We start from the raw sequence: 144179 nt of genomic DNA, 5'->3' as shown, positions 1-144179 counted from the left end.
CACACCACACACCACACACCACACACACACACACACACACACACACACACACACACACACACACACACACACAGTGCATCCTTGGGGAGTTGAGGTCCTTAATGGAATAAGAGGCTCAATTAGATAAATGAACACACAGTTATTAATGTCAGTTCTGATAGTCATTCAAATGGTGTTTTGGGGTAATGTTGGGAGAAGGCAGAGGTCTGGGAATGTAGAAGATGCGAGGAAAAAGCCAGGGATAATTGGTAGAATAATATTGTGACAGCGTGTTTGATGAATGAGCCTTCTAATTTCCCAAACCACAAGGGAAATGAGTGATGGAGAACGGGAGAAACTTTTGTCAGCGTAGACCACAGTGCTCCAGGTACCTCAGTCAGAGCAGGGACTTAATGTCACTTCATAAAACAACAACTAAGCTAACTTCAATTCTTGCCTACATGTCAGTGCAACCAGGCCCCTAGCACCTAGCCCCTAGCGCCTAGCCCCTAGCACAGATAGGGGTTCCTCAAAATGAGCCCAAACGGACCAAAACTGTGCTCCTGTATCACCCTCTCAGGCACACGTGACCCGCTAACTACCCTCATCATACCCTCTGCATGTTTACCACTAGTAGAGAAGGGCCTTGGGGGAGGGGTCGGGTGCTACTTACAGAGGTGAGCGGAGAAACCTGCGTTTCATTACCAGCAGAGAGCAGGACCAGGGGTTCAAGGAGAGGGTAGGCTCTGTTCTCTGTTACATACGCATTTCTGTCTGATCGCACGCACGCACACACACACACACACACACACACACACAGCGGTCTTGTGAGGTTCTCATTATACACTACAAAGTGAATGCATGCATATTCTGTCTGTAATGTGGAAATAAACAGAGAAAGGATGAGGTAGTTGCTCTCCCTCCATTTTACCGAGGCATCCACAGGATGATTTGCTGCAGCCATTTTGTGTAACAGCACCCTCCATTATCCTCAGAAGTTCCCCAAACATAACAAATCGACTTTTCAGAATGTCATAACGAATCTTATGAACCGGTAGTTACTGAAATGTATTGAAATGACTACATTGTAATTTGAGAGGACACACTACTAAGGATATTGAGTATGTTTGGCTGCCTTTCGTTACAGACTGAACTACTCCAGTAGCCTACCCCAGACATGCTTCTTTGACTTTGTCCACTGATCTCCAGGAGGAATTCAGGGGTCCCCTAACCAACAACACACACACGTACGCAAGCGCACACAAGCACACAAGCACACACACACAACAAAACAAAACATGCATATTGCCACCAGATGCCCAGATAAATCAAAACCATATGCTCTGTCCTCAAGGTTCTAAGTACGTACATTGTGAACAATGATACAGGGATTCAAAGAAAGAAAGAAACACACACACACACACACACACACACACACACACACACACACACACACACACACACACACACACACACACACACACACACACACACACACACACACACACACACACACACACACACACACACACACACACACACACACACACACAAACTCTTGAGTGCCCTGCAGACCGTCACAATGGGAGTTTCCATAAAGCATGCTGGCGGCTTGTAGAACAGGTCAGTATTGAGCATGAGTGAGCATGTGTTTTCAGTCTAATGAGTGATTATGAGGGGCTGTAAATCATCCACACGGGCCTGAAGGGAAAAGGAGGTGAGGGGGGCTCAGGCGAGAGGTATTGGAGGGGGAGGGGAGTTGGGGCGGGAATCTAAGCCCAGGTGGGGACATCCCATTCAGCTACAAACTCACTGTAAATGGGTCTTATCAGCTGCATAAATCACTCATAATAGCTCTTTTCAGTTGGCTTATTTGGACTAATTTAGGTGTTGTCCAGGTCATTCAACTGTCTGAAACAGGGGTAGGACCTAGAAATTATGACTTGGACAGAACACAAACACGTCACATGACAGCAGAAACTAGATTGAATACTGATCGGTATCATCGTTCTACTAATTCTGACACAATCAGTCGAATCGGTCATCGATTGGGCAATTCTCCGAAGAGCCAGACGCCCAGATCTGCTTGAGGACAAATAACAGTTATTTATGGATGAAGTGGTCTCGAGACCAGACCACAGTAGTAAAGATCCCAAACCCAGATATGATAGAGTAAACCAGGATAGGACAAGGACCAGATCAAGACCCTGTTAGGATGAAGGACATTCAGACCACGTAAAGAACCGAGCTTACTGGAGGAGAGAACAGAAGAAGAAAAAGCAGAGAAACCAAGGGGGATTGGCTAAAAGGATTTACGCTTGTGGGGGTCAGAGGTGAGGAGGGGTTGGGTTTAAGATGGGAGATTAAGCTGGGGCCTCAGTGAGAGGTTAAGTGCAAGGCTGACTGGGAAACCGCTCTGGGTGGAGCCGCGTTCAAAGCATTCAAACCCAAGCTTAGGTAAACATTTTGAAAACGTAACGTACATTTAACTCCCCTGCAAAGTATGCAATCTCCCAAGCGTCCTGGTAAGAAACGTAAGGACAACAGTGCCTTGCTGCAAAGCCTTCAGAATCTCCTCATGTTGGTAGTGGTATAGTGCAAGGACATGACCAACTTCTGTCCTGCCCAACTTCCGCCTTTGGAGAAGGTAAAATATAGGAGCTAAGATCATTTGGAGGTCAGACGTTCTCTCCGAGGGAGGTGTGTATAAGATGGCCGCGCAGAGCTGTGTGAAATGCTGTCCTAGGATCAGACAGTTCAGCTGGAGTTGTATAAGATGGCCGTGCAGAGCCGTGTGAAATGCTGTCCTGGGATCAGACAGTTCAGCTGGAGTTGTATAAGATGGCCGTGCAGAGCCGTGTGAAATGCTGTCCTGGGATCAGACAGTTCAGCTGGAGTTGTATAAGATGGCCGTGCAGAGCCGTGTGAAATGCTGTCCTAGGATCAGACAGTTCAGCTGGAGTTGTATAAGATGGCCGTGCAGAGCCGTGTGAAATGCTGTCCTAGGATCAGACAGTTCAGCTGGAGTTGTATAAGATGGCCGTGCAGAGCCGTGTGAAATGCTGTCCTGGGATCAGACAGTTCAGCTGGAGTTGTATAAGATGGCTGTGCAGAGCCGTGTGAAATGCTGTCCTGGGATCAGACAGTTCAGCTGGAGTTGTATAAGATGGCTGTGCAGAGCTGTGTGAAATGCTGTCCTAGGATCAGACAGTTCAGCTGGAGTTGTATAAGATGGCCGTGCAGAGCCGTGTGAAATGCTGTCCTAGGATCAGACAGTTCAGCTGGAGTTGTATAAGATGGCCGTGCAGAGCCGTGTGAAATGCTGTCCTAGGATCAGACAGTTCAGCTGGAGTTGTATAAGATGGCCGTGCAGAGCCGTGTGAAATGCTGTCCTGGGATCAGACAGTTCAGCTGGAGTTGTATAAGATGGCCGTGCAGAGCCGTGTGAAATGCTGTCCTAGGATCAGACAGTTCAGCTGGAGTTGTATAAGATGGCTGTGCAGAGCCGTGTGAAATGCTGTCCTGGGATCAGACAGTTCAGCTGGAGTTGTCAGTCATACAGTGGAATTAAATGGCGGAGAAGGGTTTTTAAATTAGAGTGAAGAAATCCCCTTGCCTGACAATTTGGTGAGAATTAAGAGCAGCAGTGGGGCCCTGGCCAACCTAATCCTTAAAACAGAACTCACCTTGATAAGAAAGCTATGAGAGGTCAGCACTCAGCTAAAGATAATGGGCACATTTCAACACTCCCCCCCCCCCCCCCCCCCACTACAGACACACAGACATAAAATACAACACATCACTCCTCTCACCTTAAAGTTATTCTTTCTCTTTTTAGTGGTTTCTTGGAATAACTCTAGTGTTCTTCCACTCGCTCCTCAAGTTTCAAGTTTTATAAGTCATATATACAGGATACACATAGTACACATCAGTGGCAGTGGTGTAAAGTACTTAAAAAATACTTTAGGGTACGACTCAAGTAGTTTTTGGGGATATCTGTACTTTGCTTAACTATTTATATTTTGGACAACTTTTACTTTTACTTCACTACATTCCTTAAGAAAATAATGTACTTTTTACTCCATTCATTTTCCCTGACACCTAAAACTACTCCTTACATTTTGAATGCTTAGCAGGACAGTAAAAGAGTCTAAGTCACACACTTATCAAGAGAACATCCCTGCTCATCCCTACTGCCTCTGATCTGGCGGACTCACTAAACACAAATGCTTTGTTTGTAAATGATGTCTGAGTGTTAGTGTGCCCCTGGCTATCTGTAAATTAATCATTTGAAATGATTTACACTTTTACTTTTGATACTTACGTATATTTGAGCAATTACATTTACTTTTGATACCTAAGTATATATAAAACCAGATACTTTTAGACTTTTTTACTGGGTGACTTTCACTTTTACTTGAGTTATTTTCTATTAAAGTATCTTTACTTGTACTCAAGTATGACAGTTGGGTACTTTTTCCACCACTGCTCTGCTCTCTGCCTAGAATACCCCTGATTTACCCCTTCATGTGCATTTTAGCAGTAGGACTATGGTCTCATGAGTCTTCTCATGTACCCCCTGTGGATAGGCCAAGTACCCCCAGGGGTCCTAGTACCCCTGGTTGGGAACCACTGGTATACATCGTCCAACCAAAGGCTTACTTGCAGGTTCCTTCTCGACAACGCAACAACAATAAGAAATAATACAAGATAAGAATACGAACGTAAAGTGAATGGCTCGGTAGAATAGAATAACATTTTAGCATAAGTATAATACAGGAAGGCACAATTTATAGTCCAATATTTATACATGTTTCGGGGAAGAGGGGATTGTGGTGCTAAATTGTGCAGTATTTAGCAATAATAACAGGAGTTGTGATGTGTGTGTAGCATCAATGTATATGTGTGTGTGTGTGTGTGTGTGTGTGTGTGTGTGTGTGTGCGTGTGTGTGTGTGTGTGTGTGTGTGTGTGTGTGTGTGTGTGTGTGTGTGTGTGTGTGTGTGTGTGTGTGTGTGTGTGTGTGAGTACATGAATGCTAAGGTGCAGAGATTCAGTGCAGGTGGTCAGTCCAGTTCAAGTGTTCAGCAGTCTGATGGCTTGTAGATAGAAACTGTCTCTGAGCCTGTTGGTAGAGAGAGACCTAGAAGCCTGGAGCTTGAGGTTCAGCACGGGGGGGGAGCAGGAAGGCTACACCCCCAGCCCCTTCAATTCCTCATTACATGGTTAGGGGAGATCATCCAATAAGGGAGAGAGAAAGGGACAGGGGATGAGATGGATGGTGTGGATGTGTGGACAGAGGGAACGATAGATAGAGGAAGTTCAGACAGATTGACAGATAAGGGGATGAGGGATATGTGAGTGATGACTATACAAACACACATTGAAGCTTGAGTAAAGACAGACAGACAGATGGAGAGGCTGGCCAGTGCCGTTGTGGACACAAAAAAGCAGACAGACTGGTTGACAGAGAGATGGATGGACACACTGATAATTAAATGGATAAATAAGCAAAATATTGTAACTTTAGTCCTCAATCCCAAGAGGCACTCTCCATGACCTGCACCTGGTAGTAAGAAGAAGTCTATATGGAACGAAAGTAAGCAGACACAGTTCTCAACAACCCCAACACATACACAGATTCTCTTTCTCACACTCAAACATACACACCTGTCTTTCTGCTCGGGCCTACACCACCCTGCCTCCACACTTGAGTGCACACAGGAATGCAAGGGGAGCAACACAATTACTTTAGTGCTGAAACCTGATTGGCCCAGTCTCTTATCTCCTCAACAAAGGCCCTAATGGATGGGCATTCAGATAGGGGTTAAAGGTCACAAAGACACTGTCAACACTAGAAGCCAGAGCTAGCTCAATACCCATCTCTCACACCCACCCACTCACACAGACACACTCACCCATATGCACACACACAGCCCAGGACTGCCTGTGTTGAAAACATCAAATTATAAAACCATTACAAACTGGGACACTGCACTTATTGTATTAGTGTGGAGAATTAAGAGCAGGACTTATTGGCAGATTTCAGCAGAAAGACCCTATTTGAAGTGTGCTGGTGTGGTTGGAGAGGGCATTTATTGTTTTACATTGAAGGAAGGGTCAGAGTTCGGAGGGGTCATCCTCTCATTGTTTATCTCTGTGACACACTTCCTCTGAAACAGCCGAGCGTAGGGCACATTAGGGTCATGGGACCTGGCAATGACTCATCAATAACACAGATAATCAAAACACATACATTAGCTTGAAAGCATTGAAAAAACCAACACCCAGAGTAAGAGTTGAGACAGTCTGTGTGAGTAAGCCTGTGGTGAGCTCTCTCTGGGCTGTTCTGACTGCTTTGAGGCTGTGGCTCTGAGGCTGTGGCTCTGGGGCTGTAGTAGCAGGGGCAGGGTGAGAGCAGAGTAGGGACTACTCCAGTGGACTGGAAGCTGAGGAACAGAGGGGAGAACGCCCAGCTAAGTGTCAGAGAACAGAGTCAAGGACAGGCTGAGAGCTCTCAGTGATTTGGGCTGTCCCTCTTAAGGAAAGAGATAGGAATGTCCACGAGGGAGCTAAGCTGAAAGTGGTGAGGGTGAGGAGGGGTGTAAGCTCAATTCCCGAACCACAACTTCACCGTGGAGAAGGTCACAGTATCTGCGGGGAGGAATGTTTGAAACAAGAGCTGCCAAGGAAACGGATCACCTTAAAACGATTACAGGAGTATGGATATTATACTGTAGGTGGATGTATGCACTCTGTTTTCGGGATGCTTCACTTAGAATGCATGAGCGTGCACGCACTTACATGTGTTTTTCGTTCTGCATTCGCGCGTGTGTTTGCATTAATGTGTGTGCGTTTGAGATCTCTCGAGGGAGTGTGTGTAATGTGTTGTTATTATAAGCTCCGTTCGCTGCTGAATGAGGAGTCTCGATGATAAACACCGGTGTGTGTCTTTATTGTGACTGAGTACAGATTACACACAGAAAGGATGGGCGAATCAAATCATACATACCTATACATTATTTTGAAAGGAAACTTTATAAAAGAGGGGTTCCCGTTTTCATAGCAGATCCTCAATGTGAAGACCACATTTCCCACAATCCTTTAGTAACAAGGAACCACACAATCTCCCCAAACATGTGAAAATGGTGGCATCTGAAGAGACTTCTGTATGGCAGATCTAACTACATAACCCAGGGATGGCTTTCTGCTTTATAGAACAGGCATTTTGATATCAGTCCACATAGAAGATCAAATGGCACTCAAGCAAGACGAAAAACTGACCACCTATAATATCAACCAAATAATGAGGCCAGACTGGTATTTTTCCTGGTCAAAGTCCCAAGTAAAAATGGTCGGTGATCTCCTTCAGTCTGAGTGTGTGGAAGTGAGCTGCCCAGTCCAGCAGCAACAGGAAGTGGAAATGCCAGCCAGCCATACTCCAAGAGAAACACAGGAAGTAATGTAGCTGCTGACAGGAGGGTTGGAGAGACAGAGAACTGACTAAAAACCCAACTTCTGTCTGTTCAATATATAAAAGTGCTGATACGTCTCAGTCCTGCTCTCCTCCCACACGACTGACCCAGGAGGGTCACACATTGTCACTGAAGAAGATAAGGAAATGAAGGCTTGTATGACTACAGTCTGTTCTGGTCCAAACGCCTACATTACCCATAACACCTGAGGAAAACCGAGGCCATTTTGAAACCTAAGGAAAAAGTGAGGCCGATTCGATAAGAGTCCAAACACACATTTTCCAGGTCCGCTGAAAAAGGTGTCATCCCTCCACATCATCGTATAATTCCCGTGGATTAATAATCCATGTTGCGGTAGCCTAGTCTGCCACTGGCGAAATACACCAATAGATAAGCTTTAGTCCTTGGGTTGGCGTTGGCACTGGCCTGTTCCTCCAATGGTATCACCAGTTTGTTTAGGACCACAGGTAAACATTCAAGCAGTGAAGCAGTGGAGGCGGAGTGAGGGTGAACTGGCCAGAGAGGCAGTCCGAGAGGCTCCAGCAGCCTATCAAAAGGGGACGATCACGCTCTCCCAGAAGTTTGGTGGGGCGCGTAAAACCCGTAACTTCAGATCAGCAAAGAAGTGTAATGGGTCCTCACTGAAAGATGTTTTGCATAAAGCGTTTACCTTTTCTACTTTTTTTCACTGCATCGAGGATAGAGAGCACAGCAGCCTCCAACCAGTCCTCGGCACCAGGCCTGACTGATCACTTGACTGATCAGTAAGGACAGGTTGGTCAGGTAGTAGGGAAGGTCATCTAGAATTAGTTCAACTTGAGGTGCTGTCACTACGCTCAGTCACTGATGGACTTCACGTCTAAGAATGGGCCCGGTTGGTGCCAGGGTCAGGGACTGTGTGGTTGTAGCAGGGTGCTGGCTGGATCCATGGGTGTGCGATGTGCTGTGTGCGTGCTGGTGTCTGTGTTGGGTGAGGGTCAGAGGTCGGGGGTCAAGGTAAATTGTGCCGGGGTTAGAAGCGTATGGTGCCAGGGCTCTTGGTCATGGTCAGAGTCTGGATGCTGGACAGGATCTTCCTCTGGTGTCCAGCCAGGGTCACTCCCAGACGCAGCAGGTCCCTGAGGAGAAGGACATACCGTTAGATAAACAGACAGACAAAAGGCCTGACAAACAGGCAGACCGACAGACAGACAAACTGAGTGACTGACAGATAGGCGGACCGAGACATAGAGCTACGGTCGTAGAGTGTGACTCAACTTCAAGAGGTTTGAAAGTCAGAGAGAGACACATTGTTGCAGGTGTGAACTGTGGACTTACTCAGCGGTGATCTGGGCCAGTAGCTCTACAGAGGTGAATCCAGCCTGGAGGAAGCTGTCCTCATAGCGCTCCATCTTGATGGCCCTCAGCCACTCCCCTACGGAGCCACACGCTGAGGGGGCCGGGGGGGCCCGCTGGTCCAGCAGGGGGTGGGACGGCCTGGGGACAGGGGACACACACTCTCTCTGTCACTAGCACACCAGGGGCCTCACAGGCATGTAGCCTTGAGGGACAGGCATTTCCACAGAATGGGGGCGGGATCTAAGGCTGCATGAGTGGCAGGGAACAACAATGGCTGTTGGAGGGGAAGGGGGTGTGGCCCAAGCTGTGAGTGACAGGTTAGTATTCGGGGTGGGATAGGGGGAGAGAATGGGCACAGTTAGAGTGTGACAGGTCACAGCAGGACAGAGGAGGAGGGACAGTAGGAGGTTAATGTAGACTGACTCTGACAGACAGGACTGTATTCTAGGAATGAAGCAATGGAATAAAGACTGGGCTCTTTTAATAAGAGACAGTATATACTCTCCATCTGGTGAGACAGTCATCTCCTTGTCTTTACCACAGGCTGTGTTCAAACCCACACTGGCCTTCTCTGACTCTCCACACACCCTCCACACCCAGCCCCTTGCCTAGAGATATGTGCCCACTCACCCTGCACCCTCCTGGGCCACGATCTTCAGCGAGGCGGGGTTGCGGATCAGCTTGTCCAGGGCGCTGACGATGGCGGCGAAGCGGGGGCGAGCCGAGCGCTCCTTCTGCCAGCAGTCCAGCATCAGCTGGTGGAGGTGGGCGGGGCAGTCAGGGGGCGGCGGTAGGCGGTAGTCTTGCTCTATGGCGTTGATCACGTCCTGGTTGCTCATGTCCCAGTAGGGCCTCTCTCCGAACGACATGACCTCCCACATGACGATGCCGTAGCTCCAGGCGTCGGAGGCTGAGGTGAACTTCCTGAAGGCGATGGCTTCTGGGGCGGTCCAGCGGATGGGGATCTTACCACCCTGATTGACGAGAGGACAGGGGGGGTCAACAACCACACACCATAACCAGATGCACGATGGGATTGGTGTGGAGGAAGAACGGTAAGTCTCACCAGAGAGCTGGTGTAGGTGGGGTCTGAGGAGTTCTCCTGGAGGAAACGGGACAGGCCAAAGTCAGACACCTTACACACCAGGTTGCTGTTGACCAGGATGTTGCGGGCGGCCAGGTCTCTGTGGACGTAGCTCATCTCAGACAGGTACTTCATGCCCGACGCGATGCCACGCAGCATGCCTACCAGCTGGATGGGAGTGAACTGACCATCGTTCAACTGCAGAGAGAGAGAGAGAGAGAGAGATGGGAAAGTTTGAATTGTAGGAGAACAAGTGGAGCGTGTGTGCGTTTGCATTTGTGTGTGTTTGTGTGTAATAATAATAATAATAATTTGGTGGGGGATTATACTTGTCCGGTGTATATTTTACCCCCCCCCCAAAAAAATTGTGAAGTAAGAACTCCCACTGGAGTTTTTCCCCCCTTCCTAGCTCTGAATTTGCTAATATCTACTTTATTGAGGAAAAATGAAATGACCACGACCGTGATATGTGGTTGTCTCAACTAGCTATCTTCAGATGAATGCACTAACAGTAAGTCGCTCTGGATAAGAGCATCTGCTAAAGGACTAAAATGTACATTTATGTCCCAACTCCCCCTGAGACACTAGCGGAGAGTGGGGTCACGGCCAAGTTGTGTGTGTGTGTGTGTGTGTGTAAAGGACTCTCGGAGAGACAAAGTGACAGGACAGTAGATAGACCGACCCTAAGGAAGGAGTCGAGCGCTCCGTTCTCCATGAACTCAGTGAGGATCATGACGGGACAGGAAGCAGTGATGATGCCCTCCAGGTGGATGATGTTGGGGTGCTGGAACTGGCCCATGATGCTGGCCTCCGACAGGAAGTCCCGCCTCTGCTTGTCTGTGTAGCCGCCCTTCAGTGTCTTGATGGCCACGTAGTTCTCCTTCTTCCCTGGAACCTTCAGTCTTCCCCGACACACCTCCCCAAACTCCCCTATAGACGAGCCAGGGAAATACCCGTTAGTACAAACATGATACTGCAGCACCATACCAACCAGTCTGTTTACAGGCAGCAATACATCATGAAAAACAAAGAGATAAGAGACACCAACCGGCACCAATGACCTCCTCGATCTTGACAAAGGAAACATCGATCTCCTTGGCAAACTCCCGTATGGCCTCGTTAGGGTCCTCGTAAGTGAAGGGGTCAATATAGACCTTGACTCCTGAGGTGAGGAGAGGAGTAGAGGGAGGGTAGGGGGAAGTAAACGACGGAACAGCCAAAGTAACAGACAGACTAAAACATGACTTTGAAAATAGCTGTATGCAGTATTTCTATGTATGTGTGTGTGTATGTGTACTCACCTTGGCCCAGGAGGTACTGGCCGTTTTTGTCACTCAGCTCTGGGTCCTTCATCCTGCTGCGTCTACTACCGAGAAGAACAGTGTGTGGGAGAGGAAGGAGGGAGAGGGGGGACGAGAGAAAAGGGGCAAGGGTTCAGAGAGAGAGAGAAAGAGAGAGATTGCTAGTCCAGTGACGTAACACCTCTGGTCTCTCTGTGAGGGTTTCTTAGTGTCACAAACAAGCTCATTGAGTCTCTCTCTCGGTCTCAGAAACAATACATGACTGGTAGATGAAGTAATGCCTTGTTCCTGGGCCCTCTACTGTTCTGCACATTCAGGAGCCACTCTGCTCTGTGTCTGCTGTGGTGGAGGGCTCCATTACTGAGACTTCCTTTGGCCCAGGCCCATCCCAGTAGCACTGTACAGCCCTGTAGCTACTGGACCCCTGCCTGCCTCTCTCTCTCTCTCTCTCTCTCTCTCTCTCTCTCTCTCTCTCTCTCTCTCTCTCTCTCTCTCTCTCTCTCTCTCTCTCTCTCTCTCTCTCTCTCTCTCTCTCTCTCTCTCTCTCTCTCTCTCTCTCTCTCTCTCTCTCTCTCTCTCTCTCTCTCTCTCTCTCTCTCTCTCTCTCTCTCTCTCTCTCTCTCTCTCTCTCTCTCTCTCTCTCTCTCTCTCTCTCTCTCTCTCTCTCTCTCTCTCTCTCTCAAACTCTCTCAAACTCTCTCAAACTCTCTCAAACTCTCTCCCAGGCCCAAAATAGCAATACTGTTCCACCCTCATCTGGCGGTAGAACCAGGCCGACAACTGTGTGTGAGCGTGTGTGTGTGCGTGAGGGTGTGCACACTGTGTACTTCTTAGTGTATGTGCAAATACACAATATGTGTGGATGTGTGTGCACAACTCTGCATGTGTGTGTAGTGTGTGCCCCAAGGTCAGAGCTATTGTTCTCCTGTCCTGTGGAGACAGGGTTGGGACTGCTGCATCCTGTCTACCCCCAACTCTCCACCCTCTCTCTACCTCTCTCTACCCCTCTCTCTCTTTACCTTTCCTGCTCTCTCACCCCTTCCCTCCACCCCCCCTCTTTCGCCCTACCTCTCTCTACCCCTCTCTCTTCACCTTTCCCGCTCTCTCTCACCCCTTCTCTCCAACCCCCCCCCCCCTCTCTCTACCTTTCCCACTCTCCCTTTCTCTTTCTCACTCTCTAGTTCCCTATGTTCCCAGAACCTTTTTTCAGAGGGCATGTGGAGCTATTTGCTGAAACAATGAAGCCAAGGGAAAGTGTTATAATGAGCGGAATAACTTCTAGCCCCGTAAGCACAAAGTCACAAAGATAAATGATTTGGCTCTTTGAGAGTTTCGCTCAAATATGACATAGTGTATGAAGGTAACAGTCATAATCTAAGCGTGATAAGATTGGTAGCGGTTGCAAAAATACAAAAGCATGGCAAATGTTAAGATAAGACCCATATTTCTATTTTAGCTTTTCCTTTTTTGTAAAATTCACATTACAGTATTTCTGTCCCCATCTTGCCCGCTCTCTCTCCCCCTCCCCCAATCCTCCCTCTCTCCCTGGTTCTCACCGTATGCAGAAGACAGCCACAGTGATGACAGTAACAAGCAGCAGCATTCCCATGGCGATAAGGACACCGGTCACCAGAAGCTGGGAAGGAGAGTCATGCCCTGAGACGCAAAGAAAAAAAGAAGGTTGTAACTCAAACAAATGTCTTAACTAATGAACTAATGTTGTAACTAAAACAAATGTCTTAACTAATGAACTAATGTTGTAACTAAAACGAATGTCTTAACTAATGATCTAATGTTGTAACTAATGAACTAATGTTGTAACTTATGAACTAATGTTGTAACTAATGAACTAATGTTGTAACTAATGAACTAATGTTGTAACTTATGAACTAATGTTGTAACTTATGAACTAATGTTGTAACTTATGAACTAATGTTGTAACTTATGAACTAATGTCTTAACTAATGAACTAATGTTGTAACGTATGAACTAATGTTGTAACTTATGAACTAATGTTGTAACTAATGAACTAATGTTGTAACTTATGAACTAATGTTGTAACTAATGAACTAATGTCGTAACTAATGAACTAATGTCGTAACTAATGAACTAATGTTGTAACTAATGAACTAATGTTGTAACTAATGTTTTAACTAATGTTGTAACTAATGAACTAATGCCGTAACTAATGAACTAATGTTGTAACTAATGAACTAATGTCGTAACTAATGAACTAATGTCGTAACTAATGAACTAATGTCGTAACTAATGAACTAATGTCGTAACTAACGAACTAATGTCGTAACTAATGAACTAATGTCGTAACTAATGAACTAATGTTGTAACTAATGAACTAATGTTGTAGCTAATGTTGTAACTAATGAACTAATGTCGTAACTAATGAACTAATGTTGTAACTAATGAACTAATGTTGTAACTAATGAACTAATGTTGTAACTAATGTTGTAACTAATGAACTAATGCCGTAACTAATGAACTAATGTCGTAACTAATGAACTAATGTTATAACTAATGAACTAATGTTGTAACTAATGAACTAATGTTGTAACTAATGAACTAATGTTGTAACTAATGAACTAATGTTGTAACTTATGAACTAATGTCTTAACTAATGAACTAATGTTGTAACTAAAACGAATGTCTTAACTAATGATCTAATGTTGTAACTAATGAACTAATGTTGTAACTTATGAACTAATGTTGTAACTAATGAACTAATGTTGTAACTAATGAACTAATGTTGTAACTTATGAACTAATGTTGTAACTTATGAACTAATGTCTTAACTAATTAACTAATGTTGTAACTTATGAACTAATGTTGTAACTTATGAACTAATGTTGTAACTAATGAACTAATGTTGTAACGTATGAACTAATGTTGTAACTTATGAACTAATGTTGTAACTAATGAACTAATGTCGTAACTAATGAACTAATGTCGTAACTAATGAACTAATGTTGTAACTAATGAACTAATGTTGTAACTAATGTTGTAACTAATGAACTAATGCTGTAACTAATGAACTAATGCTGTAACTAATGAACTAATGTTGTAACTAATGAACTAATGTTGTAACTTATGAACTAATGTCGTAACTAATGAACTAATGTCGTAACTAATGAACTAATGTCGTAACTAATGAACTAATGTTGTAACTAATGAACTAATGTTGTAACTAATGTTGTAACTAATGAACTAATGCTGTAACTAATGAACTAATGTCGTAACTAATGAACTAATGTCGTAACTAATGAACTAATGTCGTAACTAATGAACTAATGTCGTAACTAATGAACTAATGTTGTAACTAATGAACTAATGTCGTAACTAATTAACTAATGTTGTAACTAATGAACTAATGTTGTAACTAATGAACTAATGTGGTAACTAATGAACTAATGTTGTAACTAATGAACTAATGTTGTAACTAATGAACTAATGTTGTAACTAATGTTGTAACTAATGAACTAATGCCGTAACTAATGAACTAATGTCGTAACTAATGAACTAATGTTGTAACTAATGAACTAATGTCGTAACTAATGAACTAATGTCGTAACTAATGAACTAATGTCGTAACTAATGGACTAATGTTGTAACTAATGAACTAATGTCGTAACTAATGAACTAATGTCGTAACGAATGAACTAATGTTGTAACTAATGTTGTAACTAATGAACTAATGTCGTAACTAATGTTGTAACTAATGAACTAATGTGGTAACTAATGAACTAGTGTCTTAACAAATGAACTAATGTTGTAACTAATGAACTAATGTTGTAACTAAAACTAATGTTGTAACTAATGAGCCAATGTTGTAACTAATGAACTAATGTTGTAACTAAAACTAATGTCGTAACTAATGAACTAATGTTGTAACTAATGAACGAATGTCGTAACTAATGAACAAATGTTGTAACTAATGAACAAATGTCGTAACTAATGAACAAATGTTGTAACTAATGAACAAATGTTGTAACTAATGAACTAATGTTGTAACTAATGAACTAATGTTGTAACTAAAACTAATGGTGTAACTAATGAACTAATGTCTTAACTAATGAACTAATGTTGTAACTAATGAACTAATGTCGTAACTAAAACTAATGTCGTAACTAATGAATTAATGTTGTAACTAATGAACTAATGTCGTAACTAATGAACTAATGTCGTAACTAATGAACTAATGTCTTAACTAATGAACTAATGTTGTAACTAATGAACTAATGTCTTAACTAATGAACTAATGTTGTAACTAATGAACTAATGTCGTAACTAATGAACTAATGTTGTAGCTAATGAACTAATGTCTTAACTAATGAACTAATGTTGTAACTAAAACTAATGTCGTAACTAATGAACTAATGTTGTAACTAATGAACTAATGTCTTAACTAATGAACTAATGTTGTAACTAATGAACTAATGTCGTAACTAATGAACTAATGTTGTAACTAATGAACTAATGTCGTAACTAATGAACTAATGTCTTAACTAATGAACTAATGTTGTAACTAAAACTAATGTTGTAACTAATGAACTAATGTGATCTGGCAAATTAACAAGAAGGCAGAAAGAACACACAAAAAAAGTGAAAACCCCCAGAATACTTTGTGAGCCTGGATATGGATATGCCTCCCTGAAAGAGTGAAGCCTGGGCCTTTCCTTACCGTCAGGCATGGTGCGGAAGGAGGCCGCTGGGCTGAAGCTGCCGTAGCCGGCCATGGTGCGAGCCCGGACCTGCACGTCATACTGAGTGGCCCTGCGGAGATCACTCAGCACCACCTGGTTACTGTCACTCTCCCTGTAGCTACACAACTGCTCCTGCTCCTCACCTCGACGCTCCTGCAGGACGGAGAGAGAGAGAGGGACAGAGAGAGAGAGAGAGGGACGGAGAGAGAGAGAGAGAGGGACGGAGAGAGAGTGGGATGGAGGAAGAGAGGGATGGAGGGACAGTGGTAGAAAAAGCAGATAAGAGCGCCAGGTTGAGCCAGTGGGAGGGAGGTCAGAGTGATGTACACAGATGTAACGGTCAACTCCCTAAGACCTGAGGTGAGTCAGAGCTAGAGTATTTAACAGTGGGAGGACAGAGCGTCTGGTCATCCTCACCGTCTCACAGTAACGTAGCTGGTACTGCAGGATAGTATAGTGCAGCTGGGCTGGAACTGACCAGTGGAGAGTCAGACTGCTCTCTGTAGAGATACTCTTCCTGATCACAGACACCAGAACTGGAACTGCACTCAGACCAACACAAAGAAACGACATTAAAAGATAAAAAACAACATTCAATCTTCCTCTTCTAACCATACGACCCCAACCACAAACCCTTCTCTCGTCCTCTCTGTGTCTCTCTCTCTCACCGTCGTGACTGGTTGTGATGTTGACACTGTCGCTGGGAGCCCCCTTGCCGTTGGGCGGGGTGACCCCGTTGAGGGCTTGGATGGAGAAGGTGTATGTAGTGTGAGGCATGAGGCCCCAGACCACCACCCTGCGGCCCAGCAGGCCACGCTGAGAGGGCCGGTAGCTGACACTGTCCCCGCAGGGAGAGCAGGGGCCCCAGGGGGCCCCACACAGAGAACACTCCACAGAGTAGCTCAGGTCAGTCCGGCCACCACTATCCTGGGGCTCGCTCCACTCTAGGGTCACCGTGGTGTCGTTAATCTGGGTGACGATGCTTCGCGGGGCAGAGGGGGGCCCTGGAGGACAGGGGGGAGAGGAGAGGGTCACACACCACCTCATCAGGAAATCACAAATATTTCATCAGACAAAAACACATTTTCCATTTGAAGGCACTTTACTGGCCCAATGTGCCATATTACGGTTCCTCTGTTTCAGATTTGCATCGTCAATTAAATCGCTTGCATGCTACTTGTCATGTTCCAGATACATTTCCAGCTTGCGTTTGGAGGAGCCACCAGGGACGAGAGGCTGAGGGGCACAGCAGGAAACAACATTGTGATGCAGAATTGAATTGGTGCTCCAATTACACACGTCCACATTTTAAATGATAATGATCAGCAGCTGAAGATTGTAGTAGGGGGATTGTGATTGCTGCCAGCCAAGTGGAACACAATTGCAATGCCACTCAGCCAGTGTGAATTAGTTCCTGCTCCTGCTAAGGAGACTGTGCCTTGTCATTGAGCCAGTGGCTAGGCCATTTACAGCTTCTGTGATAGCAGTGCTTAGTAAAATCAGCCACAATGCTCTCTGGGAGGTTGGGGTGGCCTCAAGTAGGAGGCATTTGTGTACCATCACAACGGCCTACTGTTATTTAGGTTTAATTTACGTCAACATCTAGGATGAGGGGGAAAACGGCTTGTGATTAGTCAAAACATCTGGAGTGGTCAAATAAATCAACTGTCTTGACTTAATTAGGGAGAGCTGTAATTTAACCGGCGAGCAGAGTCTACGGGAAATTCTGTTTGTCCTCGACGGGTTTCAGTCTTCAGACGAGTTTTAGACTGCTGTTCCTTTGCGAACTCTTTTCGTGGCCATTCTGAGTGAGCGTGCCCAATTCAAAAGGCCTCCAATTCACACATCACACGTGGCTGAATTGAAATTCCTGAATCCACACTGAGGTGTCCCTCACGACCCATCAACGCTTCCCATCCTGGGAGTGACATCCAGGCTACGCCCCGCTCCACACCCGTTACAAAGGAACCGCATCTCAATACGCTCAGCCCTGGGACAAAAGGCCACAGAGCAGGTAAGAGGGGCTGAGCACAACACCAGAGAAGAGAAATAGAAGAGGGGCGAGGAACAACAAAGGAGGGAGGGCAACAAGAGAAACACAAGTTGAAAGGGAAAGAAAATAGCGCAGAGACAGAGTTTCCGGGGAGAGTAAATAGAGGGTGGAGTATGTATGGGGCGGCAGGTTAGCCTAGTGGTTAGAGTATGTATGGGGCGGCAGGTTAGCCTAGTGGTTAGAGTATGTATGGGGCGGCAGGTTAGCCTAGTGGTTAGAGTATGTATGGGGCGGCAGGTTAGCCTAGTGGTTAGAGTATGTATGGGGCGGCAGGTTAGCCTAGTGGTTAGAGTATGTATGGGGCGGCAGGTTAGCCTAGTGGTTAGAGTATGTATGGGGCGGCAGGTTAGCCTAGTGGTTAGAGTATGTATGGGGCGGCAGGTTAGCCTAGTGGTTAGAGTATGTATGGGGCGGCAGGTTAGCCTAGTGGTTAGAGTATGTATGGGGCGGCAGGTTAGCCTAGTGGTTAGAGTATGTATGGGGCGGCAGGTTAGCCTAGTGGTTAGAGTATGTATGGGGCGGCAGGTTAGCCTAGTGGTTAGAGTATGTATGGGGCGGCAGGTTAGCCTAGTGGTTAGAGTATGTATGGGGCGGCAGGTTAGCCTAGTGGTTAGAGTATGTATGGGGCGGCAGGTTAGCCTAGTGGTTAGAGTATGTATGGGGCGGCAGGTTAGCCTAGTGGTTAGAGTATGTATGGGGCGGCAGGTTAGCCTAGTGGTTAGAGTATGTATGGGGCGGCAGGTTAGCCTAGTGGTTAGAGTATGTATGGGGCGGCAGGTTAGCCTAGTGGTTAGAGTATGTATGGGGCGGCAGGTTAGCCTAGTGGTTAGAGTATGTATGGGGCGGCAGGTTAGCCTAGTGGTTAGAGTATGTATGGGGCGGCAGGTTAGCCTAGTGGTTAGAGTATGTATGGGGCGGCAGGGTAGCATAGTGGTTAGAGTATGTATGGGGCGGCAGGGTAGCATAGTGGTTAGAGTATGTATGGGGCGGCAGGGTAGCATAGTGGTTAGAGCGTTGGGCCAGTAACCGAAAGGTTGCTAGATCGAATCCCCGAGCTGACAAGCTAAAAAATCTGTCATTCTGCTCCTGAACAAGGCAGTTAACCCACTGTTTCTAGGCTGTCATTGTAAATAAGAATTTGTTCTTAACTGACTTGCCTGGTTAAATAAAAAAAATCAAATAATACATCAAACATGTGGTTTCCATGTGTTTGATTCCATTCGCTCCGTTCCAGCCATTATTATGAGCCAGTGTAATAATGTGTTCACTTACTGGTGCAGGGGGTGTCTGGGGTGTCCGAGTCAGCGCGGAGGTATCCTGGACGACACTGACACACAGGTGAGCCCGTCACCATAGCATGGCTAAACCCTGGACAGGCCTGGCACTGGCCCCCCGAGGCGGACCTAAACTGACCCACAGGACAGGCTGAGAGGACGAGGGTGAGCGAGAGGGGAGAAGGAAAGTTAGTACGGCCCTGAACGTCGCCACAAACCGTAACATCAGAAACCAACACCGCAGGCAGCATAGTGTCCCATCATAGCAGGTCGGGTTGGGAGCCAAAAACCATGTTAAAAAAAGACAAACAGTACAGGAACGCTCATTAATCATCGCCAAGATACATAAACACAATGAAATGGATGTGAATGCGCTCGCCTCTCCTCTGATCCTTCGACTCACACGGACACCCGGCTTCAGTGTAAACAGCCCATAAATCAAGCTCGCTCCCTGACACACCGGGCTCATTCAGCGAGGGGGATCCGGCACAGCAAGTGTGTGTGCGTGTGTTATTGTAATATCTGCTCTGTTCACTTTCTGTTTAAATAAACGGCTACAGAAATGAATCAAATACATAACTGGGGATCATATGTATTCATTTGCGGATATTGAAGGTCTAATTTGAGCTATGTGAGCCCCTGTGAAGTACTGGGTAATAATAACAGACTCCTAAAACATTAGTCATAACACCCACTCAGTATGACAACGAATCACATCACATCACATACACACATCATCCACGGATAAAGACTTCTAACAAACTGCCGTTGCTCTACTTAGGAAAATGACTGAAGTTTTAGTTGTTATCTACTAATTGCATTTCCCCATGAGGAACAATAAAGTTGGGTTTTATCGTACTGTATTTTATTATATCGAATAACACGGTTATGCAAATTATCAGCAGTTAGGTAGAGCTAGTTTTGGGTTGTTGTTCCACTTGTACAGTGTCTAAGTATGGGTAGTTCAGAGTTTCTGAGAGAAAATCTGCAGTTTTAAAAGCAAATTTCCTGCATTTCTACACATTTTGCCGTAGCTTATGCCGTGTTCTTATGCTATCTGGGTGACTCAAACAAAATCAATGGGGGACCCTAAGCCATGCCTTTTTTATAAATGTGAGATTCTCTCTGACTGTTGAGTATTTATAGGTGACTATTCGTTCTCAAAGATGATCTTATTAAAAAAGATATATCTTCTTTATATTTTCTACATACTTATATCTGTTTTTAGTCATTTAAGATTACACTGACAACGTTTTACCATGCCAAATATATTGATATTTTTTAAACAACCATATTTCCCATATATATCATATTTCATCATATATATATATCATATTTCATCATATATATATCATATTTCATCATATATATATATCATATTTCATCATATATATATCATATTTCTTGGAGTGGCGGCAAAGTTTGAGCAGCCGCGGCCCGCCACTGCCAAATTAATATAGGGGAAACACTGTTTACAGGATTAATACAAAGCCGGGTTGTCTAACAGTTTCCGACTCCCTGGAGCCGAGTTATCATTAACCAAATAGAGAGGATAAACAGTTAAGGTGCTAACTCAGCCAGGCAGGAAGCTACATAAAAGCCCCGCGTCGAACCTAATCGCTGAATAAGATGACATCATTACAATTCAAGTGGCCCTGGCCTTCCTTTCCCAGACAGTATAAATAGACTTTCTCTTTGTTATCCGTGTACACGGTGTAACTTTCACCCTCTCTCTCGTTCTCTCTCTCTCTCTATTGTGTGTGAAGAGGGCCTTTGAATAGTAGCACATGTACTATAGAAGTGCATGCTTTAAAAACATGTGCAAACAGATACCGGACACAAGACATAAGTATCCCCAAAGAATCACAAAAGAATCCTTACAGCGATACTGAGCAGACTCTACAATGCATCTTAGTAAAAGGCTTTTTGACAGAAGGTGGAGCTGCACTGAGGGTCAGAGTTCCCCTAACAGACTCAACCTCAGTGACCAGACGCCAGGGAGCATCGAAGCCGCACAGAGGCAGAGACCGAGAGAAACAGAGACAGACAGAGACGGAGAAAGAGGGAGAGGGAGACAGAAACAGAGAAAGACTGGCTGCTGGTGGGATGAGAGAGGTTTATAGCTAACAGATAGGCTCCAACTGGGCCACTTAAAGAGAGAGACGAGACAGAGAAAGAGAGAGACAGAGAAAGAGGGAGAGAGAGACAGAGACAGAGACAGAGAAAGACAGAGGCAGATAAAGAGAGAGACAGAAAGAGAGAGACAGAGAAAGAGACAGAGAAAGAAGGAGACAGAGAAAGAGGGAGAGAGAGACAGAGACAGAGACAGTCAGAGATAAGGCATCAGAGTGCTGTTGGTAAATACCCTCTAACTGGCTGGCTGGCTGCTGGTGGGATGAGAGAGTTTTATAGCTAACAGATAGGCTCCAACCGGGCCACTTAAAGAGCTTTATGCCCCCCCCACCGCCGGCACACTCTCCATACATCAACCCACACACACTGCCTTTAATGACACGCTTTCCTCTTTGTTGGAGAGGGATGCTAAATAAGAGTACAACCTGCCACATTAAAACGAGAAGACAGCAACAGAAGTTAGTTAAACACTGTCTGCTAAATGATATACTTGGCTGTGTGTGTATGCTAATGTAATTGTGCAGACAAGTGTTACTGAGGCAGTAGCATGTGGGAGAGACAAAGTGAGAGAGAGAGAGAGAGAGAAGAAGAGAGAGTGTTCCCATTCTCCTTAAAGCACAGTGTGGAATGTGACCCTACTGCGACCTTCCCTTTACATTTCTCCAGGGGGGAGTGGGAGACAGGGGTGGAGGCCCGTTTCACTCACTCACACTCACACACTCACACTCACACTCACACACACACACACACACACACTCACACTCACACTCACACTCACACTCACACTCACACTCACACTCACACTCACACTCACACTCACACTCACACACACACTCACACACACACACACACACACACACACACACACACACACACACACACACACACACACACACACTCACACTCACACTCACACACTCACACATACTCACACTGAGAGAACGAAATAAGAGCACAGTAATTAGCTGGACAGAGGCAACCCACCGCCTGCCTGTGGCATTGTGTCTGTGTGATGGTGTGGACATGAGGAAGAGAAGTGTCCTGCACTGTGTGTGTGCGTACCAGTGTGCGTGCTGGCGTTAGCTTGGCAGAGCTCTATTACTGCCTTTACGAGCTCTTCTCCAACATTTTCAGTCATCTGCAATGATGCGGAGTGCCTGTAATGACCTGCTGAGTGTGGCTGTTTTGGCTCGTGAGCAACTCCCTGTCAGAGCAGCAAAAGACTGTATCTAACCACTGAAATGGAGGATAGAACATAAGAACATTCCAGTTGAGTCATTCAGCAGACACCCTTATCCAGAGGGACTTACAGCAGTGAGTGCACACATTTTCGTACTTTTTTTTCTCTTCAAACAAGAGGCTTGAGTAAAACATTTGGCTTTTCATTATACACTATCCGCATTTCTGTCCATCTGTCTCTCTCCACCTGTGAATGTGTGCGTGTGTGTGTACATGGATAATTTGACTCATTAGGAGAGTTGTACCTCCCCAGAGAGAATACTCCCTGCTTCTCTCTGTTGTCAGGTTGGCTTCGATGTACCGGTAATGGAAGATTCTTTACCTGCAACCTCACTCCTCTCTTTCCCTCCCTCCTCTCTTCCCCTCCCTCCTCTCTTTCCCTCCTTTCTGTCTTCCCCTCCCTCCTCTCTTCCCCTCCCTCCTCTCTTTCCCTCCTTTCTGTCTTTCCCTCCCTCCTCTCTTCCCCTCCCTCCTCTCTTTCCCTCCTTTCTGTCTTTCCCTCCCTCCTCTCTTCCCCTCCCTCCTCTCTTCCCCTCCCTCCTCTCTTTTCCTCCTTTCCCTCTTTCCCTCCCTCCTCTCTTCCCCTCCCTCCATTCATGGCTGATTCACTGGGTCTGTCTGACAGCCAGTCCTGACATGTCCTAAGCGCCACCCTCAGCCGCCCAGCCCTGTGACACCGCCCTCACCTCTAACCTTTGCCCTGCTCCCCCTGACCTCCCTCAATCCCCCAGGCTTTAACCTGCCCCACCACAATACTCCCGGTTAATACTGCTTCTGTAAGCCTCTTCTCTCTTGTCCCCCGCCCTCCAACCCCCACCCGGCTACTTCTCCATTGTTTCATTGTTTAGGCCTCAACTCTGTGTGAGTGTGAAAGGACAGACAGAATAGATTTCCACCTAAACTGATGAGACGGCATACTCCCCTTGTCTCCCCCCCTCACCTCCCCCTTCCTCTCACCTGAGCAGCGGCTGTGTCCATCAGCGGGCTCATATCCGGACAGACAGCCACAGGAAGTAGTGGGCTGGCCCACCCACTGGCCGTCCTCTCCACAGAAGAGTTTGGGAGGGCGTGGCCGGGGCCCCTGCTGGGCGGCGTTGTCCACACACACCCCCTGGGCCTCCTGTACGAGGGTGCGGGGCACAGTCTCAGGGAAGGAGGACAGGGAGCTGACCAGGGCGGGACACTTCTTGAAGAACACCCTAACAGACAGCAGGGCCATGCAGGCTCCCTGGGCCTGGAAGGCCAGGTAGAAGCCCCTCTTAGACAGAGGCCCCAGCCGCAGGGTCTTCACATTGAACTTACGCTCTCCGCCCTTCCTCAGCAGGAAGTCAGCTGCCACTGTGTCCACCTACAGGATGACAGGAGGGAGAGGCAGGCGGTCAACACAAACACAGGAAGTAATATCTCTACATGGTATCCAACATCCCAACAGCCTACTCACATTCCAGTGGATTCCATCCATAACGGGTGTGTGTACATGTATATCTGTGTATGTCAGTGTGTGTTTTGCAGCTGTGTGTGGAACCAAAATTGTTTTCCAAACGTTTCGTTCTGAACAGAACCATCATTTTTTGGTTCCGTTGCACTGTTCCGACCAGAAAAATAAAGTTCTGAACCGGTTCGAGACCCAAAAGTACAGTTTAATATTCCTTTCCTTTTTAAACCTTTGTAATCGTTTTTTATTTTATTTAGCTCGACATTAAATGACTTCCCCAATAAGCGCAGATAGAGTAACTGGCTATTGAGCGGGTAAGCGATTTAATCTGTATAGGAAAGTCGTTAATTAAGAGCTAATTGTATTTCGCCGTAACAACATGGTTTAATCATAAGGAAAGACAAACACACAAACTGTGCTGCCAGTCACAATGTAGGGCGTGAGATGCAACTGACATATTTTGCGGGTGAGGAGAGAGGGAGAGAGGATGGGGGAAGCTTGCCTTGCAGCGCCGGGCATCTTGTCATGACATGCCTGATCTGAATTAGGCCCACAGAATTATATCTACGGAAGAGCGGCTTCTATGCAGGAACTCTGAATGTCTTTGCACTTCCGAGTTGGTTTAACGTTGGACCAGAGCTAACGAGCTTGTGTTTTCAGAGCAGCGCTAGAATTAAAAACAGTTCATAAATCCAATGTGAAACATGATAACTATAATATCCTTAACTAGCATTGAAAAAGTTCATCCATTCTTTTAAACATCTCTCCCTAATTTCTGAATCATGCTTGTAATGTTGTCAGTAGGCTACAGGAACCTATGCTTCAGATGGGAGGGGCAGGTAACCTACAGTACAAACACACACACACAAATATTTCCAGCTGGCAGGCAGGCAGACACTGGAATACATTTCTGAATGACAGAGTGAGGGCTTTGCATAGGCGCTTTGTTTTGCGATTTTCATGGAACTGGGGAAAAAAACTACGTTATTAACCAGTTCCCATGCTTTAAAAAATAAAGTTTCTGTTCCGGAACAGTATAGATCACTTTCGTTTCTGATTCTGATTCTGTTCCTCAAATAATTTAGTTATTTTCCGGTTTTCAGTTCTGTTCCCTGAACCGGTTCCAACCCTTGGTGTGTATACCTTAGTGTAGAGGTTCTTCATCCATGAGGAATGTGTTGCTGAGTGTTGATGTGTGTGTGTGTGTGTGTGTGTGTGTGTGTGTGTGTGTGTGTGTGTGTGTGTGTGTGTGTGTGTGTGTGTATATACAATAGCTGTGTACCTTAGTATAGGGGTTCTCCATCCATGATGGGTGAGTGGGTGTAGCCTCGTCAGAGTCGGCCTGGTAGTAGTAGAGGTTGAAGGTCTCCTTGCAGCTGCGGTGGTGTGTGACACTGGACGAACACTCGATCATGGTGAAGCGCAGCTCCACGTACACCTGGGACGCTCCCCGCCGCTGGATCAGCCCGCTGCGCAGCCAATGGCTGGACAAGCCGTCCGTCTGGCAGATCTGATTGGTCCTCACACTGTTGTTCTCCTCGTCCAGACCACTCACCTCCTCCCACTGAGACGGCGGGGTAGAGGAGACCAGATGTTTAGATAGCAAGCCCATCAATGACACATTGTTATACAGTTGGTATACAGATTCTAAACTTATGAGGAATAAAGTGAGTTCAAAGGTAGGATCCAGGATCGGATGGACCTATTTCTACAGAGAGAGAGAGAGAGAGAGAGAGAGAGAGAGAGAGAGAGAGAGAGAGAGAGAGAGAGAGAGAGAGAGAGAGAGAGAGAGAGAGAGAGAGAGAGAGAGAGAGAGAGAGAGAGAGAGAGAGAGAGAGAGAGAGAGAGAGAGAGAGAGAGAGAGAGAGAGAGAGAGAGAGAGAGAGAGAGAGGAGAGAGAGAGAGAGAGAGAGAGAGAGAGAGAGAGAGAGAGAGAGAGAGAGAGGATACGTTTTGGGGGTCAGTATACGCACCAGAGGGTTGTCACGGGAGTAGATGGTCCATCTGAGATCTGACGTCTCGGTCCTAGTGTTCATCAGGACCTCTGTGAAGACGGACACGAGAAATGTGAGGACACACACTGCAGGGGAGGACACTTCGCACACTTCAACAGCCGTCGCAGAGTTACACGGACAGACACACTTCCCGGTGCTCACCGTGATCAATTCACTGAGGCAGTAGAACTGTGTCATTCAACTGGCTCTAGCTAAACGCTCCGCTTCAATGTAAAGAGGGAGAGAGAGGCGGTTGATTATATAGTCACTACAGAGAGAGGGAGCAACTGAGTCCTGAGTCAAATAGACCCTGCTCCCTTCCTCGCCTTTTAGCTCTGTTTAGCCCTACACCCCTTCCCCTCCCTCCCTCTCCTCCATGTTTGCGGTCAGTGTGCCATACAGGTCTGTCCTAAGACCCCCCCCCCCCCCCCCCTTGTTTCTAGCTAAAAAAAAGAACCTGCTGAGAAACCTCTCTATTCTCAGGGGCAGAGGGGGGACATATGGACTAGCTGTGGGAACAAGGGGATATTCGAAATGCACATGCGCAACGCAATAGACACATGGATGCACGCGCACACAACAAACCAGCTCCCTCTGAAGTAGTCACAGTGGGCACACAAGAAAACCAGCTCCCTCTGAAGTAGTCACAGTGGGCACACAACAAACCAGCTCCCTCTGAAGTAGTCACAGTGGGCACACAAGAAAACCAGCTCCCTCTGAAGTAGTCACAGTGGGCACACAACAAACCAGCTCCCTCTGAAGTAGTCACAGTGGGCACACAACAAACCAGCTCCCTCTGAAGTAGTCACAGTGGGCACACAACAAACCAGCTCCCTCTGAAGTAGTCACAGTGGGCACACAACAAACCAGCTCCCTCTGAAGTAGTCACAGTGGGCACACAACAAACCAGCTCCCTCTGAAGTAGTCACAGTGGGCACACAACAAACCAGCTCCCTCTGAAGTAGTCACAGTGGGCACACAACAAACCAGCTCCCTCTGAAGTAGTCACAGTGGGCACACAACAAACCAGCTCCCTCTGAAGTAGTCACAGTGGGCACACAAGAAAACCAGCTCCCTCTGAAGTAGTCACAGTGGGCACACAACAAACCAGCTCCCTCTGAAGTAGTCACAGTGGGCACACAACAAACCAGCTCCCTCTGAAGTAGTCACAGTGGGCACACAACAAACCAGCTCCCTCTGAAGTAGTCACAGTGGGCACACAACAAACCAGCTCCCTCTGAAGTAGTCACAGTGGGCACACAACAAACCAGCTCCCTCTGAAGTAGTCACAGTGGGCACACAACAAACCAGCTCCCTCTGAAGTAGTCACAGTGGGCACACAACAAACCAGCTCCCTCTGAAGTAGTCACAGTGGGCACACAACAAACCAGCTCCCTCTGAAGTAGTCACAGTGGGCACACAACAAACCAGCTCCCTCTGAAGTAGTCACAGTGGGCACACAACAAACCAGCTCCCTCTGAAGTAGTCACAGTGGGCACACAACAAACCAGCTCCATCTGAAGTAGTCACAGTGGGCACACAACAAACCAGCTCCCTCTGAAGTAGTCACAGTGGGCACACAACAAACCAGCTCCCTCTGAAGTAGTCACAGTGGGCACACAACAAACCAGCTCCCTCTGAAGTAGTCACAGTGGGCACACAACAAACCAGCTCCCTCTGAAGTAGTCACAGTGGGCACACAAACAAACACACACACTTGTCTTGCGCATACACCTACGGCACAACAACACCCCTCCAGCCGTGGTTACAAATGAATTGATTCTGCGTAATCTCCTGGAGTGTAGGCAGACTGCCAGGTCCCTAACAGCCAAGAACTGTTCTGCTATGATTGAGTAATTCAATACGGACTGGGGCCCGGAACTGGAACAATGCAGAAATGTCACAGGCAAGCGGAGCTGAAATGATTTCTTTTCCTGCGAAAATGCCTCTTCCCCCCCAGATGTCCCTCGGTAGATTGGCTCTTTGCTGCATTGTGGTCCGCCCATGACTTATTGATGGAACGAGGTTTCCTTCCATCAGAATCCCAGTGGTGTGTTTTTAGAGTCTGTCCGCCCCTAAGGGGTTTCCTTGCAGGGGTCCTTCTCAGGGGTCAGGCTGTCTGCAGGTAAGATGGTCACGTGACCATCCCCAGTCGTGCCCACATCATCTCCCCACTACCAGGCTTCCTTTGATCTATTAATACACGTCCTCAGTGCACAGATACTAACTTCTCTCTCTTCTGTCTTCCGTTCCTTTTCTCTCTCACCCCTCCCTCCCTCTGCCTCGTAAGGGAATTATTTCTACCTATCTTAGTGCACCCTACTCTCTGGCACAGTCTGCTTTTGGAAAGATAGAATGAAAGTTTTCTATCACTTGTGTGTTTTCTGGGTCAGCTGTGTTTAGAACAGAACAGCGCCATGCCATCAATAATTCTGATAGGCTGATATGAAACCAGCAGGTTTGACAGACTGTCATTTACACTGAGGCACATTTGATATAATGCGCCCTTTAACAGTCTCCCCTCCCTGTCTCTGACAAGCCAAACACTTCTCCCTCCCTCTCTATCCATATCGCTCACTCTCTCCATCTCCATTGACAGTCCCTGAGAGCCCTGACATCTCCCTCTCCCTCTCTCTCCTGTTTCCCCTCCGTATCTTTACCACTCTCTCTCTCCCATCCTTCCCTGGTAGTAGCAGGCTGCAGAGAGCTGATAAGCACAGTCCAACAGCCAGAATTAAGAAATCGACACCCAGGGGGCATGGAGAGAGGGAGATGAGGGGTTAAGGGGGAGCAGGGTCGCTCTCAGCTTTAAACAGGGGTGGAACAAGTGTAAATCCAATGGAGGAATGGGAAGGCATGGTGGTGAGGTGGAGATGGAGGAATGGGAAGGAATGGTGGTGAGGTGGAAATGGAGGAATGGGAAGGAATGGTGGTGAGGTGGAAATGGAGGAATGGGAAGGCATGGTGGTGAGGTGGAGATGGAGGAATGGGAAGGCATGGTGGTGAGGTGGAGATGGAGGAATGGGAAGGCATGGTGGTGAGGTGGAGATGGAGGAATGGGAGGGCATGGTGCTGAGGTGGAGATGGAGGAATGGGAAGGCATTGTGGTGAGGTGGAGATGGAGGAATGGGAAGGCATGGTGGTGAGGTGGAGATGGAGGAATGGGAAGGCATGGTGGTGAGGTGGAGATGGAGGAATGGGAAGGCATGGTGGTGAGGTGGAGATGGAGGAATGGGAAGGCATGGTGGTGAGGTGGAGATGGAGGAATGGGAAGGCATGGTGGTGAGGTGGAGATGGAGGAATGGGAAGGCATGGTGGTGAGGTGGAAATGGAGGAATGGGAAGGCATGGTGGTGAGGTGGAAATGGAGGAATGGGAAGGAATGGTGGTGAGGTGGAAATGGAGGAATGGGAAGGAATGGTGGTGAGGTGGAAATGGAGGAATGGGAAGGAATGGTGGTGAGGTGGAAATGGAGGAATGGGAAGGCATGCTGGTGAGGTGGAAATGGAGGAATGGGAAGGAATGGTGGTGAGGTGGAAATGGAGGAATGGGAAGGAATGGTGGTGAGGTGGAAATGGAGGAATGGGAAGGCATGCTGGTGAGGTGGAAATGGAGGAATGGGAAGGCATGGTGGTGAGGTGGAGATGGAGGAATGGGAAGGCATGGTGGTGAGGTGGAGATGGAGGAATGGGAAGGCATGGTGGTGAGGTGGAAATGGAGGAATGGGAAGGCATGGTGGTGAGGTGGAGATGGAGGAATGGGAAGGAATGGTGGTGAGGTGGAGATGGAGGAATGGGAAGGCATGGTGGTGAGGTGGAGATGGAGGAATGGGAAGGAATGGTGGTGAGGTGGAGATGGAGGAATGGGAAGGCATGGTGGTGAGGTGGAGATGGAAGAATGGGAAGGCATGGTGGTGAGGTGGAGATGGAGGAATGGGAAGGCATGGTGGTGAGGTGGAGATGGAGGAATGGGAAGGAATGGTGGTGAGGTGGAGATGGAGGAATGGGAAGGCATGGCGGTGAGGTGGAGATGGAGGAATGGGAAGGCATGGTGGTGAGGTGGAGATGGAGGAATGGGAAGGCATGGTGGTGAGGTGGAAATGGAGGAATGGGAAGGCATGGTGGTGAGGTGGAGATGGAGGAATGGGAAGGCATGGTGGTGATGTGGAAATGGAGGAATGGGAAGGAATGGTGGTGAGGTGGAAATGGAGGAATGGGAAGGCATGCTGGTGAGGTGGAAATGGAGGAATGGGAAGGCATGGTGGTGAGGTGGAGATGGAGGAATGGGAAGGCATGGTGGTGAGGTGGAAATGGAGGAATGGGAAGGCATGGTGGTGAGGTGGAAATGGAGGAATGGGAAGGCATGGTGGTGAGGTGGAAATGGAGGAATGGGAAGGCATGGTGGTGAGGTGGAGATGGTGGAATGGGAAGGCATGGTGGTGAGGTGGAAATGGAGGAATGGGAAGGCATGGTGGTGAGGTGGAAATGGAGTAATGGGAAGGCATGGTGGTGAGGTGGAGATGGAGGAATGGGAAGGAATGGTGGTGAGGTGGAGATGGAGGAATGGGAAGGCATGGTGGTGAGGTGGAGATGGAGGAATGGGAAGGCATGGTGGTGAGGTGGAGATGGAGGAATGGGAAGGCATGGTGGTGAGGTGGAGATGGAGGAATGGGAAGGCATGGTGGTGAGGTGGAAATGGAGGAATGGGAAGGCATGGTGGTGAGGTGGAAATGGAGGAATGGGAAGGCATGGTGGTGAGGTGGAGATGGAGGAATGGGAAGGCATGGTGGTGAGGTGGAAATGGAGGAATGGGAAGGCATGGTGGTGAGGTGGAGATGGAGGAATGGGAAGGCATGGTGGTGAGGTGGAAATGGAGGAATGGGAAGTCATGGTGGTGAGGTGGAGATGGAGGAATGGGAAGGCATGGTGGTGAGGTGGAGATGGAGGAATGGGAAGGCATGGTGGTGAGGTAGAGATGGAGGAATGGGAAGGCATGGTGGTGAGGTGGAGATGGAGGAATGGGAAGGCATGGTGGTGAGGTGGAGATGGAGGAATGGGAAGGCATGGTGGTGAGGTGGAGATGGAGGAATGGGAAGGCATGGTGGTGAGGTGGAGATGGAGGAATGGGAAGGCATGGTGATGAGGTGGAGATGGAGGAATGGGAAGGCATGGTGGTGAGGTGGAGATGGAGGAATGGGAAGGCATGGTGGTGAGGTGGAGATGGAGGAATGGGAAGGCATCTTGTGTGTTCTGCCTCAAGTTCACAGGAAACCAAATTACACACCGTCGTCATGGTGGTAACTGGTGTGCTCCTATAAAATGGAGTCACGCGCACACACACACACTGTGCCATTCCTAACCTGCTCCTACTGATGTCCTATGAGGATCAATCATAAGAAGCAGCGGAAACACAACTGTCAGCCCCCTCCAGGCACAGCCGGTTACGCCAGCCGTGTGAGTATGAGGTGAGTGTGTGGTGAGTATGAGGTGTGTAATCAGTGTTTACCACTGAACTATCATTATCTTTTATGAGACAGGATGGATGTGTCTGTCTGAGTGTTTTTCGACACTGAGTGGACAAAACATTAGGAACACCTACTCTTTCCATGACAGACTGACCAGGTGAATCCAGGTGAAAGCTATGATCCAGTATTGATGCAATTTATTAGATCCACTTCAAATCAGTGTAGATGAAGGGGAGGATACAGGTTAAAGAAGGATTTTTAAGCCTTGAGACAATTGAGACATGGATTGTGTATGTGCGCCATTCAGAGGGTGAATGGGTAAGCCAAAATATTTAAGTGCCTTTGAACAGGGTATGGTAGTGGTGCCAGGTGCACCGGTTTGAGTGTATCAAGAACTGCAACGTTGCTGGGTTTTTCACGCTCAACAGTTTCCCGTATGTATCAAGAATGGTCCACCCCCCAAAGGATATCCAGCCAACTTGACACAAATGTGCGAAGCATTGGTGTCACGTTCTGACCTTTATTTGCTTTGTTTTGTCTTTATTTAGTATGGTCAGGGCGTGAGTTGGGGTGGGCAGTCTATGTTTATATTTCTATGTTTTCCTATTTCTGTGTATGGCCTGATATGGTTCTCAATCAGAGGCAGGTGTTTTGTGTTGTCTCTGATTGGGAACCATATTTAGGTAGCCTGTTTTGTGTTGGGTTTTATGGGTGGTTGTCTTCGTCTTCGTCTTCGTGTGTCTGCACCAGACAGAACTGTTTTGGTTTTACACATTTGTTGTTTTTTTGTATTTTGAGTGTTCACTTTTATTAAATCAAGATGAACAATTACCACGCTGCACATTGGTCCTCCGATCCGTCTAATTTCTCCTCCTCAGACGAGGAGGAAGACGAAAGCCGTTACAATTGGAGTCAACATGGGCCAACATCCCTGTGGAACGCTTTCGACACCGTGTAGTCCATGCCCTGACAAATTGAGGCTGTTCTGAGGGCAAAATGGGGGCGCAACTGAATATTAGGAAGGTGTTCCTAATGTTAAGTTTACTCATTGTGTATGCATGCACAGACATGTAGTACCGCGCTATATGAGAGTACACTCTTAGAAAAAAAGGTGCTATCTAGAACCTTAAATGGTTCTTTGGCTGTCCCCATAGGAGAACCCTTTGAAGTAGGGCTGTCGACAACAAAAAATTATCTTAGTCGACCGAGAGTTTATGTACTGTAAACACACCCTATGTTTGAATATAATCAACTACATGTAGGCTACTGAGCTTGTCTGATGCTTTAAGCACTGGGATTACAAATGAAGACACACAAATGACTAAAGAGGGAGCCAGAGATCAATAGAGCCTAACCAGTAGGAGTAAACCTGTTCCGACCTTCCTCCTCCCGCTGCCTGCTACTGCTGGCCTTTGCAGATTCTGCCATTACACTCCTGAAGTTGCCGGTAATAGGCTACACCAGCGGTCGGCAACCTTTTCCATTTGGAGTGCCAAGTTATCGTACCATTTCTACTGATCGGCGTGACAGTTTTGATTTTCATATGCTCATTTTTGTGGAACAGTTTCATTAAATTTATAATAAAGTCTACATGTCTCAAAATCAATGTCATGTGGTTAATCAAATTTGTTTTAATTGTTTTAATTTTCTATCCAATGCAAGTTTCATGTTTTCCATGAACTGCTGCTGCTGTACAGCAAAGCAGATCCTTGAAGATGTTCCTTTAGTAGTTTGTAATATCTTCCAACAAGGAGATAAGTAGAGGACAATAATATAGATAATATTTAAAATTGTATCTAAATGAAAATTATACAAATCTAAAAGTAACTTCCATTGCCAACATAAACCAACAAATAAAAACATTGCCGCCTGCAGGTAGAAAATATCTTGATTAAAAACAAATAAATCACATTGGATATGCATGGCCTGTCTGCAAGAAACTTAAAACATTGTATCAACTACTAACTTGGTCTGGCCCAATCATGCTAGCAAACTTGCAACATTGTATAAATATTCTGGGCCTTCAGTTTCCTGCGCCAGCGAGCTCCAGACAAACAGACACAGCTCTAGACTATTTGCGCAAGGGATAAGAAGGAATCAGGTAGGCCTATTTTATGACGTTTCCACCGGATCAGAGCATGACATTTTTTCCCCCTTTCATGCTGACTGGTTATGGAAAGGGAGAGAGCTGGAAAGATTTTTCAAACAGGCTACGTTGAGGAACTATTGTCATTCTCAATGGAGGTAAAAACAGACTTTGTTTACTTGATGTTTGAGGCGAAGACAAAATGACTGTGAGAAGCTCCATAGTGATGGTGAGTTAAGACAATCAGAAATACTATCGGATCGCCAAATGGGCACATTTGTAAGCCTACATTTGCACGCAGGCCAGGTAGCCTCACCTCTAAACCAAAACCTTTTTCTCTTTTCTCACAAGTGTAGCATAGGTTGTGCGCTCTGCAAACAACGTGTCCACTCCGACAATGACAACGGTAAGACTGGAATAATAATATATTGAACTTACCGTAATCAAACAAACATTGTAGATTAGAAATGATGGGAAATAATGGTAAATGTACTACTGGTGATACTGGTGAGCCACCCCCGTGGCCTTTGCAATGGATTAGTCCACTGAGACAGGGGGGAATCAGACAGGTGTCTCATGTGTCATACATTTTTTTAAATATATTTGCCACTGCTTGCCTAAACAAATCTTGGTCGACCAACAGCCTATCGATCAGTCGACTAAATTGGGTCAGCCCTACTTTGAAGAACACTTTTTGGTTGCAGGTAGAACCCTTTCTATAGAGGGTTCTAAATGGAACCCAAAAGGGTTCTCCTATGGGGACAGCTGAAGAGCCCTTTTGTATTTTTTTAAACATTTTTACCCATTTTTCTCCGCAATTTCCAATTGGTAGTTACAGTCTTGTCCCATCACTGCAACTCCCGTACGGACTCGGGAGAGGCGAAGGTTGAGAGCCATGCGTCCTCCGAATCTCCGAACCAATCACTTAACCCAGAAGCCAGTGCACCAATGTGTCGGGGGAAACACCGTACAACTGGCGACTGCAGTCAGCTTGCAGGCGCCCGGCCAGCCACAAAGAGTCGCTAGAGCGCAATGGGACAAGGACATCCCGGTTGGCCAAACCCTCTCCTAACCCAGACGATGCTGGGCCAATTGTACACCGCATCACGGGTCTCCCAACTACAGCAGGCTGTGACACAGCCTGGGATCAAACCCGGGTCTGTAGTGACGCCTCAAGCACTACGATGCAGTGCCTTAGACCGCTGCGCCACTCGGGAGGCCTCGAAGAACCCTTTTAGAAAAAACATGTCCAAGAGAGTACAGGCCATCCAACAGTAAATGGAGGTTATCATTGAGATGGGGCTGACTGAACACACACACACACACACACACACACACACACACACACACACACACACACACACACACACACACACACACACACACACACACACACACACACACACACACACACACACACAGGCAAGCAGCCTGCTGCTTTTTGCAGACCAGAAGGTCTTAGACCCCTGCCCAAGAGTGTTCCATATAAGCTGGTCCCATCCTTCATCCTGGCCTTCCACCACCCCAGAGAGCAGGGCCTGGCTGTACAGAAGAGTCTAGGATTCCTACGACCAGCTCTGTCCCCGTAGGCTCCGACCCCATCCACTCCACATAGCAGGTGAATAAACCCAAATGCTTCTGCTCTTTACATAAGTGACCTTGAATATGATAGCATGACTCCATCGAGTTGGAACACAAACCCTCTCTTTAATCACAGACCGACTTCTTCACTTTCTTCTCTACCTCTCCGCTACTTGCCCTTCCGCTCTCTTGCTTTCTCTCCCTCTCTTTCCCCTCCAGTGGCTCTGGAGTGTGATAGGGAAATTATAGGCCTGTGAGCCTTCGCCCTGCATCGACTACAATTAGACCCCCGCTTTAATTAAGGAAACTCAGAGTGCCAATTACCCCTACACGCCTAGAGAGAGGGAGAGATAGAGTAGGAAAGAGAGAAGGGAAGAGGAACAGCAAAAGGGGGAGGGTAGCTGAGAAGGAGAGGGAGAGAACAGAGATTCAGGTTAGGGTAGGATGGGAGAACATGCGGAGGGGAGAGAGGGGAAGAGCAAGAAAAACAGAGGGTGAGGGGAGAGAAGAGTGGGGAGAAGGGTGGGGAGAAGAGTAGAGAGAAGAGTAGGGGGAAGAGTGGGGAGAAGAGCGGAGAGAAGAGTGGGGAGAAGGGTGGGGAGAAGAGTGGGGAGAAGAGTGGAGAGAAGAGTGGGGAGAAGAGTGGGGAGAAGGGTGGGGAGAAGAGTGGGGAGAAGGGTGGGCGGGAGAGTGTTGGACAGGGCTGACCTGGGTTAAGCAGTTATGGGATAGCTGGGAGGGAGAGAGAGACAGAAACAGATGAAGGGAGAAAGGGAGAGAAGAAAAGAGACTAGTGGAAGCTTATCAGGGCATTTTGCCACTAAGACACCGCCTTCCACTATTCATGTGCATGTGAGCATGAGTGTGTGTGTGTTTGTGCAAACCGGCAGTTCTTAGAGTGTGTGTGTTTGTGTGTTTGACATGGAGTTGAGCCTGTGAGATTAGGTCTCCTCCTCTCCTCTAATCCCACTCCCCTCCTCCCTGTTTCCTGCTTCTCTCCTGGTCTGGAGGGAGCTGAGGAGTGATGGACTGGCCACTGACATCCTCACACTGCATTCAGCAGACCTACTGGAGCGAGAGGCCCTCTGAGGAAACATTACACTTCACTCTCTGCTCTTTATAATAAGGGCACCGTTATGATAGCGCATGGACCTGTGTGTGTTTACATGTAGCCTGTGTGTGTTTGAGAGAGAGGTGCATCTATGTCACTGAGTGAACAAAGCATTAGGAACACCTTTTCCATGACAAACTGACCAGGTGAATCCAGGTGAAAGCTATGATCCCTTATTGATGTCATCTGTTAAACATCTTCAATCAGTGTAGATGAAGGGGAGGAAACCGGTTAAAGAAGGATTTTTAAGCCTTGAGACAATTGAGACATGGATTGTGTATGTGTGCCATTCAGAGGGTGAACGGGCAAGACAAAAGATTTAAGTGCCTTTAACCGGGTATGGTAGTAGGTGCCAGGCACACCGGTTTGACTGTGTCAAGAACTGCAACGCTGCTGGGTTTTTCAGGCTCAACAGTTTCCCGTGTCTATCAAGAATGGTCAACCACCCAAAGGACACAACTGTGGGAAGCATTGGAGTCAACATGGGCCAGCATCCCTGTTGAACGCTTTTGACACATTGTAAAGTCCATACCCCGACAAATTGAGGCTGTTCTGAGGGGAAAAGGGAGTGCAACTCAATATTAGGAAGGTGTTCTTAATGTTTTGTACCCTCAGTGTATATACTGTAAATATATATATATATAGAGAGAGAGAGCGAGAGAGAGAGAGAGCGAAAGAAAGAGAGAGCGAAAGAGAACGGATTGAGGAAAGAAAGTGAGAATGAGGGTGTTAATGTTGGACTCCTAGTTGGATGTACTCCTCTTCAGGGATGTATGCCAAACAGGCTGGTCCAGGCAGGTAGATACTAGTGTCCCTGTGCTCTCCTTCCCTCCCAGGCCACAACCCCATCCAGTGACTGTTGGGAGCAGGCTACTGGCTATTAGAACTGGACAGGGTCACTTTTCTGTGTGGGTATGTGTGTGGGTATGTGTGTGGGTATGTGTGTGGGTATGTATGTGGGTATGTGTGTGGGTATGTGTGTGGGTATTTGTGTGGGTATGTGTGTGGGTATGTGTGTGGGTATGTGTGTGGGTATCTGTGTGGGTATCTATGTGGGTATGTGTGTGGGTATCTGTGTGGGTATGTGTGTGGGTATGTGTGTGGGTGTGTGGGTATGTGTGTGGGTATCTGTGTGGGTATGTGTGTGGGTATCTATGTGGGTATCTGTGTGGGTATCTATGTGGGTATGTGTGTGGGTATGTGTGTGGGTATCTGTGTGGGTATCTATGTGGGTATGTGTGTGGGTATCTGTGTGGGTATGTGTGTGGGTATCTGTGTGGGTATGTGTGTGGGTATGCAGCCAGAGTTAAATAACACAGCTGGGAACCAAAATGGCTGACCATAGCAGTGGGGATTAAGTGTCTTAAACCTACCCTCCGAGTCTGGTATTCATTTTGGCTCCGAAATGTGCAGGCTCCAATTGACTCAATCCTCTGAATTTTTGGGGTAAAAAATGGTGGCTGAAATTCCTGTGCCACAGCAGAAGATATAGAAGTAGAGACAGCAGCATTTCCATGCAACAGACTATGGTAGTTGTCTCCGGAACGTAGGGAAATATTACCACAACATTTCTGTCACGTTTCAGCTAGCGAATTGCGGAGATTGGTCAGCAGTAGTAATGTTCTGGGTTTGTCTCGCCCTGGTTTGATTTGGAGTTCTTTAGCTAATCTCACACCAAAGGGGTGATCTGAAAGAGTCCAGTTGACTTCCCACATCTCCCTCCCTGGCTAACAAAAGACACTGAGCTATGGGTGAGATTAAACTCCATAAAAGCCTAATTAAGTAGAGCTGGAGTGGAACAAGAAACTCTTTGAGTCCTCACCTCCATCCCTTAGAGAGAAAAAGAGAACCACTGTGGAACAGCTCGCTACAAGATCAAGTAACCTCGCCGATTACTGAGTGGACAACAATGGTGCAGTTAGTTGGCATGGGTTTAATAGGCATCACGACTAAACCAGTGTGTGTGTCACTGTGTGTTTAGAACAAAGGGTTTAGGATAGAGTCAACCTCCAATTAAAAGGAGTTGTGTTTATTTGTAATTGTTTCTGTTTCATAACTCATAGGGACTCAACGGTAACAAGTGTGACGGCGGTAACTCTTTACGTTCATAAGAATTTACAAAGAGTTTATAAAGGTAGTTCACAAACTATCACCATGTGTTGAAGGAAACTTTGGCTCTGGTACACACACTTTGGCTCTGGTACAGGTCCGTTTTCAAATTCTGTACAACCTCCGTGCACCTTTAGCATGTTCACTGTTTGTTGTGTTTTCGTGGTTCTTTCTGTCCTTGTAATTCTGTCGTTCAATCTTCTGCCGTTCCGCCCACTACTCTCTCCCCATCCCACGACTCAAGTCGCATCCTTATAATTATCTCTGGACAGAAAATGTGTTTGCATGCATCTCCATGTCAGTCACACTGAGAGAGTCTCCCTCCCACTGAACACTGGGAAAAATACCAAACTAAAGGTCAACTCTCTCACACACACTTCTACAGACGCACTCAAATATGCTCTGACGCAAAAAGTACACGCATCGACTGCGGAAAGTAATACGACCAACATTTAGTGTCGGGGCCCTCTCCAACGTCTGCCTTCTTTAACATATCGAGCTTTTGGGGTCCCCATTGGTTCCAGAAAAACATGACAGACTATTACAACTGTATATGGTCCTTGTGACATGAAACACGCAGACACACCACACACGCGCAAACACACACAGTCTCTCAGTGACTAATCCGCAGTGGGAGGTGAACAGCTTGAAGCTGGAGGACAGTCACTCTGAATGGCAGCACAGACTAAGGCTACATCAACCATCCAAAGATCGGCACGTCCAAGCCCAGATACAAGAGAATACTCGCTCTGCATGGGTCTTCTCTTTCATTCTGACTCATCCCCCTCTTTCTCCCTTTCAGCAGCCAAGGAAAGCCGGACACATTGAGGGGGTACAGCTCAAAATCTTCTTTCCACTGTTCTTTGCTCTTAACGGCTTAAGACATGGTGGGATTGAAGGGGGGGGGGGGGGGCTTTGGAACAGATTTTGTAGGTTCCAAAGAGGGAAATAAGACAGAGATATCGCGTATGATGATGGATGAAATGGTGAAACCAGTGTGAACAAGTTGTGTACTCTCTCTCTGTCTGAGGAGCTGTGTGGTGGGACTGGAAGCCTGCTGCCTGCTGAGCCTCAGTGTTGTTACTGTATATAGGACAGATATTCTGAGGCTCAGGGGAATCACAGCGAGCACACAGGCATGGGAAGTCCCTCTGTCTCACAGCCAGGCGCTTCTGATAATCACCTACGACACACACTCAACACAGACACACACCCTCTCACTTTCTCGTCAGCCCTTTCTCATTTCTACTTGACTTGATAGCAGTCTCTCCCTCTCACCCACTGGCAGAAATTACTCTCTCCATAAGTGTCAATCTCTGTCCCTGTCTTATATGAAAGGCTGTGGCCTCATTCCATGTCCTCTGCTGCCGGTCCCCTCTCTAGTCGTCCCCATTGTGTCCCCTCTCACAGTGAGTGGTGTGTGGGTGGAGGTGCAGAGGAGAGCACGTGGGTCACCTGCCCCGCTTCTTGCCTGCCTGTCAGCGTGCCACTGACGTTGATGCATGGGTTGAGGGGCTGGTGGTGGTGGACTGGGGGGCTTTTTCTATCCCCTCATCAACCCGGACTACCGTCCACCTGTCATATTTCCATTTGCATCGCATCTCATTTGTGACTAAAGTAGTCTTGATAAGCCAATCCAGACCCACTCAGGAACCCATCTGTCTAGGCCGATATGTGTCTGTCCGTGTGTGGTACTGAAGAGTAGAGGGAAACTGGCCTGTACATTACAGCTGCACGACTCGGATGCCTGTTTAACTCTTCAAGGGGCTAATCGTGGGATTAAGCCACAGAGGATGATGGGCTGAGGGTGTCAGTGAGGGGGGAGGATTGCTTTAAATGCAAATCCCTTTCTTATAAAAATCAGTTCCATTTAATAGGATTTCGGGGGAAGAAATCCGCATTTCCGCGGCGGGGCAGACAGTGGTAAGTCCAGACTGCACTGCCTCGCTCACACAGCAGAGAGAGAGAGTCAACGGAAAGAGTAACAAAATAAAAGAGTGCGGGGGGGGGGGGGCCCTAACTCTTTCACCTAGGGCCTCTTGCATTCGGAATAAAAACATTATTTTAGCGTTTGCTGGTTTTAGACATTGGGTTTATGGGTTGTGAAGCAGAATGTCACTCATCGCGGCACTCTATTCAAAGTATGAGACAGAGTGAGGGAGACAGAGTGAGAGAAAGAAGCGTAGGTGGAGGAAATGAGAACGCAACAGAGAGAGGATGGGTCTTCAGAGTGGCGTCTTTTGGAGGGTTAGTTCATCTCGAAGGCTGATTGTGAAGGCTCACCGGCTCACTGGGGTGGAAGTGTATTCTTTCTTCAAACTCTTCCCGACAAAGACCACTAAATATCTAATATACAATATGCACAGGGATCAGCCTTTGTTTAATCATTCACACACACGCACACGCACACACACACACACACACACACACACACACACACACACACACACACACACACACACACACACACACACACACAGTCTAATCTCAGAGGGTTTGGGGCCCTTTTGAGGATCTTACCCTGTGGACAGAATCCAATCTACCCCCCACGGACGCCAAGCTTAACTTGGCCAAATTAATCATCACCAGCATTGCCCTTTTTAATACCTTCACAGTCCTGCAGTCACCACATGGAGGTAACACTTCAAAAACCGCCAAATGCCGTGCAAATATTATTTTAAAAAGTAAATAAGTTGTATAAGTGGAGTTTTTAAAAGACAAGGGAGAGGTCACATTCAATAGATGAGCCTAACTCCCAGCGCTGCTTCTCTTTCTGTTCCATCTGTTGGGAGCTGAAAAGGGAATTAGTGAACAGATGTTGGAGGTGGGTTCATGACATGAAAACGATACATTCTAGGCCTAGATCCTCAAAAACCCTTCTCAATGGAAGTGAAGCAGACCTACAGAGTAGCATTACAGGCCAGGACGTAGAGTGAATCGTAATAGTGCAGACACTGACTGAGGGCAAAACCTCGAAAAATGAGCTTAACTTCAATTAATCAACTAAAACACAATTGTGAATTGATTTTGGCGTTGCTGTGGCTAATTACAGTGAAGTTGTAGTAGGCATAGCCAACTAATCCCTTCAAGTCACCTGTAATGCCATAGCCGTGCTCGGATGTTGTCCATGCCTGTCAAACAGCACCATGTTAATTGTTTGTAGATAGCAGGGACCAGGTGTCTCCATTTCAGCATGTAATGTGGAACTAATCCAAGCCATGCCGTTCAGGATTGATTGGTAGTTAGACACCGTAGAAATGGTCTGGGTGGATGCGGTCTAGAAGCTGGTACACTGTGTGGCCAAAAGTATGTGGACACCCCTTCAAATTAGTGGATTCGGGTATTTCAGTCACACCCGTTGTTAACAGGTGAATAAAACCGAGCACACAGCCATGCAATCTCCCTAGGGGAAAAAATTGGAAGTAGAATGGCCTTACTGAAGAGCTTCGTGACTTTCAATGTGGCACTGTCATAGGATGCCACCTTTCCAACAAGTCAGCTCGTAAAACTTCTGCCTTGCTAGAGCTGCCTTGGTCAACTGTGAGCGCTGTTATTATGAAGTGGAAATGCCTAGGAGCAACTACGGCACAGCCGCGAAGTGGTAGGCCACACAAGCTCACAGAACGGGGAAGCTGAGTGCTGAAGCGTGTAAAAACCGTCTGTCCTCGATTGCAACACTCACAACAGAGTTCCAAACTGCCTCTGGAAGCAATGACAGCACAGGAACTGTTCGTTGGGAGCTTGAAATGGGTTTCCATGGCCGAGCAGCCGCACACAAGCATACGATCACCATGCGTAATGCCAAGCATCGACAAGAGTGGCTTAAAGCTTGTCGCCATTGGACTCCGGAGCAGTGAAAACACCTTCTCTGGAGTGATGAATCACGCTTCACTATCTGGCAGTCCGACTGACAAATCTGGGTTTGGTGGATGCCAGGAGAACGCTACCTGCCCGAATGCATAGTGCCAACTGTAAAGTTTGGTGGAGGAAGAATAATGGTCTGAGGCTGTTTTTCATGGTTCAGGTCAGGCCCCTTAGCTCCAGTGAAGGGAAATCTTAACGCTACAGCATACAATGACATTCTAGACGATTCTGTGCTTCCAACTTTGTGGCAACAGTTTGGGGAAGGACCTTTCCTGTTTCAGCATGACAATGCCCCTGTGCACAAAGCGAGGTCCATACAGAAATGGTGTGTTGAGATCGGTGTGGAAGAACTTGACTGGCCTGCACAGAGCCCTGACCTCAACCCCATCGAACACCTTTGGGATGAATTGGAACGCCGGCTTCGAGCCAGGCTTAATCGCTTAACATCAGTGCCCGACCTCACTAATGCTTGTGGCTGAATCGCAGCAAGTCACCGCAGCAATGTTCCAACATCTAGTACTGTGTGGAGGTTGTTATAGCAGCAAAGGGGGACCAAATCCATCTTTATACCCGTGATTTTGGAAGGAGACGTTCGACAAGCAGGTGTCCACATACTTTTAGCCGTGTAGTGTATGTTTCCACACAGACCATTTATGTGCTGTTCCACACCTTTCCAGAACACATACATAAAGACACACTAAATCCACAAATGTGCGCGCACACACACACACACACACACACACACACACACACACACACACACACACACACACACACACACTGCTAATTCATTATCACCTTCGTATCTTAAATGAATCCAGGTTTTTATGTTGTCTTGGGCTGTTTTTAAAATGCCTATGTACAGACATTTGCATAGGCTCTTGTGCAGGCCAGTCAAATTAATCTTCATTAACAGGAAAAGTCTCATTGCAATAGTTAGATAGTGGAGGGTGATCATTCTCTATACAAAGACAACATAATGTACAGTAAACATAGTTAATGTAGGAGTGTAGGTTTGATTAACCAGCACGATAATTGTCAACTAGCATGTTACATTGCCATGTGCGGCTGTTACCATGTAACGGTGCTGTAGTTACAATGTAACCACAATCTGAAGGCAAAATGGGCCTTAATCATATTTTCAATAATTAGGTAGCCTAATAACCCCACTGTACATTTCCCGTCGATAATAAGCATAATGACAGAACATGAAACAGCCTTGTTATATTTGAGAACATTGTACAGGAGGTAATCCAACCTACCTTCCTCTGCTGTCGACAGAAGCACACATTCCAGCAGGACCAGCCAAAGTGGGGCAATGCGCCTGGATATGAAATTCATAATGGCATACAGATTATCCGTAATATAAACGAACTCCTTCGGTCGTGTTGGTCAAAAAACGTGTAACTGGGAATTTAGTGGCACCGTCAGCTGGACCGTGTACCCATTGGCCGCAACACTGACCACATCTGACACGGACCACAGTTCAAACACCAGTTTCACTGGAAATTAGTAATACAAAAATGTGGTCACAGCATTTCAAGGAAAACCTTGCTTTGACGGACGGTTGCAAGTCAATATCTCATGGAATAAGTCGATTAAAAAGAATCAACCACCAGTTTCTTTAAAGATCTAGCATAGTCAATCAAATATGAACTTTAATTTGAGGGAAAACTTTCCTTTATAGTGCTATAGAATATTGTACAGCTTGGCTATACAATTATATAGCACCGTTGTCCTCTGTCATTTTCAAAAAGGGGACGCATGTATGTGAAACTTATCGTATCCTTGGGATGTATTCGGTCCACTCTTTGTCCGCGAGCCCTCTACTTCTCCCAAATGTCCTCTCAATTCGATGTCTAGACTCCGCAATTGAAGCACTTGAAAACCCCCTCAAGTCTCAACATGAGCGAAAATAATGTTACTGCTGCGTTTTGTTCGTTTCGGTAGCCTATTTTCTTTCCAAACGGCCAGAACAATAATTGTATGAATTTTCTTTGGTAAAAATCCTCCTAAAAAAATCTAGTCGATTGGTCGGGAACAACTGCGTGTCTCGTTGCCACTGCCTTTACGTTTCCAGTGATGTAGAATGATTGACAAATTAAAGAGTTTAAATATTTTTTTTAACGATAAATCACTTTCAGGTAATAATAAACAAAAAAACTAAAAGTTATGGACTTATCCGCTGTCAACTCGCAGTCGTCTCACTGGGGATGTTTCACCACTCACAATCAAAGTCGAATAGCACTAACCTCCACTGACTGCATACGCCCCGCCTTCACGCACACAGTTTCGGCAATCAGAGGTCGATTTGAGCTGTCAGTCAAATAGGAATATGAAAATCAATGTATGTATTCACTCGACCCCACTTTTGTGATATTTTTTTGCGATCTTGTATTTCATGGAAGAGCTGTTTCTTCATTTTCGTTGTTGAGAGTTTCTGTAGCCTAAATACCGGTGAGTGATATTGCTCATACCAAAGTGTTATCGTGTTTCATTCATGATACACACATTGAAATAGCCTACAGGTTTTTGGGATGTGGAGATCATATTACAATGTTCTCTTTTATGGTCTTTAGTTTCATCCCAGTCTGCTCTGCAAGCATACAATATATGTAGGCTACTTACTACAATCTATTTGGAGAAGAAACCAGCAGACTGTGTCTGGTTTCATGTCATTCCCATGCAAATAAATGCACTCTCAATTCAGGGTCGCAGGGGCCCACTTTGTGTATTGGCCTGTTATTTCCTAGGCAGTGACTTCATGAAAGTGAAGGAGCGGTTTGTCCTTTTCTTACGTAAATTATCTGGGAGACCGGTGGAAAACAATTAGTAGCAGTGAAAGACTGTCACTCTCAGCTGAGAACAAGAACGCGTTGAGAATTAAAAATAATGCTTATTATGATATACAGTACATTTTATAATGATATTCTATGATATACCTATATTATGGTATAGTCCGGAAGTCAGAAAACCGACATTTCTGGTGTTAGACCTACCTGATTCTTTATTCATTTCTTTAGGGTGTGTGACTTAATGGCCTACAAATCTTTTTCACACCCCACATTTAGCGCATACTATGCTCACATCACCATGCTGTGTTTTCATGTGTTGCTGCCACGCTATGTTGTCTTAGGTCTCTCTTTATGTAGTGTTGTGGTGTCTCTTGTCGTGATGTGCGTCTTGTCCAATATTTTTATTTTATTTTTAATCCCAGCCCCAGTCCCCGCAAGAGGCATTTTGGTAGGCCGTCATTGTAAATAAGAATTTGTTCTTAACTGACTTGCCTAGTTTAATAAAGGTTAAATATATATATATTTTTTAAACATCACGTAAGCATTTCCACTCGAGATATTAGGCGACATAAAACTCCTTGTCCTACACAGAAACTGCTGTAGCATAAATTCATGTAACCTACATTGCTGAATGTGATAATCAGTTTAAAAGAATAAGGGAATTATAATCAATGGTGCTGAATTGAACTATTTGCACGAAAAGATCCCTTTGACCGACACACTTATATGTCACAGATTCAGAATATGAGCAGAATGCATAGAAGACACGACCAATACCAAAACCATACCTGTACACCCATTGTGCAGGTGGTGTGGGCAGCTGTGTGTTGCAGTGAGAAGCATATTTGGTTGTGTTTTTGAGTCCAAGGTGGCCCCAAAAAAGTCTGGTCCATGGGTAACTGGGTCAGATGAAGGTTAAATGGGGTCAGGTCTAACTGGGCTTAATCCAAGGCTCTATCCTGTGGCACACACACTCCTGGACAAGATCCATTCATACACTACACAATACTACAGCAGCAGTATACAACACTGTCTTTCACTCTGTCAATGTGAATTAAAGGCAGACGTTGGTGGGAATACGGCTGGATCAGCAAGTTTCTCAGAGACGGTACGCATCCACAGCAGGCCATAAACCCCATGTTCCCTTACACATATGCTAACAGCTCTGAGGGTGTTGGGCGAGACTTCTGGGGCTTCCCTCTCTGGGCTGAGACAGAGACATGGCGGAGGTGAGAACAGAGGGAACCAGCAATAATGAATGAAAGAAACACACAGCGTGAAGAGCTGAGACTCACACAGTGCCACAGAGGTGTGAAGTCGGCTGTGGTTCAGCGTCAGTGTGTGTAAATGGGGGAGGGGGGCTATGAGCAGGCTACTGTTCCGCCATGGCCTCAGGACATCTGAGGCTACTGTTACATCCTGGACCAAAACCCTTCCATCCTCTATCCCCCAGACAGTGGAGCAGGTGTGAGGTAGCAATGACCGACGGCTTATCTCTGCTTCTGATACGCAACACAACATTTACCCTTCCCATCCATAACACCGATGACTGATTTATAACTGCACAGTCACCGCAATTACCCCCAAAGCCGCTCAGCTGCAGTCTTCCTCAGCCCCTCTCCTCCCGCCGTGATCACTTCACGTCACCCATCTTTAATTGGGATATCGAAATGGAAATAACATGAAAGTAAGGGGGTTGCCATGGTAACCACAGAGGGTAGAAAGGCGCAGGGAGGGTGCTAAGTTGTGCTGTGGAATGCAGGATTTAAATAATAACGCAGACACAAAATAATTCATTATGCAAAAGAGAGAGGCAGGGAGGGGGGGAGGTTGGGGATGAGAGAGGATAAGGACACAGGAGACACAGGAAGTGAGAGTGAGGGAGAGGATGGGAGATGGGCATGAGGGAAAGAGAGAGAGAGAGAGAGAGAGAGAGAGAGAGAGAGAGAGAGAGAAAGAGAGTGTGTGTGTGTGTGTGTGTGTGAGAGAGAGAGAGAGAGAGGGAGGGGAGAGAGAGCTGTGAAAGAACTGCTTTCATGGCTCATGGGCATGGTCTCATGTTTAGCTGGCAGGGAGACCTTGAGCAGCCATAAGCCAATGGAACAGAAGCAGACTGCTGCCATAGCAGGTGCTCCCCCATCCCAACATACAGTACACCCACCCCTCCCTTCACTTCAACCCCTCCCTACCTTCAGCCCCTCACATGGTAAAAACAGCCCACCCCAATCCAAACCCATACATCCTAACACCGGCACTCTTTCAAATCGGCTCCATAATCCCATACCTCATGCCTGTATCCCTAGTTCAGTGACACCCTAGCCATACACCTGGTTACTTACAGGGAGACAACCCAGGTATTACTGTTAAAGGATGATGATAATGGTGTTGTTTTACACTCTTATGTAATCCATTCAACAGAAACATATGTCTGTAGTACTGGGATTTCAAATCTCATTGGGCTAACAGCTAACCCTACAGCTGACCCAGTTCTGACGAGATAATGTGCTCATGAATGAAACGGTAATGGAATACTTGTGACCTGAAGTGCTGAGCCACGGTGAGAAATGTGTGGATGACACAAAGACTGTACACACCATGAGTGTAAGGTGGAACATCAGCACAGAGCGCAGATGAAGGATCCGGCCAGGCAGCACACACATACAAAGGAGGAAGCTGAATAGCTAGAATTCACCACCAAGAGTGAAACTAACAGACTGCAGGAACAGGTTCTTATTACTGGTTTTGTGAAGTGTCCCCTGCATATCAAATTGGCAGATCTGTAGTGGGTTAGATATGCCTATGGTAACTGGCCTCTCAGACTGATCCTAATCACACTGGGGGAGCCAATATGGCGTGATTCTCTCTTCTCATGCCCTATTAGTCACACCAAGTGCACACCCGCAGCTACACAAGCGACACACACACACACACACACCTAATGGACTGGTTATATAGCGATTGTCCAATGCTCAAAGTGCTTGACATTGTAAGTGGGACTGGTTATATAGTGATTTTCCAATGCTCAAAATGCTTGACATTGTAAGTGGGACTGGTTATATAGTGATTTTCCAATGCTCAAAATGCTTGACATTGTAAGCGGGGGGGGGGGGGGGGGGGGGGTTTGGGGGGCTCACCTCATCCTCTCACACAATGCAGTGCCATGCGTTCTGTCTTCACTGAACACACACACACACACACCTCTAAATGTCAGGCTCACAGAGGAAGCATCTTTGTTGTGTGATTTCCTAAAGGGAAAAGGGTGGTCCCCTAGGTGTCAGCAGAGTTAGGAGGGAGTGAGAGAGTGAGAAGGGGGGGTGGAGAACATGGAGAGAGAGAGAAAAATGAGAGAAAAACAAAAAACAATACATTTGGGAAAACAACAAACACACAAAAACAAACCACAACAAAAGGAAGGAGAGCCAAAATAAAAGATTGCAGTAGGTGAAACTGGAGACTGCGGATTACTCTACAAAAATGGAATATGAGTGCCCCCTAAAGGACAAAATGTTCTGGTCATTTTCCTCTTCCCAGGCTGAGGACCAACCTTACCTGCATGGTTAGTTCCTGGCTTGTTCCCAAAACACAACATGAAACAGTCTCTGCAAAAACAAAATGGTGCCATGACACAATTTTTTTCTTCCAGAAAGCTTATTTTAATTAATTGTCTTGTCTTTATAGCTAATTTACAACAAGCGATTCACTTAAATGAAACATATTAGTTTGCTTGATATTGTCATTGTTAAATATCTTTTGCAAGATAAATCATTTTAAACATATGTTCTGCATCAGTTGACTTCGATGTAATTTTATCATCAGTCTATTCAGTAAAAATGTATATATATTTTGTTTAGGAGTATCACACTATGATATGGATGTCTGAGACAGAGAATAAGAAATACATTTGATTTTTCAAATAAAGAAATGAATAACATACTATTATTCCATTCATGTAGAATGTGTGTGCTTGTGTATGTTTGTGTGTGTGTGAGAGAGAGAGAGAGAATAAGAAGTGCTGATATCTTAGCCTTGTGTGTGTGTGTGTGTGCGTGTGTGTGTGTGTGTGTGTGTGTGAGAGACCCACTCAAAGTGATGTGTTCCTGTGTATTAGAGGCGGTAGCAGGGCTGTGGGCTCAGGTACCAGTGCTGAGACTGATGGTTTCTCTAATGTCCAATTAGCAGTATGCATTGCAACAGCGTCCCATACCCCACACCCCTCTGTATTTACAACAGTTCTGGCCAGTCCCCAAAAACTGAGATTTCTTTAAGTGAAAAAAAAAATGATACAAATTAGAATATACAGACTTCTAAGTGAATAAAACTGAAACAGTGAGAGCACTTAATAATAAATAATCAATCCAAAACAATACCACTTTCCATCTCTCACTGGGAAAAGCAAGTGAGACGAAATAAAAGAACAATAAATATGAACGGTCACTTCCACCAGTAACTTCACTCTTTAAACGTCAAATCAAAAGTTGTAAACAAATGGTTCAAAATACAAACGAGTGTCTGTAAACCCCTGGAATCCATATTTTATTTTGTCTTATTCTCACTCCCCCTATTAAAACCTGTATTAATGCTGTCAGTGCAAACATATTATTATACTTATATATTATACCTATAACGTATTATTATATATCTTTGAAGACACCCAAACCCAGTCTCATTGCATATCATCATTACACTATTGCACCAAATCTCATGAGCCTGGAACTCACACACGCAAGCACACACATTTGCATACCCACCCATTCACATGCACAACCACCCACATACACATGCACACGCATACACACACCACCTTTCCCCATCCATAAGTTGGACTAGTGTATTATATAGCTACTGTACCTCAACTCAAAACACTCTAGCCACAGGAAGTGAGATGTGTAACTGGAGAAGATAATACACATGCTTCACTGAGGCTCAGTTATATCTCAGATATATCTGTTATAGCTCAGTTATAACTCAGTTATATCTGTTATAGCTCAGTTATAACTCAGTTATATCTGTTATAGCTCAGTTATATCTCAGTTATATCTGTTATAGCTCAGTTATAACTCAGTTATATCTGTTATATCTCAGTTATATCTGTTATAGCTCAGTTATATCTGTTATAGCTCAGTTATAACTCAGTTATATCTGTTATAGCTCAGTTATATCTCAGTTATATCTGTTATAGCTCAGTTATATCTCAGTTATATCTGTTATAGCTCAGTTATATCTCAGTTAAAGCTCAGTTATATCTCAGTTATATCTCAGTTATATCTCAGATATATCTCAGTTATATCTGTTATAGCTCAGTTATATCTGTTATAGCTCAGTTATATCTCAGTTATAGCTCAGTTATATCTGTTATAGCTCAGTTATATCTCAGTTATATCTGTTATAGCTCAGTTATATCTGTTATAGCTCAGTTATATCTCAGTTATATCTGTTATAGCTCAGTTATATCTCAGTTATAACTCAGTTATATCTCAGTTATAGCTCAGTTATATCTCAGATATATCTCAGTTATATCTCAGTTATAGCTCAGTTATAGCTCAGTTATAACTCAGTTATATCTCAGTTATATCTCAGTTATAGCTCAGTTATAGCTCAGTTATAGCTGTTATAGCTCAGTTATATCTCAGTTATATCTCAGTTATAGCTCCGATATCTCTCAGTTATAGCTCAGTTATAGCTCAGTTATATCTCGGTTATATCTCAGTTATATCTCAGTTATAGCTGTTATAGCTCAGTTATAGCTCAGTTACATCTCAGTTATATCTCAGTTATAGCTCAGTTATAGCTCAGTTATATCTCAGTTATAGCTCAGATATATCTCAGTTATAGCTCAGATATATCTCAGTTATATCTCAGTTATAGCTCAGATATATCTCAGTTATATCTCAGATATATCTCAGTTATAGCTCAGTTACATCTCAGTTATATCTCAGTTATAGCTCAGTTATAGCTCAGTTATATCTCAGTTATAGCTCAGTTATATCTCAGTTATAGCTCAGATATATCTCAGTTATATCTCAGATATATCTCAGTTATATCTCAGTTATAGCTCAGATATATCTCAGTTATATCTCAGATATATCTCAGTTATATCTCAGTTATATCTCAGATATATCTCAGTTATATCTCAGATATATCTCAGTTATATCTCAGTTATATCTCAGTTATAGCTCAGTTATATCTCAGATATATCTCAGTTATATCTCAGTTATATCTCAGTTATAGCTCAGTTATATCTCAGATATATCTCAGTTATATCTCAGATATATCTCAGTTATAGCTCAGTTATATCTCAGATATATCTCAGTTATATCTCAGTTATACCTCAGTTATACCTCAGATATTTCTCAGTTATACCTCAGATATCTCTCAGTTATAGCTCATTTATATCTCAGTTATAGCTCAGTTATATTTCAGTTATATCTCAGTTATTATGTGTTTCTTTGTGTGTGTTGTGGAAGGGCAAATCGATGGTCAAGGACCAAAACAAATCCCCGAACACAAGAGAAAGTTTACCCAAACAAAGCAATGGAATATTGTTGAAGAGATATTACATTTTACAGGCTCTAACTCCTGTTATAAATCATCATTAAAAATATATATTTGTATAGGCCATTTTGTCTGTTAAACGTGTTATATATACGTAGCCTTAATTTGTGAGGAAAGAGAGAGAGAGAGAAAGAAAGAGGCAGAGAAAGAGTGGTAGAGAGGAAGAGAGATTTAATCCTCACACAGTCCACACACACACACTCTCTCACACACACACACACACACAGACCAGTGAGAACACTGTGTGTGGGTTGTTGAGGGTCTATTTGGAAGAGTGATCAGAGAATTGGCTGTGGTACTCTTAACACTAAAGCGCTGAAGCTAAGGACTCTGCTGTTGTGCCTTAAGAGAACATTCAGCATGGAATCTGCCTGGCCGTTACAAACAGGGCAGACCGCCCAGTGCTTTTGGAGAAGAGCCGGGTGGATTTAGAATGGCCCTACTGTACGGCTGACTGTGTGTGCCGTACAGAAGAGACCCAGAGGTTATACACGAGGTCTTCCATTGTCTATGCACACAGTGAGTTAGCCCCTCCTCTTTCTCCATCTGTACCGCTCTGCTCCTCTCTGTTGAGACATGCTAGAAACTCCCCGTCCATCAAAATGGAGGGGAAAACGGGTGGTGTGCACCGCCCAGTCATTTCTCCTCTTCTTCTTCTACATCCTTTCTTCTTATTATCCATCATTTTCCTCAACTCCCATATCTGTTGTCTTTGAGGACGCATGCACAAATTCAGAATTTGAGTTTATATTTGAGCTGCTTTTGAAAAATGCCCTCGCAAATGCTATTCATGGGTGATTGAGCGAATGCCAGTCTTGGTTAGTGGGATGATGTTCCTAGTTGTTCATACACGGAGCAAAGCCTTTTCACTAGAATAGAGCCTCCTCTGGGTCAGAGGGACGCAATATGATCTGTGTCCCTCCATAGTCTATGCACTCCTTCTCTCTCTCTCTCTCTCTCTCCGTTTCATGTCCTGAATGGAGAGAGAGAGTTGACAGGAGGAGGAGAGGAGGCTAAGGGATATAAAAAAAGAGGGATCGTAGGGGCTGCTGATGGTTTTGCCCGCCTGTTTGTCAGTGGGGATGTCATAGGCAGCCAATGAGACTGAGGGAGACGGAGAGGGGGAGATGGCAGAGCCGTTACCCTGTGCTTATCCTGGGGACGCCCACCGCCCTGCCTTGCCACGCCCAACTTGGTCACCTCTCTCCAGTCTCGCTCAGTACTCACCACACATGGATTATATATGAATACTGATTAAATACTGTCCTTACCTGTTTCTCTGGGTTTCTATACCTGTGTCTCTCTTTTAGTATTACTCTGTGTCTCTCTCTCTGTGTGATTATGTGTCTCTATCTTCACGTGTCCCCCTGTGTGTGTTTGTGTGTGTCTGCCTTAGTGTCTCTCTGTGTCTCTCTCTCTGTCTCTCTGAGCGCTGGTTGGGCTGGAGGGCAGACTGGCTGAGGGTGGTTGGGGGGTGGAGGTGGGTTATGGTGCAGCCTCACAGCCTCTCCCGGGTGGGGATCCAGATGTAAGGCCCCGACTGCTCCTCGATCACCGTCTTCACCTTGTGGTAAACCTCCTCGAAGCTGTCACCTTCCACCAGAGCTGGAGAGGGGGAAGAGGTAAGGTGAAGCAAAGGGAGAGGGAGACATAGAGGGGAAGAGATGAAGAGAGAGAGAGAGAGAGAGAGAGGGAGAGAGAGAGAGAGAGAGAGAGAGAGAGAGAGAGAGAGAGAGAGAGAGAGAGAGAGAGAGAGTCAGATATGTGTCTGTCTGTGTGTGGAAGGAACTATGAGGCAACATCAAGATCAAGTCAGAGGAGAATTAGGTCTACACATTCCTGTGTGTAGCCCTTTCCTGCAGTCAATGACCCAAAACGCCCTCTTTGGCCTCGTGGGAGGAATACTATTAATATTTTTCATCATTTTATAATTAATAACAATTATTATCTTTTTTAAGAAGAAAGATGTACATGTGTTGTTTCTATGTCAAACAGTTCTGTTACATTTCAAAACTTCAACTCTATATCTGACATAGTACAGGTGTCTTCTTTATAAGCCCATAACCATGTGTGTAGATTTATTTAAGACTACCAAAGAAACCCTCTGTGTGACCCTGATGTCGCCCACTGCAGTGAAAGGTTAATTATTGTAATCACAGCCCAAAGTGTTCCAGCGTTACCTGAGAAGCACTCTATGAAGTCCTGTTCCAGTTTGAGAGCGCGGTCCATGCCCTTCCTGGCCTGCTCTTCTGTCAGACGAGTGTTGATCTCTCTGCACAACAAACAACACACGCAATCGTCAGTCAACACAAGTCAGACAGCTAGTGTGTGAGTGTGTGCATAGCTTGTGTGTGTGCGAGTGTGTGTATACTTTGTGTGTGTGTGTGTAATTGTATACGTACAGGACATTCTCCAGTGACTTGGGCCGGACGAAGATGGCGATGGGGTGTAGCTGAGCGGCCTGTAGTCTGCGGACAGCATTGGCCGACACGTCCAGTATACAGTGCTTCCCCTGCTACTCACACAGCACAGCAGGGAAATGGAATGATGAGGGGAGGGACAGAATGGAGGGCGGTAGGGAGGGTGGGTGGAGGGGAGGAAGAGATGGAGGGAGGAGGGAGAGACGCAGGGAGAGAACAGAGGGAGGTAGGGAGGGTGGAGGGGAGGGAGACACGGAAGGAGGAGGGAGAGACGCAGGGAGAGAACAGAGGGCAGTAGGGAGGGTGGAGGGGAGGGAGAGACGGAGGGAGGAGACGCAGGGAGAGAACAGAGGGCGGTAGGGCGGGTGGAGGGGAGGGAGAGGCGCAGGGAGAGAACAGAGGGCGGTAGGGAGGGTGGAGGGGAGGGAGAGACGCAGGGAGAGAACAGAGGGAGGTAGGGAGGGTGGAGGGGAGGGAGAGATGGAGGGAGAGAACAGAGGGAGGTAGGGAGGGTGGAGGGGAGGGAGAGAACAGAGGGAGGTAGGGAGGGTGGAGGGGAGGGAGAGAACAGAGGGAGGTAGGGAGGATGGAGGGGAGGGAGGAGACACAGGGAGAGAACAGAGGGAGGTAGGGAGGGTGGAGGGGAGGGAGAGAACAGAGGGAGGTAAGGAGAGTGGAGGGGAGGGAGAGACGCAGGGAGAGAACAGAGGGCGGTAGGGAGGGTGGAGGGGAGGGAGAGACGCAGGGAGAGAACAGAGGGAGGTAGGGAGGGTGGAGGGGAGGGAGAGAACAGAGGGAGGTAGGGAGGGTGGAGGGGAGGGAGAGAACAGAGGGAGGTAGGGAGGGTGGAGGGGAGGGAGAGAACAGAGGGAGGTAGGGAGGATGGAGGGAAGGGAGGAGACACAGGGAGAGAACAGAGGGAGGTAGGGAGGGTGGAGGGGAGGGAGAGAACAGAGGGAGGTAGGGAGGGTGGAGGGGAGGGAGAGAACAGAGGGAGGTAGGGAGGGTGGAGGGGAGGGAGAGAACAGAGGGAGGTAGGGAGGGTGGAGGGGAGGGAGAGACGCAGGCAGAGAACAGAGGGAGGTAGGGAGGGTGGAGGGGAGGGAGAGAACAGAGGGAGGTAAGGCGAGTGGAGGGGAGGGAGAGACGCAGGGAGAGAACGGAGGGAGGTAGGGAGGGTGGAGGGGAGGGAGAGAACAGAGGGAGGTAGGGAGGGTGGAGGGGAGGGAGAGAACAGAGGGAGGTAGGGAGGATAGAGGGGAGGGAGGAGACACAGGGAGAGAACAGAGGGAGGTAGGGAGGGTGGAGGGGAGGGAGAGACGGAGGGAGAGAACAGAGGGTGGTAGGGAGGGTGGAGGGGAGGGAGAGAACAGAGGGAGGTAGGGAGGGTGGAGGGGAGGGAGAGAACAGAGGGAGGTAGGGAGGATGGAGGGGAGGGAGGAGACACAGGCAGAGAACAGAGGGAGGTAGGGAGGGTGGAGGGGAGGGAGAGAACAGAGGGAGGTAGGGAGGATAGAGGGGAGGGAGGAGACACAGGGAGAGAACAGAGGGAGGTAGGGAGGGTGGAGGGGAGGGAGAGAACAGAGGGAGGTAGGGAGGGTGGAGGGGAGGGAGAGAACAGAGGGAGGTAGGGAGGGTGGAGGGGAGGGAGAGAACAGAGGGAGGTAGGGAGGGTGGAGGGGAGGGAGAGAACAGAGGGGAGGGTGGAGGGGATTAAAATCAGCCAGATCCTTTTACACTTCTTAAGCCAATCAATACAGTACAGCAGCTGTTGGGACCATGTTAAATAATGTAGCGCGGCCTAATGTATCACCCCTCTCATGTAAACCCATTATAAATAATATAGAATCACATTAATAACATCATGATAATATACTGTATCTCTAGGGGGGATGTTATCTATGCTGCACCTGCTCCGCCACCTCTCGCACGCTCTGGACGCTGGTGCCGTATAGGTGGCTGTTGTACTGGCCCGCCTCGATGAAGCGGTGGCTCTGGATGTCCTTCTCCATCTGTTCCCGTGACGACACAAAGTGGTAGTCCCGCCCGTCCACCTCGTACTCCCGCTTGGGCCGCGTGGTGTCTGTGGGGGGAGGGGACAAGCGGTCAGTCAGGCTGTTAACCAATCACCCGGTCAATAGATCGACGTAAACCAATGGGGCGAGCAGGGAAATGGTTCATCTACGATGGGTCAATACTTACGAGGGACACAAGATCCAAACTTGTCAGGGAACTCTGACAGCAGGTCATCATTTACCCTGTCCTTTATGGGACCCAATATTATGATGGGCCTGGCATAATGCACTTTATGGATAGAGAGAGAGAGAGAGAGACAGGTAAGACGGAATAAATAAGGAGTAAATTGAAGTATAACGTGAATAAAATAGTACTTGAAAGTCTATTCTCACCCTCTACTTGTGTCACTGTTTCATAGCTGTGTTGAGAATCGTCCCTCCCTGAAACCAGAACACAACAACACCAGCCAGTCAGTCTGACAGTAAAGTCAGTCAGTAGCTACTGTTCATCTGATCACTGTGTCATTCTAGTTAAATAAAATAATAATCATTTCTACCACTACTGAGGGCAGAGCCATTCTCCTCCGCTACAGCTGCTTACCTTGAGATCCGAGGCTGTCCCGACTGCGATCCTACACAACACAGAGAAAACAGATGTTTAGAGAGAGAGAGAGAGACAGACGAAGACATTGGTGTAAGATCATTCATAGACGCTCACTAACTTATGTGCTTACCCTCTCTTTGGTGCCCATGCGAGACCACTCTTTCCTTTCTACCCTGAAGGGGTAGGAATGAAATGAGGCATTAAGGGCAGAGGGAGAGAAAGAGAGCGCGATAAAGAGAGCGGGAGAGGGGAAGAAAGGAGCGTGAAAGGCTGAAAGTGAAAGATCCGCTACATAACCATAGAATACAGCATCAATCATGCTGTCTACGCAATTCCACATGCAAACGGAGAAAACAAATAGCATATAGTACACACACACACACACACACACACACACACACACACACACACACACACACACACACACACACACACACACACACACACACACACACACACACACACACACACACACACACACACACACACAGATGCAGACAGTGCTGTGAGGTGTCTGACCTGCGTTTGCTGGGAATAAAGCCGACCTCCTCAACGTCTGTCTGCGGGCTGACCCGTCTGGCCTGCCACCACTCCTCATCACCACAGTCCAGGACATGGAGCACGTCACCAAACCTGAAGCCCACCGCCTGGCTCAGGAAACCACAGTCTGCTGTCTTATCATAGTCAAACAGGGCCCTGGGACAGACGGAGGAGAGGAGACGATGGGAGAGGAAAGGAAGATACAGCATTTCTTTGAAGTCTAAGTGGGTTGTTGTGCTCTGAGGAGTTCACAGTGCTGTACTAGCCTGGTAGTAGCAGTGTTGTGTCCTTGTGGGGTTGTATATAGTATATAGTGCAGTATTAATGAGTACCCGATGTTGAAGCCTCTCTTGGGGTTGTATATAGTGCAGTATTAATAAGTACCTGATGTAGAAGCCTCTCTTGGTGTTGTATATAGTATATAGTGCAGTATTAATGAGTACCTGATGTTGAAGCCTCTCTTGGGGTTGATTATAGTATAGAGTGCAGTATTAATGAGTACCTGATGTAAAAGCCTCTCTTGGGGTTGTATATAGTGCAGTATTAATAAGTACCTGATGTAGAAGCCTCTCTTGGGATTGTATATAGTGCAGTATTAATGAGTACCTGATGTAGAAGCCTCTCTTGGGGTTGTATATAGTGCAGTATTAATGAGTACCTGATGTTGAAGCCTCTTTTAGGGTTGTATATAGTATATAGTGCAGTATTAAAGAGTACCTGATGTAGAAGCCTCTCTTGGGGTTGTATATAGTACAGTATTAATGAGTACATGATGTAGAAGCCTTTCTTGGGGTTGTATATAGTATATTGTGCAGTATTAATGATTACCTGATGTAGAAGCCTCTTTGGGGTTGTATATATTATATAGTGCAGTATTAATGAGTACCTGATGTTGAAGTCTCTTTTAGGGTTGTATATAGTATATAGTACAGTATTAAAGAGTATCTGATGTAGAAGCCTCTCTTGGGGTTGTATATAGTACAATATTAATGAGTACCTGATGTAGAAGCCTCTCTTGGGGTTGTATATAGCGCAGTATTAATGATTACCTGATGTTGAAGCCTCTCTTGGGGTTGTATATAGTGCAGTACTATTAAGTACCTGATGTAGAAGCCTCTCTTGCGGTTGTATATAGTGCAGTATTAATGAGTACCTGATGTTGAAGCCTCTCTTGGGGTTGTATATAGTGCAGTATTAATGAGTACCTGATGTAGAAGCCTCTCTTGGGGTTGTATATAGTGCAGTACTATTAAGTACCTGATGTAGAAGCCTCTCTTGGGGTTGTATATAGTGCAGTATTAATGAGTACTTGATGTAGAAGCCTCTCTTGGGGTTGTATATAGTGCAGTATTAATGAGTACCTGATGTTGAAGCCTCTCTTGGGGTAGTATAAAGTGCAGTATAATAAGTACCTGATGTAGAAGCCTCTCTTGGGGTTGCTCCTCAGTGTCGTCTGACCAGAACCCATGCTGCTGTTCATCAGCTGTTCCCTCAGGTCGTGGATCTTCGCTTCGAAACGGCTGTACTCTGTACACACACACACACACACATACATTAGCACATGTATGGTCCATTGGCGTACGGTGACGCAGTGTTGTGTGCAATGGTAGGTTACTGTAGTGCTGGCCTCACCCTCTGGTCTGTACTGGGCGATGATGGTGACAGTCTGGCCAGCGTTCTTCAGGGCTGCCGCAGCCTGCTCATGGGTGGCGATACGCAGGTCCACTCCATTCACCTGGCACACGCACACGCACACGCACACGCACACACACACACCCTAAACACTCAGAGAAGTGTGTGCGTATGAAGCTGTGTGTGTGTGCCTAAGAAAGAGAGCGATCGAGAGTTTGTGTATATACGTAAGTGTGTGCCTGTGTGGTTGCGTGACTATACACATGTGAGTGTGTGTGTGTGTGTGTACAGAATATGAATCCACTTGTGTGTGTGCGCATGTGTGTCCTTACGCTGAGGATCTGGTCGCCCTTGCGCAGCTCTCCACTGAGGTCGGCAGGCCCCCCTGCCAGGATGAAGGAGATAAAGATCCCCTCTCCATCCTCTCCTCCCACGATGTTAAAACCCAGGCCCGTAGAACCCCGGTGGATCAGCACTCTCCTAGGCTCCCTGACAGAGAGAGCAGGGGAGAAGGGGAGGGACGGAGGGTCAGGGAGAGACGAGGAGAAATGGAGGGGAAAAAGGAGACTAACAAGAGGGAGAGGTAACATGGGGAGGGAGAGATGTAAATGAGTAGTGAAATGGGGACACCACATTTTGGGGCACAAGAAGGAGGGAGGCAGAGAGAAAAAGAAAATAATCGTTGGTTAGCTCTGGGTCAGACCTATGCTAACCAAATCCTATCTCCATCAGGAGCTTTTCATTTTCACACCAAGCCCATCATTTTACTATGAGAGGCCTTTGGGAAAAGCCATAGGTTGATTTGGCATATGAGTCAGCCCAGAAAGCTTTGCTCACCTGGGAAGGTCTTCATCCCCCATCATGCTGTGCAACACTGGAGAGAAGCGACTGGGCGAGGTGGGAGTGAGGGCTTGTGGGTAATCTGATCCAAGGTAGGTGGGGTGGCCAAGATCTGTGTCCATGTGAGCGGAGTAAGCTGAAGAAAGAAGACATGGACCATTAGAGGACCACACACACACACACACACACACACACACACACACACACACACACACACACACACACACACACACACACACACACACACACACACACACACACACACACACACACACACACACACACACACACACACACATGCACACTTACTGCTGGTAAGGTCTGGCGGGTTGTAGGAGTTCAGGTAGAGGTTGTTAGGCTTGGCCACCCTGAGGTAAACCACCTCGGCTGTGTTCTTCAGGGCTCCCACTGCATCCTCATGCATCACGTCCTCCAGACACACACTGTTCACCTGAACCCACAGACAGAATGGGATCAGACCTTCTGCTACACATCCTGCTGACCTGTACATCACGGACGTAGTAAAATAGCCCCTGCAGTGCTGACAGGCATATTACACAGCGTCTCAGTCAATGGAATGTCAACGTGATCCTTCACTCTGAGGACGTTCTGAAGCTATTTCTAAATCACAGGCATGGTATCATAGCTCATTGGGAAATAAAGCAGTGGATCAGGCACCATTTTGTAGTTTCTGCATGGAGCCCATATTGAGTCTAATCCACCACTCATCTGCAGTTTATCTATGGCCCAGGAGATGGCAGTAGAGCTACACAGTGCAGGCAGCAGCAGAAGCAGTGCTGGTGATGTTAAATAACTCTCCTATCCCACACATCTATTACCATATTAATGAAAGTCATCTCAGGCTGTGAAAATTACAACTGTTATTTATCGAGATTCTTAATGCACCTACGCTGCTGAAGTGGACAAGATATGCTGGCTTGTCTAAGTGGGCCTCTACTAGCCAGTGTGTGTGTGTGACGACTGACCGCCAGTATCTTATCCCCTATCTGCAGCCGCTGGTCCTTGTGAGCAGCCCCGCCCTCGATGATCTTAGTGACATAGATGCTGTTGTCTCCTGGTATGTGCTGGTTACCCACCCCTCCAGCGATGCTGAAACCTAGACCTATGAGAGGGACAGGGTGGAGCAGAGAGAGAAAGAGAGAGAGAGAAAGAGAGACAGCGAGAGAGACAGAGAGAGAGGTGGAGAGAAACAGAGAGAGTGAGATGGAGAGAGAGCGAGAGAGATGGAGGAGGTAGAAAGAAAGATGTAAATAATAACTGACAGGTACATAAATATGTAAGCACTAACCACACAAACAAACACAAACAGAGCTGTACCTTTGGGCCCTTTGATGAGTTTGATCTCGGTGACTTTTTCTGCGGCTGGTTTCCTGCGGAGCACGTAGAGGCGGACGATGGCCCCCGCCTCCTTCAGAGCCTCCACTGCCAGACTGTGGGTCACCTCCCTCACATCCACATCATTCACAAACAGGATACTGTCATTCACACTGAGAGAGGGAGAGAGAGAGAGAGAGAGGTGGAGAGAGAGAAGAGAGAGGTTTATTGTTAGTGACGAGTCTTCCACCAAGGTGAGGTGTCGAGGTGAGGAAGAGGATTATTTAAGAGTGTTGGAAGAGGTAGGGTTTCAGATGTTTTCGGAAGATGGGCAGGGACTCTGCCGTCCTAGCTTCAGGGGGAAGCTGGTTCCACCATTGGGGTGCCAGGACAGAGACGAGTTTTGACTGGGCTGAGCGGCAGCTGCCCTCCCGTAGCGGTGATGGGTCAAGAGACCTGATGTGGCAGAACAAAGTACTCAGGTTGGGTTGTAGGGTTTGAGCATAGCCTGAAAGTAGGGAGGGGCAGTTTCTCTTGCTGCTCCATAGGCAAGTACGGACTACACTAAGGTATTGTAGTGGATGCGAGCTTCGACTGGAAGCTAGTAGAGTGTGCGGAGGAGTGGGGTGACATGAGAGAACTTCGGAAGATTGCAAATCATACGGACTGCAGCGTTCTGGATAAGTTGCAGGGGTTTGATGGCACAAGTGTGGAGCCCAGTCAACAGCGAGTTGCAGTAGTCCAGACAAGAGAGGACAAGTGCCTGGATTAGGACCTGTGCCGCGTCCTGTGTGAGGTAGGGTCGTACTCTACGGATGTTGTAGAGCATGAACCTGCAGGAGCGAGTCACTGCTTTGATGTTTGCAGAGAACGTCAGGGTGTAGTCCAGGGTCACGCCAAGGTTCTTCGCACTCTGGGAGGGCGACACTGTGGAGTTGTCAACCGTGATGGAGAGGTTTTTGAGCGGGCAGACCTTCCCCGGGAGGCAGAGCAGCTCCGCCTTGTCATGGTTGAGCTTGAGGAGGTGGGCCAACATCCAAGTTGAGATATCTGCCAGTCATGCAGAGATACATGCCGCCACCTTGGTGTCAGAAGGGGGGAAGGAGAAAAGTAGTTGAGTGTCATCCACATAGCAATGATAGGAGAGACCATGTGAGGATATGACGGAGCCGAGTAACTTGGTGTATAGAGAGAACTGAGCCCTGGTGCAGACCTCTCCACGTCACCTGGTAGGAACAGCCTGCCAGGAAGGATGCAATCCAAGAGTATGCAGAGCCTGAGACGCCCAGCCCTGAGAGGGTGGAGAGGAGGATCTGATGATTCACGGTGTCGAAAGCAGCGGATAGATCTAGGAGGATGAGAACAGAGGAGAGTCAGCTTTGGCAGTGCGTAGAGCCTCAGTGACACAGAGAAGAGCAGTCTCGGGTTGAGCGACCCGTCTTGAAGCCTGACTGGTCAGGGTCGTTCTGAGAGAGATAACGAGGAAGTTAATCAGAGACAGCACGCTCAAGTGTTCTGGAAAGAAATGAGCGAAGGGATACAGGTCTATAATTGTTGACGTCAGATGAGTCGAGTGTTGGTTTCTTGAGGAGGGGAGCGACTCAGTGGCCATTTTGAAGTCGGAGGGGACGCAACCAGTGGTCAGTGATGAGTTGATGAGGGACGTGAAGAACGGGAGAAGGTCTCCAGAGATGGTCTGGAGAAGGGAGGAGGGGATGGGGGCCTATTCTCTCACCCCTTTGAGACAGCCCTGCACACCATCCTCTCTACAGCGTACTCTCTTGGCCCCATCCTCCTGTCCTGTGTCACGTGATCAGCTGGCCTGGCCTTCACTCTGTCACTCTAACTACCCAGAGAGAAGAGCAGTCAGTCAGTCCGTCCGTCAGTCAGTCAGTCCGTCCGTCAATCAGTCCATCCACCAGTAACCCTTTAGTTCAGCGTCAGCTCCAAGTCCACAGAGTATGCACTGTGTAGATACAGAGCAGTCAAGGCTTTTAAAGTCCACAGAGTATGCACTGTGTAGATACAGAGCAGTCAAGGCTTTTAAAGTCCACAGAGTATGCACTGTGTAGATACAGAGCAGTCAAGGCTTTTAAAGTCCACAGAGTATGCACTGTGTAGATACAGAGCAGTCAAGGCTTTTAAAGTCCACAGAGTATGCACTGTGTAGATACAGAGCAGTCAAGGCTTTTAAAGTCCACAGAGTATGCACTGTGTAGATACAGAGCAGTCAAGGCTTTTAAAGCACCATATAATGTGAGTCACATTTGTCAAAGCCTTGGTGCTCATAAATATTCAGGACCTGACATTTGCATGACCTTGTCCATTACCTCATCTGCTCTTAAGGTAACATTAAGAAACTATCCTTTGCATACGCTTCATTCGTGGACCACGCTTAACATGTCCATTTACACGGGTAAATATGCATTTTAGAGACACATTTCTGCACATTCTAGCGAGTGTCAAGCTTTATTTTGATGCATTCAAAGCTATTGAATTTTCTATAACAGTGAGAGACATATCAAATGTCTGAGGAATAACGGAAAGTGTGATTTTGATGGAGCCCAGCAAGCCTTGTGCGACGGGGTAGACGTGTCATACTCATCTCCTCTGATGATACCTTCTAGAATCCCAGATGTGCCCTTTAAATGTCATGTTAAATTCCTTCAGTAATGGACAGGCCTGTGAGGGACAGAGTGTGTAAGTGCTAGCCAATCCCTAGGCCAAGGCTGACAGCGAGATGGATGTTGAAGTGTGGTCTAGTACAGAGGGCCTAGGTAGGGTGAAGAGGGGGAGGACTATATTTAGGCAGCTCCAGTGTGATGAGTGGACTCAGTGGTGAAAAGCATCTGTCTGGCTGACTGAGTGAATGCAGTCTGTGGAGGGGAGGGAGGAGGGGAGGGGAGGAGGGGAGGGGAGGGAGGGGAGGGAGGGGAGGAGGAGGGGAGGGAGTGGGGGAGGGGGTTGGGCACCAGAGTGGGACTTCTTTCTCTGAGACTCAGCTGGCATTGACATGAGTAGCCTACATCACTGTTGTAGCCTTGGGTTGTGTTCTTGTTTGTGTGTGTGTGTGTGTGTGTGTGTGTGTGTGTGTGTGTGTGTGTGTGTGTGTGTGTGTGTGTGTGTGTGTGTGTGTGTGTGTGTGTGTGTGTGTGTGTGTGTGTGTATTTGCATATGCATGCATGAACCTATGTTCATGTGTCTACATACACATGCATACAGTTGAAGTCGGAAGTTTACATATACTTAGGTTGGAGTCATTCAAACTTGTTTTTCAACCACTCCACAAATTTCTTGTTAACAAACTATAGTTTTGGCAAGTCGGTTAGGACATCTACTTTGGGCATGACACAAGTAATTTTTCCAACAATTGTTTACAGACAGATTATTTCACTTATAATTCACTGTATCACAATTCCAGTGGGTGAGAAGTTTACATACACTAAGTTGACTGTGCCTTTAAACACCTTGGAAAATTCCAGAAAATGATGTCATGGCTTCAGAAGCTTCTGAAAAGGCTAATTGACATCATTTGAGTCAATTGGAGGTGTACCTATGGAAGTACTTCAGGGCCTATCTTCAAACTCAGTGCCTCTTTGCTTGACATCATGGGAAAATCAAAAGAAATCAGCTAAGACCTCAGAAAAAAAATTGTAGACCTCCCCAAGTCTGGTTCATCCTTGGGAGCAATTTCCAAACGCATGAAGGTACCATGTTAATCTGTACAAACAATAGTACCAAAGTTTAAACACCATGGGACCACACAGCCGTCATACTGCTCAGGAAGGAGACACGTTCTGTCTCCTAGAGATGAACGTACTTTGGTGCGAAAAGTGCAAATCCAATCCCAGAACAACAGCAAAGGACCTTGTGAAGATGCTGGAGGAAACAGGTACAAAAGTATCTATATCCACAGTAAAACGAGTCCTATATCCAATCAGCAAGGAAGAAGCCACTGCTCCAAAACCGCCATAAAAAAGACAAAGATCGTACTTTTTGGAGAAATGGTCTGGTCTGATGAAACAAAAACAGAACTGTTTGGCCATAATGACCATTGTTAAGTTTGGAGGAAAAAGGGGGAGGCTTGCAAGCCGAAGAACACCATCCTAACCGTGAAGCACGGGGGAGGCAGCATCATGTTGTGGGGGTGCTTTGCTGCAGGAGGGACTGGGGCACTTCACAAAATAGATGACATCATGAGGCAGGAAAATTATGTGGATATATTGAAGCAACATCTCAAGACATCAGTCAGGAAGTTAAAGCTTGGTCGCAAATGGGTCTTCCAAATGGACAATGACCCCAAGCATACTTCCAAAGTTGTGGCAAAATGGCTTAAGGACAACAAAGTCAATGTATTGGAGTGGCCATCACAAAGCCCTGACCTCAATCCTATAGAATATCTGTGGGCAGAACTGAAAAAGTGTGTGCGAGCAAGGAGGCCTACAAACCTGACTCAGTTCCACCAGCTCTGTCAGGAGGAATGGGCCAAAATTCATCCAACTTATTGTGGGAAGCTTGTGGAAGGCTACCTGAAACGTTTGACCCAAATTAAACAATTTAAAGGCAATGCTACCAAATACTAATTGAGTGTATGTAAACTTCTGACCCACTGGGAATGTGATGAAAGACATAAAAGCTGAAATAAATCATTCTCCCTACTATTATTCTGACATTTCACATTCTTAAAATAAAGTTGTGATCCTAACTGACCCAAGACAGGGAATTTTTACTAGGATTAAATGTCAGGAATTGTGAAAAACTGAGTTTAAATGTATTTAGCTAAGGTGTATGTAAACTTCTGACTTCAACTGTATATGTGCGTGTGTATACAGAGTCAAGGGTTGGGATTGACAACTTGAGGGTGGTGAAGAGGAGATGATGTTAGCTGTGCTAGGTAGGTAGTTAGTTAGGGGCGTACCTCAGCCGTCCGTCCTGGGCCGCAGCTCCTCCAGGGATGATCTTGGTGATGAAGATGCTGGGGTCATCACCAACATGGGGGTTATCTGTCCCCCCAGCTATACTGAAGCCCAGGCCTGAGTTACCCTAAACACACACAGCATCACACACAACATCACACATAGCATCACACACAACATTACACACAGCATTACACACAGCATTTCCCACAATATTACACACAGCATTACACACAATATTACACACAGCATTACACACAATATTACACACAGCATTACACACAATATTACACACAGCAATACACACAGCATTACACACAACATCCCTCACAGTATTACACACAGCATTACACACAACATTAGACACAGCATTACATACAATATTACACACAATATTACACACAGCATTACACAGAATATTACACACAGCATTACATACAATATTACACACAGCATCACACACAGCATTACACACAACATTACACACAACATCATACACAGCATCACACACAGCATCACACACAGCATTACACACAGCATTACACAGTGTCAAACATGATGACTATTATAGACCAAACTGTACTAGATTACATACATTTGAATGTTATTTGGCTATCCCTAATCAGTTGTAGGATAATAATAAGGCTTTGACCCTATGTTATAATTATTTGCTGTAAAACACTCACTCTTTCCAGTGTAATCTCTTCATACTCAATTTCCCCCTCTGTCCCGTTGACCTGAGAGAGGAAGACAGTGTTTTTCACACTTCCAATGAATGATGAGTAAAAACTAGGACAAAAACCACGCAGCAATATGGGATGAGTATTGTGTAGGATGATCATCAATAATCGAGTATTCTGCAGTGAATAATGCAGTATAGTTGGAGTATTACTCTTACGTAGGGGGAGCCGTCAAGCGTGTCAGTGTTCACCACCACTGGAGGAGAATTTCCCTGGAAGAGGTAAGAGAGGGGAGGAAAGGGAGAGAGAGAAGGAGAGAAAATGTATTAGCCCACACGTTCACCCGCGCTCACACACACACACTCCAAATCTTCAGGGTTAGGGCCTTATGGCAGAAACAACATTTCCTGTCCCAGTCTTTACTTCTGTACAGCGAGATAATGTTTGAGTGAATCTCAGGATAAGCAGGCATGGAGTCAGTCTGCCCTGCTCAGGCTGTGGAGCCTCTCCATCTGCAGGCAGGCAGACCCTGCAGTCACAGCACGGCCATTTTAGAGCCTAATGACGATGACAACACCACACATAGTCACTGTGACATGTCCTGCCTGCCTGCCTGGCACACTGACTGATTGCTCTACACCCCAGCCACAAGGCACCAGCCACAAGGCACCAGCCACAAGGCCTTGACTTTGCAGCTCTTTCCTGTGAGTCAACGTTATCTAACAAAGCCCTAGGTTGGTGTCACAATGACAACGCTCTGTGAAATGATTCTGTAAATACATTCAGGTTTAGGGAGAAGGAAGAAGTCGTTTCATAACACCATCACGAAAGGCAACATCGTGGCAACATCTATCAGAGCTGTTAGCTTTCAAGGCTATCAGTGTGGTTCCTCTCACTCAGTGTCTACAAAGCCTCCGGGCGTATGTTGCATCACTGATGAGTAGCGAGCAAAGCAGAGCCCAACCTGTGAAAGCTGAGAGCATGAACAAGACATCTATCTCTAAGCAGACTAGATGCCATTAATCAGGGAGCTGCTTCTAATACATGCCAGGCCTATTGGCATTAGGGTGGTGAAGGCTTACCTGCTCCCCGACAGGGTGTCACCTGTCATCCTGTACAAAGAATACACTCTGTACACTGTATTTTACTTCCATCTCTCTATCTACCTCTGTCTCTTTCTCTCTGTTTAACTCCTTTCATCCCTTTCAGCCCCTCTCCTCTCGTTGCTTCTCTCTCCAAAGTGTTTTTCGTTGCATCTCATCTACAACCTTGGGAAAAAAGGTGCTAAAGGTGTTATGTTTGAACATAACAACATTCAACCACTGAGACATAAACTGAACAAGTTCCACAGACATGTGACAAACTGAAATGGAATAATGTGTCCCTAAACAAAGGGGGGTCAAAATCAAAAGTAACAGTCAGTATCTGGTGTGGCCACCAGCTGCATTACATACTGCAGTGCATCCCCTCCTCATGGGCTGCACCAGATTTGCCAGTTCTTGCTGTGAGATGTTACCCCACTCTTCCACCAAGGCACCTGCAAGTTCCCAGACATTTCTGGGGGGAATGGCCCTAGCCCTCACCCTCCGATCCAACAGGTCCCAGACGTGCTCAATGGGATTGAGATCCGGGTTATTCGCTGGCCATGGCAGAACACTGACATTCCTGTCTTGCAGGAACGAGCAGTATGGCTCGTGGCATTGTCATGCTGGAGGGTCATGTCAGGATGAGCCTGCAGGAAGGGTACCACATGAGGGAGGAGGATGTCTTCCCTGTAACGCACAGAGTTGAGATTGCCTGCAATGACAACAAGCTCAGTCCGATGATGTTTTGACACACCGCCCAGACCATGACGGACCCTCCACCTCCAAATCAACCCCCCTCCAGAGTACAGGCCTCGGTGTAACGCTCACTCCTTTGACGATAAACGTGAATCCGACCATCAACCCTGATGAGACAAAACCGCGACTCATCAGTGAAGAGCACTTTTTGCCAGTCCTGTCTGGTCCAGCGACGGTGGGTTTGTGCCCATAGGCGACGTTGTTGATGGGCCTACAAGCTCTCAGTCCAGCCTCTCTCAGCCTATTGCGGACAGTCTGAGCACTGATGGAGGGATTGTGTGTTCCTGGTGTAACTCGGGCAGTTGTTGCTGCCATCCTGTACCTGTCCCGCAGGTGTGATGTTCGGATGTACCGATCCTGTGCAGGTGTTGTTGCACGTGGTCTGCCACTGCGAGGACGATCAGCTGTCCGTTCTGTCTCCCTGTAGCGCCGTCTTAGGCGTCTCACAGTACGGACATTGCAATGCCTAAGGCACGTTCACGCAGATGAGCAGGTACCCTGGGCATCTTTCTTTTGGTGTTTTTCAGAGTCAGTAGAAAGACCTCTTTAGTGTCCTAAGTTTCCATAACTGTGACCTTAATTGCCTACCATCTGTAAGCTGTTAGTGTCTTGACAACCGTTCCACATGTGCATCTTCATTAATTGTTTATGGTTCATTGAACAAGCATGGGAAACAGTGTTTAAACCCTTTACAATGAAGATCTGTGAAGTTATTTGGATTTTTACGAATTATCTTTGAAAGACAGGGTCCTGAAAAAGGGACGTTTCTTTTTTTGCTGAATTTAGAACCTAAAAGGGTTCTTTGGCTGTCCCCATAGGAGAACCCTTTGAAGATCCCTTTTTGGTTCCGTTTCGGGTTCCAAGTAGAACTCTTTCTACAGAGGGTTCTACATACATGGAACCAAAAAGGGTTTTACCTGGAACCAAAAAGGGTTTTACCTGGAACCAAAAAGGGTTCTCCTGTGGGGGCAGACGAAGAACCCTTTTGGAACCCTTTTATCTAAGAGTGTACTGTAAAAATAGTGGATGCACTATTCTGCATTCTGTACTCCTTCTTAGAGAATGCACAGCAGTCTCTCTCTCTCTCTCCCTCTCTCTCTCTAAACTTCTATCCTTTTCCGCTCTTAATTTTGTCCCTCCCTGATTAAAATGAGGAAGACACTGGGCATCCAAAGTGCTTACAGAGCAGCAAACAACAGCAGCAGCATGAAATCAGCCTGCCGACCTTCACACAGCTGACAGCCCGCAGAGACACACGCACTCTCTCACACACACACACACACACACACACACACACACACACACACACACACACACACACACACACACACACACACACACACACACACACACACACACACACACACACACACACACACACACACACACACACACACACACACACACACACGCACAGACAATCACACTGTTCCAATGAGTCCCAGATATATTCCCTCTCCATCCCTTAAATTGTGAATCTATCCAACCATTCCTCTTTCTCCATTCTCCTTATGCATCACATACCGCATCTATTGAAACGTCACATGTTCTCTCTGTACAGACAGTTTGTATTCATTATTGGCCAAATTGTCCCAAACGATCCTCTGGAGGTTTGGCCCCTCTAATCCATTCATTTACACTGAAAGTGCTTACGCAATAATAAGGTTAACATACGGACAAAGGTCATTCTCTCACTCTCTCCTTCTCTCAATTTCTCACCATGGCATCCCACAGCTCTGAGCCAGCCAGGATGCCAACCATCTCTCCCACTCCATCCCTCACTCCTGTCCTGACCACCGCTACCATGGTTACAGTATAGCATTAGCCACTGGGTTCTCTGAAGCTCCATGGTAGAAAGCTTGTCACCATGGTAACCTGGATTTCCATTCCGATGGTCTAAAAGCCCTAGCTATATGGCACAGAAAATCGTAGCGAAAACAACAGGGGAATACAAATAATTTCCACTACGTCTATTACGTAATCTGAAGCATCACTGCATGAATTGGCTCTTAAATTAACTCTTGACAGCTACATGTCTGTTGTACATTGAACTGTTAGGTGTTTCATGGACATTGCTCTGTACTTTCCAGAACTATTCCTATGGGAGCACTTGCTGTTATTTTTATTTATTTAACCTTTATTTAACTAGGCAAGTCAGTTAAGCACAAATTCTTATTTACAATGACGGCCTACCCCGGCCAAACCCTAACCCGTACGATGCTGGGCCAATTGTGTGCCGCCCTATGGGACTCCCAATCACGGCCGGTTGTGATACAGCCTGGAATCAAACCAGGGTCTGTAGTGACGCCTCTAGCACTGAGATGCAGTGCCTTAGACCACTGCGCCACTCGGGAGCCCCTTCTATGGGAAAATGATTATTAGCATAAACTGTCTATAGGACCTATATACTAGGCGGTGTCAGAGGAAGGCCCATAAAATTGTCAGAGACTCCAGACACCCAAGTCATAGACTGTTTTCTCTGCTACCGCACGGCAAGCGGTACCGGAGCGTCAAGTCTAGGACCAAAAGGCTCCTTAACACCTTCTACCCCCAAGCCATAAGACTACTGAACAATTAATCAAATGGCCACCGGACTATTTACATTGTTGGTTAAGGGCTCGTAAGTAAGCATTTCATGGTAAGGTCCACACCTGTTGTATTTGGCGCATGTGACAAACAAAGTTTGATTTGATTAGATTTTTGCTTACCTATGCTGTAACTATGGGGTTAGACAAACAAAAATATGTTATGACGTAGAGAATATACAATCATGAACAGAGGTACTTGAGAGCAGATCAAGAGATATGGTCATTAGCTGTGTCATTTCCCGTCTGGAGTAGAAGTTCCCCTTCCATCTCGCTTTTGTGCATGGTAATCTATCTGTATGGTGATGAGTCATTCAGCTGAGACGCACACTTACTGACAGTGCAGAGGACGCCTGAGGCATGATGTCATCTTCACCTGGACCACTTGGACGTCAGCCAGAAACCCAGGTTTGTGTTCCTACAGGGCTACAGTCCTACACTCACTCGGCTCTCTCTCCTTTCCTTCGTCTTTCTCTCTTCATTTGTACCGAAAGACAGCACATCTGACCCGACAGAAAACTTCTCTCTGCAGTGCCCCCCCCCCCCTTTCTCCCTCCCCCCGAACAGACTCATTAATGCAGCTCGTTAGGCTCTTAATTCATTGCTGTCAGAGAGAGAGAGGAGCGAGAGAAGATAGAGAGAGGAGGGCAGGAATAAAAATAACCAGGAAGGCTCATATCTCATGGCAGACAGATGCTTTGAGAGCCTATTGGAGTGTGGTTGTTATACAACCTTTCCCTTACCTCAATTCCAGGTTCCCAACCTCAAAACCAAGCTGCTAAACCACTCATAACCCACATCTCTTATACATTACTTAATATCCAAGCAGTAAGTTACAGACCAAACAAACTATACACTCTAGACCAGGGTTTCCCAAACTCAGTCCTGGCTGATTCAAATAAACAAAGTTTGATGATGAGTTGGTTATATGAATCGGCTGTGTAGTGCTCGGGGAAAAAACTAAATGTGCACCCTAAAAAATTTAAGAAATGATAGGAAACCCCGCCTCAGTCTTCTGTAAACCTAACCCTGGGAAAGAGTTTCAGCGAGACAATTAAACACATTTTAATGACAAAGACTCAAATGGCTTTCCAAGAGGTGTTGAGTGTTCCTGATGGGTTTAGTCTCAGTCCTGACTTAAATTTGCTTGGTATTGGTATTTTATTAGGATCCCCGTTAGCTGTTGCGAAAGCAGCATCTACTCTTCCTGGGGTCCACACAAAACATGAAACATGACATAATACAGAACATGAATAACCAAGAACAGTTCAAGGACAGAACTACATTAATTTAAATACGGCACACATAGCCTAAATATCAGTAGACACTACAAAATATCCAGGTCAAACAGGGGAGAGGCGGTGTGCCGTGAGGTGTTGCTTTATCTACTATTTTAAAATCAGGTTTGCTGTTCATTTGAGCAATATGAGATGGAAGGGAGTTCCACGCAATAACAACTCTATATAACACTGTACGCTTTCTTGAATTTGTTCTGGGTTTGGGGACAGTGAAAAGACCCCTGGTGGCCTGTCTGGTTCGGTAAGTGTGTGTCAGAGCTGTGTGTAAATTGATTATGCAAAAACCTTGGAATGTTCAACACATTGTTTCTTATAAAAAGAAGAAGTGATGCAGTCAGTCTCCCCTGAACTCTTAACCAAGAAAGACTGGCATGCATAGTATTGATATCAGCCCGCTGATTACAATGAATAGAAAGATGCACGGCTCTGTTCTGGGCCAGCTGCAGCTTAACTACGTCTTTCTTCGCAGCACTTGACCACATGGCTGGACAAACTAGAGCCTGCAGGACTTGCTTTTTGAAGTGTGGTGTCAAAAAAGCAGAGCATCTGTTTATTATGGACATGCCTCTTCCCATCTTTACAACCATTGAATATATATATGTTTGACCATGACCGTTTACAATCTAAGGTAAATCCAAGTAATATAGTCGCCTCAACTTGTTCAACAGCCACATCATTCATTACCAGATTCAGCTGAGGTCTAGAGCTTAGGGAATGATTTGTACCAAATACAATGCTCTTAGTTTTAGAGATGTTCAGGACCAGTTTATTACTGGCCACCCATTCCAAAACTGACTGCAACTCCTTGTTAAGGGTTTCAGTGACTTCATTTGTTGAATCATCAGCATACACTTACTGGTCAAACGTTTTAGAACACCTCATTCAAGGGTTTTTCTTTATTTTTACTATTTTCTACATTGTAGAATAATAGTGAAGACATCAACACTATGAAATAACACATATAGAATCATGTAGTAAACAAAAAAGTGTTAAACAAATAAAAATATATTTTATATTTGAGATTCTTCAAATAGCCACCCTTCGTCCTGATGACAGCTTTGCACACTCTAGGCATTCTCTCAACCAGATTCACCTGGAATGCTTGAAGGAGTTCCCACATATGCTGAGCAGTTGTTGGCTGATTTTCCTTCACTCTGCGGTCCGACTCATCCCAAGCCATCTCAATTTGGTTGAGGCGGGGGATTGTAGAGGCCAGGTCATCTGATGCAACACTCCATCACTCTCCTTCTTGGTAAAATAGCCCTTAATCAGCCTGGAGGTGTGTGGGATGGCGTATCGCTGCAGAATACTGTGGTAGCCATGCTGGTTAAGTGTGCCTTGAATTTACCAACAAAGCACCCCCACACCATAACACCTCCTCCTCCATGCTTTACGGTGGGAAATACACATGCAGGGATCATCCTTTCACCCACACCGCGTCTCACAAAGACACGGCGGTTGGAACGAAAAATCTCCAATTTGGACTCCAGACCAAAGGACACATTTCTACCGGTCTAATGTCCATTGCTTGTGTTTCTTGGCCCAAGCAAGTCTCTCCTTATTATTGATGTCCTTTAATAGTTGTTTCTTTGCAGCAATTCAACCATGAAGGCCTGATTCACCCAGTCTCCTCTGAACAGTTGATGTTGAGATGTGTCTGTTACTTGTACACTGTAAAGCATTTATTCGTGCTGCAATTTCTGAGGCTGGTAACTCTAATGAACGTATCCTCTGCAGCAGAGGTAACTCTGGGTTTTCCTTTCCTGTGGCGATCCTCATGAGAGACAGTTTCATCATAGTGCTTGATGTTTTTTGTGATTGCACTTGAAGAAACTTTAAAAATTCTTGAAATTTTCCATATTGACTGAACATGTCTTCAAGTAATGATGGATTGTCGTTTCTCTTTGCTTATTTGAGCTGTTCTTGCCATAATATGGACTTTGTCTTTTACCAAATAGGGCTATATTCTCTACCTTGTCACAACACTACTGATTGGCTCAAACGCATCACGAAGGAAAGAAATTCCACAAATGTACTTTTAAGAAGGCACAACTGTTAATTGAAATGCATTCCAGGTGACTACCTCATGGAGCTGGGTGAGAGAATGCCAAGAGTGTGCAAAGCTGTCGTCAAGGCAAAGGGTGGAATTTGAAGAATCTCAAATATAAAATATATTTAGATTTTTTAACACTTTTTTGGTTACTACATGATTCCATATGTGTTATTTCATAGTTTTGATGTCTTAACTATTATTCCACAATGTAGAAAATAGTACAAATTATGAAAAAACCTTGACTGAGTAGGTGTTCTAAAACTTTTGACCGGTGGTGTACACACAGGCTTTGTTAATCATCAGTCATTTGTTTCCATGCAGTAGATGTTGAGTGCCCTTCCATATAAGCATGCTGAAAGTCTGTTGTCAACTTGTTTACAGAGAAATATCATTGTATTTGGTCAAACACAATTTTTTCCAACAGTTTGTGTAACAGTATAGCTTCCGTCCCTCTCCTCGCCCCTACCTGGGCTCGAACCAGGGACCCTCTGCACACATCAACAACTGACACCCACGAAGCATCGTTACCCATCGCTCCACAAAAGCCGCAGCCCTTGCAGAGCAAGGGGAACAACTACTTCAAGTGACGTCACCGATTGAAACGCTATTAGCGCGCACCCCGCTATCTAGCTAGCCATTTCACATCGGTTACACTTGCTAAGAGTTGGCAGCAAGCTGATAGGTCTGCTGTTAGAACCAGTAAAGGCCGCTTTACCACTCTTGGGTAGCGGAATGACTTTGGCTTTCCTCCAGGTCTCAGGACACAGACTTTCCTCTAGGCTCAGATTCAAGATATGACAGATAGGAGTGGCTATAGACTCAGCTACCATCCTCAGTAGCTTTCCATCTAAGCTGTCAATGCCAGGAGGTGTGTCATTATTGATCGATAACAATAATTTTTCCACCTCTCCCACACTAACTTAATCTTGCAATGCTTTTCTTTCATTATTTGTTTTTAATGAATGAATACGATGGCTCTGTTCGTTGTTGGCATTTCCGGCCTAAGTTTGCCCACTTTGCCAATGAAGTAATAATTAAAATAATTGCCAACATCAAATGGTTTTGTGATGAATAAGCCATCTGATTCAATGGAATGGAGTTGAATTTGTCTTTCTGCCCATAATTTCATTTAAAGTACTATAAAGTTTTATATCATTGATCTTGTCTTCATAATACAGTTTCTTCTTCTTTTTGTTGAGTTTAGTCAGCCGGTCAGACTTATTTTCCACTCCTTTTGATCCATCTCTTTCAAGGAGGTTTTCTATTCCTCATTAATCCACGGAGCCTTAACAGTTCTAACAGTCAGTTTCTGAACAGGTGCATGTTTATCAATAATTGGAAGAAGCAATTTCATAAATTCATCAAGTGCAGCGTCTGGATGCTACTTATTAATGACATCAGACCAAGAAATATTTTTAACATCATCCACATAAGAGTCACAGCAAAATCTTTTGTATGATCTCTTATACACTATTTTAGGCCCAGCTTTTGTGACTTTGACTTTCCTGGATATAGCCACTATATTGTGACAAATGCATCCAATGGGTACGGATACAGCTTTAGAACAAAGTTCTACAGTATTAGTAAAAATGTGATCGATACATGTGGATGATGTTGTTCCTGTAGTGTTTGTAAACACCCTGGTAGGTTGATTAATAACCTGAATCAGATTACAGGCACTGGTTAGAGTGAGAAGCTTCCTCTTGAGCGGACAGCTTGATGAAAACCAGTCAATATTCAGGTCCCTGAGAAAGTAGACCTCTCTGTTTACACTATTACACTATCATGCATTTCACACATATTTTTTAGATACTGACTGTTAGCACTTGGTGGCCTATAGCAACACCCCCAAAAAATAGGCTTTAGATGAGGCAGGTAAATCTACAACACAGATTTACACATGGGATAAACACTTCAATAACACTTGACATGAGCTCTAACCTAAGCATTACATGGATATGGCTCTGACTATAAAGTGCATTCGGAAAGTATTCAGACCCCTTGACTTTTTCCACATTTTGTTAAATTACAGCCTTATTCTAAAAGGGATTCAATTGTTGATTCCCCTAATCAATCTACACACAATACCCCATAATGACGAAAAAATATAAAAAAATGAAATATCACATTTACATAAGTATTCACACCCTTTATTCAGTACTTTGTTGAAGTACCTTTGGTAGGAAGTACAGCATCAATTATTTTTGGGTATGTTGCTACAAGCTTGGCACACCTGTATTTGGGGAGATTCTCCCATTCTTCTCTGTAGATCCTCTCAAGCTCTGTCAGGTTGGATGGGGAGCGTCGTTGCACAGCTATTTTCAGGTCTCTCCAGAGATGTTCGATCGGGTTAAAGTCCGGGCTCTGGCTGGGCCATTCAAGGACATTTAGAGACTTGTCCCGAAGCCACTCCTGCATCGTCTTGGCTGTGTGCTTAGGGTCGTTGTCCTGTTGAAAGGTGAACCTTCGCCCCAGTCTGAGGTTCTGAGCACTCTGGAGCAGGTTTTCATCAAGGATCTTGCTGTACTTTTTCTCCGTTCATCTTTCCCTCGATCCTGACTAGACTCCCAGTCCCTGCAGTTGAAAAACATCCCCACAGCATGATGCTGCCACCCCCATGCATCACTGAAGGGATTTTACATTTTTTATTTCAGCTTTATTTAACCAGGTAGGCCAGTTGAGAACAAGTTCTCATTTACAACTGCGACCTGGCCAAGATAAAGCAAAGCAGTTCGACAAAAACAACAACACAGATTTACACATGGGATAAACAAACATACAGTCAATAACACAAAAATCTGTATACAGTGTGCGCAAATGAAGTAAGGAGGTAAGGCCATAGTGGTGAAGTAATTACAATTTAGCAATTAACACTGGAGTGATAGATGCGCAGATGAGGATGTGCAAGTAGAAATACTGGTGTGCAAAAGAGCAGAAAAACAAAAACAAAAATGGGGATGAGGTAGGTAGTAGGTTGGATGGGCTATTTACAGATGGGCTGTTTACAGCTGCAGCGATCGGTAAGCTGCTCTGACAGCTGATGCTTAAAGTTAGGGAGGGAGATATAAGTCTCCAACTTCAGTGATTTTTGCAATTCGTTCCAGTCATTGGCAGCAGAGAACTGGAAGGAAAGGCGGCCAAACGAGGAGTTGGCTTTGGGGATGACCAGTGAAATATACCCGCTGGAGCGCTTGCTACGGGTGGGTGTTGCTATGGTGACCAGTGAGCTGAGATAAGGCGGAGCTTTACCTAGCAAAGACTTATAAATGACCTTGAGCCAGTGTGTTTGGCGACGAATATGTATCTTGTTTCTCATGGTCTGAGAGTCCTTTAGGTACCTTTTGGCAAACTCCAAGCGGGCTGTCATGTGCCTTTTACCAAGGAGTGGATTGGAAGAGTATTCATGGTTCCAAACTTCTTCCATTTTTGCTCTGACATGCACTGTCAACTGTGGGACCTTATATAGACAGCTGTGTGCCTTTCCAAATCATGTCCAATCAATTGAATTTACCACAGGTGGACTCCAATCTAGTAGAAACATCTCCAGGATGATCAATGGAAACAGGATGCACCTGAGCTCAATTTCAAGTCTCATAGCAAAGGGTCTGAATACTTATGTAAATAAGGTATTCCGTTTTTTTTATTTTTAATACATTTGCACACATTTCTAAAAACATGTTTTCACTTTGTCATTATGGGGTATAGTGTGTAGAGTGATGAGGAAAATGTTTTATTTAATACATTTTAGTATCAGGCTGTAACGTAACAAAATGTGGAAAAATAGAAGGGATCTGAATATTTTGAAATTCAGAGACAACATATAAATATTGTTGATTCCCAGCAATTTTGACAAAAACAATGGATATATGTTGCCTTAAGAGTTGTGCAAAATCGGTAGAATCTTATTCCAAATGATTCACAGCTGGAGTGGCTGCCAAAGGTGCTTCCACCAAGTGGGGTGGAGGGGTGGAGACATCCAATTATGATATTTCAGGGGGTTTTTTTCTTAAATTTTGACATTTGAATTCATTAATTTCACTTTGAAAATGTGGAGTAGGTTGTGTATACAGTGAGGGAAAAAAGTATTTGATCGCCTGCTGATTTTGTACGTTTGCCCACTGACAAAGAAATGATCAGTCTATAATTTTAATGGTAGGTTTATTTGAACAGTGAGAGACAGAATAACAACAAAATCCAGAAAAACGCATGTCAAAAATGTTATAAATTGATTTGCATTTTAATGAGGGAAATAAGTATTTGACCCCTCTGCAAAACATGACTTAGTACTTGGTGGCAAAACCCTTGTTGGCAATCACAGAGGTCAGACGTTTCTTGTAGTTGGCCACCAGGTTTGCACACATCTCAGGAGGGATTTTGTCCCACTCCTCTTTGCAGATCTTCTTCAAGTTATTAAGGTTTCGAGGCTGACGTTTGGCAACTCGAACCTTCAGCTCCCTCCACAGATTTTCTATGGGATTAAGGTCTGGAGACTGGCTAGGCCACTCCAGGACCTTAATGTGCTTCTTCTTGAGCCACCCCTTTTGTTGCCTTGGCCGTGTGTTTTGGGTCATTGTCATGCTGGAATACCCATCCACGACCCATTTTCAATGCCCTGGCTGAGGGAAGGAGGTTCTCACCCAAGATTTGACGGTACATGGCCCCGTCCATCGTCCCTTTGATGCAGTGAAGTTGTCCTGTCCCCTTAGCAGAAAAACACCCCCAAAGCATAATGTTTCCACCTCCATGTTTGATGGTGGGGATGGTGTTCTTGGGGTCATAGGCAGCATTCCTCCTCCTCCAAACATGGCGAGTTGAGTTGATGCCAAAGAGCTCCATTTTGGTCTCATTTGACCACAACACTTTCACCCAGTTGTCCTCTGAATCATTCAGATGTTCATTGGCAAACTTCAGACGGGCATGTATATGTGCTTTCTTGAGCAGGGGGACCTTGCGGGCGCTGCAGGATTTCAGTCCTTCACGGCGTAGTGTGTTACCAATTGTTTTCTTGGTGACTATGTGTAACGGATGTGAAATGGCTAGCTAGTTAGCGGGTACGCGCTAGTAGCGTTTCAATCAGTTACGTCACTTGCTCTGAAACCTATTAGTAGTGTTGCCCCTTGCTCTGCAAGGGCCGTGGCTTTTGTGGAGCGATGGGTAACGACGCTTCGTGGGTGTCAGTTGTTGATGTATGCAGAGGGTTCCTGGTTCGCGCCCGTGTCGGGGCGAGGGGACGGTTTAAAGTTATACTGTTACATATGGTCCCAGCTGCCTTGAGATCATTGACAAGATCCTCCCGTGTAGTTATGGGCTGATTCCTCACCGTTCTCATGCTCATTGCAACTCCACGAGGTGAGATCTTGCATGGAGCCCCAGGCCGAGGGAGATTGACAGTTCTTTTGTGTTTCTTCCATTTGCGAATAATCACACCAACTGTTGTCACCTTCTCACCAAGCTGCTTGGCGATGGTCTTGTAGCCCATTCCAGCCTTGTGTAGGTCTACAATCTTGTCCCTGACATCCTTGGAGAGCTCTTTGGTCTTGGCCATGGTGGAGAGTTTGGAATCTGATTGATTGATTGCTTCTGTGGACAGGTGTCTTTTATACAGGTAACAAACTGAGATTAGGAGCACTCCCTTTAAGAGTGTGCTCCTAATCTCAGCTCGTTATCTGTATAAAAGACACCTGGGAGCCAGAAATCTTTCTGATTGAGAGGGGGTCAAATACTTATTTCCCTCATTAAAATGCAAATCAATTTATAACATTTTTGACGTGCATTTTTCTGGATTTTTTTGTTGTTATTCTGTCTCTCTCTGTTCAAATAAACCTACCATTAAAATTATAGACTGATCATTTCTTTGTCAATGGGCAAACGTACAAAATCAGCAGGGGATCAAATACTTTTTTCCCTCACTGTATATGTAGGGGACAAAAATGAATTGAATCCCTTTTTAGATACAATTTTTAAGGCAGCAAAATGTGAAAAACGTTCAAGGGGGTGTAGATTTTCTATAGGCACTCTATCTAGGCTAAGAAACATACACTTTGCAGTCAGTGCACAACCCCCAGTGCACACAGTTCTCCTGCAGGGGGTTTTGACAGGCGACTCCCTCCTTGTGCTTTGTCAAGGAGTGGGAGGCTGGAGTTGCCAGGATTCAGTGGATTTAGCAGTCGCCCACTTCCATTTTTATGCCACCTACTCAGCTCTCCCATCTCCGTGCCTTAGAGGCGGTTACCCTATCCTCCTCTCTAATTCCCGGGCCACCCTTAAACCTTCACTGATAAACTGAACCCCCTGGCATAACCTGTCTCCCCTTCTCCGATATCCAACAACGAACCTTGACCCTAGCCACTAACTTGAACCTCTGGATAAAAATCACAGCCAACCAGAATATTGATCCTGATATTAATCACTATCCTCCCCATAGGAATGCATGCTAAGATCCAACCCAGTGTAGGCTCGGCCCTAATGTATGTGCTCTCTGACACCTGGAGTTGGAAGGCAGAGGACAACGACAAAGGACTAGTCAGCCCTTCCCCACTCTGAGGGGCCGAAATGTTTCTCTCTGTTACAGTATTCAGAGGACTGACTATTGAATGTGATTGAATAATACTATATTTTCCATGTTTGGTATCTCTCTGAAACTTGACCACTGGGGATAACTCTGATGCTATCTACAGTTGAAGTCGGAAGTTCACATACACCTTAGCTAAATACATTTAAACTCAGTTTTTCACAATTCCTGACATTTAATCCGAGTAAAAATGCCCTGTCTTAGGTCAGTTAGGATCACCACTTTATTTTAAGAATGTGAAATGTCAGAATAATAGTAGAGAGAATGATTTATTTCAGCATTTATTTCTTTCATCACATTCCCAGTGGGTCAGAAGTTTACATACACTCAATTAGTATTTGGTAGCATTGCCTTTAAATTGTTTAACTTGGGTCAAATGTTTCGGGTAGCCTTCCACAAGCTTCCCACAATAGGTTGGGTGAATTTTGGCCCACTCCTCCTGACAGAGCTGGTGTAACTGAGTCACGTTTGTAGGCCTCCTTGCTCGCACACGCTTTTCCAGTTCTGCCCACAAATGTTCTAAAGGATTGAGGTCAGGGCTTTGTGATGGCCACTCCAATACCTTGACTTTGTTGTCCTTAAGCCATTTTGCCACAACTTTGGAAGTATGCTTGGGGTCATTGTCCATTTGGAAGACCGACTTGCAACCAAGCTTTAACTTCCTGACTGATGTCTTGAGATGTTGCTTCAATATATCCACATCATTTTCCTACATCATGATGCCATCTATTTTGTGAAGTGCACAAGTCCCTCCTGCAGCAAAGCACCCCCACAACATGATGCTGCCACCCTTGTGCTTCACGGTTGGGATGGTGTTCTTCGGCTTGCAAGCCTCCCCCTTTTTCCTCCAAACATAACGATGGTCATTACAGCCAAACAGTTCTATTTTTGTATCATCAGACCAGAGGACATTTCTCCAAAAAGTACAATCTTTGTCCCCATGTGCAGTTGCTAACCGTAGTCTGGCTTTTCTATGGCGGTTTTGGAGCAGTGTCTTCTTCTTTACTGAGCGGCCATTCAGGTTATGTTGATATAGGACTTGTTTTACTGTGGATATAGATACTTTTGTACCTGTTTCCTTCAGCATCTTCACAAGGTCCTTTGCTGTTGTTCTGGGATTGATTTGCACTTTTCGCACCAAAGTACGTTCATCTCTAGGAGACAGAACGTGTCTCCTTCCTGAGCAGTATGACGGCTGCGTGGTCCCATGGTGTTTATACTTGCGTACTATTGTTTGTACAGATGAACGTGGAACCTTCAGGCATTTGGAAATGGCTCCCAAGGATGAACCAGACTTGTGGAGGTCTACAATTTTTTTTCTGAGGTCTTTGTTGATTTCTTTGGATTTTCCCATGATGTCAAGCAAAGAGGCACTGAGTTTGAAGGTAGGCCTTGAAATACATCCACAGGTACACTGTAACGGGCGTCTAAGTCGTTCTCCTCCTCGGACGAGGAGGAGCAAGGATCGGACCAAAATGCAGCGGGTGATGAATACATGATGAATTTATTAGACAAGACGAAACACGAAGTACACTTGAATAAATTACAAAATAACAAAAACGACGTAGACCGACCTGAACATGAGAACTTACATAAAACAAAGAACGCACGAACAGGAACAGACTAGACAAACGAAACAGTCCCGTGTGGTACAAACACTGACACGGAAGACAATCACCCACAAACAAACGGTGTGAACAGCCTACCTTAATATGGTTCTCAATCAGAGGAAACGTCAAACACCTGCCCCTAATTGAGAACCATATCAGGCAACACATTGAACCCAACATAGAAACACATAACATAGACTACCCACCCAGCTCACGCCCTGACCATACTAAACAAATACAAAAAACAACGGAAAACAGGTCAGGAACGTGACATACACCTTCAATTGACTCAATATGGTTCTCAATCAGAGGAAACGTCAAACACCTGCCCCTAATTGAGAACCATATCAGGCAACACATTGAACCCAACATAGAAACACATAACATAGACTACCCACCCAGCTCACGCCCTGACCATACTAAACAAATACAAAAAACAACGGAAAACAGGTCAGGAACGTGACATACACCTTCAATTGACTCAAATGGTGTCAATTAGCCTTTTCAGAAGCTTCTAAAGCCATGACATCATTTTCTGGAATTTTCCAAGCTGTTTAAAGGCAGAGTCAACTTCGTGTATGTACACTTCTGATCCACTGGAATTGTGATACAGTGAATTATAAGTGAAATAATCTGTCTGTAAACAATTGTTGGAAAAATGACTTGTGTCATGCACAAAGTAGATGTCCTAACCGGCTTGCCAAAACTATAGTTTGTTAACAAGAAATTTGTGGAGTGGTTGAAAAAACGAGTTTTAATGACTCCAACCTACGTGTATGTAAACTTCCGACTTCAACTGTATATGGATGGATGATCTCTGTGGTTATTTGTATCTGTACAGGGTGAACCCTAAATTACTCTCAAAAAGGTTTTATGGTCCTCTCTGGAATTCTGTCTTATTTACACTGGTCTCAGCTGTGACACCCTATAGAGATTGGGCCTTGGTGGTCAGGTTACACTGTAAACTTGGTTTTGTTTGATTGGTCAATGGTGGTTGGTCTTGGGTTGAAAGGTTACACCTTCAGATGTTATAAATGTAATCAAATGCCTTTGTTCTCTCTCTTACCCTGTTTCCAGCCATGGAGGAAAGTTGATGATCAATTCTCATTTGCTAGGCTCCTAGTCCTCTGGCCTAGTAAGCATCTCTTTGTCAATGCTTTGCCTTGTACGTTAACCTTAGAATCTATATGCCTAGAATAAGGCTTTGTTAATGTCAGTGTTGCCTACATTAAGATTTATGCCTTGTATGTGAAACCATTCATTTTACAAAGTTATTAAATGATACTTGCTTTGATATTCGCTCCTCATGACCATTCGTTGATCTTAGTCGGCTAAACCCATAATACTAGATTGCACATGGATCAACTGAAGCCTCTTGCATATTGCTAATTATCTTTATAGAGTTAGATAAACATTTGAATAGGCTAATTGCTTAGTCTTATTACGAGTTGCATGTGAGGTATGTAGAATATCGTCTACACAGTATAGACACATGTATAGCTGCCCACTACACCAGCACACTCCGCTGATAGGGTCTAAACAAGCAGCAGTAATCACCAGAGGACAAGTGGTAAGGGCAAATGACAAAAACACTGAGAGCCATGAGAAAGGATGGAGAGCCATGGAGGGGAGTGTGACTGCGAGGACAGATAAGGGGTTGAAGGAGCGTGATGTAATTGCTTGATTTCTAGCCTCACGATACCCTGGAGCCATTACAAAGAGAGAAGAGAGAGAAGAGAGAGAGAGACAGAAAAAGAGAGAGATAGAGCCCTATATACATCAACATGCAAATATATTAGTTTCCTAAAGTAAGGTTGTTCATTTATTGATGCTGTCTGTCTGTCTGTCTGTCTGTCTGTCTGTCTGTCTGTCTGTCTGTCTGTCTGTCTGTCTGTCTGTCTGTCTGTCTGTCTGTCTGTCTGTCTGTCTGTCTGTCTGTCTGTCTGTCTGTCTGTCTGTCTGTCTGTGAGATACAGAGAGAGAGAATGTGTGTTTTGTTTGTTATCTGATTGAGATAGATAGTGGATGTGTGTGCTTGCAAGGGTGCATTTTGCTGAGTGTACTGTTGACATATACACATGCTCCTATGGAAGAGGAGGAGGGAGTGGTGAGTCAGTGTGCAGGTTTAGGTGATGAGTGACAGCCAGTGTTATGTCAATCAGTCTGCTGGAGAGGCAGAGGTTAAAAGGTAGTTCACCGGCAGACAACTGAAAATAGCCCCACATGATCACTACCTCGCTAGAGTTTAAATGTTTTAACATCAAATCGGAGTTGGGCCTCAGAGAGTGCTGAAATATAAATGCACAGCCTAAATATGCTGACCAGCAGGCTTTCACCAGGCCTCAACAGGGGAGCACAGAGAAAGACAGTGGTGGGAGAGAGAGAATGAGAGCGAGAGAGAACGATCGAGAGAGAGCTTGGAGGGAAGGTAGAATCAACGGAGCGGTGGAGTGGTACTTTTTGTGTGTTCATTAAGAAAGCGATCGATGGCTGCTACACCTTAAACAAAGCCTTCATTTTGTTTCTGCTCCAGTCACAAATCTATCATCCCTCTCCTCAGGATCAGTTGGCACTAGAGAGCATGTCTGTACTGGCAGCAGGAAGCAGAAAGCTCATTTTTAAAACACTATACACTACAGGACCAGGTCAGGGTTTTGTGCAGGCCAGTCAGGTTCTTCCACACAGATCTTGAGAAACCATTTCTGTATGGACCTCGCTTTGTGCATGGGGGCATTACAGTTTTTCTCAGTCGCTTTGGTGCATTTCTTAGATCAAAAGTGCAATTCTTGATACTACTTGTACAAATTCCAAATCATCTAGTCACTTGTGCACATCATTAAAGCAATTTCTTATTCCTTTGAACAAATTGCAATTGATAATGTACAAGTGTCAGCTTTTTTCCACATTATCAATTGCTCATGTCATGTTGATCAAAATATAGTAGATGGTTCTCTGTTGAATAGTCTTACCCCTCAAAACATCTAGGCATTAGTTCCTTGCATAAGCCATTACATGCAAAATTGTTGAACTATTTGTCATAAACTGTAAAGCATAGTTTTACACATTTCTATTAGACCTTTTGTACAAAAACGTGAATTGATGAATCGTGCAGGTGAAATTGACCCTCACTCATGAAGGAATGTAAAGTGTTAGTTCAACCAACAATCAACCAGTTGTCTAAATTGCTCAAAGGTGCATCTCATGAAGAATCAATTGGCAAGCATATATAGACAGACCACAACACAGAGTTGCAATTTTCCAATAATGAATGGACCAGGAAACGAACAGGGTCAACAGCTAAGAGGAGGAGGAAGAGGAGCAAGGATGCGTGGTGGAAGGCAAAACAGAGGAAGAGGCAGAAGAGGACATAGGCGCATATCTGATGACATAAGGGCCACTATTGTAGACCATGTTGTCAATCATGGCCTTACAATGGCTGAGGCGGGTCGAAGGGTGCAGCCGAATATTGGGAGATCAACCGTGTCCTCAATAGTTCAAACGTTTCGAAGAGAGAACAGGTATGTCCACCAATGTACAGTGCACTGTTACTGTATATAAGCAGTATACTGTATACTTCCTACAATGCTTCATATTACAGTAGTCCACTTGTATTTCACAGCATACAGAAATATACTCTATACAGATACATACTGCACCGTACATGCACCCACCTGTATGTTTTACAGTAAAATGTGTGTTCGCATAGTTTTTGTCTATGTGAAAGTGTGCGATGCATCACTGCATTTTTCCCCACATAGGACTACAAGATTACCTCAAACCGGTGGCAGAGGACGCCTTTTCACACCTCAACAGGAGGAGGCTATTTGCACCATGGTCCGAGCAAACAATGCCATGAGACTCAGGGAAATACAAAGGACCATTATAGAAGACAACGATGTCTTTGAAAACATCCATACGGTTAGCATCTCAACCATCGACAGGGTGCTGCATAGAAACCAGATGAGTATGAAACAGCTGTACCGTGTACCATTCCAAAGGAATGAGGACAGAGTTAAGGAGCTACGGTACCAGTATGTACAGGTAAAACATATATCTATGTAACTACTTTACAGCAACATTTTATAGTGATACATAGTACAGTAAGCATAAACTGCACATTTCCATTGCTGTGGAAGGAACATGCAATATATGTACATTTTATGTCACTCTTCCTTACCAAAACAAATTCAACTGTGTGTTCTGGGATATAGCGTATAATGGAGTTGGAATCAAGTGAACCCTCTCACAACTTTGTATACGTGGATGAGGCTGGCTTCAACCTGACCAAATGCAGAAGGCGGGGTCGGAATATCATCGGTCACAGAGCTACTGTGGATTTGCCAGGCCAACGGGGAGGAAATATCAGCATGTGTGCTGCTATTTCGGAGCATGGTTTCCTAACCCATATCCCCCTTATAGGGCCATACAACACCCAGCATCTACTCAACTTTTTAGAGACTCTCTACAGGGCTCTCATCCCTGATGATGAGAGGGGTCTGTTTAGAGAGGATTTGCCAAAGTATGTGGTCATTTGTGATAATGTGAGTTTCCATCGATCAAACATCATAAGGCAATGGTTTGTGACCCACCCGAGGATGCTCATAGAATTCCTCCCACCTTATTCACCATTCCTTAACCCAATTGAGGAGTTATTTTCAGCATGGAGGTGGAAGGTGTACGATCGTCAGCCACACACACAGATGACCCTGCTGGCTGCAATGGATGCAGCATGTGAGGACATCGCAGTAGACGCCTGCAGAGGATGGAGAAGGCATTCCAAAAGATTCTTTCCACGTTGCATTGGAAGGGAAAATATCCGGTGTGATGTGGATGAGAATATGTGGGCCGACAGACAGGAACGTCTGGATGTGTAGAGACAGCACAACAGTGCTGCGGGCAAAGTTGTGCCTTAGGGGTCGTTTCCTGTGTTTCTTTCTAATTTAGTTTTTTTCCCTTTGTGCTTCTTGGGTTGTCCAGTCTCTTTCAATCAATAACCCACATACAGTAATATGTAAATAGTACTGTTGAAATTGATATATGCCATAGAAGTGCAGCCTTGTGCATTTTCAATACAGTAACTGTCATCTAAACTGTAGCCTAAGTTTACATCAGGTAATACTGTCAAAGTACACAGTTACATTGACAACATGCCTAAACATTTTGACGACCTTGTTCGTGAACAATGACTCAATGACTTATCATTCTGATGACACTGACATGATCATTGGCATGAATATTTACTTTTGAGAGATGTACTAAGGATTTTTAGTGACTGACTAGCTTTAGAAACATATCTATTGTATATTGCAGTTTGTACAAATTGTTCTGAGAAATGCACTTATTATTTTGCACATGTTAGGGATGATGTGAAAAATGCACCAAAACGACTGAGAAAAACTGTATTATGCTGAAACAGGGAAGGGCCTTCCCCAAACTGTTGCCACAAAGTTGGAAGCAAAGAATCGTCTAGAATGTTATTGTATGCTGTAGCATTAATATTTCCCTTCACTGGAACTAAGGGGCCTAGCCCGAACCATGAAAAACAGACCATTATTCCTCCTCCACCAAACTTTACAGTCGGCACTATGCATTGGGATAGGTAGCGTTCTCCTGGCGTCAGCCAAACCCAGATTAGTCCGTCGGACTGCCAGATGGTGAAGCATGATTCATCACTGCAGAGTTTGCGTTTCCACTGCTCCAGAGTCCAATGGCGGCGAGTTTTACACCACTCCAGCAGACGCTTGGCATTGCACATGGTGATCTTAGGCTTGTGTGCGGCTCTTGTGCTGACGTTGCTTCCAGAGGCAGTTTGGAACTCAGTAGTGAGTGTTGCTACGCGCTTCAGCACTCGGCAGTCCCGTTCTGTGAGCTTGTGTGGCCTACCACTTCGAGCCGTTGTTGCTCGATTTCATACACCGGTCAGCAAAGGGTGTGGCTGAAATAGTCGAATCCACTAATTTGAAGGCGTTCCCACATACTTTTGTATATTTAGTGTATGTCACTGTAGCAGTTGGAAACAGTCAAGAAAAATGACAGAACAATGCTGTCAGCAGATATTGTCTTCAAGACTACAGAGCTTTTAGAGAAAATTAATATGTGTTGTTTCAAATGAAGCACAGTAAGACATACCTATAATAGGGATCTTACAGGCTAATTCAGGTAACAGGCCTAGTCTCTGTCAGACTTCATTTTCAGGATATAAAAAGCCTAACATATGGCGAGTAGGATAGCTGTACGTTACAGCTGTGTTATAAGCAATGTGTGTCTGCGCAAGTTAACACAAGAAGTGTCGTAACAGCGTGCCCCGATATACACTCAACAATTCATCGAGCAAAACACAAAGCAGCTTATCAAATGGCTTCAGTCAGTCAGGACAAAATTAACCACAATTAACCTAAAAGCTATGCCAACAAGATCTACTAACACACACATAGCCACACCTACACTATCACTCATAACATCAATCACAACCCTCTGGTCGTTTCACTGCTTCATCTGGCATACCCTTCATATTGCAATCTAGAGACATAAAGGGACTCGCGTGAGTAGCAACAATCAGACATTTTCATTGGAGTGTTTAAATCTTCCAAAACAGCACTGATTGTGCAGTCAGTCAGGCAACTAGAGATTTGTTTCTATTTCTGTAGCTGCTGTGTCTAAATGTGTACTCTGTTTAAGGGAGAAAGCAGGGTAAACAGATGCTGAGTGAGATAGAGAGCGATACCAGAAGAAGAGACAGGAACAGAAAAGGCCAGCACACTCCAGACTGGCCCTGACCTGAGGGCAGCACAGCTCCAACGAAGGAAGGACAGGAGGAGAGTAGAGGAGGGGGGACGAAGGAGGGAGAGATACTGTATATGTGGGGGAAGGGAGGGAATATGTGGGGGAAGGGAGCAGATCCATACGTGTGTGTGTGTGTGTGTGTGTGTGTGTGTGTGTGTGTGCGTGCGTGCGTGCGTGCGTGCGTGCGTGCGTGCGTGCGTGCGTGCGTGCGTGCATGAACAGTGTGTGCGCATGTGTCACTGTGCGTGCAATGGGGATGTTACAAGGGTTTATTTGGATGGGACATCATTCACACACTAGCAGATCAGCATATATCCGTCGGATGTGGCAGGGCTTGCAGACGATAACGAATTTGGGAAATAAATAATAAAATTACAAAGGGAAACCCAGCCATGAGATTCCCAGTGATGCAGAACTCCCAAACGATCTAAATGCCATTTATGCTCGCTTTGAGGAAAACAACAAAGTCCTGCATGAAAGCCCCTGTTGTTCCGGATGACTGTGCGATCTCGCTCTGCACGGCCGATGTGAGTTAAACTTTTAAACAGGTTAACACTCGCAAGGTCGTTGGGCCAGACAGAACACCAGGGTGCGTTCTCAGAGCATGCACAGACCAGCTGGCAAGTGTCTTCATGCACAATTTCAATCCCCCATTGTCCAAGTCGGTAATCCCAACATGTTTCAAGCTGACCACAATTGTCCCTGTTCCCAAGAACTCCAAGGTTACCTGCCTAAAGGACTATCGCCGTGTAGCACTCACATCTTTAATTATGAAGTGCTTTGAAAGGCTGGCCATCAACACCATCATCCCAGACACCCTGGACCCACTCCAAGTCGCATACCACCCCAACAGATCCATAGATGACGCAATCTCAATTGCACTTCACACTGCCCTCTCCCACCTGGACAAGAGAGGAAATAACTATGTGACAATGCTGTTCATAGACTACAGCTCAGCGTTCAACACCATAGTCCCCTCCAAGCTCATCACAAAGCTCAGGATCCTGGGACTGAACAATTCCCTCTGCAACTGGATCCTGGAGGTCCTGATGGGCAGCCCCAGGTGGGGAGGGTAGGCAACAACACCTCCGCCACGCTGACCCTCAACAGGGGGGCCCCTCAGGGGTGTGTGCTTAGTCCCCTCCTGAACTCCCTGTTCACCCACGACTGCATGACCCAATAGAACAAGTTTGCTGACTACACGATGTTGATAGATCACCGACAGTGATGAGACAGCCTACAGGAAGGAGGTCAGAGACTTGGCAGTGTGGTGCCAGGACAACAACCTCTCCTTCAATGTCAGTAAAACCAAGGAGCTGATCATGGACTACAGGAGAAAGAGAGGAGAGTATGCCTCCATCAACATCTATGGGGCTGTAGTGGAGCAGGCCAAGAGCTTCAAGTTTCTTGGCGTCCACATCACTAAGGACTTAACATAGTCCACACACACCCACACAGTCGTGAAGAGGGCACGACAGCACCTCATACCCCTCAGGAGGCTGAAAAGGTTTGTCATATACAGCTGCACTATCGAGAGCATCGTGACTGGCTGCATACCTGTATCACTGCTTGGTATGGCAAATGCATCGCCCTCGACCGCAAAACGCTACAGAGGGTAGGGCGGACAGCCCAGTACATCACTGGGGCCAACGTCCCTGTCTCCCAGGACCTCTATATCTGGCGGTGTCATAGGAAGGCCTGAAACATTGTCAAAGACTTCAGCCACCCGAGCCACAGACTCTTCACTTTGCTACCTTCCGGTAAACGGTACCGGAGCATTGGCTCTCGTACAAACATTCTCCGAGTAAGCTTCTATCCCCAAGCCATAAGACTGCCAAATAGCCATAAGACCATTAAATTGTTCATTAAATGGTTACCCGGAGAATCTGCATTGACCCTATCTATACACACTCTCACACAAAACCCAAACACATTCACATACACTACATACGCACACACACATTCCGACACAACACACACACACACACACAGTTTCACACATGCTGCTGCTACTCTGGTCTTTATTTTTTATTTGTATTCTTATCTAGTCACATTACCCTGCCTTTATGTACATATCTACCTCAAATACCTTGTACCCTGCACATTGATCTGGTACTGGTACTCCCTGTATATAGCTTCATTCTTGTTACTATATTTGATTTTTTTTACTCTGCATCGTTGGGAAGGGCTCGTAAGCAAGCATTTCACGGTAAAGTCTACACCCGTTCTATTAGGCGCATGTGACAAATACAATTTCATTTTCTATCTCACACACCGTTCTTTATTAAAACCTCAAATGCACTCCCACAGAAAAGCCATAGGGTGTGTACATGTGTGTAATGCTGCATGTGTTTGTGTTTAAGAGAGAGGGAGAGCGAGATAAGGGCCTCCTACACATCCCTCTGCACACTGAAGCTGTAAATGACAAATGCGTAGCATCACTTTGTTACAACAGAAGGGACTCAAAGGATTTGGTCAGAGAGTTATGAGCACAATATACTCCCACACATACACAGACACGGGCTACGCTACAGCGTACAAAGAGGAGCTACAAAGGAAGATTTTATCACATTATTGGGACATACGGTCTGTGATTCACGCATTTCTCAGAGGCCAAATGTGTGGCTGCTATATCCTCATTCCAGAAATCCAAGCGTTATGTTTATAAGTGCCAATATTAGCAAATGTATAAAGAATCCATGAAAGAAACCATCCACTGAATTGAGAAAAGTCTCACTCAACAAATAGAGTTTATAATTTCTCCCTATCTTGCCAGCATAAGCGTTTCCATTTGACATTCTGGACAGAGAGTTGACCATCCTGATAAACTGGTACCAAACAAAGCTTTTGATGAGAGTCAGACTGCAAGTGCTGGAACAGACATGGACCATATGACCATACCAATTCAGTTTGTTGACTCCATAAAGCAGTTTATCTAGAGATTCTTAGGAATAAGCCTTCACTCATGGTGCAGCACACATTTAAATGGATGTCTATGTTCAATATTACATTAAGACCGATCTATCATATCTATTTCCATAGAAACTCACAAATCTCCTATTTTTCATTTAGATAATTTCAGATACATTCCCATTTTCAAAATCCATAGGAAACCACCGAAACCATACCAAATATCAAAATGACATAGCTGTATCTGCCAAATCTATCATCAGAGCAGTCAGTCAACCAGTCAGTCAACAACCACTTCTAATTGGTGCCTACCATTATATGGTGCGGATGCTTCTTGGCTTTCCGGACGTTGTTGATGAACCGCCGGCCCATTTTTTTGGCATACCACACGGAGACGAACATCCTGCCTGAGTGCTGAACACTGAGCCGCCGTGGGGAACCTAACAAACACCGTTCACCTCCCAAAATGATGGACGAGCCGGATAAGTGGGTGGCAGAGAGAGAAGAGAGGAGGTGCTCTCAAGGGGCGTTTCCTCTCAAAAAAACATGACAAATTCATAAACCCATATTATATCAAGGCAGTTTGTCTGCCACATGACAAAATTATTAGGAATATCGGTATAGCCTGGGAATTTATCGATGTAAGTGAAAAATACTTTTAAAATAACCTCATACTAAACATGCACTTTCAACTAATGCAAAATTAGGCCAGCCTACTTCAACAACAGAAAGACAAAAATCTCAACAATACCCCTGATATCAAGCATTGGGCTGGGAACGCAGATAGCTTTACATTCAAAGCCAGACAAACACTTTTAAATCCGGGGGTGCCACAGTCCCGGTCTGGGTACCAAAATAACTCTGGAGAGGCGGGATAGAGTTTGGACTCCGGCGACAATGTTCCTTCCACCCCCTGCTCTGCTGTGTAATCCAAGTGTGGAGTCGGTCATTTGAGGAATTCCCAACACTGCGGTTTGAGTGGGATTGTATAGCCAACCTGTCGGTCTGATAATTAGCCTACTGTTCAAATATGAGCAATAGCGCTATTTTGAACAGCTGTCAAAATAGCCAAGCCTACGAATAGCCTAGGACCGGGCTACGTATTTGCCATTCAGATCGAACTGAATATGTCTGCATCTAATTTGGGAAAACAAGCTAAAAACACATTCGTCATCTGGATATCTCTTTCTGATCTAAAATAGGTTATTCTTTATTCTGAGGAGCGCGACCGGTGTCTCCCTTCGAGCTCCATCCTCCGCTTTACAACAGCCCGCTGTAGTCTCTCTCTCCTGAGCGAATATCCCCTGTCTCTTTACCCTTGTCCTGTGCTCACTGAGATACAGTTTATGCTGGTGCAGCGGCTGCAGCACCCCTCCCACCCCGGGGAAGGGGAAGTGGGAAAGTTTTATGGCAATTATGATGGCGGGGAGGGGTGTTGATTGTGTTGGTGGTGTTGATGTTTGAAGAGGGTAGAGGTGTGGTTGGGGTGGGGACTATGGCACAAGGAGTGATAAACCTAAATTGACATTTTAATCTAAAGTGAAACACACTGCTACATGTTTAATATCCCCGTGGTCTGCTCAAAGCATAATCTGCACCACTCATCAACTAAACATGGCATAGCAGCAACCCACTCTACCATCCTAGCGGTTTACACAGTGTTATCCCAATGCAGTGCAGTATGTACTGCTGACATGCAGCCTTCCAATGAGCTAGTCCTCTCTAGCAGGCAGCCCCACTCTGTCTGCCACTAGGCAGGCAGCCCCAGTCTGTCTGTCAGCCAGTCAGTCTGTCTGAGCTGAGTTTGACAGTGCTCCACTTCCAGGCTTGCTCGACTCTACAGGGCTGTCACTTAACTACAGTATCACTGGGACCAGAGAGCACATCTTTAACGTTTAATTCAATATTCTGTTTGTTTCTCTCTCTCTCTCCTCTGTTGTGTCTGTGTCCTCCCCTTCCCTCCTCTCTTTCTCCCCACTCTGCTGCAGCCAATAAAGTAAGCACCATGGACAGCAACACAGGACAGAGATGGAGCGCTAAGTAAATGCATAAGTGCACGCACACACACACACACACACACACACACACACACACACACACACACACACACACACACACACACACACACACACACACACACACACACACACACACACACACACACACACACACACACACACACACACACACACACACACACACACACACACACACACACACACACACACACACAAGCGCGCACACACACACACACACACTCACATGCACACACACGTACACATGGGAGTTATGTAAGAACATGCCAAGCTGACATAGTCATTGTGTATGTGTCTGCCATTCAGAGGGTGAATGGGCAAGACAAAAGATTTAAGTGCCTTTGATCGGGGTATGGTAGAAGGTGCCAGGCTTCACCGGTTTGTGTCAAGAACTGCAACGCTGCTGGGTTTTTCACGCTCAACAGTTTCCCTATGTGTATCAAGAATGGTCCACCACCCAAAGGACATCCAGACAATTTGACACAACTGTGGGAAGCATTGGAGTCAACATGGGCCAACATCCCTGCGAAACGCTTTTGACACCTTGTAGAGTCCATGCCCCGACGAATTGAGGCTGTTCTGGGGGCAAAATGGGGTGCAGCTCAATATTAGGAAGGTGTTTATAATGTCTTGTACACTCAGTATATATGCACAAGTGCACGCGTTCACAAGCACGCACGCACACATGCACGCAACTAGCACGCACGCAACTAGCACGCAACTAGCACGCACGCACGCACGCACGCACGCACGCACGCACGCACGCACGCACGCACGCACGCACGCACGCACGCACGCACGCACGCACACACACACACACACACACACACACACACAAACACACACACACACACACACACACACACACACACATACACACACACACACAAGAGTTATGTAAGAACATGCAGAGCTGACAGCCTCACTTTGGTAAATACAATACCTTTCTCCCCCTCTTACCTCATTTTCTCTCACTTCCAATTACAGGGCCCACTCTACTCTCTACTCTCCCTCCCACTACAATCCCCCCTCTCCTCTATCTAATGCTGACGATTCTCTCCTCTTCTAGCGTGCATCGTCTTTGCCTTCCTCTGCTCTCTCCTCTCCCCTCCCCAGTAGACCCGAGCTGCTCCTGCACAGTAATTACATTGGAGCTGCAGGGACGTCTTTAAACATTTATTAAAGAAAAGTAAGGAAGATGGAGAAAATGAAGATACAAGTCAGATACAGAGAGGAGTGCAGAGAGAAAGAGGGAGGGGAGGAGAGAGGCAGGGAATAGGAAGAATGCAGAGCCCCGGTGGAATACACTAGAGAACATTTTTAATTGAATTCCTGCAGAAAAAAATTACTGGGTTACTTTACTGTAACCCAAACATGGCAGTTAATCTGAGGGTCAAACGACTGAACTCTAATAGTATACATTGCATGGGAGGCGAGGGAGTGAGGGAGGATGCTGAGCAGAGGGCGGGGGAGCAGTTGAGTGATAGAACAGTATAGTGTAGTGAGTAAAGTAGGCTAATGTTCAGTGTAGTGCAGTGGATAGGGGGGAGTAGTATTGGGTAATAAGGATCAATATAATCATGTATAAGAAGGGTTGATTCGGATCAGAGCGGTGATAATACAAAAACACACCATTGGATTGGCGCTGACAGCCAATCAGTCAAATACCTGTCAGAAGGCGCTATCATAAACAGGTCTAATTTAGATCTGATTTAGATCTCAGACTGAAAACAGTCTTAAGGGCTCCAAGCCAAAGCACCGGGACCCTGGTGCCGTCATCTCCATAACTGAGGAGGAGGGTTAAGCCAGCATCCTTACAAAAAAAACACGTCAAATTTGCGGTTTGACATGTTGACCTTAAATTTGACGTGTAACCATATTTTCACATGTATTACATTTAGAGTTCACATGTTAACACCACCTTTCACATGTGAGGAGAATAACATGTTCTTCACGTGATATGTTTACGTGTCCGAAAACCACGTGTTTTTTTTCACGTTACTTTTTTTTTTGTAAGGGCAGGGCCATCTCCTGTTGCCATGCCAACCCACTGCAGTGCTTGAGGCGATCCTACCCATAAAGCATAAGAACAGTGCAGAACAGGACAGGAGTCCTCAGTGTTGCTGGCAAACTGAGCACATTTAAGCACCTAGCAGCCAACGACACCACAACTGCTGCCATCTGCCTATAAAACCACATCAATGTCTTCCTGTCAATGCAGAGGCAAGAGTGTGTGTGGGTGCGGGTGTACGTGTGTTGGGGGAGATATCCTTTATTGGATCACTGCTGACCGTCTGGGGAGCTGAATCCCTAAGGCGCACTCTACACAACGCAGCATCACACCCCAGCTCATATTGACACACACACACACACACACACACACACACACACACACACACACACACACACACACACACACACACACACACACACACACACACACACACACACACACACACACACACACACACACACACACACACACACACACGCGCCATATGGGGATACATGTGTTAAAACCTTTTTTTCCCTCCCTCCATCCTCACCCTTCCTGCCTTCTACATTTCAAATGAGCTGCATATACACTCAGTGGCCAGTTTATTAGGTACACCATCTAGTACCAGGCCGGACCCCTATTTGCCCCAGAACAGCCTGAATTCTTTGGGCATGGAAACATTGCTCAATTGTTATTAAGGGACTTAACGTTCCTCACACCATTACACCACCACCACCAGCCTGTACCGTTGACACCTGGCAGGATGGGGCCACGGACGCCAAATCCTGACTCTGCCGTCAGCATGACGCAACAGGAACTGGGACTCGTCAGAACAGGCAATGTTTTTCCACACCTCAGTAGTCCAGTGTTGGTGATCGCGTGCCCACTGAAGCCGCTTCTTCTTGTTTTTAGCTGATAGGAGTGGAACCCGGTGTGGTCGTCTGCTGCAATAGCCCATCCGTGACAAGGACTGACGAGTTGTGCGTACCGAGATGCCGTTCTACACACCACTGTTGTACTGCGCCGTTATTTGCCTGATTGTGGCCCGCCTGTTCGCTTGCACCATTCCTGCCATTCTCCTTCCACCTCTCAACAACGAGCTGTTTTCGCCCACAGGACTGCTCAATGTTTTTTGTTTGTCGTACCATTCTCTGGAAAACTCTAGACACTATCGCGCGTGAAAAGTCCAGGAGGCCGGCCATTTCTGAGCTACTGGAACCGGCGTGCCCAAGCTGGTCTCAGAGCATTTCATATTATTTTGTATGTAAATCTGAGACACTCCATTTAGTGTGATATGTTACGTTTTGTATGGTATGTATAAATTTATGGATGGCCATCACCCTTTTTTGTATGATATGTTACGAATTCTAGCTAGGTGGCTAACGCTAGCTAGGCTAGAGGTTAGGGGTTAGGTTTAAGGTTAGCGTTAAGTTTAGAAGTTTGGTTAAAGGGTTGAGTTTAGGGCTAGGGTTAGGTTTAGGGGAAGGGTTAGTTAACATGCTAAGTAGTTGCAAAGTAGCTAAAAAGTAGTAAGTAGTTGAAAAGATGGCAATTAGCTAAAATGCTAAAGTTGTCCGTGATTAGATTCCAACTTGCAACCTTACGTTTACTATATAATGTCTAGTCTATGAGACCAAGCTGGCGCGCCTGGCATCATCAAAGTCGCTTAGGTAACTCTTAGGTAACTCGTTTTGCCAATTCTAACGTTCAATCGAACAGTAACTGAACGCCTCAATGCCAGAATAATGGTCCAACAGCAACTTCAATTTGTTCACAACAACTCTGCCCCTCATTATTAAACATATGCATCACTGTTTATGCAGCATGGCCACCTTTTCAAGGTTATAAAAAAAGAGATGAGAATTCCACAGTTAAACACTGCCCCCTCCTGGCCACAGTCAATCCTTGCTGCACTGGCCTAAAGCTCCTTTGAAATATACATAACTTCACAGAAGGATTATCCAAATATCCATATCCTGTAGATAGATCATTGACACAATATCACAACTGACCTTGGCAATCAGCCAGTCAAATAGACTAGGCAGCCAATGCTTCTCAGGTTGGGACTAGAGGGAGTGCAGCTATGACTGGAAGTTACTTTTCGTAGCAGGTTAGGAGAGAGTTTTAACTAACCCCAAACATTTTCTCAACCTTATCCTAAGTCTCCTAACCTGCCACGTTAATTATCCTAACCTTCTGAGTAAATTACCCTAACCTGCTGAGTAAATGATCCTAACCTGCTGAGTAAATGATCCTAACCTGCTGAGTAAATTATCCTAACCTGCTGAGTAAATTACCCTAACCTGCTGAGTAAATTACCCCAACCTGCTGAGTAAATTACCCTAACCTGCTGAGTAAATTACCCTAACCTGCTGAGTAAATTACCCTAACCTGCTGAGTAAATTACCCTAACCTGCTGAGTAAATTACCCTAACCTGCTGAGTAAATTACCCTAACATGCTGAGTAAATTACCCTAACCTGCTGAGTAAATGATCCTAACCTGCTGAGTAAATTACCCTAACCTGCTGAGTAAATGATCCTAACCTGCTGAGTAAATTATCCTAACCTGCTGAGTAAATTATCCTAACCTGCTGAGTAAATTACCCTAACCTGCTGAGTAAATTACCCTAACCTGCTGAGTAAATTACCCTAACCTGCTGAGTAAATTACCCTAACCTGCTGAGTAAATTACCCTAACCTGCTGAGTAAATTACCCTAACCTGCTGAGTAAATTACCCTAACCTGCTGAGTAAATTACCCTACCCTGCTGAGTAAATGATCCTAACCTGCTGAGTAAATGATCCTAACCTGCTGAGTAAATTACCCTAACCTGCTGAGTAAATTACCCTAACCTGCTGAGTAAATTACCCTAACCTGCTGAGTAAATTACCCTAACCTGCTGAGTAAATGACCATAACCTGCTGAGTAAATGATCCTAACCTGCTGAGTAAATGATCCTAACCTGCTGAGTAAATGATCCTAACCTGCTCAGTAAATGATCCTAACCTGCTGAGTAAATTACCCTAACCTGCTGAGTAAATGATCCTAACCTGCTGAGTAAATTACCCTAACCTGCTGAGTAAATTACCCTAACCTGCTGAGTAAATTACCCTAACCTGCTGAGTAAATGATCCTAACCTGCTGAGTAAATGATCCTAACCTGCTGAGTAAATGATCCTAACCTGCTCAGTAAATGATCCTAACCTGCTGAGTAAATTACCCTAACCTGCTGAGTAAATGATCCTAACCTGCTGAGTAAATTACCCTAACCTGCTGAGTAAATTACCCTAACCTGCTGAGTAAATTACCCTAACCTGCTGAGTAAATGATCCTAACCTGCTGAGTAAATGATCCTAACCTGCTGAGTAAATGATCCTAACCTGCTGAGTAAATGATCCTAACCTGCTGAGTAAATGATCCTAACCTGCTGAGTAAATTACCCTAACCTGCTGAGTAAATGATCCTAACCTGCTGAGTAAATGATCCTAACCTGCTGAGTAAATGATCCTAACCTGCTGAGTAAATGATCCTAACCTGCTGAGTAAATTACCCTAACCTGCTGAGTAAATGATCCTAACCTGCTGAGTAAATGATCCTAACCTGCTGAGTAAATGATCCTAACCTGCTGAGTAAATTATCCTAACCTGCTAGGAAAACGTCACTTCCGGTCGTAGCTGTACTCCCTCTAGTCAGAACCTGCTTTTCACATCAAATAACAACACTAGGAGCTTCACCTGGATTCAGAACAGAGTGAAACTTCACACCTAAAAAAATACACAGACATTAGCCAAGTGGATACTGCAGAAGATGTAACACCGCTCTGTAGCAAAAAACATAATCTGCAATGTGAGAACGACCAGTCCAGATGTTGGTTCTGTATGAGTATGACCACATTATGACCACATCACAGACAATAGAGATCCTATTACATTACTAGAGGGGATATGTCATATGCCCTCAAAGTTCCATAATGGGGTAAAAATGGCAGACATCTTGGTCAGGGAGAAATCCAAAACCAGTCTAATTGGAATGAATGGCAGTAGAGGCATAGGGGATGCATTTCCTGCTTTTACTTATGCAGGAAAATAAAAGTAAGGCATATGATTTATCAGAAATTGTGTAATGAAATTATAGTCAACCTAAAATATAGTCATATAATTATAAATACAGTTTATACAGGTTTTATAACAATTTTCTGTATGAATAGCCTCTAAAATATATGTAAACAGATGTAGTTTTCTTGGAAAGCTGTCAGTGCTATTATCTGATACAATAGCAGTACTTGTTGCATTTACAACTTGTCTAAGTCCTATCATCAACTGATTCCAGCCAGAGTTTGGTTGTGGATTGACTTCATTGTTGAAATGGAATGTTTGCATACTGGCAGTTAATGTGAAAAATGAATGGAATCATTCCTTCAAAAACTGTCTGACAAGCTAATTAACATACATACAGTGCAGATAAATCCTTCACAGTCATCGTTTTACACAATATCTTAACACAACACTGGCAAACCATGGTTGAACAACTCCCTGCCCAACATGGCTGATCTTTGGACCATCATATCAAGGTTAATGTACATTCTAGTATTTTAATTCCTAATCACAAGTCCCAGATGAGCAATATGACCACAGTGAAGATGACCTCATTATCGCAACAGACAGTAAACTGTGATAATACAACCAAGCTCGACTTGCAGGACTCAAAATGATGTCACAATACATGACTAGTAAAGATGTAAGAAAGCCACTGCGATGATGATGATGATGATGATGATGATGAAGGTGAGGATAGAACAGAAGCGCTGTGAGCATCAGGAGGTGCTGTGCTCTTACCAGTGTGGAAACAGCAGAGGTGTACATAGGATTGTGGCCTGATGACATCAACACCGGCTGCAAAACAACAGAGGAGGGTAAAGGGTAACTAGAGGAGGAGAAGGGGTAAAGAGGAGGGGGTAACTAGAGTAGAGCAGGAGAGGGGTAAAGAGGAGGGGTAACTACTGGCGAGGAAGTAAGAAACAAGGAAGGGGGTGAACTGAGAGGAATCGGTAATAGCACAGCAAAGAAAGCGAGTCGGGATAAAATAGTATAAATGGGCGGTGAGTAATAATAAGGTAATACACTGAGAGGTTATATTGCAGAGTGGTAAGCAGGTAACATACAGAGAGAAGTGCCCAACCCAAACCAGGAGGAGGAGGAGTGACGTAAGTAAACAAAGGAAGGGTTATACAATTATTCAACTGGAATAGAAGGGGGTTAGTATTGTTTGTTCAAACAAGGCAGAGTGGTAGGAAAGAGAGGGAAAGCCAGACGATAAGAAGGCGAGAAACAAGAATGGAATCTGGACATGGACGTGGAAATGCAATCAGGTTTTGTGCAAAAATAATATTAAATAAAAACACAAAAAATCTGCAGTCACCATCATTATTCCTGCCATGGGGTGTAGCACTCCATATTATAAACTGTATAACGGCTTGATCTCTCCTCGTCCAATCAGCAACTAGGACCGGAGTTATCCATTTTAAAATAAACATTGAGGATCACTGATGATTATTGTACCATTAAAGCCAGACTTGTAATTGTTTTTGATGTCAACAAACAGATTTCGCCTGAAGTAAATTCAGTTTCTCCAGTGCAGAAATTTAGTTGCTGTTCCTCTTTCTTAACACATGAGGGGGCAAATGAGACCTTGATAACAGATCTAACAGTCTTAAAGTGGAGGCAACAAAGTAGGGCAGTATTCCAAAGTGGTGCAGGTGCAGTAACCTCGCACCTGCACCACTTTGTGCCCCCGGTGTCACATGAAGGCCAAGAAGATCATCAAGGACCTCAGCCACCCGAGCCATGGCCTGCCCACCCCGCTACCATCTAGAAGGCAGCGACAGAACAGGTGCATCAAAGCTGTGACCGAGAGACTGAAAAACAGCTTCTATCTCCAGGCCAAAAGACTGTTAAATAGTCATTACTAGCAGGCCTCCGCCAAGTACACTGCCACGAACTTTAGTTACTGTTACTAGCCAGCCATCACCCGGTGCTCAGCCCTGCACCATAGAGACTGGTGCCCTAAGAAAATATTCACACCCCTTGATTTTGTTCATATTTTGTTGGGTTACAGCATGAATTTAAAATGGATTCAATTGCGATTTTTTTGTCACTGGCCTACACACAATAGCCCATAAGGTCAAAGTGGAATTATGTTTAAAATATATATATATATATATTAATAAAAAAGTATAGCTGAAATGTCTTGAGTCAATAAGTATTCAACCCCTCCGTTATGGCAAGCCTAAACAAGTTCAGGAGTAAAAATGTGCTTAACAACTCACATAAGTTGCATGTTTAACATATATTTTTTTAATGACTAAATCATCTCTGTACCCCACACATACAATTATCTATAAGGTCCCTCAGTCGAGCAGTGAATTTCAAACACAGATTCAACGACAAAGACCAAGGAGGTTTTCCAATGCCTCGCAAAGAAGGGCACCTATTGGTAAATGAAAAGCAGACATTGAATATCCCTTTGAGCATGGTGAAGTTATTAATTACACTTTGGATGGTGTATCAATACACCCAGTCACTACAAAATCACAAGCGTCCTTCCTAACTCAGTTTCCGGAGAGGATAGAAACCAGTCAGGGATTTCACAGGGCCAATGGTCACTTTAAAGCAGTTAGAGAGTTGAATGGCTGTGATAGGAGAAAACTGAGGATGTAGTTACTGATTTTAGTTACACCACAATGGTAACCTAATTGACAGAGTGAAAAGAAGGAAGCCTGTACAGAATAAAAATATTCCAAAACATGCATCCTGTTTGCAGTAAAACTGCAAAAAATGTGGCAAAGCAATTCACTTTTTGTCCCGAACACAAAGTGTTATGTTTGGGGCAAATCCATTACAACACATTACTAAGTACCACTCTCCATATTTTCAAGCATAGTGGTGGCTGCATCATGTTATGGATATGCTTGTAATCGTTTAGGGCCTGGGGAGTTTTTCAGGATAAAAAAGAAATGGAATGGAGTTAAACACTGGCAAAATCCAAGAGGAAAACCTGACTTAAATCTACTTGAAAATCAATGGCAAGACCTGAAAATGGATGTCTAGCAATGATCAACAACAAATGTGACAGAGCTTGAAGAATATTGAAAAGAATAATGGGCAAATGTTGCACAATCCAGGTATGGAAAGCTCTTAGAGACCAGATCCAGAAAGACAGCTGTAATTGCTGCCAAAGATGTGTATACAAATAATTGATTCGGGTGTGAATACTTATGTAAATTAAATATTTCTGTATTTCATTTTCAAGAAATGTGCACAAATGTTTAAAAATATGTTTTCAATTTGTCATTATGGGGTATTGTGTGAAGATGGGTGAGAATTGTTTATATTTAATACATTTTGAACTGAGACTGTAAGTCAAGGGGTGTGAATATTTTCAGAAGTCACTGTAAATCGTCATTGAACACTGGTCAACTTAAGAAAGTTTACATACTGTTTACCCACTTCATTTGTATATACTGTATTCTAGTCAAGGCTCATCCACTATACAGTAACATTCGGAAAGTATTCAGACCCCTTTTCCACATTTTGTTACGTTACAGCCTTATTCTCTTTTTTTTTTTTTTTTTTTTAAATGTGTTCCTCATCAATCTACACACAACATCCCATAATGACAAAGCAAATAACGTTTTCTATATATTTTTTGCAAATGTATAAAAAAATCTAAAACTGAAATATTACATTTACATAGGTATTCAGACCCTTTACTCAGTACTTTGTTGAAGCACCTTTGGCAGTGATTACAGCCTCGAGTCTTGGAAATGATGCTACAAGCTTGGCACACCTGTATTCGGGGAAATTCTCCCATTCTGCAGATCCTCTCAAGTTCTGTCATGTTGAATGGAGAGCATTGTTGCAAAGCTATTTTCAGGTCTCTCCAGAGATACTCGATCGGGTTCAAGTCCGGGCTCTGACTAGGCCACTCAAGGACATTCAGAGACTTGTCCCGAAGTGACTCCTGCATTGTCTTGGCTGTTTGTTTAGGGTCGTTGTCCTGTTGGAAGGTGAACCTTCACCCTAGTCTGAGGTCCTGAGCGCTCTGTAGCAGGTTTTCAGCAAGGATCTCTCTGTACTTTGCTCCATTCATCTTTCCCTCAATCCTGACTAGTCTCCCAGTCCCTGCCGCTGAGGAGTGGCTTCCGTCTGGCCACTCTACCATAAAGACCTGATTGGTGGAGTGCTGCAGAGATGGTTGTCCTTCTGGAAGGTTCTCCCATCGCCACAGAGGAACTCTGGAGCTCTGTCAGAGTGATCATATGGTTCTTGGTCACCTCTCTGACCAAGGCCCTTCTTCCCTGATTGCTCAGTTTGGCTGGGCAACCAGCTCTAGGAAGAGTCTTGGTGGTTCCAAACTTCTTCCATTTAAGAATGATGAAGGCCACTGTGTTCTTGGGGACCTTCAATGCTGCAGAAATGTTTTTGTACCCTTCCCCAGATCTGTGCCTCGACACAATCCTGTCTCGGAGCTCTACGGACAATTCCTTCGACCTCATGGCTTGGTTTTTGCTCTGACATGCACTGTCAACTGTGGGACCTTATATAGACAGGTATGTGCCTTTCCAAATCATGTCCAGTCAATTGAATTTACCACAGGTGGACTCCAAGTTGTAGAAAAATCTCACGGATGATCAATGGAAACAGGATGCACCTGAGCCCAATTTCAAGTTTCATAGCAAAGAGTCTGAATACTTTTGCAAAGAATTCTTAAAACCTGCTTTTCGCTTTGTCATTATGGGGTGTTGTGTGTGTAGATTGATGAGGGAAAAAATGTACTCAATCAATTTTAGAATACGGCTGTAACGTAACAAAATGTGGAAAAAGGGAAGGGGTCTGAATACTTTCCCAATGCACTGTAACTACTGCTGTACACACCTTTTCTATTCATATACTGTCCATAATGTCTACATACTGTACACCATCATATACATAGATATTCATATTCCACACTCTGACATTGCTCGTTCTAATATTCATATCTTTCTTCATACCTTTCTTTTATTTTTTGGTGCGATTTGCGTGTATCATTTTCTATTGTTAGGTAGACCCTGCACTGTTGGAGCTAGAAACATAAGCGTTTCTCTATAACCCCGCAATAACATCTACAAAATATGTGTACGGGACCAATCAAATGGTATTGGATTTGATTGGTCACAACGTAGAGGTAACCATCAAATGCATGTGACGTATTATCGGGAACACCACAACCTGAATCAGTGGTAATCAAATCCAGCCTAAATCTATACTAACCAGACAGTCCCACTGAGGGGCGTTTGATACGAGCAGCATATACAGAGAAGTAAAAAAAAAAAAGAGACATCAAGTCCCCTTAGGCCCTGTGGACAGGGAGTGTAGGACGATTCAACTGGGCTGATGATGACGTCATATTGCAAAGGTCCAAATATGACATCGTAGACATTCTCGGTGAAGTCATAATGATCTTTCCCTCAAGTAACCTTATACGGTTTGCGATCGTTTTCACGGTCCTTGACACTACCCTCCTGCCTACTGGATCAAAATAAGTCCAGGGAAAGGCTGAATATATTATATCATATCATATTTCATATGTCATATCATTCATGTCACAGTACACAAATGAAATCCAACACACAGACTGACTGAGACACACTGACAAACTGTGAACGTTGGTTACAGAAACATAGACAAATGTAAATGCATGTTTCCCAAGAGAATGCACTGAGGGAGAGAAGGACAGGAAAAGATGTAGAGTGATAGAAATAGACAGTTCTGTATAGATCAGAGAGGACGAGCCTGGTATCCCTTCAACAATGAAAATATCATTGGGGTGTGTATTCATGTGTGTGCTTGTGTCTGTGCATATGGGTCATTCTACAGAAGTGGTGCAAATTGGGTGTTCGAAGTTTTTTTTAACCTATTTCTCCCAAACGTCCAGCACAAGTCTTCCAAAATACTGTATGTCATATAATTCACACACACACTGTTAGTGTTGCATATTTGACATTTTACCTGAATTGCTTACCACCCCACTAAATGTGTCACTACTGAAACTGTGACAAAGTTGCAGTAAAGGGAGAATCATGCACAGTAGTGATCATTTTGATTAACCTATTACAGATTCATATAATAAATTGTATTTGCATACCAAATTCACAAAATAGTAAAAACATGATTTTTAAACAGATTTTCAAAACCTTATCATTTAATTAAGATAAATATCATCTCTATTGTTCTCTGTAAAATGTTCAGTGTTGACTGTATGAATCTGAAACTTGTTGATTGATTGAATGACTTATGCATCTAATTAATTACGTTGTCAGATGTTTAAACACCTATCATTATTTTGGCAAAATAACAGGGGTTTCGGTGTCAATCATAAATAGAGGACTCTGTATGGGTACAACTCGTTTAAGTATAGCTATTGCCATTGAGGGCTTCCACCATTTAAAAGTAGTCAAATGGGTGGGGATTCCTATGGGTTGGGAGTGATCAGCCAATGATCAGAGAGCTTTGTCTTCTTCAAATTGGGTTGCCTATGGTTTGGAGCCAAGACCAAGATGAATACCAGGACATTGGTCCCAAGATCCAGACGCAGTGAGTTGAAACCATGACAAGGTCAAGGCAATAGTCCAGGGGCCCTTTCTTCAATTGTAAGAAACTCAAGTAGAGTAAACTCGAGTACTGTACAGAACATTTACATTTTAGTCATTTAGCAGAAGCTGTTATCCAGAGCGACATGCAGGAGCGATTCGTGTTAAGTGCCTTGCTCAAGGGCACATGGACATATTTTTAACCTAGTCGGCTCGGGGATTCGAACCAGCGACTTTTCCTTTACTGGCCCAATGCTCTTAACTGCTAGGCTACCTGCCTCACTCTATACAGTATAGTACAGTAGAGTAGAGCACAGTACAGTACAGAAGAGCACAGTATAGCACATTATAGACATCTATGGTTTGGTCAAATAGATGTCAATGTTTGCGCTGGTTGGAGCCCATTCTGCTGGCTATGCATCTCAATTCTCTACACTTTTTCCTGAAGTGTGTACTTGTCCACATGGTGGACAAGTACACACACATGGTGGTCCTCTCTAGCTCAGTTGATAGAGCATGGCCCATGCAACTTTAAAATGGAAATAGCCTCAATGGCGCTGCCTGCCCGTGCTGTCACAGACGCCATAATAGCACAGATACAAAGATGAGTCCTCTATATATCTCTATGATGTCAACTGTTTCCATTGTGACTGTTTCATTTTGGACAACTTTGACTTATTTTCAACTTTAAAGAATTCTCATAGCTAACATAGGCTGGGTATCTTTCATTTGGACTGATGTACATCCCAGCAAACACATATTTTTTGTCCTAAAACTGTACTTAAAATATTTATTGATATTGTAGATGTTCGGTAGTGAACTTCTTAAAAATTAGGGTTGTCCCAACTAAAATAAATCTTCAACCAAGAGTATTTTTCCAGATATAGACACATCCCATGTGTTTTAATCAAATCAACTATATGCACTGAGCTTGTCTGACTTGCTGTGCTGTGTTTAAAAAAAAGACGACGAGCACCCGTTCTCTCTGTCTCCTCTCTGCTGCAACGACCACCACAGAACATCAACAGTATTTATCCCGCTGTCCATGTTGCTGAAGCTGTGACATAATTATAGCCATTTCTGACTGAAAAGTTCTGTTACCAAAATCCCTCATTTGTTTAGGAAAAACATTCCCTATTCCCTCAACCCTTGCTCTCTTTACGTGACACATGGAAGCATTGCATGCATGTGACCAATAGGGCCTGACCTATTGACTATCATAATCACATCAATAAATTGGTTATTACAAACTCTGAACACCGTAACATGTGACAGCAAAATGGATGCAGAGGACGTGACAAATAAACTCTCGAAGCGGAGGAATGTTTACTGGTTGCTCAGGAGGTAAAGGGGAAGTCAGATGTGTGGAATAAATTTGACTGGTTGTTGAACATTCTGGAGATCAAGAAAAATAACGTAAGGGGCAAATGCTGCGTACATATTATGTGTGCCAAACAGGTGCTGTTAGATGACAATATAATCTTTCTGACCATTTGGAACAATGTAAACAACACTAAATAAATGATAAGTGTAGCAGAGAGTCTGTTGTAACGTTTTTATGTTTCTTCGTAAAGCCTTTATTAAAGCAACGACTGAAAACAGTTGCAATCATTCGCGAATGCAATTTCCAAAATGGAACAGTTTAGTTTTGTATTCATTAATTTATTGTTTATGCTAATTATTCAATGGTCACTTTGTTATTTTATTTTAGAACTAAAATGCCTGATTACATTTCACATCATGAATGACTCGTATGCTGTGTGATGACATGAACGAATAAATGATTGATTGATACAGTAGCCTATATAATGAAATATAGGCCTAAGTTAGTTACGGTATTAAGACTAAACAGGACGCGCTCATAGGCCTACAGCTCGATGGCAGTTATACAAGGGACACTATACATGTCACGTCCTGACCATAGAGAGCGTTTTATTCTCTATGTTCGTTAGGTCGGGGTGTGACTAGGGTGGGTTATCTAGGTGATTATATATCTATGTTGGCCTGGTATGGTTCCCAATCAGAGGCAGCTGTTTATTGTTGTCTCTGATTGGGGATCATATTTAGGCAGCCATTTCCCAATTGTGCTTTGTGGGATCTTGTCTATGTATAGTTGCCTGCGAGCACTACATTAACTTCACGTTTCGTTTTGTGCTTTATTGTTTTCTTTGAGTTTCACTTCCAAATAAAGAGGATGGAACCATACCACGCTGTATCTTGGTCCACTCATTATAACGAGCGTGACAATACAAGCCTACTAATGATAACGGCATTACTTATTATTATAATGATGATCATAATAATAATTTTAATAATAACAGTAAGATCAAGTAAAAAGGAGGGTTGTTATTATTATAAACATACTTCTTCGGACAATTTAGAACAGTGTAACACCATTAAATGAATGATAAATAATACCAGAGAGGCTGGTTTAATGAAAACATTAAGTCTTTATTAGCAAAGATTAAAAACAGCCAAAGTTGTTAAATTGTTTATCCAACATGTAGTGATTGAATGAGGCTTGCTACTCATGGAATCAATAGGCTATTAAACAACACTCATACAGGCAACACAAGCAGGATCTGTCATACTTCTGTAAATACACCACATGACCAGAAGTATGTGGACTCCTGGTCGTTGAACATCTCAATCCAAAATCATGGGCATTAATATGGAGTTGGTCCCCCCTTTGCTGCTATAACAGCCACCACTCTTCTGGGAAGGCTTTCTACTAGATGTTGGAACATTGCTGCGGGGACTTGCCTCCATTCAGCCACAAGATAATAAGTGAGATCGGGCACTGATGTTGGTCGATTAGGCCTGGCTCGCAGTCTGCGTTCCAATTCATCCCAAAGGTGCTCGATGTGGTTGACGTCAGGGCTCTGTGCAGGCCAGTCAAGTTCTTCCACACCAATCTCGACAAACAAGTCAGTTTGTATGGACCTCGCTTTGTGCACGGGGGCATTGTGATGCTGAAACAGGAAAGGACATTCCCCAAACTGTTGCCACAAAGTTGAAAGAACAGACTAATCTAGAATGTCATTGTGCGCTGTAGTATTAAGATTTCACCTCACTGGAACTAAGAGGCCTAGCCCGAACCATGAAAAACTGCCCGAGACCATTATTCCTCCTACACCAAACTTTACAGTGGGCACTATGCATTGGTGCAGATAGCATTCTCCTGGCATTAGCCAAACCCAGATTCATCCATCGGACTGCCAGATGGTGAAGCATGATTCATTCCTCCAGAGTTCGCGTTTCCACTGCTCCAGAGTTCAATGGCGGCGAGCTTTACACCACTCCAGCTGACACTTGGCATTGCACATGGTGAGCTTAGGCTTCTTAGGCTTGTGTGCGGCTGCTCTGCCATGGAAACCCAAGCTCCCGTCTAACTGTTCTTGTGCTGATGTTGCTTCCAGAGGCAGTTTGGAACTCGATCGTGAGTGTTACAACCGAGGACAGACAATTTTTCCGCGCTACGTACTGTGAGCTCATGTGGCCTACCACTTCCCGGCTGAGGCGTTGTTTCTCCTAGACGTTTCCACTTCACAATAACAGCACTTACAGTTGACCAGGCCAGCTCTAGCAGGGCAGAAACTGACAAACTGACTTGTTGGAAAGGTGGCATCCTATGACGTGCCATGTTGAAAGCCTTATTGTGGTGCTCTAAACATGCGCATATTCCCATAGGAACATTAATTGTGCAACGTGTCTTACAGGAAGGACATACATATGAGGTCGAAAGCTTCAGTCTACCTATCCATTGATGTAAATATATCCCCTGTCTGATTCCCAGTTCGTCCACTAGATAGCAGTAGGAGATCACATGACGTCTCTTGGCCAACTGGGTAGTGAGTCACACTGGTCAAATTTCAAGCCTGACATCTTAAAAGGACCATAGCAATCAGGGCTGTCAAGTTATGGAGTTATTTTTGTTGTTGAAATCAGGCAAACTTCAAACTTCTTTTCCCATTCACTTTAACTATTGCAAACGATAAGCTAGAGCGACGGTGTATGTGGCAGATGCATGCAAGGTAATGTGGACGGAGAAGGAAATGCATTGCTTTACAATGACCGTCAGGGTGTACCCTTTCCATGCATACTAAATGTTTGCACATTTGGTGACTTGAACTACATTGCATACTTTATGAACATGACCATAGCGCATGATTTCTGTATTTTATGGGGAGGGGTGTTGGGGGAGGGAGATTTTATGACAATGCCAGCAGTAAGATTTGAGTTCAATTTCCAAAAAGACAAGTACTGTAGCTTTCAAATGATATCTCACTTTCAAATTTTTTAACCAAAAAATGGGGGGGGGGTACCACCCAAAAACCGCCGGACTCGGTCCAAAACAATCGCTCAGAGTTTAACAGGTACAATGATTTTGACAATATTAATTAAACAATATGTTTGTTATTGCCTTGGATTGAATTAGAACATATCATGATGTAAATAAATGTCCTACGTTTGAAGACCTAACTGTTTATTTTAATAGTTTTTTTGGGGTGGGACTGAAATTTGCACCACTTCTGTAGAATCACCCATATACACCCATTAATGTGCTGTAGTATTAATGTACTGTAAGGTGACTGTGTTCACGTTTGTACTCATGTCAGTCGTGTCCTTTGGCTGCATGCCCATGAGCTTTACTGTAGCCTCTATATACTCCTTGTCTTGGAGCTTAGCTCTCACAATCTCTCCCTGGCCACAGATCCGACCCGCTTGCTTACAGTTGCACTAGGGTCAGACGAGCTTCCTGTGTAGATTAAGACAGGTATGTTTTCCTGAGCCATATCTCGCACCAGCCCCCACGATGTCTTAATCCACACAGGAAGCCTGTGCGGCCCTAGTGGAGCTGTAAGCAAGTGGGATGGATCTACGGGCTACATCTCTCCCAGAGCAGAGCGACGGAAGAGAGCAGAGAGTCAAACTGTCCGACATGGATGTGTTGTTGTATGACACACAGTTAGTTGATCCTGCTGGGTGAGATGTAGGCTATTTTTGTAAGTAACACCTTGTATGTGCGCCCAGTGTGACAGTAGTGTTTGTGTGTGGGTGGTACCATGCATTGGGGGATGTGTTCACTTGTGATTGTCTGTGTGTCCTTCTTTAAAGGGGAGATGTATGTGTGTCGTGTGTAGTTATAAAAATGTGTGTGTGTGTGTCCTACCTTGATAGGGGAGATGTGTGTGTGTGGCGTGTAGCCATGCATTGCCTCCATGGCGGCGAGGTTCTTGTCACTCATGTGAAGCATTTCAGCGCTTTTCCCTTGACCCAGATGGGCTGGACTGTGCTCCAAGGGGGGCGTCTCCTCATCCTGGTACCGGTACTTCTACAGAGAGATAGAGAGAGGACAAGAGAGAAGGAGAGAGAGAGACGTGGGGGAGGAAGAGAGAGAAGGAGAGAGGGGGGTTAATGCTATTAGGTATCACATATTAGGGGTAGATCGTGTTAACAACAGTTATCATTTCAATGCAGACACTGTGCCTGTGGGACAAAACAGAGCCTACATCTCAGCAAAATGTAACTCATATCCATGTCAACTTTCTGTGCTTCTGTGGTTGTTACACTTTTAATGCACCAACCAAGAAAGGGCCTTAGCGATGTGTTTTTAACTCCGTCCCCTAAAGGAGGCCGGGCGGCTCCAACGTGGTTCCATTTATGCACAAAAATAACAAAAACTGTTGTAGCAAACCCACAAGTGCATCTGAAGGCTGTTTTTGGACAGAAAATGGGGCCCTAAATGGGGCCACTGTGAAGTAAATCTAAGACCATTATCTTCCTCCACCAAATGGAGCAACACCAGAGCAGCACATGACGCCTACCTACCCAGCAAGATAACACTCTGTTACTAACCAATAACCATAGCTCCTACCCTACTGATCTCCAACACCTGGGCAACCTCCCAACAACTAGCCCACTGCGCTGGCCACACACTGTGGCCTACACTCAGGTAATGACACAGAGCTGCAAAAGTGCATGCGATGTTTTAACACAAACACAGCCCAAGAAGGCATCATAAAGCAGGGTTATTGTTTATGTTTGTATAACCAGTCCACAGCTAACTCCTGACTAGCCCAACTCCCTGGCTGTGTACACTTACACTAAAGTCTGCCGTACTGCCGTCAGATGAGCCTCGACCTATCCTCTCAGAACCTAGAAGATTCGAGGAGTTAACTGAGTGTCCCCTGCCTGCCTGGTGGCCTGAGATTGAGTGTGGCATTAGGATTGGTGTCACGGTGCTACCATCCCCTCTGCTCTTTTTGGAAGCAGCCAGACGGGTCGGCGAGGGAGGTGCACTGAGGAGAGGACTGGTCTCAGATCAGCTGCCTAGCAACCGGAGCAGAGCAGAGAGTGCGTTGCCATGCCAGAGCAGGGGGCAGTCAGCACTGCTGCTGGATCACATTACACTGAGACAGCAAGACCACAAAACACACAGGGAGAGAGAGTGGGAGAGAGATGAGAGGAAGAGAGATGGGGAGAGATGGGTAGGGGGATAAGGGGGAGAGAGTTTCATAGAGGGAAGAGGAGATATGAGAAAGAGAGGGGGAGGGGTTTGAGAGAGGGAAGCGGAGAAATGAGAAAGAGAGGGGGAGGGGGTTTGAGAGAGGGAAGAGGGAAGAGGAGAAATGAGAAATGAGAAAGAGAAGGGGGAGGGGGTTTGAGAGAGGGAAGAGGAGAAATGAGAAATGAGAAAGAGAGGGGGGGGGGGTTTGAGAGGGGGAAGAGGAGAAACGAGAAAGAGGGGGGTTTGAGAGAGGGAAGAGGAGAAATGAGAAAGAGGGGGTTTGAGAGAGGGAAGAGGAGAAATGAGAAATGAGAAAGAGAGGGGGGAGGGGGTTTGAGAGAGGGACGAGAATAAATAAGAAAGAGAGGGGGAGGGGGTTTGAGAGAGGGAAGGGGAGAAATGAGAAAGAGAGGGGGGCGGGGGTTTGAGAGAAGGACGAGGAGAAATGAGAAAGAGAGGGAAGAGAAGGGGGTTTGAGAGATGGAAGAGGATAAATGAGAAAGAGAGGGGGGGCGGGGTTTTGAGAGAGGGATAATGAGAAATGGGAGAGGGTCAAGATAGAGGGGGAAAGGGAGAACAAGGACAAAAGTGGGAGGGGTGGAGGAGAGAGCGAGGAGGAGAGAGGTGATGACAATGTGTTTCAAGACTCCTCCAACAACAGATGCTAACAGAGACAAAGAGAAATGCGGAGAGTAAAATTTTTTGAAAACATTCCTTCTTTTTTTATCAGAGGAGAGGAGGTAGACAAGAAAATCTATCTACTTTGGATGTGACAACGTATGTTACTGTCACGCCCTGATCTGTTACACCTTTCCTTGTTATTGTCTCCACCGCCTCCAGGTGTCGCTGATTTCCCCCCAGTGTATTTAATCCCTGTGTTTCCTGTCTCTCTGTGCCAGTTCGTCTTGTAAGTTTTTCCAAGTCAACCAGCGTTTTTCCCGTTCTCCTGCTTTTTGCTATTCTCCTTTTTCTAGTCCTCCCAGTTTTGACCCTTGCCTGTTTCTGGACTCTGTGCCTGCCTGCCTGATCATTCTGCTTGCTCTGACTACGAGCCTGTCTGCCACTCTGTACCTACTTGACTCTGATCTGGTTTTGACCTTTTTGCCTGTCCACGACCATTCTCTTGCCTAACCCCTTTTGAATTAATAAGCATTGTAAGACTCCAACCATCTGCCTCATGTGTCTGCATCTGGGTCTCTCCTTGTGTCATGATAGTTACAGTAACACGCACTGCTAGTTAGATTTAACGTAATTGTATACCAATTAATGCTTACTCTTAACTTAAGATAATGGAAGATAATTCAATCAATTAAATCCCCCATGTGTGGTCTTAAGGGACAGTGTATCCAGGACAGCTGCTGGGCAGGCCGAGATAGACTACACACAACACAACAGCTCTCAGTTCAATCTCTACCGGTCATCTCCATAAAGAGATTACACAGACAAAACATCAAGACAAAAAAGACATTTGGAATCATTTGGGGTTATTAAGAGAATGTGAACCATATGTTCTAGTGTATGTGGCTTTACATAAGTCCAGGGCTTCACTCCATTTGTTCCACTGACCTTTTGGCATCTCTAGTTTTAGTTGTCCACCCATTGGCTGGGATTCAACCCAGCAAGTCTACACAGTAATGGGCTTGTGCAAGAGTAACACCAAGCCAGCCAGCGGGAATGACAGAAAAGACCAGGGAGAGAGGGAAGGAGAGAAGAGGGGTGGGGTGTGAAGGAGAGAAGAGTGGGGAAAGAGAAGGAAGGAGAGAACAGAAGAGAGGAGAGTGGGGAAAGAGAGGGAAGGAGAAAACAGAAGAAAGAAGAGTGGGGAAAGAGAGGGAAGGAGAGAAGAGAGGAGAGAAGGGGAAGAGGGAAGATAGTCAATTCAATATCCTCTCTTTACTATCATACAGTTACTGTGCTGAATACGCCAGCCCATTCCCAGCTCCAGGGCATGATGGTAGATACAGTAGATCATTCAGAGTGGAAGAGGTCCAGTACTGAATCCAACAGAAGACAACACAAGCGGCAGAATAAATGGGTCAGCTTGATCTAGGGGAAAGTGTGTTAGTGAAACTATTAAGCCAGCTAGCTGTCTGAAGTGCAATAGCCCCAGAATAGAACTCTCTGAATAAACTGAACACTTACAAGACAACACCGATTTACATTCCTACAGAGAACTGCAGGATCTGACTCATATGACTCATGGCCATCTGAGTCTTTGTGGGGGCAGGCAGGTGAGGAGTATTACAGGCTTATTGATTGTGTTATTGGCTGGTTGGCAGTGAGTGACAGCGGGTCCTTGGGTTCCTGTGAATAGCCCACTGACCAGGGCAGTGTTCCGGTAGAGAGCTCATGAGTAAATTCCCTGGGTGTGCTGAGCATTGATCTCCACGTTGGGTCGAAACAGTCTTTAACCATTCACGACTGGGAGAGTTAGCCTCAACTTGAACTGCTATCCTCAAAGACCTCCCCCACCCCTCTCAACCAGAACAGCAACTCAAACCAGGTCACACTAAACACAGCTTTCAGGTTTTGATGATGGGTCTAGGAAAAACAAACATCTCTTACGTGCTCCGCTGACTTCATTTTAGAAAGTCGAATATTTACACATACTACCAATAGGAGTAATAAACCGCAGCAAAGTGCACGACAGAACTTCCTCGATCGCTCTCTTCCACATGAAAAGCAGAGGTTTCAATGAGAGTGGAGTGACTAGCACTATCATGACTGCCAGGTAGCGAGGTGAACGTGCGTAACGGAGGTTAATTCAGCACATCATCACCGTGGAGATCACCTTAGGAGTTGAGCAGTATAGAGAAAGTATTGGAACATAACACACACAGTGGAACAATAGCCTGGTCCAGTAGGACCCAGGAAGTAGGCAGGAAATTGACCTATTTCCAGCATGTGAAACAGGAAGAACAATAAATCATGCTAAGACTGAAACCAAGTGCTGGCCAACTATCTCTCCTTTTATATAAAATCTCTGTCTCTGAGTAAGTGCATGTCAGTACTTCCATTTTGATTTTCAATACACTTCAAATGATTGGTACGCTCCAACAATTCTCACCAGTGCCTCATGTTCACATGGTGATCTGAGTAGAAGGGGAGGAGGGGACATATTGCTATTTGTAGTGGCTTTGGAGTGGAGTCTGTTTGAGTGTGGGTGTGGACCAGGATGGTGTTGAGGGTGGGAGGGAAGGTGGGCAGTAGTGTCTGGTGCTGAAGGGAGGTGAGAGGAGGCGAAGTGGAGGTGCTTCCTGGGTCTCATGGGGGAACCCAAGGATCTGTACACGTCAGAGACAGCCCCATCAATCGGTGGGCCAGAGAGAAACCCACTTTCACACAGAGCACTGTGGCCAGATCAAGGAGGGAGTCCTAGGCACCTTGCTAGTGGACACAGCATGGCCATTTGGCAGAGTCACAGAAGAAATGGTTGGCTAGATACAGCTAACAGACTGGGAGGAAAACAGGCAGAAGACCCATCCCATGCCATGTGGAAGGAGACAGAGCAAGCTGTCAGCCCGGAAACACCTGAAAATGGGAGGGAGGGGGGGAGGGGGGGTGTGAATGGGTGGGTGAGGCAATCAAACCTACAGATAAGGCCATATGACAACCCCAATCTTATTAGTAAGTGTCTTTGAAAGCATTATAGAAAGCATTAAAGGACCAGTGAAGTCAAAAACGTGCTTTCCCTGTGTTTGACACATATTTCCACACTACGAGGTTGGAATAACTCAATGAAATTATGAAAACGATGACGCCATTTTAGCGTAAGAGCGGTTTGAAAATACTTTTGGCGGGATGAAGTTTTGGCCTGCCTGGCGACATCACCAGGCAGTATAAGTTAATAGACCAATAACGAAGAGAGTTTCAAACCTCTCTGCCAATAACAGCTATTTTTCAGGTGACATATTCCTCCCATTAGGCTCATTCAACTCGGCCCCTCACTCAGACAGTTCTAGCACAATTCTTGCTTGAGAAACTTTGTTTTGACCATTTTAATTGAAGCAAAAACAAACAACAAGAAGGTACTTACTTGTCACCCAGAAATGATTTGATATTGAGATAAAAGCAGCTGCATTGGGCCTTTAACTTCTATACACAGGATGTGGTTGCCCAACTGGAAACACACATGCCTCGCCCACCACTGGGGGACAAATCTACTGGTTCTACAGACGTTCTAAAGACCTTTTCAACGAACTCACTCCAAAAGACCTTTTGCCTACCAAGGCTGGTGGCATTAATACAGTCAATATAGACACAGTCTGGTCTCCATGGCAGTGATTTAATTAGCAGTGGAACCATTCCTTACACTAGTGATTCACAATAGACATAGCCCCTACCAATTAGCATCCTATATGGACTGACGGGTATTATCAAAGTGAACGCCTTTAGCGATTTATCCCAAGGTCACAAACAACTCTCAGATTACAAGAACAACAAGCTATATCTGTATCTCTTTGTTGGGAAGCGAAACACAAAGCTCATGACCACACAGCTGTATGGTAAAGCAGAACAATGCTCTCGCTGGTTTACACCCTGCCCATTGTCTCGAACAGCACAACTGTGAAGTATAATGTGAGTTGTTCATGTCTTTATAAGATAATCAAACGGTACCATCTACGTAACATGCATGGCTGGCTCAGATAGGCTATGCCGGTCGATATTCCATGTAAATGGCCTATGGAAATGAAACATCTAAATGTCGGCATGCAGACACGCTTGACCACGGTGTTGATCTGAACATACCGTACTGTATTATGAGGCGTGAATGATCCATATGCGCAGGCCTGGAACACCAGGAAACACATGTAACACATATTGCCAGCAGATGGTCATATTTCAAAACCCCAGAAAATCGGCGATGGAAATCATAATGGGGAAAGTGAAAACACAACAGTCACCGAAATGTAAGGTAGTGGGTTATCTTTGGGGAAATGATCACAATGCTCAGTCAGCAATTTCATTGTGTCAACAGAATGGTTTAGGCTTGTATAGCACTTTGAACACAAACTAGGAACAGGCTTACGCACAAATACACACACCGACACACGCGCGCGCACTATGGTATCCCATTCATCTTTTTAAGTCAAGCTCATCATCTCCTCGCGTTCTCTCTCCGTCGACGTAATAGCGTCGCTACAACAACTGTTACACCGAACCTGTTCTAAGCTTACCTTGCAACCGAACATCAGGGAGAGAGTCCGGTTGCTGCAGATGACCTTACACTGACACATCACCGGCGAGGGGCACTTTAGATTCCTAACAGGCGGAGACATCAGTTCAACACCCATATACCAGACTACACCCGTCCACCATCAGAGCCGCGATGCTGGAGAAGAGGGAGGGTCGAAGAGCGGTAGTCGAGGCAGGTGACTAGGCTGTGCACGGTTGGTAGGCTACCCGAAGACGTGCTAGGCTACCCAACGTTGAAATCCGATGTTCAACTCAGAAATAACTTTACGTTCACGAACATGAATTATGGATTGCAGCTTGGCCACTGGACAGATGTTAAGGTTGAAATGCTGTTGATCCCTCATGTTCCTCCTATTCAAGAGTTACAAGAACACCATCATTCATGATTTGCACAAGTCTTCATCCACATCGGCCTCTCTCTCTCGCTCTCTCTCTCCCCTCTCTCTCTCCCCCCCCCTCTCTCTCTCCACCGTAAGGTTTGGATTTCATGCGCAATTCTAATTGGAACATATAGGGTCTGCATCTGTGAAGCAAGACAAAAGCAGTTATGCTATAGGCTCCCACGCGGACATAGGCTATCGATTATAACACATCATGCACGACTGATATTAGACGGTATAGGTTACTTGTATCAAAACATGCACACAAGCGAATACAGTAAATTATTTACTATCATGAGCTGACGTTTCCACATCATAGTCTCCTCACACTGTCTGCTGCTCACGCTCACACCAACTCTGCAGCGATCATACAATGTCTATTGTGCCTATGGTGTACTAATGGCGCCCCCCCGTGGACCAATGGAAAACTGTCTGCAAGGAACTGTCCATGGTCCTGAAATGCGAATAAAGCTTCAACACAGCAGTGGCCAGCAACACGCTCTTTTCAGCGTGCAAATGCGGTCACACCTGTAGGCCTCACTCACTCACTCACTCACTCACTCACTCACTCACTCACTCACTCACTCACTCACTCACTCACTCACTCACTCACTCACTCACTCACTCACTCACTCACTCACTCACTCACTCACTCACTCACTCACTCACTCACTCACTCTCACTCACTCTCACTCACACACGTAACACTGAACTGATCGGAATCAAACGGTTCAAGTGGTAGGTGCTGGCCGACTGCGTCCACAAGGTGGAGCGAGAGAAGCAGGTGGACTAAATATTGTGCATTCATCTCAGGACCGACTGCGGCGCGGGGCTCCACGCTCTCGAATGACGTCAATGTTAAATGGAACAGATGCAACCGTCGAGACGCACAGGGTGTGCAAAGATAAAATACCCTTTTCATGTCATTCCAAAAACCTTGTCTCCCCCCTGTAATAAGATTCAGTCAAGTAAAGTGTGGCGAACGATAACATTTGTATGTGTGGGCTGTCATTATTCCAGAAAAAGTTCAACATTTCCAGTTTCTGTGAAATATCCTGGATTCAGTTTTACCTGCTGCCAATCCAGAGAGACCACAGTGGTTCATAAACTAACAAATCAATTGTGTACACAACAAAGTTACTCCATGGGGCTCTTTATCCGATCAATACCAAAACACTTAGATCTGAGAGAGCTCAATGTCTGCAACAAGAAATCTCACTGTTTCATAAAACATTAAAACCACGTTATTATTTGCCCACAAATAATAGAATGAAACAAAGCAACAAGTAGAAAAGAAAAACAAGTAGAATAAATAAATACATGTATATATATACATATATATATATGCATGTATGTGTGAGAGAGACACAGAGAACGAGAGAACATGTTGGTGGTTCTATCTGTTTGGGCATTATCCGTTATTATGTGTAGATGACGAAGCATGCTGTGCTTTGTGGCCTCACAACGCGGTTTCCATGGATATTTTGCTCTGAAACAGAGCTGCTACCTTGGTTGCGGTGTACCAAACATTATGAAGGCAGTACTTTGATAAAAAATACTTAGATATATCCAAACAAACACATGGCGACAAACAAGGTAAAGATTGCATTGATAGATGCATACTGCCACAAGCTGTTAGTCACAACAACCCAAAGGAAATAATCGCTAACTGTTTAATTAACATTCAAGAGAACATATGCATTATCCATATTAGAAGAAACTGGAGTCCTTCCAAACAGTATTATGCAAAACACTAATAGCCTGTTTAAAGAGGCTCTGGATAATGGTGTTGGTTATGGACATATACCATGATGTAGTCAATGTCTAGCCACAGACAGTGTGGCCCCTAGCTGCCACCGTCACAGCAGCCTATACGTGGGGCTGGCCTGACCCTCAGTGGGCTCTGGCAGTACTGCTTTCTAGCTCTCGCATCACATGGGACTCTGCTTGGATATATGATCAATAATGCACGTTTTTCAACGTTTCTCTGGATCTTTAAAAGGTTTCTGTTTAGTCATCGACACCCCCCCCCCCCATTTTCTGAAATAGAACTCGCAAAACAACTCAACTACAATCCACAGCTGCTACATTGAGAGTTGGCATTGTGTAATAGTGTTTTCCACTGCTGCGTTGTGTATCAGTGATTTTTGTATCCCAGCAGTGCATTGTGTAGTGGTGAACTTCACGTCCCAGCTCTGCACTGCATTGGGTGAACAAGCACACAGAAGAGAGAGGAAACCCCACAAGAGCCAGATCGTTTCCATGACAACATCTGCAGGGGGCGGGATTCCCCATCGAATAGTCCATTGGCTAGCTGCTTGATGGTCAGGTCGCCATGTTCCTCTAAAGGATGGCTGCACACATCCTCATGAACTATCCTATACAGCCTCCTACAGTGTCAGTCCTCATGAACTCTCCTATACATCCTCCTACAGTGTCAGTCCTCATGAACTATCCTATACAGCCTCCTACAGTGTCAGTCCTCATGAACTATCCTATACAGCCTCCTACAGTGTCAGTCCTCATGCACTATCCTATACATCCTCCTACAGTGTCAGTCCTCATGAACTATCCTATACAGCCTCCTACAGTGTCAGTCCTCATGAACTATCCTATACAGCCTCCTACAGTGTCAGTCCTCATGAACTATCCTCTACAGCCTCCTACAGTGTACAGTCATGAACTCTCCTCTACATCCTCCTACAGTGTCAGTCCTCATGAACTATCCTCTACAGCCTCCTACAGTGTCAGTCCTCATGAACTATCCTATACAGCCTCCTACAGTGTCAGTCCTCATGAACTCTCCTATACACCCTCCTACAGTGTACAGTCATGAACTCTCCTCTACAGCCCCCTACAGTGTACAGTCATGAACTCTCCTCTACATCCTCCTACAGTGTACAGTCACGAACTCTCCTATACAGCCTCCTAGAGTGTACAGTCATGAACTCTCCTATACATCCTCCTACAGTGTACAGTCATGAACTCTCCTCTACATCCTCCTACTGTGTACAGTCAGTCCTCATGAACTCTCCTATACATCCTCCTACAGTGTACAGTCATGAACTCTCCTATACAGCCTCCTAAAGTGTACAGTCATGAACTCTCCTATACATCCTCCTACAGTGTCATTCCTCATGAACTCTCCTCTACATCCTCCTACAGTGTACAATCATGAACTCTCCTATACATCCTCCTACAGTGTCAGTCCTCATGAACTCTCCTATACATCCTCCTACAGTGTACAGTCATGAACTCTCCTATACATCCTCCTACAGTGTCAGTCCTCATGAACTCTCCTATACAGCCTCCTACAGTGTACAGTCATGAACTCTCCTATACAGCCTCCTACAGTGTCAGTCCTCATGAACTATCCTATACAGCCTCATACAGTGTCAGTCCTCATGAACTATCCTATACAGCCTCCTACAGTGTCAGTCCTCATGAACTATTCTATACAGCCTCCTACAGTGTCAGTCCTCATGAACTCTCCTATACAGCCTCCTACAGTGTCAGTCTTCATGAACTATCCTATACAGCCTCCTACAGTGTCAGTCCTCATGAACTATCCTCTACAGCCTCCTACAGTGTCAGTCCTCATGAACTATCCTATACAGCCTCCTACAGTGTCAGTCCTCATGAACTCTCCTCTACAGCCTCCTACAGTGTACAGTCATGAACTCTCCTATACAGCCTCCTACAGTGTACAGTCATGAACTCTCCTCTACATCCTCCTACAGTGTACAGTCATGAACTCTCCTATACAGCCTCCTACGGTGTACAGTCATGAACTCTCCTATACATCCTCCTACAGTGTACAGTCATGAACTCTCCTCTACATCCTCCTACTGTGTACAGTCAGTCCTCATGAACTCTCCTATACATCATCCTACAGTGTACAGTCATGAACTCTCCTATACAGCCTCCTAAAGTGTACAGTCATGAACTCTCCTATACATCCTCCTACAGTGTACAGTCATGAACTCTCCTATACATCCTCCTACAGTGTCATTCCTCATGAACTCTCCTCTACATCCTCCTACAGTGTACAATCATGAACTCTCCTATACATCCTCCTACAGTGTCAGTCCTCATGAACTCTCCTATACATCCTCCTACAGTGTACAGTCATGAACTCTCCTATACATCCTCCTACAGTGTCAGTCCTCATGAACTCTCCTATACAGCCTCCTACAGTGTACAGTCATGAACTCTCCTCTACATCCTCCTACAGTGTACAATCATGAACTCTCCTATACATCCTCCTACAGTGTCAGTCCTCATGAACTATCCTATACAGCCTCCTACAGTGTACAGTCATGAACTCTCCTGTACATCCTCCTACAGTGTACAGTCATGAACTCTCCTCTACAGCCTCCTACAGTGTACAGTCATGAACTCTCCTGTACATCCTCCTACAGGGTACAGTCATGAACTCTCCTCTACAGCCTCCTACAGTATACAGTCATGAACTCTCCTATACATCCTCCTACAGTGTACAGTCATGAACTCTCCTATACATCCTCCTACAGTGTACAGTCATGAACTCTCCTCTACAGCCTCCTACAGTGTACAATCATGAACTCTCCTGTACATCCTCCTACAGTGTACAGTCATGAACTCTCCTATACATCCTCCTACAGTGTACAGTCATGAACTCTCCTATACATCCTCCTACAGTGTACAATCATGAACTCTCCTATACAAACTCCTACAGTGTACAGTCATGAACTCTCCTATACATCCTCCTACAGTGTACAGTCATGAACTCTCCTGTACATCCTCCTACAGTGTACAGTCATGAACTCTCCTCTACAGCCTCCTACAGTGTACAGTCATGAACTCTCCTATACAGCCTCCTACAGTGTACAGTCATGAACTCTCCTCTACAGCCTCCTACAGTGTACAGTCATGAACTCTCCTCTACATCCTCCTACAGTGTACAGTCATGAACTCTCCTGTATATCCTCCTACAGTATACAGTCATGAACTCTCCTATACATCCTCCTAAAGTGTACAGTCATGAACTCTCCTCTACATCCTCCTACAGTGTACAGTCATGAACTCTCCTCTACATCCTCCTACAGTGTACAGTCATGAACTCTCCAATACAGCCTCCTACAGTGTACAGTCATGAACTCTCCTATACATCCTCCTACAGTGTACAGTCATGAACTCTCCTATACATCCTCCTACAGTGTACAGTCATGAACTCTCCAATACAGCCTCCTACAGTGTACAGTCATGAACTCTCCTATACATCCTCCTACAGTGTACAGTCATGAACTCTCCTGTACATCCTCCTACAGTGTACAGTCATGAACTCTCCTGTACATCCTCCTACAGTGTACAGTCATGAACTCTCCTGTACATCCTCCTACAGTGTACAGTCATGAACTCTCCTGTACATCCTCCTACAGTGTCAGTCCTCATGAACTCTCCTCTACATCCTCCTACAGTGTACAGTCATGAACTCTCCTGTACATCCTCCTACAGTGTACAGTCATGAACTCTCCTATACATCCTCCTACAGTGTACAGTCATGAACTCTCCTCTACATCCTCCTACAGTGTACAGTCATGAACTCTCCTATACATCCTCCTACAGTGTACAGTCATGAACTCTCCTCTACATCCTCCTACAGTGTACAGTCATGAACTCTCCTGTACATCCTCCTACAGTGTCAGTCCTCATGAACTCTCCTATACATCCTCCTACAGTGTACAGTCATGAACTCTCCTATACATCCTCCTACAGTGTACAATCATGAACTCTCCTATACAAACTCCTACAGTGTACAGTCATGAACTCTCCTATACATCCTCCTACAGTGTACAGTCATGAACTCTCCTGTACATCCTCCTACAGTGTACAGTCATGAACTCTCCTCTACAGCCTCCTACAGTGTACAGTCATGAACTCTCCTATACAGCCTCCTACAGTGTACAGTCATGAACTCTCCTCTACAGCCTCCTACAGTGTACAGTCATGAACTCTCCTCTACATCCTCCTACAGTGTACAGTCATGAACTCTCCTGTATATCCTTCTACAGTATACAGTCATGAACTCTCCTATACATCCTCCTAAAGTGTACAGTCATGAACTCTCCTCTACATCCTCCTACAGTGTACAGTCATGAACTCTCCTCTACATCCTCCTACAGTGTACAGTCATGAACTCTCCAATACAGCCTCCTACAGTGTACAGTCATGAACTCTCCTATACATCCTCCTACAGTGTACAGTCATGAACTCTCCTATACATCCTCCTACAGTGTACAGTCATGAACTCTCCAATACAGCCTCCTACAGTGTACAGTCATGAACTCTCCTATACATCCTCCTACAGTGTACAGTCATGAACTCTCCTGTACATCCTCCTACAGTGTACAGTCATGAACTCTCCTGTACATCCTCCTACAGTGTACAGTCATGAACTCTCCTGTACATCCTCCTACAGTGTACAGTCATGAACTCTCCTGTACATCCTCCTACAGTGTCAGTCCTCATGAACTCTCCTCTACATCCTCCTACAGTGTACAGTCATGAACTCTCCTGTACATCCTCCTACAGTGTACAGTCATGAACTCTCCTATACATCCTCCTACAGTGTACAGTCATGAACTCTCCTCTACATCCTCCTACAGTGTACAGTCATGAACTCTCCTATACATCCTCCTACAGTGTACAGTCATGAACTCTCCTCTACATCCTCCTACAGTGTACAGTCATGAACTCTCCTGTACATCCTCCTACAGTGTCAGTCCTCATGAACTCTCCTATACATCCTCCTACAGTATACAGTCATGAACTCTCCTCTACATCCTCCTACAGTGTACAGTCATGAACTCTCCTCTACATCCTCCTACAGTGTCAGTCCTCATGAACTCTCCTATACATCCTCCTACAGTGTCAGTCCTCATGAACTCTCCTATACATCCTCCTACAGTGTCAGTCCTCATGAACTCTCCTATACATCCTCCTACAGTGTACAGTCATGAACTCTCCTCTACAGCCTCCTACAGTGTACAGTCATGAACTCTCCTGTACATCCTCTTACAGTGTACAGTCATGAACTCTCCTATACAGCCTCCTACAGTGTACAGTCATGAACTCTCCTATACATCCTCCTAAAGTGTACAGTCATGAACTCTCCTATACAGCCTCCTACAGTGTACAGTCATGAACTCTCCTATACATCCTCCTACAGTGTCAGTCCTCATGAACTATCCTATACAGCCTCCTACAGTGTCAGTCCTCATGAACTATCCTATACAGCCTCCTACAGTGTCAGTCCTCATGAACTCTCCTCTACATCCTCCTACAGTGTACAGTCATGAACTCTCCTATACATCTTCCTACAGTGTACAGTCATGAACTCTCCTGTACATCCTCTTACAGTGTACAGTCATGAACTCTCCTATACAGCCTCCTACAGTGTACAGTCATGAACTCTCCTATACAGCCTCCTACAGTGTACAGTCATGAACTCTCCTATACACCCTCCTACAGTGTACAGTCATGAACTCTCCTCTACATCCTCCTACAGTGTACAGTCATGAACTCTCCTCTACGTCCTCCTACAGTGTACAGTCATGAACTCTCCTATACATCCTCCTACAGTGTCAGTCCTCATGAACTCTCCTGTACATCCTCCTACAGTGTACAGTCATGAACTCTCCTCTACAGCCTCCTACAGTGTACAGTCATGAACTCTCCTATACATCCTCCTACAGTGTACAGTCATGAACTCTCCTCTACATCCTCCTACAGTGTACAGTCATGAACTCTCCTCTACATCCTCCTACAGTGTACAGTCATGAACTCTCCTATACACCCTCCTACAGTGTCAGTCCTCATGAACTCTCCTCTACATCCTCCTACAGTGTACAGTCATGAACTCTCCTATACAGCCTCCTACAGTGTACAGTCATGAACTCTCCTCTACATCCTCCTACAGTGTACAGTCATGAACTCTCCTGTACATCCTCCTACAGTGTACAGTCATGAACTCTCCTCTACAGCCTCCTACAGTGTACAGTCATGAACTCTCCCCTACAGCCTCCTGCATAGTATAGTCAGGCCATAGGTCTCCTTCCTCCTGCGACACTGGCCTTGACTGATACAGTCTCCTTTCTTCTGTGATTTGATGTGACTTAGGTTTGATTATAACACCGGGGATACATTGTTATTGTATTTAAGTGACAAAAGCCTAATTGTCGGTTACAGTCACTTCTGACCCATAGACTACAAAACAAAAAACAGATGAATTCATGAACCAATGAATGAATTTGGGTGAATTATACCTTTATTGGTAGGGCTGGTTAAAGGTCATCTAAACTGTTGTCACATTGTTCCAAGCAGGGAAGTGTTGAGACTCATTACTGGGTGCCTCCCTACAGGGCTTGGACCAACATACAGACTCCTCAGTCCCACCAGGGTTACTGGATACAATGGCCTTGACTAACTTCAAGCTAACTAACTCTGGATAAATTCCAAGCTAACTAACTCTGGATAAATTCAAGCTAACTAACCCTGGATAAATTCAATCTAACTAACCCTGGATAAATTCAAGCTAACTAACCCTGGATAAATTCAAGCTAACTAACCCTGGATAAATTCCAAGCTAACTAACCCTGGATATATTCTAAGCTAACTAACCCTGGATAAATTCAAGCTAACTAACCCTGGATAAATTCAAGCTACCTAACCCTGGACAAATTCAATCTAACTAACCCTGGATAAATTCAAGCTAACTAACCCTGGATAAATTCAAGCTAACTAACCCTGGATAAATTCCAAGCTAACTAACCCTGGATATATTCTAAGCTAACTAACCCTGGATAAATTCAAGCTAACTAACCCTGGATAAATTCAAGCTACCTAACCCTGGACAAATTCAAGCTAACTAACCCTGGATAAATTCAAGCTAACTAACCGTGGATAAATTCAAGCTAACTAACCCTGGATAAATCCAAGCTAACTAACCCTGGATAACTTCAAGCTAACTAACCCTGGATAAATTCAAGTTAACTAACCCTGGATAAATTCAAGCTAACTAACCCTGGATAAATTCCAAGCTAACTAACCCTGGATAAATTCAAGCTAACTAACCCTGGATAAATTCAAGCTAACTAACCCTGGATAAATTCAAGCTAACTAATCCTGGATAAATGTAAGCTTGATTGTAATAGGGTTCTCTTTCTTCTCTCATCACATAATGTTTTGTGGACCATTTAGATCAACGTGGGAATGGGATTTTGGCCGGTAAAAGGCTCTCTGTACACAGTTTTTATGTAAATGTGATTACTACTGTATACTACTACAGTCATTGTCTCAGTGGAAGGTCAGATGAAAGCACTATGAATGGTATCATCAACTCAAAAACAGTTATAAGGTAACATAAATAGAATCCCGGCATAACAGCTCTTGCAGATTGTCAGATATTCATGACATGAAACCCAAGGAGAGGCGCTATCTGAAAGGACCTGTTGAGAGAATGCTACCTGTTGTTACCTGTTTAAGATCTACAGCAACAGTGTTGGACAACCTGAAAAGGAGGAGCCTCGTCAGGGACCCACAGGACTACACATTTATCTTCCAGCTCAACGCCAGCGACGACTAACACACCTGGTTCAATCCTGACCAAAGGCTTGGTCATTTGACTAGTTGAATCTGGCGTGCTATAGCGCTGGGCTGGAAGAGTAACGTCCAATCCTGGGGGTCTCTGTGAACAGATTGGTTAACACTAACATTGCAGGAAGACATCACTCCTTTCGTGCTCTCCAGTGGGAAGGCCAGAGACCTGTTGCCTCTTTATAGGCGCAGTCAACAGATGTTTGGTCACTCTAACACAGGGGTCATCTATGCCTAACCCTTTTTTAAACCTCATGTCCTGTATTTCCATAGAACATGTACTAATGTAGGTTCTCCACAAGAACTACATCCACAGTGCATAATTTACCATAAACGATGTGTTATGCCTATGCCGTCAATGCATGCAGATGACAGCTATATATAGCATAATGTGTTGGTGCAAATGAATTACTTCTGCTTTCAGACCACAGATTACAGCCAATGTGACCAAGGCCCCTGTGACAAAACAATATGTCCCTTTCACCCTGACACATGCACACACACACATGCACACACACATGCACGCACGCACGCACACATACACGCACGCGCACGCGCACACACACACACACGCGCAAAGACATTCATAGAATCCTGTCTGTTGGCTTCTGCTCTTTTCTAGACATGCTAAATGCACCTACCTGCATTAGGGATATAGGGTTTCCTCAGGGGCCAATTGTAGTGGAGTGAATAGTTACAGGGTCTAACGTTCCTCCCTTAGCCCCGGTCTGTCTCCCCCTACCTCTCTATGACCACTGAGACCTGCATCATCTCTGGACATACAATGACCTGACACACGTCACCTTGTCACACCACTCCAGACGAGACACCCACCACCCTGAGACACAACAAACACAGTGAGACTGACACGCACGCACACGCACGCAGCAATGCACACACACAAACAAACACACACCACACAGCTCTGTGCGCCTGGCTACATTAAGTCATCTCTCAGTGCAGTAATGGCCAGACAGCTCAGGCACTGTTTATGTCCACTCAGCTTATTAAGCCTGGAGGAGACCTGGGCTCCCAGTAACTAATCAATGCTCTCATGTTCCCATTAATGCACTTACACACACACACACGCATACACACACACACACACACACACACACACACACACACACACACACACACACACACACACACACACACACACACACACACACACACACACACACACACACACACACACACACACACACACACACACACACACACACACACACGCATACTGTAAATAGAAACAATAGACACACACACACACACACTGTACAGACTAACACACCCAAACAAATATGATCTAACTCAAAAAACAGAGGGAGTATATCAAAGGCACATACATCCATGTACTCCTGTGTTCAACAAGTCTACTAAAACCACTCTCAATATGCACTTACTCTGACACAGACCCACATGTGCCAGGACACGTTCATACGCTCTCACACAAGTCCCCACCCTGCCTTACACACACATACGTATGCCTGCATAACTATAAATCTAAGGAACACACCCAAACACAGCATGCACGACATACGACAAAAACAGAGACTTTACCTCCAGCTCCTATCGGTGCTAAGCTATAGACGACCAGACAGACAGACAGATTGACCCCCGTCTCCCACAGCAACTACCCACACATCAACAACACTTCGACCTGACATGCCAGACACAGACGGAGAGAGCGAATGAGAGGAAAGAACAACAGACACAGAGAGAGGTAAATCTACCTACCACACACGAGCAGAGTGAAGGGAGCTTAGTGTGGCCCTTCATGAGCGAGAGACACAGAAAAACAGCCTCTCAGACACCCGCAGTAAAGGAGGGATGGAGGGATGGGGGGGAGAGAGAGATGGGAGACTGTGGATGGGTAGGGGTGAAATAAAAAAAGAGAAGTGGGGAGGGGAAGAGACGGAGGGGGGGGGGGGGGGGGTTGTCGTAGCAGATGAGGAGAGAGAGTTTTTCCTGGAAGACAGAGTTGGTGTAGTGTATGTCTCAGTGTTAAGGCTAGGGTCTGAACAGAGAGAGCTGGCGGACTGATCCAGCCGTGACTCACAAAATATCTTTGTCACAGCCAGTGAGGGGAGAGAGAGAGAGAATTGAGAGAGAGGGAGAGAAGGAGAAAGAGAGTGTAGACCTCACCTACGCTTTTCGCATGTATTTTCTGCTCTTCCAGTCAAACATGCAGTACTGTTCTTACTCTCTCTCACTCTCACTCTCACTCTCTCTCTCTCTCTCTCGCTCGCTCTCTCTTTCTGTCTCTCTCTCTCTCTGTCTCTGTCTCTCCCTCTCACTCTCACTCTCTCTCTCTCTCTCTCTCTCTCGCTCGCTCTCTCTTTCTGTCTCTCTCTCTCTCTGTCTCTCTCTCTCTCTCCCTCTCTCTCTGACACACACACACCTCCCCCTTTCCTTCCTCATTTAGATTCCTTCTATATGACTCAGGTCTGAGACAGCGGTGGGAATTGAGAGTGGAGGAAACACTGTATTGGACTGTGATATTGTTGCAGCTTTTTCAAATGAGGACACATGGAATCCAACCAAAATATTTGTCATTTGAGAAAGCACTGTGCAGGGTCAATTATAGCTGTTTAATAGCCAACTGTGTTCTGGCAGCATTTGGAGTACACATTATAATCAACATGATGTGGAGCTACCTAAGCAACAGTAGAAGTATTAGTAGGCCAACTCATCTGCAACTCAAATGACCTATTGGCTGGTCCAATTCCAAAACAACCTATAGCCACAGAACAAAAATGTTTTTCTTTGCCTTTTGAATAATCTGTAGCTTTAGTACCGTAACCTAGAAGGTAAAACTGCTATTTGCCAAATGTGTTCACAATCCTCAAACCAGCTGTGCAAACAGTCAACTTACACAAAGCACTGATACACACACTTACCCCACCAGACATGCCACCAGGGGTCTTTTCACAGTCCCCAGGTCCAGAACACATTCAAGGTAACAGAGCCATGAGTGCATGGAACTCCCTGCCATCTTATATAGCGCAAGCGAACAGCAAAGCTGGTTTCAAAAAAACAAATAAAGAAACCGCTCACAGCACAACGCCTCTCCACCATGTGACCTACTGGTTGTGTGTGTGTGTACTGACATGTAAGTGCAACTGTTAGGCGCACACACACACTACATGTTAATGGTTTTAAATGTATGTACATTGTAAAGTCTTTTGTCTGTGATGTCTTTTTCGTTATGTATCGGACCCCAGTAAAGACTAGCTGTCGCAATTGGCGTCGGTTAATTGGGGGGATCCTAAGAAATCCAAATCAAATCAAACGAGAGTTCAAATGTAGTGAATTATGAATGTCACGATATGAGCTATCTGCTGATGATGTCCAAACAGAATATTTGTTTCCGATGATTTAATGAGTATAAAAATCTAAATATAACTATGTTCCACCGTCATACCTAACATACATTAACATACCCCTATTTACACCTGGTGACCACAACCACACCTGGCCTTCAAAAGGGTCCAAAATAATATAATGTATCGGCATTGAGATTTCATGAACCTTATTCGACAGGTTCCCCGTCTCGTGCCCAATAGAAACGTGATAGGGCGCAGTGTTTTGGGGCCGTTTGGTGCACATTCTACCTGATGTGTCGACACTTGGCCTCATTTGCCTCAGGAGAACATTTTGAGAGTGTAACACCAATACCATGTGTAAACAGGGTCAAGGTCTGTGCTGGCCCAGATCCAACTACATTCATACCAAAGCTACGTAACATGATGTCATTTTACCAGCAGGTAAACAGAGTGAAAATAGCTCTGACCCCACTGGACTAGGCTCCATTGGACTGAGTTGAGGGATGTGTTTTGACAATAGCTGTGGCTGGGCTGAGAGCCCCCTTGGATTAGATGGAGGGCATTTGGACAAACATGTTCTGTATCTAACAGCCATCTAGACATTTTCATCGACACGGTGCTCAACAAATGGTTTATCGTACAGAACATCTGCATTGTATTCAATGCGTGAATACTACCGTGTAAAAAAGTGATAATTTCCTATTCTCTGCATTCACAGGCATTCTCTACTGCCGCCTACGCAGAGGTCACCCTCCTACCTGCACACTCCGGATTTTATACCATCAACACTCATCAATGTCTCACACACTCTCTGTCTATCACACTTTCTCTTCCTCTCTCCCTCTCTCCCGCTCTCCCTCACTCACTCTCACTCCCCTCCCCTTTCCCTCTCTTGGTCTCTCAGCCCCTCTCTCATTTCTCCTTCCCTCTCCTTTCATCTCTATTCTCTTCATGATACCCTGCCATGTTGTCATGGCAACAATCGAGCCCTGATAGCTTGGTTGCTAGGCAACTGACATCACCCATAAGAGGAACATGAAGATACAGAGTCAGAAACAAACAAACCACTCAAATGTGTGTGTGTGTGTGTGTGTGTGTACTGTGTGTGTGTACTGCGTGTGTGTGTGTGTGTGTGTGTAATGTGTGTGTGCTGCGTGTGTGTGTGTACTGCGTGTGTGTGTACTGCGTGTGTGTGTGTGTACTGTGTGTGTATGTGTACTGTGTGTGTGTACTGCGTGTGTGTGTACTGCGTGTGTGTGTACTGTGCGTGTGGGTACTGCGTGTGTGTGTGTACTGTGTGTGTGTGTACTGCGCGTGTGTATACTGCGTGTGTGTGTGTACTGCGCGTGTGTGTACTGCGTGTGTGTGTACTGCGCGTGTGTGTGTGTACTGCGCGTGTGTGTGTGTACTGCGTGGGTGTGTGTACTGTGTGTGTGTGTACTGCGAGTGTGTGTACTGCGCGTGTGTGTGTGTACTGCGTGGGTGTGTGTGTGTGTACTGCGCGTGTGTGTACTGCGCGTGTGTGTGTGTACTGCGAGTGTGTGTACTGCGCGTGTGTGTGTGTACTGCGTGGGTGTGTGTGTGTGTACTGTGCGTGTGGGTACTGTGTGTGTGTGTGTACTGCGCGTGTGTGTACTGCGCGTGTGTGTACTGCGAGTGTGTGTACTGCGCGTGTGTGTGTGTACTGCGAGTGTGTGTACTGCGCGTGTGTGTGTGTACTGCGTGGGTGTGTGTGTGTGTACTGTGCGTGTGGGTACTGTGTGTGTGTGTGTACTGCGCGTGTGTGTACTGCGCGTGTGTGTACTGCGCGTGTGTGTACTGCGCGTGTGTGTGTACTGCGTGGGTGTGTACTGCGCGTGTGTGTACTGCGCTTGTGTACTGCGCGTGTGTGTGTACTGTGTGTATGTGTACTGCGTGTGTGTGTACTTCCGTGTGTGTGTACTGTGTGTGTGTGTACTGCGTGTGTGTGTGCGCGCGTGTGTGTACTGTGTGTGTGTACTGTGCGTGTGTGTGTACTGCGCGTGTGTGTGTGTACTGCGCGTGTGTGTACTGCGCGTGTGTGTACTGCGTGTGTGTGTACTGCGTGTGTGTGTACTGCGCGTGTGTGTGTGTACTGCGCGTGTGTGTACTGCGCGTGTGTGTACTGCGTGTGTGTGTGTGTACTGCACGTGTGTTTGTGTACTGCGTGTGTGTGTACTGCGTGTGTGTATGTACTGTGTGTGTGTGTACTGTGTGTGTACTGCGTGTGTGTGTACTGCGTGTGTGTACTGCGTGTGTGTACTGCGCGTGTGTGTGTACTGCGCGTGTGTGTGTACTGCGCGTGTGTGTACTGCGTGTGTGTGTGTGTACTGCACGTGTGTTTGTGTACTGCGTGTGTGTGTACTGCGTGTGTGTATGTACTGTGTGTGTGTGTACTGTGTGTGTACTGCGTGTGTGTGTACTGCGTGTGTGTACTGCGTGTGTGTACTGCGCGTGTGTGTGTACTGCGCGCGTGTGTGTACTGCGCGTGTGTGTACTGCGCGTGTGTGTGTACTGCGTGGGTGTGTGTACTGCGCGTGTGTGTACTGCGCGTGTGTGTACTGCGCGTGTGTGTACTGCGAGTGTGTGTACTGCGCTTGTGTACTGCGCGTGTGTGTGTACTGCGTGTATGTGTACTGCGTGTGTGTGTACTTCCGTGTGTGTGTACTGTGTGTGTGTGTACTGCGTGTGTGTCTGCGCGCGTGTGTGTACTGTGTGTGTGTACTGTGCGTGTGTGTGTCATGCGCGTGTGTGTGTGTACTGCGCGTGTGTGTACTGCGCGTGTGTGTACTGCGTGTGTGTGTACTGCGTGTGTGTGTACTGCGCGTGTGTGTGTGTACTGCGCGTGTGTGTACTGCGCGTGTGTGTACTGCGTGTGTGTGTGTGTACTGCATGTGTGTTTGTGTACTGCGTGTGTGTGTACTGCGTGTGTGTATGTACTGTGTGTGTGTGTACTGTGTGTGTACTGCGTGTGTGTGTACTGCGTGTGTGTACTGCGCGTGTGTGTGTACTGCGCGTGTGTGTGTACTGCGCGTGTGTGTGTACTGCGCGTGTGTGTGTACTGCGCGTGTGTGTGTACTGCGCGCGTGTGTGTACTGCGCGCGTGTGTGTGTACTGCGCGCATGTGTGTACTGCGCGTGTGTGTGTACTGTGCGTGTGTGTGTACTGCGCGTGTGTGTGTACTGCACGTGTGTGCGCGTTAGCACATGTGTGTATGTTTATGCCTTCATATAATCAGTTCATTAATCTTCCTTAATCTGTAATATTTGTATCTCTATTCAGTGTTGCCTGAGACAGATGCAGAGGTTGCAGTTTTTCCCACACAAAAGACTTCAGGGGAGCCTGTTCTTTGCAATGCAGCATGTTTATGCTGTATTTATGCTGCAGTAGTTTATGTGTCGGGGGGCTAGGGTCAGTTTGTTATATCTGGAGTACTTCTCCTGTCTTATCCGGTGTCCTGTGTGAATTTAAGTATGCTCTCTCTAATTCTCTCTTTCTCTCTTTTTTCTCTCTCTCGGAGGACCTGAGCCCTAGGACCATGCCTCAGGACTACCTGGCATGATGACTCCTTGCTGTCCCCAGTCCACCTGGCCGTGCTGCTGCTCCAGTTTCAACTGTTCTGCCTGCGGCTATGGAACCCTGACCTGTTCACCGGACGTGCTACCTGTCCCAGACCTGCTGTTTTCAACTCTCTAGAGACAGCAGGAGCGGTAGAGATACTCTTAATGATCGGCTATGAAAAGCCAACTGACATTTACTCCTGAGGTGCTGACTTACTGCACCCTCGACAACTACTGTGATTATTATTATTTGACCATGCTGGTCATTTATGAACATTTGAACATCTTGGCCATGTTCTGTTATAATCTCCACCCGGCACAGCCAGAAGAGGACTGGCCACCCCTCATAGCCTGGTTCCTCTCTAGGTTTCTTCCTAGGTTTTGGCCTTTCTAGGGAGTTTTTCCTAGCCACCATGCTTCTACACCTGCATTGCTTGCTGTTTGGGGTTTTAGGCTGGGTTTCTGTACAGCACTTTGAGATATCAGCTGATGTAAGAAGGGCTATATAAATAAATTTGATTTGGTTAAAGCCCCCCTGTTCTTCCTGACTAGAATTTCAGATTTGACCATTTCAAATGAACAGATCAGGGAAAACTACCATTGTTCCCAAACCACTAGGCTAGGTCTGGAGACAGTCATGCTCATTCTCTCAACTGATTCTTTGTTTTAAAGTGGTCTCATATAACAATAATTTCATATAGTACATGTGTTTCTTGCATATCCCATCTCCCCCTGAGAGTGGGGTCACAGCCAGGGTCACCATTGGCTCGGGGATTTGAACTAGCAAGCGGTTACTGGTGAACAGTCTAACCACAAGGCTACCTGCCGCTCTAATAGCTAGGCTAAACGACAGACGCTATGTGAATTAGGATCTAGGGTAATGTACAGGAATATAATGAATTGAATGAAGTGACATGAGTAGTGAAGCCATAGAAAAGCACTGTGTCCCTGGGCTAGATTTACATTTTAATGCACTCATACACTGCAGTTTAACAATACACCACAAGGTGTCAGCCTATTCTATGTTGAAGAGTGTGTTGACCGCTAATAGTATCTGATCCATTTGAAAGGCCAATACCTCTGACATCATCACCATTATCATCATCTTTATACAGTGTGGGATCAAAGGGATGTCTTGTATGGATCTCCTCCTCCCTTGACGCCAAAGGACATCTCTCTCTCTCTCTCTCTCTCTCTCTCTCTCTCTCTCTCTCTCTCTCTCTCTCTCTCTCTCTCTCTCTCTCTCTCTCTCTCTCTCTCTCTCTCTCTCTCTCTCTCTCTGACACACACACACACACACACACACACACACACACACACACACACACACACACACACACACACACACACACACACACACACACACACACACACACACACACACACACACACACACCTCCCCCTTTCCTTCCTCATTTAGATTCCTCCTATATGACTCAGGTCTGAGACAGCAGTGGGAATTGAGAGTGGAGGAACACCACTCTCAGAAAGCCAGCATCCATCCATCCATTCATCCATTCATACATCTAGCCAGCCAGCCAGCATCCATTCACCCATTCATCCATCAATTCATCCAGCCAGCCAGCTATTCAGTCAGTCAGCCAGCCAGCCAGCATCCATTCATCCATCCATTCATACATCTAGCCAGCCAGCCAGCCAGCATCCATTCACCCATTCATCCATCCATTCATCCAGCCAGCCAGCTATTCAGTCAGTCAGCCAGCCAGCCAGCATTTATTCATCCATCCATTCATCCATTCATACATCTAGCCAGCCAGCCAGCATCCTTTCACCCATTCATCCATCAATTCATCCAGCCAGCCAGCTATTCAGTCAGTCAGCCAGCCAGCCAGCCAGCATCCATTCACCCATCCATCCATTCATCCAGCCAGCCAGCTATTCAGTCAGACAAACAACCAGCCAGTTAGCCAGAGTCAGGCATTCAGCAGTGTAAAGCAGTCCGTCAGACTCAGAAGTCCATACACTAGGGACGGGTCACGTTGCAGCATTACTCGTCTAACCCAATGTGAAGGGACGAAGCCCAAACACCCCACAACAGATCCAACCTGTCGTCTGTAGCAGGGATGATTCCCAGACAGACAGTGACACAGACACCAACAAGCACCAGGATAAAGAGTCAGGAAACCGGGTCTGTGTGTGGATTCTGTGTGTAACGCAACATCTCCAATTCCATTAGGATTTGGGACAAAGGTCGAGACTGTTTCTTCCTCGTTCCTACTGCGAGTCAGTGCACTTGGTTGTTGAAGTGGTTTTCGTGTGGGTTGGTGTATTCTTCTGACTGTACAATGCGTGTAGTGGGTGCAACTTTAGGTGTGTGGCTTTGTGTGTGGATAGGTTGGAGTGTGTGGATCGAGGGCACAGTGTGTGGGGTGTCTGAGTGTGTAGATCTGGGGCTTTGTACAGATGTAGGTTTGAGTGTGGTGATGTGGGTTGTAGTGACGTGTGGGTTGCAGTCTGTGAAAGATCGTGTTCAGGTGTGTTAATTCTACTAAGTCATACTGCAAAGCAAATCTATGGTATGATTTAATGTTATTATTTATTCTGAGCTTTCATGGGGTTGAATACAGACACATTCAACAGATCTTTGAAAAGACAGAGGTCAGGATGAGAAGAGGGGATGAAGAGACTGGAATCAGGCATGAGGAGAGAGCAGGAGGAGGGAGGAAGATCTGGCAAAGAAACACAAGTAAACTGTGCAAACGCTAAAACGCACTAGCAGGAGAACGAGCACGAACACACGAACGAACACACACGCACAGAGAGAAAACGCTGTCTGTGAAGTATCAAGTGTACCTGACAGTATGTGAAGAGTTTCATTCCAAAACACTATATATCTATTATCAGAAATGTTGGTAGATTTGTTTTTTTTGTGTACAGAACATTAATCGTGGCTATGTGGTTGTTCAATGACAGACATGTATTTGTTTGAAATCTATCACTTGATTGTTTCATTTCAGAGAGGCAAATAATCATATTTTGTTGCAAAATGCTATATATCCGTCTCACTCTCAGAGAAACAAGTAGTATTGCTAGGTTTTACACAGTCAAATGTGAAAAAGAACCATTTTTATATATTTTTTAAAGAACTGTACAAATGATACATTTGTGACATCAATATAATATATATATTTAAATTAATCGATCAATACAGTAATATGACATCTGTATGAAAAATATTTACCTTTGACATTTTAGTTATTTAACAGGTCTTATCCAGAGCGACTTAGTTCGTCAATTCATCTCAAGATCGCTAGGTGAGACAACCACCTATCACAGTCAAATATACAGGATACCAACATTCCATTCCAGCTAAACAATGGATATATATATACCGAGTGGACAAAACATTAGGAACACCTGCTCTTTTAATGACATTGACTGACAAGGTGAGTCCAGGTGAAAGCTACGACTCCTTATTGATGTCACTTATTAAATCCACTTCAATCAGTGTAGATGATGGGGAGGAGACAGGTTGAAGAAGGATTTTTAAGCCTTGAGACAATTGAGACATGGATTGTGTATGTGTGCCATTCAGAGGGTGAACGGGCAAGACAAAACATTTAAGTGCCTTTGAACGGGGTATGGTATTAGGTTCCAGGCGCATGAGATTGAGTGTGTAAAGAACTGCAACGCTGTTGGGCTTTTCACGCTCAACAGTTTCCTGTGTGTATCAAGAATGGTCCACCACCCAAAGGACGTCCAGCCAACTTGACACAACTGTGGGAAGTATTGGAGTCAACATGGGCCAGCATCCCTGTGGAACGCTTTCGACACCTTGTAGAGTCCATGCCCGGATGAATTTAGACTGTCCTGAGGCCAAAAGGGGGTGCAAATCAATATTAGGAAGGTGTTCTTCATGTGTAATACACTCAGTGTATAGCGTTTGGCACCAATTTTAGCATTTTACAACCCATTGTAATACAGATAAAAAATCTAGAAATAAAAAAATCTAAGAACAGTTAGTTATATTTTATACACACATGAAGGTACCCATAAGCAATAATTTCTGATGAAAAAACAAAAGTGGGAAAAATTGGTGTATATAGCATTTTGAAACTAAACTCTTCATGAATCTCCACTGTAATCCTCGCCCCGTCTCAGACAGAACAGCTCAATATGGCAGTGTGGTGGCAGCAGGCTGGCACCGGGGCAGGCCCTCCCCGCTCCACTAACAGCGCCCTGGGAGCACTTTGGCAGGATCAGTTGCTCTGCTCCTCTGGCCCTTTGGCTGAACACACACACACACAGACACACACACACGCCTGGTGGAAGCATAGAGGAGACAGAGGCTGTGTCCTTGAGTGGAGATCGAATATGAGCCATCCGCTCTATCAGTTCAACACAGAACCCACGACAAATCACACACACTACACCACACACACCCTACACACATTACACCCTACACACACTACACCACACACACTACACGCACTACACCCTAAACACACTACATCATACACACCCTACACACACTTCTACCCTACACACACTACACCACACCATACACACACTACACCACACACACTACACCCTACACACACTACACCATACACACCCTACACACACTACACCACACACTACACCCTACACACACTACACCTTACACACACTACACCTTACACACCCTACACACACTACACACACTACACCACACACACACTACACCACACACACCCTACACACACTACACCACACACACCCTACACACACTACACCACACACACTACACCCTACACACACTACACCACACACACCCTACACACACTACACCACACACACTACACCCTACACACACTACACCTTACACACACTACACCTTACACACCCTACACACACTACACACACTACACCACACACACACTACACCACACACACCCTACACACACTACACCACACACACCCTACACACACTACACCACACACACACACACTACACACACTACACCACACACACACTACACACACTACACCCCACACACCCTACACACAATACGCCACACACACCCTACACACACTACACACAATACACCATACACAACTACACTCTACAGACACTACACCCTACACACAATACACCATACACACACTACACCCTACACACACTACACACAATACACCATACACACCCTACACACTACACACAATACACCATACACACACTACACCCTACACACACTACACCCTAAACACACTACACCGTACACACAATACACCAGACACACACTACACCCTACACACCCTACACACAATACACCATACACACACTACACCCTACACACACAACACACACACTACACCCTAAACACACTACACTGTACCCACAATACACCATACACACACTACACACAATACACCATACACACACTCCCCCTACACACCCTACACACCCTACACACTACACACAATACACACACTACACCCTACAGACACTACACACAACACACCATACACACACTACACCCTACACACACTAAACACACTACACCCTACACACACTACACACACTACACCATACACACCCTACACCACACCATACACGCACTACACACACTACACCAAACACACCCTACACCATACACACACACACTACACCATACCAACCCTACACACCATACACACCCTACACACACTACACCATACACACACTACACACACTACACCCTACACACCCTACACACACACACACTACACACCATACACACCCTACACTCTACACACCCTACACACACTACACCCTACACCCTACACACCCTACACACACTACACACCATACACACCCTACACACCCTACACACCCTACACACACTACACCATACACACTACACCATACCAACCCTACACACCCTACACACACTACACCATACACACCCTACACACACTACAGCCTACACACCCTACACACACACTACACACCATACACACCCTACACCCTACACACCCTACACACACTACACCCTACACATACTACACCCTACACACCCTACACACACTACACACCCTACACCCTACACACCCCACACACACTACACACCCTACACACACTACACACCATACACACCCTACACACCCTACACACACTACACCATACCAACCCTACACACCCTACACACACTACACCATACACACCCTACACACACTACACCCTACACACCCTACACACCCTACACACACACTACACACCATACACACCCTACACACCCTACACACACTACACCCTACACATACTACACCCTACACACCCTACACACACTACACACCCTACACCCTACACACCCCACACACACTACACACACTACACACCCTACACACCCTACACGCTACACACCATACACACCCTACACACCATACACACCCTACACCCCACACACACACTACACACCCTACACACCATACACACACTACACCCTACACACCCTATACACCCTACACACACTACACCCTACACACAATACACACACTGCACACCGTACACACACCCTACACACCCTACACACCATACACACACAACACCCTACACACCCTACACATCATACACACACTACACCCTACACACACTACACACACTACACCCTACATACACTACACACCCTAAACACACTACAAACACTACACACACTACACCTTATACACCCTACACACCCTACACACACACTACACACACCACACCCTACACACACTACACCCTACACACCCTACACACCATACACACACTACACCCTACACACACTACAAACACTACACCCTACACACCATACACACTCTACACCCTACACACTCTACACACGGAAGTTGAATTGAACTCATTTTACTATCACTGAAAATGCACCTTTCAAATGCACGCTTGATACAAATACCTGTATTATGAGTTCACATTATGAATTCACATACTACACTCTGAAAACTCACGAAATTTCCACCACACAATACATATTACAAATAGAGACACACTCCTCACTACACCAGAAACACACCTACTCTGGAATATAAACACACATGACTCAAACACACACCGGGACACACTTTGAACACACACTGTGAACACACACTGTGAACACACTCATGACTTAAACACACAACGGGACACACCGTGAACACACACTGTGAACACACACATGACTCAAACACACACTGGGACACACTATGAACACACACTGTGAACACACCCATGACTTAAACACACAACGGGACACACCGTGAACACACACTGTGAACACACACATGACTCAAACACACACCGGGACACACTGTGAACACAGACCTGATTCAAACACACAACTGGACACACTGTGAACACAGACCTGATTCAAACACACAGCTGGACACACTGTGAACACACACTGTGAACACACACTGTGAACACACACTGTGAACACACAGACTCAGGAGACACAGTCTTGTCCGAGAAGTTAAGGTGAGCAGAGTTTTGCGCAGCAGCACCAGCTGAATGAATAATGAAGTGGCTGGGTCTGTTTGATTGCGGGCGAGGGGTGACGGGGGCTCAGATATGACCGCTAAACTCCATCTTACAGACTCTCAGGAATAGGCCGACATGCAGGCAGCAGCAGTCACCAGCTTCTCAACCCCCATCCTGCCAACACACACACACACACACACACACACACACACACACACACACACACACACACACACACACACACACACACACACACACACACACACACACACACACACACACACACACAGCATAGCTTCAGATTGTCAGTAAGAATATTCATGTTCTTTAAAAAAGGAGAGCTGGCAACACAGCGTCAAGTGTTACAGTAATACAAACATGGAGGCTAAAGCTGGCTGCAGCTGGTGAAGAGATGTTCACACTGGAGCTAAAGAAAAGCAGCCAGCCGCATACACATATATAGTACATACAAGAACACCAGTAATGCCCGCATAGACCATATCTGCTGACTTTGAGTACATCTAGTCAAATGTATAATTCAGAAACACTAATGAGGAAAGCCTAGAGAGTGGAGATGAGACAGGGGAACAGGGGAAAGAGGGGAGGAGGAGTGGAGAGAGGGGAGGTGAGCTAGGAGAGGGGAGAAGGGAGATAAGAAGAGGGGAGAGTGGGAAAAGAGGAAAGAGGCAAATCCAGGAGATTATACGGGTGGAAGAGGCAGGAAGAATGAACACGGAGGAGAGAGGAAAGGCAGAATAGGAAAAGAGGGGGTGTGAGAGGAGATGTGGAGGTTAGGGAATGTGACGAAGGAGGAGAGAGACAAAGGGAGTGTGACAAGAGAGGAGAGGAGGAAGAGAGAGCGACAGGAAAGGAGAATGGGAAAAGAACTCTGTGTCCTCTCAAAGAGGGATGGGATTTTAAGACCTGACCAGCTGGTTCATATAAACTCATATCACAGTGACCTTGAGGGTGAACTTTTCAATCACTGGCCAGTATTCTTCACATCTCAGAACATCTGCACAATAGCCCCCAGTTACAGTCATCGTGTTATTTATCTTAGTTAATAGGATGTCTCACCTTGACATGAAAGTCCTGCATGTCCCCAAAAACATTGTATTTACATGGTAATTAAATTACTAGGTACAGTATGGATAGATACAGTCAGTGGGGATTTTAGCATGTAAATCTTGGTGGGCCTAAAAAAATTATAATTGGAAGCATGCCAGCAAAGCCACGACACAACAC

General features: G+C 45.4%; 2 protein-coding genes across 3 annotated transcripts; both read right to left on the bottom strand.

Moving 5' to 3' along the window:
• Positions 1 to 6908: 6908 nt before the first annotated feature.
• LOC120057267 (ephrin type-B receptor 4a-like) lies at positions 6909 to 44447 on the bottom strand. Of its 2 annotated transcripts, none has more exons than XM_039005819.1 (16): positions 43495 to 44447; positions 25998 to 26068; positions 25307 to 25588; positions 23547 to 23937; positions 19216 to 19368; positions 16559 to 16894; positions 16308 to 16432; positions 15869 to 16043; positions 12732 to 12831; positions 11176 to 11240; positions 10923 to 11036; positions 10557 to 10804; positions 9857 to 10072; positions 9421 to 9764; positions 8770 to 8928; positions 6909 to 8570 (listed from the first exon to the last, which is right to left on the bottom strand). In XM_039005819.1, exons 1-16 carry the CDS (start codon positions 43571 to 43573, stop codon positions 8465 to 8467), a joined length of 2964 nt encoding a protein of 987 aa, XP_038861747.1. In that variant the 5' UTR covers positions 43574 to 44447; the 3' UTR covers positions 6909 to 8464. The 2 variants fall into 2 exon arrangements, with proteins under 2 accessions (XP_038861747.1, XP_038861748.1); XM_039005820.1 differs by having other exon boundaries at positions 11176 to 11237.
• An 8630-nt stretch (positions 44448 to 53077) lies between these two features.
• On the bottom strand, positions 53078 to 118662 carry LOC120056608 (disks large homolog 4-like). Its single transcript, XM_039004808.1, is given in 20 exon segments — positions 53078 to 53184; positions 53760 to 53851; positions 53982 to 54091; positions 55910 to 56082; positions 56202 to 56303; positions 56408 to 56455; positions 56727 to 56791; positions 57138 to 57314; positions 58571 to 58685; positions 58791 to 58893; positions 59123 to 59279; positions 59628 to 59766; positions 59940 to 60081; positions 60617 to 60753; positions 60969 to 61138; positions 65884 to 66008; positions 66568 to 66618; positions 66780 to 66833; positions 112046 to 112204; positions 118561 to 118662. Coding segments are annotated over 20 exon segments (2328 nt in total).
• Positions 118663 to 144179: the final 25517 nt, after the last annotated feature.

The sequence above is a fragment of the Salvelinus namaycush genome, chromosome 12 (assembly GCF_016432855.1).
Source record: "Salvelinus namaycush isolate Seneca chromosome 12, SaNama_1.0, whole genome shotgun sequence".
Lineage (NCBI taxonomy): Eukaryota > Metazoa > Chordata > Actinopteri > Salmoniformes > Salmonidae > Salvelinus > Salvelinus namaycush.
Note: the sequence above shows the minus strand (reverse complement) of the source record. Positions and strands in the feature narration are given on the sequence as shown.

Coding starts and splice junctions, on each gene's coding strand:
- LOC120057267 (XM_039005819.1), bottom strand. CDS start 43,573: ATGAATTTCATATCCAGGCGCATTGCCCCACTTTGGCTGGTCCTGCTG. Junction 11,037..11,175: donor CCAGTACCTCCTGGGCCAAG/GTGAGTACACAT, acceptor TCCTCACCTCAG/GAGTCAAGGTCTATATTGAC. Junction 10,073..10,556: donor CGCTCGACTCCTTCCTTAGG/GTCGGTCTATCT, acceptor CTCTCTCTGCAG/TTGAACGATGGTCAGTTCAC.